We start from the raw sequence: 144,179 nt of genomic DNA, 5'->3' as shown, positions 1-144,179 counted from the left end.
AAGTGAAGTGCTGTTTAGGTATAAAATCGTTCCCTATACTAAGCTTTTTTTTTTTTTTAATCTGATTCTTCAAATGGCTTGCTGATGACAGAACCACACTCAAAAAGAAAAAAATCCAACTGTTTCCTAAAATTGTGTGTATCATGAGGCAATGACTGCCTTTTGATGTTATTTATGCTTTGGCATCGAAGACTGTTTAAAGAAAAGGCTGAAAACAGAAAACCAAACGAAGCAATGATAATATTTTTCAGTTACTGGACTTACCCCCATATCAGCATCAGACTTTCTTCACAAATCTATCTCTGTTTTGGTACTGGTTAAGAATAACCCGTCAAACGAATAGTAATTTTACTGTTAAAATGTGTGAGTGTGTATGAAGGAGAATTATCTGAGATACCGTAATAATTCCCAATGTCGAAACATGCCTGTAATGTAGGAAACCAGTATTTTATGTTTAGAAGTTTGATGTTACCAGTATCAAATCATTACAAGAGCTATAGTTAAATTCAAATGAGTGAATACGATGTCAAGAGTTTGTTGCAATATTCTCATTTATACATGATTCTTATTGTTGCTATTACCTCCGTCGATTCCTGTACTATAACCTCCGATTTAAATGTATACATATGTACACATTCAGTGTTCTTATGACGTGTCCAACTTATACGTTCACATTGTGAACAATTTGTATGAAAAAGAATGAAAATAAATACAATACAATACAATACAATACGATAACGCGCCTGTTCCGTACGGACGTACTCTCAAGTGGACCCCCTTCAATCTTCCTGCCCCGACACTGTTAAATAGCATCTCGATTTTATTTATTATTATTTTTGCACAGTCTCGTATGTAGCATATGTTAGGATGCACACTTGTACCTTACGGAAAAGCACTGGTAAAATTAATCTGCACGCGTGAAAGCAACCTCTACCTTAAGAAATAATTTCTCAAATACTACGTGTGGCTTTCGTGATAAAATAATTAGATTACAATAGGATAACGAGTAATCATTTTCAGGATACTTCTGTTTGCGAGCATATTATCAATCTGTACGCAATTATTTGATATTATCAGAAATTAATAACAGTACAAAACGTCTTGTTAAATCAAGACAAGTCAGTTATATATATATATATATATATATATATATATATATATATATATATATGTGTGTGTGTGTGTGTGTGTGTGTGTGTGTGTGTGTGTTTATTTAATGGACTATTTCTAAATCTACACCCGGTATTCTTGTATATTAAATTCTCAAACTAATACTTATACTTCTCATTGCTTCAAAATTTAACAAAAGTTATGTGCAAGCAAGATTATAACTATATAAATCGTGAATATTATCAACAAAAAATACTAACATTATCTTCCGGCGCAAATATTAGCTTTTGCTTATTATTATAATGCACACTTGGAGTATTAGATAATTATGAACAAGAGTAACGAAAAGATATTTATTCAACTGCAGCTATGTCTCACGACGCCATCATACTTGATTTGTATTTTCCTGCACTCAACTCGAGCGCTGATTGGTTATTGAATGCTCTTGAATTGGATTGTTTAGAACAGGACCGAAACGAAATTTCTTGAACGAAACTATTGAATTCAAGACAAAAATGACGTCAGTGCTTACTTGTTTTTCATCAAATAGTCTTGAATGGTCTTGAATAAGAGTCTTGTTCAAGCTTTCTTGGATCGTCTACAAGAAGTGTTAGAAACGAAGGAGCTCCTCCTTCAATTTGAATATGAAGTGTTATGGTTCTGTGGATGAGTACTTTACTCTTTTTAATAATAGGTATTTGTAACATATTACTACAACTGTAACCTATTATTAGAAAGATTCAACTGTACTTAAAATCATGGTGCGTACCTTTGAGTTTCGTTTCTTCATAAAGCACTAATCATCTTCAGGCAACTAGCTCAACCCTTTATGCCCGTACATATCATACTTCACGTTACGACATGACATCACTTGTCATTCTCTATTCTGTATTACATTTCTCCTCCCCGTTGGGCCGCGGAGGCTCAGTGGTAGAGCGTTCACCTCTGGTGCTTGGGGTCCCGTGTTCGATCCCAGCCCCCGCCAAGTGAACTTTGTGGTGGACAAACACCGTGTGCGTGGGTTTTCTCGGGGTTCTCCCGTTTCCTCCCACTTTCTTTATTCCACCATTTCATTCATTACTCATCATCACCGTCTCCTTTAGCCTAACTGGCATAACCGTGGGACGTAAAACTAAAAGATTTCATTTCATTTCATTTTTCGTCCTGACTTCAAAAAGTAGATAACTATCTCATCAGGTGTAAGTGATATCAGCAGAATAAGTAGATTAGCATCTTTTCCTACTACAACTACAGGCTTATTATTGACGCTGCTAGCGAGTTTGATAGCCGTTTGCGCGATGAGCTTGTCTGCATCATCATTTGCTTGAATGACAGTATCCCTTTGTCTTAGAGTTGTTTTGTGAGTTGCTGAATAAAACGAGATTTATTCGCCAGATTTGACAAAAACCTACTTTGTTCAATCGTTGAGTTCATACTTTCTTCAAGCTAAAACAGATTATTATTTTAACAAAGATTTCACGTTGCATTGGTAAATGAAAAACATTATGTTTCTTTGTTTTCAATGCTTGTAGAAGAAAAGCGCACTTCCATCTGTTATCAATATTCAAAGTTCACCAAAATCTTGTTGAATATAATTAGTAGTTTTTTTTTTTTTTTTTTGTAATGTATATAATTATAAATTGATACTCCAATAAATTTTACAATCATAGTAAAAACCTAAATCCTAAAAGTCGTAATTAAAATTCCAATTCTAAAAAACATACAGGCTGAATGTGTCCTGTCACCAATTAAATATGTTAACACAAAGTAGGTTAGACATTTAAAAAATGATATTATAATGTTTGCTGAATTCTAGTTTAAGACAAAACTCTTCTCCCAACTATAAATTGCGTGTCCTGTAGTGAATTCCACTGATCTCTACGGGTCCGCGGATCACCTGTTGGAAACCATTGCTATAGAGAATTCCAATTTTATTCAATTTATTGGAAATTTACTGCTCTACAAGAAAGGTTCAATAATATTTTGGCGTATCTTGCATACTTTTAGCACAAAAAACAAATTTGTGAAAGAAAAATGGCCAAAAATAGTTTTTTCAAGATGGCGGCGATTTCCCAGGTTTCCCAACATTGACGTCAATTGAGCTCTCCAGTATGGTTTCTAATGCTATTCTGAACTTGTGTACCAAAAATCAGCTCCTTCCGAATTTGTTCCAGTGATCGTCTCTCTTTTAGTTTAATTTGCCTAGACTATATTAGGGTATTCCAGCTGGGTCAAGGATGAATATATAGTGCACTGTGCGTTTATTACTGAATCCTCGCCATATGCATATATGACTTGTATTTGATTCATTGTGAGTCAGTTTTTGTTCATAAAAGTTAATGGTAGGTACGCAAATCACATTGCAGCATTGTCTTGCTTTGATGTTTTAAAAAGAAGAACCAGCGTTTTCAGAGCATTATTTGTCTTGATAACACAAGCAAAAACTCTGTCTCATTCTCACTAGGTCTTTGAAAGCAGTGCTCCAAGACGTCCCAAATACAACTTACGGAAATCCTAATGTTACACAACACAATCGTTGAGTGACAAATTAACGTTACTTATCGTATTTTCAAGAAACTGATCGGTTCCTCACATCGTTAACAAACAGGCTATATGACCTACGCGTTTGCAACGTGTTTTATATCAGGAACATAACAATTTTAGATTATGGCTCTCAGAAATTTTCTACTTAAACTAAATTTCTACATATGCAATAATTAAGAACATTAATCTTTTAAGATTTAAAAATGGCTTACGGTTTGTAAGCACGGTCACCACAAAGAGTGATTACTATCAGGAGTGGGAAATTCGAGAAATTCTTAACTGATGTTTGAACTATAATTTCTCACCTGTATAGATCTTGAATATAAGTAAGAGCCAGGACCCACTTTATTCCTGTATATGGATGCTCACGATCATCATTAAAGTACAGATAATCAGATAGTAAGTTATTTTTAATAAGTTCTTAACAAGAATGATTCAGACGTCACTTAATTCTTTCATGGATGGTTGGAAGTATGATGTTATACATCAAAAGAACATTTAATGGCAATGTTTTAAAATTTAATTGTATTGTCTCAAAACTATTAAAATACAAAGTAATATTTTCAAAACACATGCGTTTTCCACATAAGTCTGTATAATAGAAAAAGTATACAAATTTGTTTTTAATTGCAAATACAAAATTTAATTTAACAAAACGTGAAGAACTTGGCTCCAAAACCCAGAGATGTGATATGAACTGTATGAAGATGTAGTATTGTATTTGTTTAATAATAATAAAGAATGTTTGATTCTACACACAAACATATAATAACAGACTATTTTTAAGAATGATAAGTAACCTATAGTGATGTATATGCTCTATTCACTTTCAAGTTCTTTGTTTGTGTACATACTGAGATATCGCAAAATGATTTATCTTAAAGTAAACATAATGGTGGTTATTTAGTACGTTCAGAGACGCTTAGAGCAAATGAAATTGCATAAATTGAATTATAAGAGGAAAGACCTCTATTTTATTGACCACTTTTAATTCTAATGATTACGGAAATTGTTCAAATAAGACTTTCAGTCCCTTTTCGGGACACGTGCCTAGTGATCACGTGCATACGAGAAGGACAGCTTGATCTTCATCTTTCAGTTGTGTTACTAAGCCTTAAAATCAGGTAGAATGCTGCAGGGCTGTAACTTAGGATTTGCCGGGTCAAACTAACATGTAAGACTTTAGCACCCCTTCATTTCGGTATGGCCTAGTTCTCGTTAAAGAAAGTAATATTTTTTAATTTAAACTTTTAAAAAAGAGAAATTTAGCATCAAATGCATAATTTAATAAAACCATTTGTAAATTATTACAGTTTTACGTTTAATACTGGTTTATATAGTTCCAAATTAGACCTTCGTGGCTATATGGTTAGCTAACGTGCCTTAGGCGCAGAAGACCCGAGTTCAATTCCCGGGTGTAACTCATGTGGTTCGAATCACACAATAAGCTGAAAATCCACGTCTCATATAACCTCGCTGCTGAAAGAGGCGATGAACTAAAATCAAATACAAATTTCAAATAAAATAAAATAAATTGAGCATTTAAAAACTTCAAACACATTAGAAATACCACTAACGTGAATAATATTTGTAATAACTATGATAATTTAACTGGATCCTAAGTAACTCAGTTATTACGCAGAAATACAGATAGTCAGTCGTAACAATGTGAATCAGCAGTGTATACATAATTTGAACCGTATATATACATACATTAATCACATATTCAAGTTTTGATTTCCAACATTTTTAGAAATTATTTGCAACATATGAAAACTAGCAGATGTGGCCGGCTTCACTCGGGAAGAATTATATTTACCCATAATAAGAACTTAGTAGAATAAATAACATAGACCAGTGGTTCTCAAACTTTCCCAGGGATCCGCGGATTCCACTTTGAGAACCACTGACATAGAGCAACATTTTGGCATTGCCCCTGTTTAAAAATAATAAGGAACTGAGTAAAATAAATAATCACTGCCTTTGGCGTTGCCTCAATCAAAAGTAAAGAATTGAGTAAAATAAATAACCGCGAGCAGCGCCTGACGTTGCTCCTGTCAATTTCAGGAAGAGCTGACATGCACGTTCTTAACTAAAACTGGGCTTAAATGCCATTGGAACTGCCACCAATCACCTTAGCGACTCCGAAAAGTATGAATTCGATACTAATGTCGGTCATTTTGGACATTTACTTTTCATTTCTTCTCACTTCGCAGCCCATGCTGATGGAGACTGAACTTGGGATTGGACAGCATCAAGAATGTCGCTATTCATCTCAGCGAGCTCTAAAACTTCAGATTCGACACTAATATGTCATTTTCGATAATATGTCACCCTTTTCACACTCCCTAGGCGTGTTTTAGCCCCACAATATTTTATTTTCAAATTGTAATTTATATGTGTATGTCAGTTTGTTTTCAGCAATGAGTTTACGTACCAAGCTTTATCTTTCTAACATGACAAATTCGTGAGATACTCTATTTTTACGTAATTTTTACACCACCTCTTCCCCTTTGCAGCTCCGTCTCTTTCTTTCGGATACGAAACAAAAAATTATATATAGCCTACAGTTCATTCCAGACCAAGCCCGTAACTAAGAGGAGACTAAACACCAGACAACAATGTTAGTATGTACCAGTATATTAATACGAGTACAAAAAGTACAATTTAGATATTTGTAAAAGATGTTATATTTTCAATAAATTTTAATCCCATTAAGAAACTACGAGATAAAAAATGAAAGGAAAAGCAACATAGGAACAAGTGATAGAAACATCATATACAGGGTGGCCCATTTTAATCTTTCCACGGAAATATCTCAAAAACGGTTGAAGATAAATGAGCCAAACGAAAACTCAAAGAGAAAATGTCATGGAAAAATCCAACGCTGTTGTCGCGGTGCCCTCCAGGGCCGCCCTTCATGGGGACCCAGGGCCCAACTTTAAAATTTGAAATAGAAACATGGCGCGAGTTTTACCTCGTTTGATAGATCTTTAAAAACTAAAAAGCGTTGAAGCAAAAGATTTTTCATATCGATCACGGTATTCAAAACGGCCGCCAAGGCATGTTGTCTGTATCACATAAAACGTCCAGTACCACTAATATGAAAACGGTTGGACATAAATGAACCGAACAAAAACTCAAATAAAAAAATGCCATGGAGCACATCGAATGGTATTGTCGTGATGCCCCTCAAGGCCACCCTTCATGGGGGCCTGGGGCCCAACTTCAAAATTGTAAATCGAAACATGGGGTGAGTGAAACCCCGTTCGATACATCTTTAAAAACTAAAGAGCGCAGTTGCAAAAGATTGTTCATATGGATAACCGTTTTCAAAATGACCACCAAGACATGGTACCTGTATCACATAAAACATTCATTACCATTAATATGAAAATGGTTCAAGATAAATGAACAGAACAAAAGTTTGAATTGGAAATTACAGAGGGCATTTATCATTCCACGGCTCGAGAATGTTGCAACAGAGGAAAGGATGATTAGAGTGTAAGTGCTATACTACAAAGGAGAAAATCTAATTCCTAAAAAAAAATATCGCTCCAACCCCCCCCCCCCTTTGTAAGTGACTGAAGCAGGAAGGAACGGTAAAATTGCAAATGAGAACCTTAGTTCTTGCAAATTGTATCTACGCAACAAAATTATCTGAAATGTGTTTAGATAAGAGATAGATCTCTGTAATGGGAAAAAAGTAGGTAAAATTCTTGTTAAATCGTACCTTCCATTTTGATTGCAGGCAATGATTTTATGTAAAATGAATCAACTGCAATGCGAAACAAATTTACCCAACAATGCAATTTTAGAACAATGTGTACAAACCTTGGTTTTGTTCAACACTCGTCTGAACGATACTGGTTCGATTCTTCTCCTCCTATGTCTCCTTGCATGTGATAGAAATGAGCTTCACTGAGATGTTATCCACAGTTACATTCCGAATAACTTTCAGCGGTAATTTCAGTTGTGATCCTCAGTAACGAAATGGTTCATACTGATGCAGATGCCTCCCAGAGATCTTGCACGCATTGCGTTAAATTATCAAGGGCGAAAGGGCGGGCAAATTGTTTGCAAGTTCGAAAAATATATTATTAAAACCTTTGCTTCTCACTTCAGTTGCATCTTTCTTCCTATCCAATCACACTTTGTAATATAAATGGTGTTAAACTTGAAAGCCAATTTCACCTTATTTTTATTAATTACATTACCAGTCACTTGTACACCGAAGTGTTTCAGACAAACCATACCTATTGCAAGTAAAAGTGGGGTTCTCATTTCAGATTTTATCATTCATTCCCGCTTCACCCACTTAGGGAGGGAGACCGCAAAGATAATTTTTTAAGAATTAGATTTACTCTTTTGTAATATGTCACTTTTACAGTGACGAAGCCTACTATGAGGCTCTGAGGCCGGGCATACCCTGTTTTTTATCGTATATTTTCTTTATCTTCGGTTTCTTGACAAATAAAGTCATTTCGTTTCCTTCGGCAACAAAATAGCAGGTTGGAAACACTGGGAGTCCCTTCCGTTTGAGACTCACCAGCTAGCTAGGGCTGGCTACGGGCTATGCTGCTCAGGGAGCGAAGGGGATTGCACGCAAAGTTGGGAAGGTGCGAAGGCTCGCCTCTGGGAGTTTAGTTGTATCGTTGAAAGCATCTTTCATATTGCTAATATGTTATCAAATTATTTCCTTAACATAGAATAATAAGTTTCTGTGTAGAATGTATTTCTATTAGTGATAACTTGTTTAATTTAGGTATATACTCTCAGGAGTTATTCAGAGTAGCTGTTTTTGCCCCTACATGGGGCCTGGTCCATAATAGTTTGTAGAATATAAGTTTGATACATTAAACATATGTATACATTTACCAAACGCTACCATACAGAATAAAATAATTATATTTATGTGTAATTTTAGCTGAGTTTTCCATTTCATAGAATCAGTGGGGTATTTACGATTTTGTTTCGAGAGGTTTGAACACTTTTTGTGGAGGTCTGTGTTCAATTGATCGTCACGCCGTGAGTTCAATGCAAATGGAGATAAGGCGAAGGTAAATTTTTGGTGTGGGTATATCCAACATTGTACCTTGTTGTGGCAGTTCAGTTACAACGTGAACTTGTGTAAGGACAGAGTGAATATGGAACCTCCACAGAGCGTCATAAGGGTGTGTATGCTGTACGAGTTCAAACTTGGGTCAAACGCCACTGCAGTGGGGCGGAAGATATCTCAGGCCCTTCGTGATGGTGTCGTGATTACGCATACAGTGCAAGGGTGGTTTAGAAAGTTTAAGGACGGTGACAAAACACTCACGAAAGACGCACCACGTGCCGGAAGACCAACACATGTACAAAATGAAGATCTTCAGGTAGCAATTGAGGCGAACAGTGGAGAAACCTGTGAGGAACTGGGGCTAACATTCAATGTGAATGGAGAAACCATCTGGCAGCACCTCCATCAACTTGGGAAGCACTACAATTTGAGTCTATTGGTTCCACACGAATTAACTCCGGGCCAGAAGGCTACGCGAGCAGACACCTGTGTTTCTTTGCTGTCTCGTCTGAGGAATGAGCCATTTCAGGACAGAATGTTGACATGTGATGAGAAGCTCCATGGCGTCGTCATCATTGGTTAAAATCCCATGAACTGGTTCCAAAACAGCTGAAACCAGTAATGCAACAGTCCTGCTGTGTGTTTGGTGGACTGCTCGTGATATCGTGCATCGGGAACTGCTACCGGCTGGTCAGAGCAGAACATTAATGCAACTGTCTACTGTCCGCAGTTGAGTCGTGTTCAAGAAAAACTCAAAACCCTGGAGGCATACGCCATACTCCCTGGACATTGCACCGCCCGATTATCATCTGTTCCCTTCCTTGGACAATCACCTTAAAAGGATGCTAGCTCAAATCCCAAGTAGAGGTGCAAAATGCACTTGATACCTTCTTCGCTTCACGGAACACCAACCTCTACCGCGATGGAATTAATATCCTTCCAGAACGTTTGCAGAAGGTTGCAGATCGATCTATTCTTAATCTTCCCGATACGTGTTAGGTGACTTATGAATGTCCGGAGGTGGTGGGTGAGAAAGCGATAGAACTTTCTTGTTTACCTTTAGAGATCGGTTCTGTGTATTGAAATAGTTATGCACAAAGGTATAATGTTTGGTCGGGGGCTGTAGTTCTTAGTTAAACATAATACAAACTATCTGTAATATAATTTATGATATTATTATTATTATTATTATTATTATTAATAATAATAATAATAATAATAATAATAATAATAATAATAAATATAATAATAATAATAAGAAGAAGAAGAAGAAGAAGAAGCTAAAAACAGTGTTTTTAGTTTTCCGGAAGGAACCAAAATTTTCCAGTTTTTTTCAGGCTTCAAAAACACTAGCTGCAACACATTTTTTTTTAGATTGTAGCTAGCCCTCCTTCAAAAACGACGGGCCCCTCCTACAGAAACCTGCTGGCTACACCCCTGGTCTTAGGTGACATATCGATGCTCTAACTTAGAGGTGATATCGAGCCTCTAAGGTGATAGATCAAAAAGCGACAGAACTTTCTTCGTTAATTTTATACAAACTATGTAAAACTATTGTATAAGTTCTAATATCTCGAGTTCGGGAAGTCGGAATGTCAAAATTCCTTCAGATTCGTGTTCCTCGTGGTCTACTTTACAAAATATATAAAAATCAGATTGGGTCCAGTTTGCTTCCATGCTCACTTTATGTTCGAATATCTCGAGTTCCGACATTCGAAATGTCAAAATTCCTTCAGATTCGTGTTCCTCGTGGTCTAATTTACAAAATATATGAAAATCAGGTGGGGTCCAGTTTGCTTCCCTGAAACCGAAAAGTACATTGGAAGTGTCATCAAAGAAGTAACTAAAAAAAAAAAAAGTGCCAAGGATCCCAGGTCAGTATTTGTAACACACAAGTTCACATCAGTACTTACGGTTTAGAACTCCCCACTTTTCTGATTTTAAAATATTGCAACCCTAATTTAGCTGTGACTTTTACAACCATCGAACTATCCCTTTCGCACAGTGCTGGATATATTACCATAATAGTCTTGGAGCAAATAAAAAAAGTTAAAACACAGATATAAATCAATTAAATTGTCTCGATCGATAGATGCTTTCACAATTGTTAAAAGGTGTAATTAAAAACATCAAACATTGTTTCCGCTTTGAAAAAAACAAACAGGGTTTCGTTTATAAAACCGCAAACACGGTTTCGAGCGGCTTTAGCTTTCGAAAAGAGCAGTAGATGGGCGTCACTTGACCCCCGGTAGCTGAAAAATCGCCTTTTTTTCCAGGGTCTCCTGAGAACAAGGACTCAATTTTCCACTGTCTCATGATACGCTATGACCCACGCCCCGTCCACCCATGGCCTTTTACGACCTCCATGTTAGGGGTGTATTCATTCTCTTTTATGAGCACTTTTATGGGGGTGTATTCATTCTCTTTTATGAGCACATTTTAAGGGGTGAACTCGTTCCCTTTTATGAGCATATTTTCCAACCCCTACGAACACACAGCAGAGCAGATAACAGATAAGGGTGTACTCGTTCCCTTTTATGATCAGTTTTTCAACCCTTACCATAAGACCATGTAACATAGCAGAAATTACACTGAGACCATGAACACACAGCAGAGCATAAGACTATGTATCATAGCAGAGATAATACAAGAGTATGACTTATTTTTCAACCCTTATTTTACCATAACACATATTACATAAGACTACGACCACATTCTCCAACCCTTATTTAAACATAGCAGAGAATACATGAAGACTACGAACATAGCACAGATTACATAGCAGAACTAATAAAAGAGTATGGCTTCTTTTTTAACCCCTATTGTAATATAGCAAACACCTATGTAACATAGCAAAGAGGGGTGTACTCGTTCCCTTTTATGATCGTTTTTTCAACCCTTATTTTAACAGCAGAAATTACACTGAGACCATGAACACACAGCAGAGCATAAGACTATGTAACATAACAAAGTTAATACAAGAGCATGGCTTATTTTCCAACCCCTATTTTAACATAGCAGAAATTACACTGAGATTATGAACACATAGCATTTTAGGGGTGTACTCGTTCTCTTTTATGAGCATATTTTTCAACCCCTACGAACACATAGCAGGGTGTATTCGTTTTCAACCCCTTAGCATAAGACTATGTAACATAGCAGTTACGAACACATAGCAGAGCAGATAATAAACACAACAACCTCCATTTTAGGGGTGTATTCATTCCCTTTTATGAGCATATTTTCCACCCCTTATTATAACATAGCACAGATTACATAGCAGATCTAATACAAGAGTATGGCTTATTTTCCAACCCTTATTTTACATTAACAGAGACTACGAAACATAGCGTACATAGCACAGGGGGTGTATTCATTTTCTCCACCCCTAATTGAACATAGCAGAAATTACACTGAGAATACGAACACACAGCAGACCAGAGAATACATCAAATTCATTCCCTTTTATGAGTACATTTTAAGGGGTGTACTCGTTCTCTTTTATAATTACTTTTGCAACCCCTATTTTACCATAGCAGAAATTACATAAGATTTTTTTCAACCCCTATTTTAAGACAATGAATACCTATGTAACATAGCGATTCGATACGCTCTTTGAACCGATTTGGATGAAACTCAGCATATGGGGGTTTTCGACCATGCTGAGTACGAATATCATACTTATTTTTACCTGGGTCCTATAGTTTATGTGGCATACGCCCTTTGTATGACAATTTTAACCGATTTGGATGAAACTCGGTATATAGGGGTTTTCGGACATGCTGATTACGAATATCATACTTATTTTTATCTGGGTCTTATGGTTCATGTGGGATACGCCCTTTCTATGATAATTTTAACCGTTTTGGATGAAACTCGGCATATGGGAATTTTCGGACATGCTGATTACGAATAACATATTTATTTTTACCTGGGTCTTATAGTTTGTGGGATACGCCCTTTGTATGACACAAAACCCAATCACTCGTAAACGAAGCAACATATTGAGGTGGTGTTTCCACATTTAGCAATTGGTCATCAACTACTACAAGTTCCAAAAATAATGACCATCGAGGTCAAATGTCAAAATACTTAAAACCTATTAATTCAAAAACGGAGCCACATATTGAGATGGTGTTTCCTCATTCAGTAATCGGCCACCAACTACTACAACTTCCAAAAATAATGACCATCGAGGTCAAAGGTCAACATACTTAAAACCTAATAACTCGAAAATGGATGAACATATTGAGGTGCTGTTTCCACATTTAGTAATTGGCCACCAGCTACTACAAGTTCCAAAATAATGATCATCGAGGTCAAAGGTCAACATACTTAAAACCTAATAACTCGAAAATGGATGAACATATTGAGGTGCTGTTTCCACATTTAGTAATTGGTCATCAGGTACTACAAGTTCCAAAATAATGATCATCGAGGTCAAAGGTCAACATACTTAAAACCTAATAACTCGAAAATGGAGCCACATATTGAGGTGCTGTTTCCACATTTAGTAATTGGTCATCAGGTACTACAAGTTCCAAAATAATGATCATCGAGGTCAAAGGTCAACATACTTAAAACCTAATAACTCGAAAATGGATCCACATATTGAGGTGCTGTTTCCACATTTAGTAATTGGTCATCAAATACTACAAGTTCCAAAATAATGATCATCAAGGTCAAAGGTCAACATACTTAAAACCTAATAACTCGAAAACGGAGCCACATATTGAGGTGGTGTTTTCACATTTAGTAATTGCTCATCAGCTACCACATGTCCCAAAATAATGACCATCGTGGTCAAAGGTCAAAATACTTAAAACCTAATGACTCGAAAATGGATTCACATATTGAGGTGCTGTTGCCACATTTAGTAATTGGTCATCAGGTACTACAAGTTTCAAAATAATGACCATCGAGGTCAAAGGTCAAACTCGAAAATGGATCCACATATTGAGGTCCTGTTGCCACATTTAGTAATTGGTCATCAACCACTGCAAGTTCCAAAAATAATGACCATCGAGGTGAAAAATTTAAAAACGTGAATAACTCTTAAACAGAGCAACGTATTGAGGTGATGTTTCCAAATCTAGTAATACGTCATCAACTATTACATGTTCCAAAAGTACTGACTATCGAGGTCAATGGTCACATATTTAAGCCTTAATAACTTTAAACAAAACCTGTGTGAGCTATTCAATTTTGTATCAAGCAGAGAAAAGTGAAGAATGAATAAATATGACTGGCTTACTTCGAGAAAGAAAGCAAAGATATTTCATTTTAACTAGCTGAGAATTTTAAATCATCTTATATTATTTAAACAAGCGAAAGGATAAATTTTATACCAACGAGAAATGCCATTTTATAACATTTTGTATTACTCCAATAAACGAAGGAATACCCGAAAAAAATAAGTGAAGACTGAATAAAATTTAGGTGGATTATTTTCTTTTGTACCAACTGAAAAAAGAGAAGAAGAGCTACTTTAACTAGCTCATTATGTACTGTTTAAACAAACGAAAATTGACCATTATGTATCATTTGAACTACTGAAATGTTCTATTTTTGTATCAATCAGAAAAACCCGAAGAAGGATAATTTTAACAAGTTCATAATTTCGATGTTCTACTTTTATACCAACGAGAAAAAATGAACTAGCTGAATATACGAAATAATAAATTTAAGTGACCTATTCAATTTTGTACCAATGAGAAATGGCATTTTAACTGGCTCAAAATTTTACTACTCAAATAAACAATGAAGTATTTACTTTTGTACCTCCGAGAAAAAAAGAAATTGCACCATTTTGGAATATTCAAATAAACAAAGGAATTATAACTTGTGTCAACTCTAAAATCAATTAAACGAAGTAATGCATTTGAGTGAGCTATTTAATTTGAAAAACCGAAGTTGAGTATTTTATACCATTTTGTATTATTTCAACAAACAAAGGAATAAGCAAAAAATGATCATTTTATATCATTTTAAACTAGTCTAATAGACGAAGGCATAAATATGAGTGAGCTATTTAATTTTGTAGCTGAGTATTTTCATGAAAGAACAAAATTGTACTAATCAGAAAAAGCGAAGGAGACCCATTTTAACTAACTGAGAATTTCCATACCTTTTTGTACTATTTAAACAAACGATGAGATAAATTTGAGTGGCCTGTTTTTTGTACTAACCAGAAAAATCGAAGAAGGTCCAATTTAGCTAACTCAGAATTTATGTACCTTTGTACTAGCCCAATGAACGAAAGAGCAAATTTGAGTGTTCTACTTTTTATACCAAACAAAGAAGGACCATTTTGTACTACTCAAATAAACGAAAGAAAAAACGAAAAAAGACCAATTTAACTAGCTCAGAATTTATATACGTTTTGTTTGGGTGTCCTACTTTTTGTACCAGCGTGAAATGTCATTTTAACCAGCTCAGTAGTATTCAAATAAACAAAAAACCGAAGAAGGATCATTTTAACTAGCTCAGAATTTCTGTACTTTTGTGCCATTCAAACAAATGAAAAAACTAAATTTGGTTGGAGTATTATTTTTTGTGCCAAGCAGAAAAAGGAAAGAATTTGTACTGACCAGAAAAGGCGAAGATGGATCATTTTATACCTTTATGTGATATTTAAATAAACGAAGGAATAAATTTGAGTGATCTATTCAATTTTATACCAATCAGAAGAAAAGCAAAGAAGGGCCATTTTAACTAGCTGAGTATTTTTGTGCTACACAAATCAACAAATGAATACATTTGAGTAACCTATTCAATTTGGTATCAACAGGAAATACCATTTTAAATAAGTCAGCATCTTATACCTTTTTGTGCTACTTAAATAAACGAAGAAAGCGAAGGAGGCCCAATTTAGCTAACTCAGAATTTTATACCATTTTGTACTAATCAAATAAACGAAACCTATTCAGTTTTGAAAACAAGCAGGAAAAGAAAAGAATTAACATTTTGTACTAATCAAATAAACCAAGGAATAAATTTAGATGGCCTATTTAGTTTTGTACCAACCACGAAAAAAACCGAAGAAGTTCCATTTTAACTAGCTCAATATTTCTGTACCATATTAACTAACTCAAAGAAACGAAAGAATAAATTTTGAGTGGCTTAAGCAAAGAAGGTCAATTTGTACCTTTTGTGCTATTAAAACTGAGTGACCTATTCAATTTTATACCAAGTAGAAAAATTTGTTTGCAATTAAAAAAACGGAGAAGGTCTATTTTATGTACATTTTGTACTACTCAAATTCTACTTTCTGTACCAACCAGAGAAAAACAAAGAAATACCATATTCTGCTACTCAAGCAAACGACGGAATAAGCTCAGAATTTCTATACCTTTTTGTGTTATACAAATAAACGAAGGAATAAATTTGTGTGACCTATTCACTTTTATAGCAAGCCCCTTTTAGTTTTATACCAACCATGAAGGTCCATTGTAACAAGCTCGGTATTTTTATACCATTTTGTATTACTCTATTTCATTTTTTTAACAATCTGAAGAAAACAGCTCAGAATTTTATACCTTTGTGGTGTTACTTTTTCTATATTTTTGTGTCATCCAGAGAACAATTTAAATTGACTCTCCTTGACAATTCAGTTGCCAGAGTCCAATGTTAGTTATCTATTAAATTCTTAATATTACAATACTACAAATTGATCCAGTTAACAGTTCAAGTTCTTCTATTCTTACACAATCAAATGCATATGCTACAATGTCTCAGTGTTCATTTACAGAATTAAATAATTGTTTATCTTTCTCTAAAAACATTTCTACTATTTTGTTGATCTAATAATCACACTCTGTAACGTATTCATATACCCGATTAAATTTTTTCTCCAAAGTATAAGTGTTGTTAATATGACAACCTTTAAAATGCTTCTTTATATAAAGTTTATAGATTTTCTCTCTCATTTCACATTTAATTAAGATCGACCACACCTTTTGCAATAATTCGTAATCATACTGCAGCAAACAGTTGTGATCTTTCTCATTCTCATTATGCTTAGAACATGCTTCACATAATAATACTGAATTTGGTGTATACTCATTAAATAGTTGTATAACACATGTATCACTAATACTTTCACTAGTACACTCGCACTCATTAGCTTCCAGTTCAAAACAGGTAATATTTGAAACACTGTCATCATCACTTTCCGGGAGTATTTCATCATTATATCTATTATAGCTCTAAAATAATACACTTCTTCTATTTCTTGTGTTGGATAAATGATTCTCACTTTATCACGTAATTCAACTGGCAAATTGGGGTCAGACGGCTGGATTAACAGTATAGGTTTCTCGTTTTCACGCTGAATTTCTTTTTCTCTAGGTGAAACATAAGCAATTTCCATGCTAGTCATTTTTCTACTTTTCGCAAAAACAAATCAAATAAATAGTTTTATATACCAGCAATAAAAGCATTCTATGCATTCTCCGTCTTAAATAATATGTTTCAAGCAATACAAAGAAACACTTCCTCAATATAACATCATGATGTATGTTCTATTATTTTCCAAATACACTCCATAAACTTATATTCCATTATAATAAAATACGTAAATGCAAAAATATATATTTGTCATTTTGACTTAGACGAGGAAGGAAAGTCTAAAAATAATTGAATCGTTGAACAATAGGCAGTACCTTACAACCCTCACTATACTAGCAATACAAATGTTAAATATCTGCAGCAACATGGAACTTTGAAAACTTTTCTTTTCCTTGATGAGCTGATTCTTCTGCTGTGATCAAAAATGGCCATGCATGCTGTTTCTTCTTTTTTTCTTTAGAACGCTAATTGCTATGTAGTCTGTTCTACAGAATTAAGTTAAAATTCAATGTATAACGCAACTCTGATTGGTTAAATCTTACGTTCAAATATGTAGTTCATGACCGAAAAATTGAGACTTCAGTGTAACACCACAAAGGTATAAAATTCTGAGCTGTTTTCTTCAGATTGTTAAAAAAATGAAATAGAGTAATACAAAATGGTATAAAAATACCGAGCTTGTTACAATGGACCTTCATGGTTGGTATAAAACTAAAAGGGGCTTGCTATAAAAGTGAATAGGTCACACAAATTTATTCCTTCGTTTATTTGAATAACACAAAAAGGTATAGAAATTCTGAGCTTATTCCGTCGTTTGTTTGAGTAGCAGAATATGGTATTTTTTTGTTTTTCTCTGGTTGGTACAGAAAGTAGAATTTGAGTAGTACAAAATGTACATAAAATAGACCTTCTCCGTTTTCTTAATTGCAAACAATTTTTTTCTACTTGGTATAAAATTGAATAGGTCACTCAGTTTTAATAGCACAAAAGGTACAAATTGACCTTCTTTGCTTAAGCCACTCAAAATTTATTCTTTCGTTTCTTTGAGTTAGTTAATATGGTACAGAAATATTGAGCTAGTTAAAATGAAACTTCTTCGGTATTTTTCGTGGTTGGTACAAAACTAAATAGGCCATCTAAATTTATTCCTTGGTTTATTTGATTAGTACAAAATGTTAATTCTTTTCTTTTCCTGCTTGTTTTCAAAACTGAATAGGTTTCGTTTATTTGATTAGTACAAAATGGTATAAAATTCTGAGTTAGCTAAATTGGGCCTCCTTCGCTTTCTTCGTTTATTTAAATAGCACAAAAAGGTATAAGATGCTGACTTATTTAAAATGGTATTTCCTGTTGATACCAAATTGAATAGGTTACTCAAATGTATTCATTTGTTGATTTGTGTAGCACAAAAATACTCAGCTAGTTAAAATGGCCCTTCTTTGCTTTTCTTCTGATTGGTATAAAATTGAATAGATCACTCAAATTTATTCCTTCGTTTATTTAAATATCACATAAAGGTATAAAATGATCCATCTTCGCCTTTTCTGGTCAGTACAAATTCTTTCCTTTTTCTGCTTGGCATAAAAAATAATACTCCAACCAAATTTAGTTTTTTCATTTGTTTGAATGGCACAAAAGTACAGAAATTCTGAGCTAGTTAAAATAATCCTTCTTCGGTTTTTTGTTTATTTGAATACTACTGAGCTGGTTAAAATGACATTTCACGCTGGTACAAAAAGTAAGACACCTAAACAAAACGTATATAAATTCTGAGCTAGTTAAATTGGTCTTTTTTTCGATTTTCTTTCGTTTATTTGAGTACTACAAAATGGTTCTTCTTTGTTTGGTATAAAAAGTAGAACACTCAAATTTGCTCTTTCGTTCATTGGGCTAGTACAAAGGTACATAAATTCTGAGTTAGCTAAATTGGACCTTCTTCGATTTTTCTGGTTAGTACAAAAAACAGGCCACTCAAATTTATCTCATCGTTTGTTTAAATAGTACAAAAAGGTATGGAAATTCTCAGTTAGTTAAAATGGGTCTTCTTCGCTTTTTCTGATTAGTACAATTTTGTTCTTTCATGAAAATACTCAGCTACAAAATTAAATAGCTCACTCATATTTATGCCTTCGTTTATTAGACTAATTAAAATGATATAAAATGATCATTTTTTGCTTATTCCTTTGTTTGTTGAAATAATACAAAATGGTATAAAATACTCAACTTCGGTTTTTCAAATTAAATAGCTCACTCAAATGCATTACTTCGTTTAATTGATTTTAGAGTTGACACAAGTTATAATTCCTTTGTTTATTTGAATACTCCAAAATGGTGCAATTTCTTTTTTTTCTCGGGGGTACAAAAGTAAATACTTCATTATTTATTTGAGTAGTAAAATTTTGAGCCAGTTAAAATGCCATTTCTCATTGGTACAAAATTGAATAGGTCACTTAAATTTATTATTTCGTATATTCAGCTAGTTCATTTTTCTCGTTGGTATAAAAGTAGAACATCGAAATTATGAACTTGTTAAAATTATCCTTCTTCGGGTTTTTCTGATTGATACAAAAATAGAACAATTCAGTAGTTCAAAAGTTACATAATGGTCAATTTTCGTTTGTTTAAACAGTACATAATGAGCTAGTTAAAGTAGCTCTTCTTCTCTTTTTTCAGTTGGTACAAAAGAAAATAATCCACCTAAATTTTATTCAGTCTTCACTTATTTTTTTCGGGTATTCCTTCGTTTATTGGAGTAATACAAAATGTTATAAAATGGCATTTCTCGTTGGTATAAAATTTATCCTTTCGCTTGTTTAAATAATATAAGATGATTTAAAATTCTCAGCTAGTTAAAATGAAATATCTTTGTTTTCTTTCTCGAAGTAAGCCAGTCATATTTATTCATTCTTCACTTTTCTCTGCTTGATACAAAATTGAATAGCTCACACAGGTTTTGTTTAATGTTATTAAGGCTTGAATATTTGACCATTGACCTCGATAGTCAGTACTTTTGGAACATGTAATAGTTGATGACGTATTACTAGATTTGGAAACATCACCTCAATACGTTGCTCTGTTTAAGAGTTATTCGCGTTTTTAAATTTTTCACCTCGATGGTCATTATTTTTGGAACTTGCAGTGGTTGATGACCAATTACTAAATGTGGCAACAGGACCTCAATATGTGGATCCATTTTCGAGTTTGACCTTTGACCTCGATGGTCATTATTTTGAAACTTGTAGTACCTGATGACCAATTACTAAATGTGGCAACAGCACCTCAATATGTGAATCCATTTTCGAGTCATTAGGTTTTAAGTATTTTGACCTTTGACCACGATGGTCATTATTTTGGGACATGTGGTAGCTGATGAGCAATTACTAAATGTGAAAACACCACCTCAATATGTGGCTCCGTTTTCGAGTTATTAGGTTTTAAGTATGTTGACCTTTGACCTTGATGGTCATTATTTTGGAACTTGTAGTATTTGATGACCAATTACTAAATGTGGAAACAGCACCTCAATATGTGGATCCATTTTCGAGTTATTAGGTTTTAAGTATGTTGACCTTTGACCTCGATGGTCATTATTTTGGAACTTGTAGTATTTGATGACCAATTACTAAATGTGGAAACAGCACCTCAATATGTGGCTCCATTTTCGAGTTATTAGGTTTTAAGTATGTTGACCTTTGAACTCGATGGTCATTATTTTGGAACTTGTAGTATTTGATGACCAATTACTAGATTTGGAAACACCATCTCAATATGTAGATCCGTTTTCGAGTTATTAGGTTTTAAGTATGTTGACCTTTGACCTCGATGATCATTATTTTGGAACTTGTAGTATTTGATGACCAATTACTAGATTTGGAAACACCATCTCAATATGTAGATCCGTTTTCGAGTTATTAGGTTTTAAGTATGTTGACCTTTGACCTCGATGATCATTATTTTGGAACTTGTAGTATTTGATGACCAATTACTAAATGTGGAAACAGCACCTCAATATGTGGATCCATTTTCCAGTTATTAGGTTTTAAGTATGTTGAGCTTTGACCTCGATGGTCATTATTTTTGGAACTTGTAGTACCTCATGACCAATTACTAAATGAGGAAACAGCATCTCAAAATGTGGCTCCGTTTTCGAGTTATTAGGTTTTAAGTATGTTGACCTTTGAGCTCGATGGTCATTATTTTGGAACTTGTAGTACCTGATGACCAATTACTAAATGTGGAAACACCACCTCAATATGTGGATCCGTTTCCGAATTAATAGGTTTTAAGTATTTTGACCTTTGACCTCGATGATCATTATTTTTGGAACTTGTAGTAGTTGATGACCAATTGCTAAATGTGGAAACACCACCTCAATATGTTGCTTCGTTTACGAGTGATTGGGTTTTAAGTGTCATACAAAGGGCGTATATCACAAACTATAAGACCCAGGTAAAAATAAATATGTCATTGGTAATCAGCATGTCCGAAAACCCCAATATGCCGAGTTTCATCCAAAACGGTTAAAATTATCATAGAAAGGGTGTATCCCACATGAACCATAAGACTCAGATAAAAATAAGTATGATATTCGTAATCAGCATGTCCGAAAACCCCTATATACCGAGTTTCATCCAAATCGGTTAAAATTGTCATACAAAGGGCGTATGCCACATAAACTATAGGACTCAGGTAAAAATAAGTATGATATTCGTACTCAGCATGGTCGAAAACCCCCATATGTCGAGTTTCATCCAAATCGGTTTAAAGAGCGTATCGAATCGCTATGTTACATAGGCATTCATTGTCTTAAAATAGGGGTTGAAAAAAAATCTTATGTAATTTCTGCTATGGTAAAATAGGGGTTGCAAAAGTAATCATAAAAGAGAACGAGTACACCTCTTAAAAACTGTTCATAAAAGGGAATGAATCTTATGTATTCTCTGGTCTGCTGTGTGTTCGTAGTCTCAGTGTAATTTCTGCTATGTTCAATTAGGGGTGGAGAAAATGAATACACCCCCTGTGCTATGTACGCTATGTTTCGTAGTCTCTGTTATGGTAAAATAAGGGTTGGAAAATAAGCCATACTCTTGTATTAGATCTGCTATGTAATATGTGCTATGTTATAATAGGGGTTGGAAAATATGCTCATAAAAGGGAATGAATACACCCCTAAAATGGAGGTTGTTGTGTTTATTATCTGCTCTGCTATGTGTTCGTAACTGCTATGTTACATAGTCTTATGCTAAGGGGTTGAAAACGAATACACCCTGCTATGTGTTCGTAGGGGTTGAAAAATATGCTGATAAAAGAGAAGGAGTACACCCCTAAAATGCTGTGTGTTCATAGTCTCAGTGTAATTTTGCTATGTTAAAATAGGGGTTGGAAAATAAGCCATGCTCTTGTATTACACTAGTTAACAAATTTAAACTTTTTGTTTGTTACATGAGAAAAATCACCTGATCTTAAAGGAACTTTATGCGCTGAATTCGAATATGCACTCGGCTTCTCTCCATCACGTACAGTTTTCCCGTAACAGAGGGATTTTTGGGAAATTCCCTCAAAAATTTCCCGTTTTGAGATATTTTATTCCCCTAGCTCCTGTCCCCTTACATATAGTAACATAGAAATTATACCTAAGTATACCTTGATTTATATTTAATAAACCCTAAAACTTTCGTAAAAATCGCTTTGTTCTTTCTAGAGAAATAAATATATTTGTATGTATACTGTGTGCACTGTTTATTGCACCTGATAGTAATGCTTTCAGATCTCCTGAGTTGGAGTAAAAACGACTTGCTTTATTACTACAAACACAGACATAAAAATGAATATTTACAATAGTCAACAACACACTTGTATTGCTCTCTGTAAATTAGAAACGTGTATAAAAATTGAATGTACTTCCAACGTATATTTTTTTTAAACGTACAGTATATGTATATCTTAATACATATATATACAATTCTCCAAGTTTTTTCGTTTTGTTCATGAAATGGTTATCAATATTTGTTATAAAATGTAACAGAATGCGAAAGAAAGAAAGAATGGAAAACAGACTCATGGTTGACAACAATGAACTAATGCAGTCTGAATTTTCCACTACGGTATCGTTTCCCCCCTCCCCCGCGCATTTCTTTGTTTCTTGTGTTCTTGACACCTGGTGAGGGAGTTTTGTACATTTTTATATTGACGTGTGGTTTAACACTACTTCACTTTCAAAGTTGTCTTTGCTGCTAAGAGTGCTTTCAAGTTTGATCTTAACGGCATTATACCCAACTAAGACCAGAAGTTTACTTTGTGATCAGTACAATGGCGTCAAGAGGACGGCGTTCGTGTGTTAACTCACCAAATAGTTTTTGTTATGTGTGTGGCCAGTTTGTAGTTAAAGGACAGTGTAGATCCATTACGCCATCGGTGATACTAGCATATTATATATATATTTCGGATGTCGTTTGGGAGATCAGGACAAAACTTGGGCACCCAACATAATTTGTGCGTCGTGCTATGTCACTTTACTTGCAAGGGCCAAAGGGAAACGGAGGTTCATGAAATTTGCTGTACCAATGGTGTGGAGAGAACCCACCAACCATCTGGATGATTGTTATTTTTGTCTCACAGTAGTTAAGGGACATTCTAAAAAAAGCAAATACACAATAAGTTATCCCAACGTTAAATCCGCAATTAGACCTATTCCGCACGGGGATGAACTTCCACTTCCCGAGCCCCCTACCAACTGGGAAGAGATATGGCCAAAATACTCTGATGATGATCATGACCTTGATGAATCATCGACATCAACATGTACATCCAAGGATCCAACGTTCATCCCTGACTGTGTTCGCGAGCCACATTTCATCCGGCAATGTGAACTTAATGACCTAGTCCGTGATTTGCACCTGACAAAACAAGAGGCGGAACTTCTGGGATCAAGGCTCCAGCAGTGGAACTTATTGGATGCAGAAACGAACATATCAGTGTACAGGAAAAGGCATGTTCAATTTTCAAGCTATTTCTCAATGCAAGATAATGTGTGCGTATGTACGGATATAAATGGGTTGATGGCGGAGCTAGGAATTCCTTACGTTCCAGAAGAATGGAGGTTATTTATCGACGCGTCAAAGGTCAGCCTTAAAGCTGTCCTTTTACATAATGGAAATAAAAAACCTTCTATACCACTTGCGCACTCAGTGAAGATTAAGGAATCCTATGACACCATGTCAACTTTGCTAAATCTTATAAATTACAAGGACCATTGTTGGCAAATATGTTGTGATCTCAAGGTAGTTGGTATTTTATTAGGATTGCAGTGCGGTTACACGAAGTACCAATGTTTTTTATGTTTATGGGATAGCCGAGCTGATGACAAACATTATGAAGTGAAGGAATGGGAACCTAGAGTGAATTACGTACCTGGAGAATGCAACGTCAAATACGCTCCTTTGGTAGATCCTAATAAGATATTACTACCGCCACTTCATATCAAGTTAGGACTTATGAAAAACTTTGTCGAAGCCATGGACACATCTGGTGAAGGTTTCAACTATTTGCGAGATAAGTTCCCTAACCTGAGTGATGCTAAGATTTCAGCGGGAGTGTTTATTGGTCCCCAAATTAGGAAATTAATGCTTGATGATAGCTTTGACAGCAAGTTAAACAGTGCTGAGCTAGCTGCCTGGACAGCATTTAAGTGTGTTGTGCGCAACTTTCTGGGCAATAACAAAGCTGAGAGTTACACAGAAATCGTACAGGACATGATACAGAAATACAAAGAGTTGGGTTGTAGGATGTCTTTAAAAATCCACTTTTTGCACTCCCACCTCAGTTTCTTTCCTGCTAACCTAGGTGCTCTCAGCGACGAACAGGGGGAAAGATTTCACCAAGATATAATGGCAATGGAGAAAAGATACCAGGGACGATGGGATCCTTCGATGATGGGGGACTATTGTTGGGGTCTTATTAGAGAATGCAACATTTCTTACAAAAGAAGGAAGTAGTGTACGTTTTTGTAACCGAATAGAAGTTTCATATATTGTGATAGTTTTGATTGTCTTTTCATGACCTTTTGGTACATTTGTATTATTGTCTATTGTAAATTGTCACACTTGTAAATTATATTGTATTATATTTTATATATGTGTTTGTGGTAATAAAGCAAAACGTTTTACCTCAACTTAAGAGATGTGAAAGCATTCCTATAAGGTGCAATAAACAGTACACACACTATACATACAAACATATTTATTTCTCTAGAAAGAATGAAGCGATTATTACGAAACTTGGGGGGTTTGTTAAATATGAATCAAAGTATACTTAGGTATAATTTCTATGTTAGTATATGCAAGGGGACAAGATCTTGGGGTGTAAAATAAATGAAAAGGGAAATTTTTGAGGGATTTTCCCGAAAATCCCTCTGTTACGGGAAAATCATACGTGATGGAGAAAAACCGAGTACATATTCGAATTCAGCGCAAAAGTTCCTTTAAGAACAGGTATTTCCTTTTATGTAACAAAACCTTTGTTAACTAGTGTTATCTCTGTTATGTTACATAGTCTTATGCTCTGCTGTGTGTTCATGGTCTCAGTGTAATTTCTGCTGTTAAAATAAGGGTTGAAAAAATGATCATAAAAGGGAACGAGTACACCCCTCTTTGCTATGTTACATAGATGTTTGCTATATTACAATAGGGGTTAAAAAATAAGCCATACTCTTTTATTAGTTCTGCTATGTAATCTGTGCTATGTTCGTAGTCTTCATGTATTCTCTGCTATGTTTAAATAAGGGTTGGAGAATGTGCTCGTAGTCTTATGTAATATGTGTTATGGTAAAATAAGGGTTGAAAAATAAGTCATACTCTTGTATTATCTCTGCTATGATACATAGTCTTATGCTCTGCTGTGTGTTCATGGTCTCAGTGTAATTTCTGCTATGTTACATGGTCTTATGGTAAGGGTTGAAAAACTGATCATAAAAGGGAACGAGTACACCCTTATCTGTTATCTGCTCTGCTGTGTGTTCGTAGGGGTTGGAAAATATGCTCATAAAAGGGAACAAGTTCACCCCTTAAAATGTGCTCATAAAAGAGAATGAATACACCCCCTTAAAAGTGCTCATAAAAGGGAATGAATACACCCCTAACATGGAGGTCGTAAAAGGCCATGGGTGGACGGGGCGTGGGTCATAGCGTATCGTGAGACAGTGGAAAATTGAGTCCTTGCTCTCAGGAGACCCTGGAAAAAAAGGCGATTTTTCAGCTACCGGGGGTCAAGTGACGCCCATCTACTAGAGCTTTTGCGTTTTCGGTTTTGAAAACCGCTATTGCGTTTTCGGTTTTGAAAACCGTTTTTGCGGTTTAGGTTTTGAAAACCGCTTTTGCGGTTTCGGTTTCCAAAATCACATTTGCGGTTTCGGTTTTCAGAAAACCGGTTTTCTCAAAAACCGGAAACCGCAAATGTCACAAAAATTCAACAGCACTAGTTTAAAGTAAACACTATGTTCGGGATTACCCTGACCACTGGGGCAATCTCGAAGATAGGTACATTTTTAAAACCTCTCACTGATTTGTTGAAAAGTGTGACTTTTGACTTTCCTCTGCACTTTAGTAAACAGGAGAAACTCCAAGTTTTCTATTTACAAGAAATCTTAATTTTATCTCTAAAAACAAAAGAGTTATTTATAATCAAATCTTAAGTGTTCGTGAATATTCCGGTCTCCTCTACCGTACTCTGTACATTAGGGGTTACTTTACAAAAAATATGAAAAGAGTTTCACAGTCCTCTGTCGGTAAAACCATGAAATGTAAAGAGAAAGTTTCAACTGCCACGTAAGATAGAACATGTAACTGTATTTTGGCTATTATGTTGGCGGTTAACGTCAGTTCTAATTACCCGGAGGGTTCGTTGTTGTAGAGGTATAGAAGCAGTCATTGCAAAAGCCGCAAAATTTTGAAAGCTATCACGTAAAAAATTTCCGTCAAACTTAATTCAGTTTCGTAGAATAATACTGTGTATAATGCGACTTTGATGCAGTAGTTGAAATTGAAATGTGAAACGTTTTAGTCATAAAAAAAGTAAAACTGGGAGAAGGCTGTTTCAGCCTTTACAGACGTGTTCAAATTATTAGACTCACGTTCGAAAAATGCAAAATTGATGTAGGAGTCCTAATTTCAGAGTTCTAGAACATTTAATTTAATGGTTAAACCACCAATATAGGGTCCTTCATTTGTTTACTATAGGAAGTGGTGATATCCCCGTTAAACAGCAGATGGTATTAGTGAGGGGGGAAATTCTGAAAGTGGTGTTTCAGTTGAAGATAGCTATTGTACTTCCTATCAACAAGTTACAGTCTGAAGTGTTTGGTTGCTGTTGTAAGAAGTTAACGACATTCAAAGCGTTCAACAGTTCGAATGGGCCTGTTTAAAAAGATCGTGTATCAATCTTTTATTATGTGTAGTCCTGTAATTGCACAATAATGGAAAAAGCAAAATACCTTTCTCCGCGTAAAATAGAAGTTAACAAAATACTTCTGGTGGAAATAAGATATACACGGCAATACATTGCTAGTAGAGTTGGGATAGAACGAAAATCTGTGAGTAGAATCTCTGTTGAAATGAACAAGAGCCAAAATAGGGTTGGAAAGTGTGGACGAAAACCAAAGCTATCGCTAAGAGGTATCAGAAAACATCTAATAGACTTAAGCATAAAAATGTCTGAGTATGGCGCAGACATTTGGCCTGAAAGTGTTCGAAGGATTCTTTGTGCCGAAGGAATAAAAGCGCACGGTCAAGAAAGAAAACAAAATTTAGAATCTACTCCAATCATGGCAAAGAAGCGCCTCGAATGAGCACGAGGCCTAGAATATTGGACTGCTGACGATTGGAGAATAGTGTGTTTCAGTGATGAATCATGTATGTTTGTGTCTGATGAATGTTCACAATATGTGCGACGTTGACCTGGAAAGAATTCAAGTTGGAATGTCTTTAATAAACCGTGAAGCATCCTACTTCAGTCATGGTCTGGGGTGTGATCTCTGTCTTCGGGCCTGGAAGACTGTCCATAGTAGAGAGGACAATGAAGCACGACCAATACCTACAAGTTCTTCAAGAGGAACTGCTTTCCTGAACTGCACTCTGGTTTGATGACGTACAATTCATCTTTATGCATGATGGAGCCCCATGCCACCGTGTCAAATCTGTGACAAAATTAGTAATTTCGAGGACAACGAAATTAGTGTTCTTCCGTGGCCACCCGATTGGAAACTTTTGGTGCTTCATGAAAGAAAAGCTAGAGAAGAAGCGCATTAGAATCAAACTTCAATTTATCAAGGAGATCAACAATTTGTGGTATCACGATGCTGAATTGCGATACGGACAAAATCTCGCCGTGTCGAAACCTCGCCGACCAAAATCTCGCTTGGCCAAAAACTTGCGGAATGAAACCTTTCCTTAAAATGTATCCAATGAGTTTCTTAATATGCAATTCCATATTACAAATAATAATAATAATAATAATAATAATAATAATAATAATAATAATAATAATAAAAGAAGATACAAAACATCGTGTGTGTGGCCTTTCTCGGGGTATTCCCGTTTCCTCCCACTTAATTCATTACATCATTTCCTTCATCCTGATCATCTATGTTTACTTTAACCTACAAGAAATAACCGAGGGACATAAAACCTCAGATATTATTTCATACTTTCATAAATATTAGTCGATTATGCTAGAATTTCCTAAGGTCACCGTCAAAGTGAAATAAAAATCATTCCAGGCTCAATCCCCATTTTTATTGAAAACTTGATTCAGACCGATTTGGTGGTTGAAGCGTTATTAAGTCAAAAACGCAGTCACTTTCATTTTTATGTATTTCAACATGTTTCCCCCTTCCCCTCCGCCTTCCCATCAAAGTGAAATGATAAAAACCATCCCAGGTGGCAACCTGACCTGTTTGGCAAATTCGACCAAGATTTGTCTCGTGGTTCAAGAGTTATTAAGTTTTATTTGTTTGTATATATATCTCCTTCTCCAGTTCATAACGCCGTCAAAGTGAAATTACAAGACATCTCAGGACCGAACCTCATCTATGTTGAAAATTTGATCGAGATCGGTCGGGTAACTCAAGATGTATGATGTCAGAATATAGTCATTTTCATTTTTATATATACAGATTTTCAAAGCAGGCGTTAGAATATTTTCTTGTCATTATTTTAATGCAATTATGTGTTATTACAAAATATATACGTGGCAATTTATAGAACATTCTACATCGAAGGAATCGTCGTGACGAGGTTTTATACTGACGACATTTCTTCCCAGGCAAGATTACATCCCATGTAGTTTAGACCAGGCGATATTCTGTGTCCAGAGAACAGGACCACGAGGTTTTGGCAGGCGAGATTTTGCGTATGGCGAGATTTTGGCAAGGCGAGGTTTCGGCTTGGTGAGATTTTGGACCGCGAGGTTTCGGCCCGGCGAGATTTTGGCCCGCGAGGTTTTGGCCTGCAAAGATTTTGTCCCGCGAGGCTTTGGGCGGCGAGGTTTCGGCCCGAGGACATTTTGGGCCGCGAGGTTTTGGTCAGTAGCGGTATGATGTAATGGTAGCTGATTGTTATGCAAATTAGGGTTGATATTTACACCTGTATTTCGATTGCTTACAATAGGTCATTGTTTAAATTAGGGTAGTATGTGTAATAAATCACGTTCATTGAGAGGCTGGCTCTCTTTGTCCTTTGTTGACAGAGTAGTTAGAATGTTGAACTTGACTGAACGCAGAGGAAAAATTCCAGGAATTTCCGAGAATAGGGTGCCGTTCTTTGCTCAACCTTGAATGGTCGCGTACGCAGGAGAAATTGTTTAGGGAGCGCATGTGCATGTTAACTTTTCTATTGTTGACAGGAAAGTTGTTAGAATGATCCCGTTATTAGACGGGTAAGTGGGTAGGGGGGGCTTGTGTGAACTTGTTGTTAGGACGTAAATTCGAAGTCTGGCCCACGAAGTAATAAATGCGGCCAACACGACATTGGAAAATCCCAACGGAGTGTTGTCATTTTTCAAGTTTTATAATTCACTATGAGATGCTTGTCACCGACTGGAACCCCAAAATGAACTTCATATCTTGCCGATGAAAGGTACCTAAGAAACGTTGTTGAGTTTTTGAGGATTGTACACTGCATCGTGTCCGGGCGTTAATCCCATGTTCTATTCAGCGAATTAAGATATAATTTCGCTGCAGCGCGTAATCCCAGGTTCTTCCGAATACTATAATTTAATTTAATGCCTTCATGGGTATAATATTCACGATGTATTTACGTTTGTCTTCTTCAGTAATACAGTAAGCAGGAAAACTTGAGGCTTCCTGCTTCATTTCAAGAAAGGAGTTCACGTAACTCCTGAACAGACCACCTGAATTCCCTTCTTCAGGATCCATCAGTTCGAATTCAAAAATTTATTGAATGTCGATTATATTATAATCTTTTTAAGAGCCAGATGAACCACAGTAGTACAAAATGTACCTGTTATTGCGCGATCCATTCCTTCATGTGTACATTCCCACACAACTCCATTCCCTTCTTTCATACACGCAGGGCACAGTTCGAAAAGTAATCGTCCACCAGCCACATATGGGAAAATAGGAAAATATATGTCTTTTGGAAGCATGATGGTATATTTGACTAACCATGAGTATTATCCACTTTTGGAAAATCTGCCCTCTTATGAATCTTCTGCATTCCAATCGGCACTGGTCTACGTGCCATTACAAATGGATAGAGCGATGTAATGCCGTAGTACTTAATGGTCTCATTATCCTTGCAATTAACGCATGATCGGATCAATTCAGTACGACCCCCTTAATATGCCATTCTTGGAACAATAGGATCCGCTAGATGTGTAAAATGTTATTTAATGAACTTTTGTATATCTTTATCTGTCTTCACCATAATGTCCCAAGTACACTCCCAGATCTCGTGCAACTTTACACCGAGATTTTGAATGTATTCTCGGCGAATCATTGTTTGCTCGTACCGACTTGCATACGTAGCGCAAGGATCCTGAGAACCGCGAATGATTTCATCACGGTTGTTAGGAATACACGAAACACCTGTGGAAATCATAGCCATAATTTTTATACACTGTATTTGTTCTTGGTTCATACCCGTCAACCCTGTATTTACCGAAGCGTATCTCTGCACCAGTACCTCAGTACTGGATATTCATCCCAAGTTGATGTTCAACACATTTTACCACAACAATTTGTCTTTCGTTATTTTGAAATCCCTTTGGGGGAATTACTGCAGTGGTATTCTCCATAAGAACAGGGTGCGGTGGGTTTTCAAACTTAACCCTGCAACTGTTGAACAAGCAATAAACATTGGAAACCGTTTTCTCTTCTATGATATCGAATTTGATGACAGTTTATGTAAGAATTAAAACGTCAGTTTCACAGTAAGCCAACTCCATTTGCAGGCCGTAGTGCTCGCCACTTCTACGTTCTTGGTACCAGGCGAAGCTTAGCTGTCTCTCTTCAGTGCTCCCCGTGGCGGCCAAAATATTGAAAAGCAAGAACCAGACCTACATAATTTTGATTTACCAAAGTGTTAAATAAATGTGGGAAATATCCCTTTTTTAAATTTTCAGATAGGCCTAAAGTTTTAGGGAGTTTTTATAATTTAACTCCAAGAAACAAATACGCGTCACGGAAGAAGAATCTATTCAGTATGGACATACAAAATAATTTTGATTCTGAATCAAAATATCAGGAATAATATGTTGCTCGTCGATTAGATTTCTTAAGCAAAAGATACCATCAAATCTGCTCGAATTATGCGCCAGGATGGCTATTATGCGAAACACTGCACGTGCCATTAACATTATTTTAAAAAATCCATTGTCTTAAAAGAACGATCGATTTTAATTTTTATCACAGTAAAAGTTGCAGGGATTATCCACAGATTTACTCATACAGTATGAACATGTGTCTGCTAAAAATCAAGGTTATTTCATGTTTCCTCTCACTATTCTCATCTTCCAGCATTAACATCGTTTCAATATCATATGCAATATACATAAATCTTTTGATATGTGTAGGCTTCAATTTTTGCACACAGGATTGATGACTAGGTTCTACATTAACCTTGCACGTGGCACAAAAATGTTCACCACATTCATGTGCAACTTTTCGAAGCTCACTATCAGTCATGTGATTACAGTCGGGACACACCTTTACATAATATGATTATTAAAACATTCACCCTCAGTAAACTTTCTATTACATGCATCACACTTGATTTTTCGTAGTGCCGGGTTTTTGTAATGTTGCTTATTACAATGCAAACGCCTTGGTTCATACCTATTATTATGTAATCGTGTCATCGTATGATTCCAAACAGCACGTACAATATTTTATATTTTCTAAAAACGATGTAATGCACTTAATTGGTGCAAAATTGGTAATTGTAGTACCTCTCTCATATAAAATATAAATTTGTTTTGGAGGAAGATTTCCAGGGACAGATACCTTTTATTTACGATCTTCAGCGGATTAATCTCTCATAAACAATTTGATACTTTCCTGAAAAATGTTTCAAGAAAGCATCAACATAATTTAAATCGCAACCATTTTTGCTTTAACATTAACATTTGCATCTCTACAAAATTGCTCTGCTCTGCTGTTCCAATTTTATCGTTATCTCTTTTGAAATTATACAAAGTAAATTTATTTCCTTCATGTTTTTCCAAATAGCTAATAATACTCTTTGAGAGGCAGAACATATCTGACCCGCTAATATAAATGACGTTACGGGTGAGAACTTTCTCCATATTTTCATAACGAGCGACATTACAATCATTGCAATCATTCCTACATAATCATTATAATCATTCCTACATCATTCATAAATCATTACAATCATTCTGTCATTGTAATTCATTTCCAAGCAAGAATTCTTAATTGGAATTTAGTATATTTTCCGAGGAAGGTAAAACAACGTTAGCACATAAATAGCTTTTCCTTTTTCATGAGATATACACTGTTTTTTGTTTCTACTGTTCGAGCTATCGATACAGAGACCAACGTAATCTTTTGCTCAGGCGTCAGCGAGAACCTCGTCTAACACAAAGTTAAAAAATTTCTTAATAAATTCTTCTGCATTTTGAATGTCATGATCACAGGTAGGACGAACAGCGATTCCTCTTACACGAAGATTAAAATTCGTGAAATCTTTTGTGCTGTATCTTACGATTTCGAAGTTACCATCGTCTGAATTTTAAAATTATGATCAACTTGCCGCACCTATGCGACACATTTCCATGAGATGGTCCTGGTTGTGGAGATAGTGAGACGTCGCCAATAGTATCCCGTGAACATTGAACATCTGGATGAACATAGGTTACGAGATTTGTCCTTTGTGATATTTGAGCAGATGAATCTGTATCGATACCCAACTTTTCTAAAAACTTTCCCAGTATCTCCATACAATTATCAACGGAATTTAGATTATATTGCTCTTCAGCAACATCAACAATCATTCTGTGATCCACCATATTTCGCAAGTTCAAATTTCCTTGGGGGTATTGACTACGGTATTATTATTATTACTTGATGATGCTGAAACATTACGATGAGTCAAAACAAAACGCGCACCATTCTGATAAAATTCTGATACCTCTCTATCATTTACTCTATCAACTTGTTCCTCTCCCCTATTAAAATGATAAATAAATATCTCGCGTGCTAAATGATACATGTTTTCCCTTCTGAAAAATCCAACAGAAAATAAATCTAAAACATCTGCAGAGGAGAGCCATGAATTCAAAACTGTGAGTTTATCACAGGCAAAATATTGATGTAATAAGGAGAGAAAATATTCCCTTTTACTTTCCCTATGGCCACCATGATGCAATTTCAAAATTTTCTGCCATTCCGACAGGACTCTTTCCCCATTCTGCAGGCCCTTCAATTCTTCCTTGAAGAGGGTTTCATCAACCACATTAAACTCGATGTTAAAGAACTCTATCTGTAATCAAGAATTGAATTTCTCAATATGAATATAATCAACTGTGTTTGTTAATATAATCACTAATTTGTCTTAAACAATAGTTCACTTCAGCTTCAATATCTTGTTTTTTAACAATTAATAATTCACTATGTTGAATACAATCCTAATTTATTTTTGTGTTAACTTTTGATATTTTCTTATATGCGTTACTAAGCTGATTAGATAATGTGAAATAATTTAAATTTGTGGAAGTAATAAAATTACGTCACGCAGATAACCTCGTCAGCAATCAAATGATTATAATAGCACAATACAGTACATATACATTACGGAGTATGACGCCACACATATATGAATTGTTCAAGACGAATTTCAAAATGTTTCGCAAACAAAAGAATTTCCTGTCGCACAAATAAAAAATGTTAAAACGAAAGGAGGAATTCAAAGTCACACCACTTGAGTGGGAGAGGAATTCACTCAGGACACTCCAGTAAGAGAGGAATTCAAAGTTATACTGCTGCACTGGGAAAGGAATTCAGTCAGGCCGTCCCAGTAGAAGAGAAAAACATGGTCATACAGCTTGAGTTTCAGAGGAATTCAAAGACATGCCGTCTGCAGAGGGATGGGAATTCAAGGTTAGATCGCTCCAGTGGGAGAGGAATTCAAAATCAGGCCGCTTGCAGTGAAATTATAAGGGAACAAATAGTGAACACGTTCATCTGGACGTTAGTAATAAGATTAAAATAGTATGCCCAAAATCATCATAGGAAATCCAAAAAAATTTGAAAACAAAAAATGAAGAAAAAAGAAAGTGAACACGTCCATCTGGACATCAGTAATAAGAATACTAAGATAGTATGCTGAAAGTCATCATAGGAAATCCAAAAAATTGAAAAAAGAAAAAATTATGTGAACACGCCATTTGGACATCAGTAATAAGAATATTAAATAGTATGCAAAAAATGATCATAGAAAATCCAAAAAATTGGAAAAACAAAAATGAAGAAAAAACAAAGTGAACACGTCCATCTGGACATCGGTAATAAGAATATTAAAATAGTATGCCGAAAATTATCACAGAAACTCCAGAAAGTTGGAAAAACAAAAAATAAAAAAACAAAGTGAAATCATTCATCTGGACATCAGTAATAAAAATATTAGGATAGTATTCTAAAAATCATCATAGGAAATTCAGAAAATTGGAAAAACAAAAAATGAAGAAAAAAGAAAATGAACATGTCAATCTGGACAGCAGTAATCAAAATATTAAAATAGTATGCCAAAATCATCATGGAAACTCCAGAAAATTGGAAAAAATCTTCTAATCTTAATAAACGATAAAATTTTAATACTAGCGGGGAAGTTAACATTTTAGTTTATGGGATAAGGACAACAAAACTTCCGTCAATATTTTATTCCGAGTTCCCCTAAAACATTTACAGATATTACCAAATGCGTATCATAAGTCAAATAATCAATTGCAATACATGCAGTACATATGTATAACGTATGTAAGATGGGAAATTTTCACGTTTACTAACTTTTAGGCAGTAAGTACACCGTCCACCTCTCATATTGCCTAGACACATAAAAACGAACAAATATTTTGCTGACATATATATGGAACATTGTACGGCAATACACATCATTTGGAAGGCCAGCATATTCTATTGTCAATAACTGCATATTATATAACATAACATTCGTTTACAACTCGTTGTACATCCATATGCACTAATGTATGCTCTGTGTAACAAAACAACTTCCCGCTAATGCTGTCATCCTTTGCAATTACTAGGCGCTGTGCATTTCTCCTATGCATCCATACGCAGTAATATTGTGCTAGTGATCTATTTCACGCTTAATTGCATGCATGGGGAGCATTCCCGCGACCGTTCGGTTTCTTTAATGGACGGGTTCCGCTAAAAGAGGCACCCAGCCCGTGGTTTTCTCGTTCCTCCACCTGAGTCCTCGTGCACGATGTGCACCATCAAGATTTGTCCCCAAACCTTGACGCCTTTGCATAAAACCCCCATTCACTGAGGGAGTGGGATACGCCCACTGCGCGGCCAGACGGAAGTCCTTAGTGCCTACCAGTTAACCTACTGGTGGAGGCGGTCCTGCTAGCAAGCTTGAACAAAATAACATGGCTTCCCGTTGATAATATGCCTAAAAAGCAGAGAATATCTACAGTACTGAGCGCCACTTCTATTTTTCAATCAGCGCCATCTGTTTTCCACTCCACGCACCATCATTAGTGTCATGTCAAATACCCTCGCGCTGTTAATGCCACACGCCGCACGCAGACTGGCCCGCTACGCACCTACGGTTATTTCGCGCATCCTCCGCACGCCGGGACGATAAATGGGTGCGTGGAAAAAATGGCGGGCAAAACAGCTTCACAATTTCTATTTTTTCCTTAAGTGATAAGACGCCATATTTGTTTCTTTATCATACACAAATAGTGTATTCTACATATGTCAACAGTACACTGTGTGCTGTGTCGTTCAAGTGTTTCCTGAAAGTGACTGTGCTTTTATTCGAAAACAGTATGTGCAGTTCACCGTTCAAACATTAGGTGCATTTTCCATAACGTGAAGTGTGCCAGCATACATAAGAAATACAGTAATAGCTAAGTCAAAACTTTCTTTTTTCCATACACAACATATATTTAAGTGTATATGCATTCTTATGTCATTACCAGTATACTTGGACAATATTCATAAACAATAACAAACATACGTCCACACACATACATGGAAATACCTACTCACATAAAAAGTCATGCATACTTATAAATACCCATCCACACAAAAGGAGACAAACAGCATCTACTTACATACATGCATACAATATGTAACAAAATAACTGTCCCACTTCACCCAACACAAGAAATATTGTTTTTGATGATTCACAGCAAATGCTGGTCATATTAAACATTACGTTTATTCGAGGCTTTGGTTGGTATGTATGTTAATAACTTATAAAATAATTGTTTATATAATGCCACAATTTATGTCCATATCATACAAATAATCTAGGTTATGTTGCGTTTGAATAAAGTAATACTATTAACGTGTTGCAAAATATGACATTTCAATAATGATTATTATGAGTAAAACTTAATGTATCTGTACCTAATGAATATTAACATAAAGGTTCATTTTTCTATAAATGTCTCTCAGAACATCATATTCCATCTTTTAGCCAACTTCAGTGTTGCCAATCTGACATGCTGTACGTCAAGGCTTGGCCCACATCAACATCTATTTTTTGGTAGCATACGGCAACAACGGCTGAAATGAGCTCTGCCCTGGTCTTAAAGGTTTGTCTCTGAAGCCGACTGGACATAAGATGCCACAAATTCTCAATGGGGTTCATATTAGGGAAGCCTGGTGGCCACCACAACCAGTGTTTCTTTCAGAAATGTTTTTGAGGGGCTGCCTCCCCGGAGCTCTGAGAGTGCCCCCAACGAGACCGAAATAATACGTCTATAATATAATAATAAATAAAATAGTATCACCAGTGCCCCACGGAATACTACGTGTGTCCCCCCGGGAACACTTTTTTCTGAAAGAACGACTGACGACAACTGGTTAATGCCCATCTCAAAACACCACGTATTAACTGTTCGTGCTCTGTGACAAGGAGCTTTATAATCTTGGAAGACGAAGTAGTCTATAAATTTTGACCTGAAAAGTGATCTCTAGCAGTTGGCAATAAACTTTTCAATAGAATTGTGGTGTATTTTTCGGCAGAAAAGGTTCCAGTTCAAATTTCCAATTTGCCCACATTTCTCGAGCTAAAACAACCCGACACGATAACATTTGCATTGAACTTTTGTGTTCAGTTCCCCACCAATCACTCTTCAGTTCCTCACCCTTCCTCATCCAGAGCCTGACACCGCTATAATTCCCAGGTAGCATAAATTTCTTTTCGTCAGAAAATATTACGTGTGTTTGTTTGTCAACATCTCAGGTACCGTATGTCACAAAACTGTTTCCCCCCTTGATGTGCTTTTTCGCAAGACAAGGCTTTTTCCGTAGTCTCTTCTTGAAAAGTCCTTTCTTCAGTGCCCTGACAAATTTATGTGTAACGCAGTAACACCAACACCATCAGAAACAGTTCGAATAATTTTTATTGTGATAGAAAATCGATCGTTTAATGCTACTACCTTTATTTTCCGCACAACACGTGGACCTATTTTTGATTTTCTCCCAAATTTCTTCTCAAACATGACGTGGCAGGGTTTCTTTGCTTCCTAAGAACTCTTTCTACTCTTCTCCACAAATCTTTGAAGCTACCTGCTGCTGCGAAAAGCCCGCTGATTTCAGAGCAAGCATCATTCCTTGTTTGTGGTAACGTATCGCTTACTATTTCACCAGGGGTGTAGCCAGCAGATTTCTGTAGGAGGGGCCCGTCGTTTTTGAGGGGGGCCAGAAACAACGTACAAAGCCAAAAAATGTGTTGCTGCTAGTGTTTCTGAGGCCTGAAGAAAGGAAAATTTTGGTTTCCATCTGGAAAACTAAAAACACTATTTTAGCTTCTTTTTATTATTATTATTATTATTATTATTATTATTATTATTATTATTATTATTTTCTCCATAAATTACATTCAAGGTAGTTTTTATTATGCTTAATCAAGAACTACTGCAAGGGACCAAACGGGACCCACTTTTGTGCATAACTATAAAGGTAACCACGAAAGTTTTGTCACTTTTCGTGGAGATCTGTGTTCAATTGGTCTTCACACCGAGTTGAATGTGAGTGGAGATAAGGCGAAGGTCAATTGTTGTGGGTATATCCAACATACTACCTGATTGTGGCAATTCAGATACACCGTGAACTTGCGTAAGGACAGAGGGAACATGGGACATCCACAGAGCGTCATAAGGGCATATATGCTGAACGAGTTCAAATGGAGGTCAAATGCCGCTGCAGCGGGACAGAAGATATACCAGGCCTTTGGTGAGGGTGTCGTGACGACGCGGACTGTGCAGCGATGGTTTAACAAGTTTAACGACGATGATAAAACACCCGAAAACACCACGTGCCGGAAGACCAACACATGTACACAGAGGAACTGGGACTACAATTCAGTGTAAGTGGAGAAACCATTCGCCGCCACATCCATCAACATCACATCCGAAGCACTACAAGTTGGGTCGATGGGTCACACATGTTTTGACTCCGGGCCAGAAGGCAACGCAGCAGTCGCCTGTGTTTATTTACTGTTTCGGAGCCATTTCTGGACAGGGTGCTGACATGTGATAAAAAGTAGGTCCTATACGAAGTTCCACGGCGCCCTCATCATTGGTTAGCATCCCATGAACCGATTTCAAAACAGCCGAAACCAGAACTGCACCAGAAGAAGGTCTTTCTGTGTGTTTGGCACATCGTGCATCGGGAACTGCTACCAGCTGGTCAGAGTATCAATGCAACTGTGTAGTGTCAGCAGTTGAGCTGTGTTCAAAAAAAAACTCAAAACTCTGGAACCATTACTTCTGAATTGCAAACGGGTCCTCGTTTACGGGACATCGCTGTCCCACGCGGCTAGGATGGCTCAGGACACCATTCTACGCCTTGTATGGGAAACTATTGTAACCACTATATTCCCCGGGTATTGCACCATCCGATTATCACCTGTTCCATTCTTTGGACAATCACCTTAGAGGACGCCAGTTCAAATCCCTAGTAAAAGTGCAAAATGCACCTGATACCTTCTTCGTTTCACGGCCCACCATGTTCTACCGCGATGGAATCCATGGCCTTTCAGAATGTTGGGAGAAGGTCGTCGATGCTGATGGGGACTATTTTCGATCTTTCAGGTTAGGTAATATATCGATGTTCGAAGGTGGTGGGTGAAAAAGCAACAAAACTTTTCTTGGTTACCTTTGTATTTAAATTTAAAACCTTGTATACAGAACCTATCTACACAAGATTGATTTTCTTTGAAATTTCACTTAATTTCTTTACGGTTTCCTGACTAAAATATTTATTTATTATTCGTGACTAAAAAAAGGAAAAAACGTACTTATTTTATTACACTGAGTAGAAATAAAAGAGAGAGCGAATGGAATCCAAACTGAATAAAAACATTGTTTCTCACCAAATTTTCCATCCTCTGTCTTTTAAAATACTTGTTAAAGCATATAAAAATATACTGTACTTATAAATCAGTTTAGTACCTTTGTTTTATGGCTATATTTATAGTACCTTGTTAAAACGTTTGTCTTCAAACTGTCAAATATAAATCGCAGTAAATTGTGTAATCTGCTGTCACAAAAAAGTATCCTACTTTTCGATAGGTATGGAAAAACAATATTTTTCCATACTATTTTACGGTAATTGTCAGTAAACTTTGTTATTTTTAAATGAATGAAGCGAGATAATTTTACTATGATGTTTTAAAAGCTGGTCATTTGGGGGGGCTGGCCCCGATGGGCCCCCCTTGGCTAAACCCCTGTATTTCACCCATGAAATTGTAACGGACCAAATTTTAGATTTGTTCCGTACAGAGAAATAAACTCTGACATCTCCTTGAGTAGCTCCGTCCCGGAGATACGACAATACAAAATGTTAATATTTTTGTCAGAGGTTATTCGCTACTCAATTAGATTTAAATATTCCGAATAATTTTAATAAGATTTTAGTAAATCATTATTTATTGTAATTTAAAATGTATAACACATTATATATGTAATCATTCTGGAAAGATATACATTCGAAATCTAATTAGTGTAAAAGAAGAAGAAAAGTTGTTTATTTAAAAAAGTATATAAAATAGAGATTGTCTTGTCATGATAAATAGTTAGTTATGAATTAAGTGATACTGTTCTAGTGATTTGTTGATCGTATGACGATACAACTAAGTTGTAAGTTAATTAAAGGCAATTAAACATTTTCAGTGAAATTAAATATTATTATTAAAAGATAAAATATAGCTCGAAGATGAACATAAGGGAAATTATGTTCGAGTAAATTAAGTCCAGGGCCCCCCAACTGCTAAAACCTCACCTAACGATATGCTCTAGTTTTTATGCCATCATTGTATTTGCCTGTACTGAACGATTTATCAGCAATTCATTTAACTATTATGTAATTTACTTGAACGTGAGTATGATGACGTCGAGATTAGATTGTATTATACTAAATACCATATATGAGCTAAGTACAGGAATTGTTTATAAATTAGCATCTGCAACTAATCAGGTGGAAGTATAGTTTACATAGTCACGGGGATTTCATGGAAGGAAGCTGCCTTGTCGATTAATAGTTCGAGCGAGATATATGCCGAACCTTTTATATGTGAATCTGGCGTTTGGAATCCTTTTCATTAATCATGTCTGTGGCCCGAAGTATAAATGTCCCCTGTGTTGTTAGTGTTGCCTTTTAGATGCCTTCATACACGTGTGTGTACTTCTCATATGATTGGAGCTATATTACTGTATATCCGTCATCCACAGTTTTGTGTATGCTCACTAATGTGTTGAAGCTATGTTATATTGAACTTACGCAATCTACAGTCTGCTTATCCAGGCAATAGAATATTATTTTACCGGATACCTTATACATTCAGGAAACCACATCAGGAGGATCTGGAAAGCGACATCCTGAACCCCAAAATAAAATAGTCTACAGTTTCCTTCATCGTTTGAAGAGGAAGATGGCGATGTGTGTGAGGCTGTGACAGAAAATGGCGACCCAGCCAGGATCGTCGCTAGAGGGCGCTGAGACACTTCAGTGACATTCTTTGATGTTGGCTATCCGTTGTTGATTGGTAATTTTTACTAAATGGAATTTTGAAGATCTTTAGCAAAATGGTGAGTGAAAAGTCGTTGGGGGACCTGACTTACAAAAGAATGAAACGTACAAAAGCTAAACAGACTGTTTCTGGGAATATTGAAACCCAGACCCAATACGGATGTAATTGTGATCCTCGGAGATCTGCAAATGAACTCACAGTGAAATGTGATAAGTGTAGTAATATTTACCACCTAGACTGCTTAGATTTGGAACCAGAAGAATATGAACAGTTAGCTAAGCATGAATGCCCATGGGTATGTGAGAATTGTCACCTGATAGTACAGTCTGATGAATCAATGTTGCCAGTACAGGTCATTGATGGTGAAGGTTCCGGAACTGAAACAGCATTAGCTGGAAGTCCGCAAGTGACGGGTGAATTGCGAGTGCTAATGAAATGGCTGGATGAGAAATTTTCCGAATTCGCTGGCATGAAGACCTTAATGGAGAAGATGAAGAGAGACCAGGAAGAAAATCGGAGAGAAATTAGTGAATGGAAGGAATCGCAAACAGATAGAATAGTACAATTGGAAAATACTATGGTGACAATGAATAGTGATCTCAGGAAGGAAACAGAGGAAGTAGTTAACGAATACGAAATTGAGAGACAAAATTTGGACATCAAGGACGGAGGTGAGACTGAAGTGAAATTTGTAGAGTGTCATCATGAATGGTTGAATCGGAGAATGAAATGGCGAATTTCAAGAAAAACCACATCTCCAGAAAGAATCACACATGAAAGGAATCGAAAACGGATAAGGTGGAAAAGTGAAAGTGTAAAAGATGTCAAACTCCAATGTAGTTGGAAAAGAAAAAGAAGAAAAGGATACATGACATACATAAGTCAAAAGAGAAAGAAATTCAGAGGAAACAGCCATCGTAAAGGAACAAGAAGAAAATCTCCAGATGTGAGCGTATTCAGAAAGGATTTAACAAAGAACTGGAAGAAGATTGTGCGATTACGGCGATTAAGAAGAACTCCTATCCATAGGAAGATGAAAAGAAGATGCGAAAAACTGAAGAGAACGAAAAGAATTGGCCGATGGAAGTACCGAATTAAGAAAAATAGAAGATCGCAGGACATAAGATACCATTCCCGAAGGAAGATGAAAATACAAGGAACTATGAGGAAAAGGAAAAGGAGGAAAGAATTTCTTCTAAGAATTGGGAGTAAGTATAAAAGGAAGAAGAGAAAGAGGATGAGCTGTAGAAATTCTGTAAATAGTGTTAATATGCTGTATATAATGTTGCAGAATGTTTATAGCTGTAAAAAATTTGCAGATAGAGTTAAGTGTAAGTTTTTATGATATAATGTGTTATGTTTGTTCGGTATGTTATGTTTAGCTTAGTTACCTTTAGGTATGTTATGTTGCTGGCAGTTGATAATATTACAGGGTAAATGTAATCAAATTGTTGAATTCTTTACTTGCAACTATCATTGAAAAATGTAGGTGATAACATTAACCCTTGAGAGCTCGACTGCTGATATTAGGCAACGTTTCTTGTTAGACGCCTCTTATTTGAACACTGTCATCGATCGTATATTGTGTTAATGTAAAAATATTATTATCGGAGGTATTAATCGTTCGTTCGACATCCTGAACCCCAAAATAAAATAGTCTACAGTTTCCTTCATCGTTTGAAGAAGAGGAAGATGGCGATGTGTGTGAGGCTGTGACAGAAAAAAAAATATAGAAGTTGTAGCTGATTTCGGATATCGCGTTTCCTGGTTCGCTCTGGATTGGAACCCCTGAAGGCAATTATGGCGGTTTTATATGTTATACTATGCAGCGTTTCTTAAAGAATAGATTGTAAATGACGTAAATTATATAGGAGTAGACTTGTAACGAAGCGTACATTCACCTTTAAAATTATCTGTGTATATATATAGTGGCGATCCTTAAGATTAGGTCAACATTTGTGATTACTATTATTCGGGATCCTAACACCAACTTCCATCTGATTCAGTTCGGCATACATTTGGCTCGAACTCAAAATAATCTTTATAGGTGGAATCCATATATACAATCACTCGTCGACTCTATATTCATATCAGCCATCTCATACATATCAGACAATATACAAATATACGGTACAGTACTTCAAGCCTCAACTAACAAAACAAAATACAGTTTTGACGTCATCACAAATAGATCGTATTATATGCATTTTATTAACTTAATTGCATTTGTTTAATTTACAAACGAACGCATACATATATATAAGTACGTATTAGATGATCACTTAGCACATCGTAAGGTGAGATGAAGTAGTTGAGGAGACCCCAAACTTATTTACTCAGACATAGCTTCCATCTCATTCATATCACAATAAATACACAAGACACTGATCAATAATAACCATTAACAGGAATATATAAACTTTCTCAAGATTTATCAATCAGTGAACTACATAAATTTAACGTTTTCACTATCTTCAGTTCGTCGTTATATATTTAGATGTCATAGATCATACAATTTTCAATCAACAACAGTATATATATCCTTTTTCTTTTCTTCTAATATGTTGGATTATAAACCTAACATCATACATATATTTACAACAGTCGAAAAAGGACATAATTATATTGTAGAATATTACAATAATCAGATTTATATAGATATTCATAATTTTAAGGAAATAGATTAAATAATAAGTCTAATTTTAAATGTTAAAATAAACGAAATCTCTTCTAGAATGATATAGATTTATGGCCTTTCTAAACATAAAACATCTTTGGAAATAAACAATAATTCTTCAAGTTAAATTTTTCTTCTTGTGTAAATAAATATTACGGGAGATGAAATGACACTATTTATTGAAGCGCTAAAATGTCTGTAACGAAGCAAGGCCAAAATTTGGTCCGTTACAAAATATATGTCACAGCTACTGCACGAACTTGCTACAATAATGCACAATATAACTCGAAAAACTCTTGTAAAACTATTTCACAACTGAACAAGTCTGGAACAACGATTTACCACACAATTTCCACCTGTAAACAGACTATATCTAATTAACAGGTGTCAGTCATTTCTACAAAGATATTAGAGCCACCTATTGGGGGAAAGCAGAATTAAAGACGTAGTGAAAATAGTACAAAATAGCATCAAGTAGCACCAAGCAACAATCTGAGACTCGATTCGAGATTGTAGGGCACATAATTATTTTGAAATTAAAATATTATTCAATGTGTCTGTAAATTTCTTGAGTGGTGCAGTTATTTTGTTACAGACTGTACATACGTACACATATACAGAGACACATTCCTTCTGCATACATACATAGCTACAAAGATCCACCTATACATATACAAACACATACTTGTAAATAGCCATCCACACAAATACAAGGAGACAAACATCATCCACACACACACACACACACACACACACACACACACACATATATATATATATATATATATATATATATATATATATATATATATATATATATATATATATATATATATATATATATACACAACAGACACCCCACGTACATACAGACACATACATCCCTTCTACATACATTCAGAGCTACAAAGATCCACCTACACATATACAGAGACGGATCCAGTTATATACATTCATACATACAAATGTCCATCCACATACATATAGAGACACCTACACCCCGACCAAATACACACACCTACAAAGATCCACCTACACATATACACACAGACGGATCCAGTTATATACACACATACTTGTAAATGTCCATTCACATACATATATACAGACAACATACGCCCCCACGAATATACACCCCGACCAGATACATACACACCTTCAAAGATCCACCTACACATATAGAGATGCACCCAATCATATACATACCAGAGAGGGAGTGGGTCAGTGGGTCAAGTGGGTCAAGTTTTCTGAGTGGGTCAGTGGGTCGTGGGTCAACAGTTAGTGACCCACTGTGACCCACCACCCACCGTGACCCACTGCGACCCACCACCCACCATGACCCACTGTGACCCACCACCCACCATGACCCACTGCGACTCACCGACTCAGTATGATCTACCGACCCTCTCTGCTCACTGCATTGTAGACAGTATCTTCTGAAGACTGGTAAATTTGTCTTCGTTTTACTTTCAAGACCTTCATTTCCCTTCCTTTTCCACTTGTTTCTGTCTACTTACCTGAGGTGAGTATATCTAACCAAGTGTAAAAAGAACTTTAGGCACTTTTGGATATTGATATTTTTAATTGTAATAATAGCAATAGGACTTATACTACTACTTGGCTTTCGAGTTCTGTGAGTTTTTAGAAGAGCTAACTACTGGAAAAAATACATTTTTGAATCACTGTAATATATAAATTATTATATAAAAAATTGAATGTAACTATGTGTACCTGATCATCACGCTCAAATCGCAAAGTCAAATGAAATTACTTTTGGTATATAGTTAGGCCTTAATTCAAACTGGGATGTTATATTGCTTTTATTATAATGCATAATATCGTAAGGAGGTAGAGAGGATCCGAATTTTTGCGAAAAAAATGAGTATCTCGCAAGCCTTTAAACTTACGGAGCTGAAATTCAGTGTATTCTCTTTGTTGAAAATAAACAGAATGTGTCCTAGCATTTTTTTAAAAAAAATTCTCCTTTATGTGGGGGGGGGGGCACTTTCTATATATGGAAAATTGGTAGTGAGTTGGTTTGTAAAAATGATCGAAAACGATCGATGTTATTTAAGAAAAAAATCAGAAACAAAAAATACAGTGCTTGGCTTCATATATCCATTGCTTTCTACTATAATAATTGCTGAAGCTTACGTTTATTATATGGAGCGCTTACAGCACAGGACAATCAACTCAAAAACTTATGACTAAAATAGGCATAAAATTTGTACTGTAAGCTTAATTACACGGAAATTTTAAGTTTGGATTGTACGCATAATTATATGAAAAATTTTACACTCCCCCCCCCCCCCTTTACGTTGGTCTACTTACCTTGATTTGGAACTTTGAAATTTCATCCTTTTTTCCACTGAAAAGTATTGATAATTCAACAAGGAAATAATTATACTATGATAATTTAATTGAAATTCATCGTAATTTGGCACATGGCAAACAGCAGTGTGGTAATTGAAGGGGAAGAAGGAGGGAAATTCCCATTCACCTCTGAACACTTTCCAGGAACCTCGTTCTATTTCGCTTTCTAGACGGGGGAGGGAACTTTGTAATGGCATCAAACCTTCTTCATGTGTAATTACAAAAATTAAATTTATAAATAAATAAGAAATCATCAGTTTATCAGGCTTTAATTGATAATTTATTCACAAGATTCCCTATCGAAGGCGTGGTAGATGAAGTATCTGTTCTCCATGAGTCGACATTGCCAACTGATATGATCGATATGGAAAAGATGTTGTATGGTGTTTGACAGATGATACTTCTTGCCGAGTATTTCAAAATTGACCAAGAAAAATCGTTATCAGACTTAAGTCTAACAAGCAGATTCTCGATGAGGAGTTTCAGAAATCGGGTAGAAGTATTATCGATTTCCACGACAGAGTGCGAACAGGGATTTTCCTTAGGAATTTACAGATGACTGATAGACTAAGTAACAGATGACAGAAATAGACTAACGAGGAAGGTCCATAAACCGTGAGAGTTGAATTTTGATGGAAATTTGTGACGAGCTTCAGTTCGAGTTGCTAAGTAATGTAGTAATAGTCACTCGATGCGCAAATGCTTCGTTGAGCTGCTGCACCGACGCCATCTTGAAATCCAGTAGGCAATGCCCAAGAATACCCTTTTGACACAAAAATGAAAAAGCTTTCGATAGATCTGACTTCAGTATTGTAAACCAAGGTAGAGCATCTATATGTGGGAGTACTTCCAGTGCATGATCGCCATTTTGAAAGCCGCCATATTGAATCGCGGTCAAATATGATAAATGGCAAGGGGGTCATGTAGGGTATCAAATAGCACTGGAATTTACTCCTGAATCCATTTCCGTAACCAAAGTTTACATATCTGTTTTCACTTCAGAGTTAAGAACTCTCTCGCTCACAGGAACATATAAAAACTGTGCAATTAAAATGTGTTATGAAATGCAGACGTGTGAGCACTTGCAGGATTTTAACTAATGCAGTAGTAGTCACTTGATATACAATAGCCACTATACCAATCAGATCTTGAAACTAGTGAGAGAAATCGTTAATTAAATGGAAATGCCTGTAGTGAAAAATGGAATAGCAGAATGCAACAAGTTATACCTATTTCAAAGTGCGATGGAATAGACTGCTCTTCGATGAAACTCATGCCTAATAGTACTGACAAGCAGAGAATACGAAAGGGATTGTTCGGATATATATTAGAAAAATTATATAAACTGATGAATATTAGTTGAACGACCAAAATTGTTCGGATTCCACTATAATCAGAAGGTCCACGTCTCCTTTAGCGTAGCAGGCATAAGTGTGAGACGTTGGACTGAATCAAACCAAAAATCTATTTTAGGCAATTTTACGTGGTCCGTTATCGTGTGTTAAGTTTTCTTCTACAATCTTGAAACCTTAGGCAAAGTCCATCATTGTTACAGAATATTGCGTTCTTTTCCAATACTTGACAAACTATCATTTACCGTGCATATTACGAAGTTAAAATACTTTAATGTATTTATTGCCAGTTTGTCTAAATACAATCTATTGCTGACGCATTGAACAATTAAAGGGGTTTACATTATCAGTTCACAGCCCATTCTTAGAAGAAGATACACCTGGAAACTTAGAATTCAGTTCTCTTGTGTCTGTTCTGCTATTAGTGATAGGGGAATGCATACACACCTGCTGAGAATAGATGGCAATAAAGATTATTACAAGATTCAATACTAAGTTGCAATCCATAAAACAAGACTCTTTCTTGCTTTTTTCCTTCAATATTAAATAATTAAATATCTGCAACTTTTCATCTTTAACGATAAAACACTTGCTTATAATAAGGGCAAGACTAGTTTTGCTATCAAAACTGTGATAAATAACTATTGTATCAGGTGTTCACTTGTTCGGTGTACAAGTTATATGGCAGAATTTTCATAATGAAAATGCATTCTGTTGTGTATCATCAATTTTGTGCGCCAGTCCTAAAGGACATGCTTGCATATGCATGGCAGAAATGTGGGTACGTCATACGAGCAATAGTTGGTTCATTTACAAATATTCTGCAGCAGTGTCAGATTTGCGTATAAGCTAAACAAGCTATAGCTTAGGGCCCCATACTCATGGTGACCAAAAAAAATTCAAGGAAAAAATTGAATGTACATTTTTAAAATATAAGAAAAACAATAAATGAAGTAAGTTAACATCTACATATAGCAACAGTGCTTCGTTTGTGTAGGCCCCTATGATGTAAGTAATGGGGCCCCTTCTGCTAGTCTGCTTCGTAAAATATTACTGGTTTCTTCATTTCTGTATATAGGGTCCTACGTTCATCTGGACACGTAAAGGGTCCCATTATCTTCAGTAGCTTAGGGCCCGACCAAACCTAAATCCAGCTCTGTTTTGGAGAGGGGCCGCGGTGGCTCAGTGGTAGAGCGTTCACCTCTGGTGCTAGGGGTTTCGGGTTCAAACCCTGCTCCCGCCAAGTGAACTTTGTGGTGGACAAACACCGTGTGCGTGGGTTTTCTCGGGGTTCTCCCGTTTCCTCCCACTTTCTTCATTCCACTATTTCATTCATTACTCATTATCACCGCCTCCTTTAGCCTAACCGGCATAACCGTGGGACGTAAAACTCAAAATTTCATTTTTTCATTTTTTTTTCTGTTCTGGAGACTAGTAGAAAATAGTGTCTGTGGTCATGAAGATTGTGACGAAAGTGCATTTGTTAATGTTTGTACTGCTGCACGATACTGTGTGCTAATCACTTCGTTTTGGATCTCCATCATCAGAACTGAAGAGCAAAAGGTTAGTAGGTTAATATTTGCTTATGTGCATCAGTTTATATTATTTTTCTATTAATTTTCTAATAACTTCAAGATATATTCTTGTAAAGTCATATGTGCCGTTGCACCTAACTTATATTACAGCATTTAAATCCTATGCATAATCGCAACACACATACACTCATATATATAGCACACTTTGAAATAGGTGTAATTTATTACAATGCTGCTATTCCATTTTTCACTATAGGAATTTCCATTTAATTAACGATTTCTCTCACTAGTCTCAAGATCTGATTGTATAGTGGCTATTGTATATCAAGTGACTACTACTGCATTAGTTAAAATTCTGCAAGTGCTCGCACGACTGCATTTCATAACACACGTTTTAATTGCACAGTTTATATATGTTCCTGTGAGCGAGAGAGCTCCTACCTCTGAAGTGAAAACATATATGTAAACTTGGGTTACGGAAATGGATTCAGGAGTAAATACCAGTGCTATTTGATACCCTACATGACCCCCTTGCCATTTATCATATTTGACCGCGATTCAATATGGCGGCTTTCAAAATGGCGATCATGCACTGGAAGTACTCCCACATATAGATGTCCTACCTTGATTTACAATACTGAAGTCAGATCTATCGAAAGCTTTTTCATTTTTGTGTCAAAAGGGTATTCTTGGGCATTGCCTACTGGATTTCAAGATGGCGTCGGTGTAGCAGCTCAACGAAGCATTTGCGCATCGAGTGACTATTACTACATTACTTAGCAACTCGAACTGAAGCTCGTCACAAATTTCCATCAAAATTCAACTCTCACGGTGTATGGAACATCCTCGTAAGTGCTCAAACATTCTCTAACTTGTTGTTGATCAATGTTAATGGCCCACCGCTAGACAAGCTCAAAGTAGACGAGCTAGTTATTTCTTGGCTGAAGGATGGACATCATTCCGCTGCGGATAATTTACCACGAAAAAGTTACCAACAGGAAATAAACCCGATTTCAGGTTTGTTTTAAGGTGGAAAGTTACGAGTTATAGAAAATGTATACTTGTATTACTAATGGCTTATTTGTGTTATTCAACTTTGTACCTATTTTTTACTAAGTCTCTTCTTTCCTTTAGGTAAACTACTTTGAATAAATATTCATAATAATTGCAATTATGCATATTTGTAACTTAAATTTAACGTAGTGTTTTAGTGATTACACAAATTACAATTATGAGCATACTTTATGGGGATGCTCTGACATAGGGTACCCGAGCACCTTTATACACTATGAAAAACTGATTTTCAAGTCTTTGTGAACTGAGATACCATAACCTTTTCCATATTGTGTAGGAGTATTTTCCTGCGAATAGAAGTTTCTTTTGGAATGCGTTCTGAAATTAACACTTGCAAGAATACTCTCTTAGTACAAGTATATTTTAGGCACACACTAATTTCCCCCCACCTCGAACTGTTTCAATTTCCTCACTGACAAACACTTTACCTTTTTATATCATGAAGGCCAGATCCACCGTTATTCTAACAGAGTGGTGCTTGAGCGATTGACTAGAAATTCAAATTCCGATTAGTGACAATTTCACAGTCTTGTTTTATTAAAAGTGTGAACTCTTTAGTCAGTACAGAAGAGGCCGTAGATCGTGTTCAGAGTTGATGACGATGGATTTTGTTGTCAGAATAGGTCAAAGTGGATGAGAGTGGTTCATAGTGGGTGGTGGGTCACGGTGGGTAGTGGGTCATGGTGGGTCAGAGTGGGTTACCGTGGGTGGTGGGTCAGAGTGGGTCACCGTGGGTGGTGGTTCAGAGTAGGTCACGGTGGGTGGTGGGTCATGGTAGGTCGTGGGTCAATGAAAACTTGACCCACGCGAACTCTGATACATACATACTTGTAAATGTCCATCCACATACATATATACAGACAACAAGCAATTTTGGCAGTGGTACCATGGCCCACCCCTACATTTTGGCAGGGGTACATAGGACCACCCCCCTTAAATTTTGGAAATTGCCCAATTGCCTAGGACCACAGTATGTACCTTTATTAGTATTAGGGGTTTATGCCGTTCCCTTTCATGGGTAAAAAATTGCCAAAAATTCAAATTTCGGGGTGTTTTAACCTAATTTATCCCCATTGATGAGGTGTTATTACCTTATATAGCTATATGGACGTATACAGGGATCCAATCTCTTTCATAAGATATAGGTATATTGGTGCACCTTTTTAAAAATTTGGGAGGGTTACCTTGGCCCACCCGTTAATTTTTTTAAAATGACCAATTTAAACATTTGGTATTATAGTACTAAATCCTAATATGTATTATGATAAATTTGGGTGGTCCACCTTGTTAGGGTTACGAAATTGCCAAAATATAAACGTAAGCAGTACGGTGTACCATGTGTTTGGTTTTTGACCTAATTTATCTCCTTGGATGAGGTCATATTACGTTATATGGTTATATGGTCGTGTATAGGGGTCCATTAACTATCATAAGATATAGGTACATTTGTGCACCCCTTTAAATTTTGGGGAGGGATACATTGGCCCACTCCTTCAATTTTCGAAATAGCTCAATTAAAACATTTGCTATCATAGTATAGGACCTCAATATGTATCATAATAAATTTGGGTGGTCCACCACGTTCCCTTTAAGGGGTACAAATTTGCCAAATTTTAGTATAACCACGTGTTTGGTTTTTGGCCCAAATCTTTCCCCTTTGATGAGGTCTTATTACCTTATATGGTTATATGGTCATGTATATTGGTCCATTTCCTATCATACGACATGGGTATATTGATGCACCCCTTTAAACTTTTGGGAGGAGTACCTTGGCCCACCCCTTTAATTTTGGAAAATGTCAAATTTAAACATTTGGTATTATAGTATAGAACCCTAATATAGATCACTATAAATTTGGCCGGTCCACCTCATTCCCTTTAGGGGTACAAAATTGCCAAATTTTAGCACAACCACGTGTTTGGTTTTTGGACCAATTTATCCCCTTTGATGAGATTCTATTACCTTATATAATTATGTATAGGGGTCAATTTCCTATCGTAAGTCTTGGGTACATTGATGCACCCCGGGAGGGGTACCTTGGCCCACCCCCTCAAATTTGGAAATTTTCCAATTTAAGCATTCAGTATCACAGTACAGGGCCTTAACATGTATCCGGATAAACTTGGGTGGTCCACCTAGTTCCCTTTCATGGGTAAAAGATTGCCAAAATATAAACATAAACAATATGTTATACCATGTGTTTGGCTTTAGGCACAATTCAACCCATTTGATGAGGTTCTATTACCTTATATAGTTATATAGTCATGTATAGGGGATTAATTTCCTATCATAAGATATGGGTACATTGATACACCCTTTAAAAATTGCGAGGAGGTACCTTGGCTCATCCACTCAATTTTAGAAATTGTTTAATATAAGCATTTGGTATCATATTACAGGACTTCAATATGTACCACTATAAATTTGGATGGTCCACCTCGTTCCCTTTCACTGGTAAAGAACTACCAAAAAATCAAATTTTGGAGGTTATTGACCCCCTTTGATGAGGTCTTATTACCTTATATAATTATACGGGCATGTATAGGGGTCTATTTTATTCCTTAAGATATAGATACATTGGTGCATTCGTTGAAAAATTGGAAGTAGTGCATTGGCCTCTACCTTTAATTTTGGAAATTGCCAAATTTAAACATTTAATATAGTACTGTAGGACCCTAATATGTATTAGTATAAATTTGGGTGGTCCATTTTGTTCCCTTTTATGGGTAAAAATGATAGAAATTCAAATTTTGGAGGTTATTGACCCCTTTGATACGGTTTTATTATCTTATATAAAAATATGAAGGTGTTCAAGGGTCTATTTTATTTGTTAAGATATAGGTTCATCGATGCTTCCATCTTAATATTTGGCAGAGGTACATTGGCTCACTCTCAAAGTTAGGAAATTGCCCAATTTGGTATAATAATATAGGTTCTTATAAATTTCGTTTCCTTTCATGGGGAAAAAATTGTCCAAAATGTAAATTTCGGAAGTGGTTATTCCCTTTGATAAGGATGAATGTGTACAGATGTTTATTACCTTGATGCTTTTATGTTCCCTTTTAAATTTTGTTGAGGTACATAGAACCATCCCTTAAATTTGGGAATTATCAAATAACAAGTTGGTGTCCCTCTTATGACCTACTATTAGAATTTTAAATATTATTGACCTATTTAATCTTTTTTGATACGGCTTTATCATTAAATGAGTACTGGATTTATTACTTTTTCATAAGACACAGGTGAATTTATGTACCAATCTTAAAAGGGCGCAAGGGAACGAGTGTCCTCTGATGGCTACCTCTGCCCATCCAAACATGTTGTACTGTAGTGTAGGCAGGGGTAAAAGTGGATCTGAAAAGGCAGGGGGTAGTGTTGCCACGAGACGAAACAGAACCCTTTTAGACGAGACGGGACGTCTCGTCTCGTGTCTTGAAAGTGAAAACGCTGGCGTGAAAGGCCAAGATTGAAATTGCCAGTTGTCACATAGATTGCAAAAGGAAAATCCCCTTTGTGAGGAAACATGTTGAAAAGCCTTCATAGAAAAGTGTCCTCTATTTATTGAATGAAACAACCGCGATACATGAGCTTCCAGGAATATCATCTTTAATCTCTTGTCCCAAATTCCCCTTGCTGTAAACTGAGGAATTCTCATTTTTTTCATTTCTGGCTGGAATGATGACAAACAAAATCAAAGACAGGGAAGATTTTTACAAGGTCAAGAAACCGAACTACCACCACCGTCTATTCAATTTGAAAACTGGGTAAGATCTACACTCATCACAGGCTGTAGTTGAAAGTTCTGGCTGAGGTGCCGAAGGAGAACAGAGTACGCTTGTCTTTATTCTCTGGTGTGGTATTCTTTTTGCTAAATGAACCGAAAACGGCAATTGAAGTACGTCATCTTGCAACTAAAATTTTGTCTTCTCTCTCTCTCTCTCTCTTTCTCTCTCTCTCTCTCTCTCACACACACACATAAAAATACAATTTTACCATTTTACCAATCGTTCGCTTACAGCAGTAATATTGTAAAATTCACCTCTTCGTTTGGAAGGCGGCCGAAGGACAAAGAAAGCAAAAATATTGTCGACGAACCCTTCAAATTATTTGCTTTCAGCAAATTTATGATACTAACAATAACACTGGAGGTGAAGAGGTTTCCAGGGGAGGCCTTCGTTTTGTTACGCGGAAATGTTTGATCTGACCAGAGTGCGAAATTGCCCTCTGCTTCCATGTTGAGAGGAGGGGAACACTTCCCTTTCATTAGGATCTGAATTATCTTCAGAAATGGTTTCTTACAGGGGTATAATATTCATGGAAATCCTATGAAAGCAGAAAATATCATGAGAATGATCAAAACTCGAACATTATAGAACATAATTAACAGAAAAGAAATAGGATACCGAAACCATATTTTAAACCCTGATATAAAATGTATATCCTATATATTTACTAATTCATTACTCCCATGAAAGTAACCCGGGGAGGACATTCTCTCCAAATTTTTTAGACTGAAATCCTTTTATCCCGTACGATTTCGCCCCCTGACACAATGCGAAAAAACAAATGCTGTTAAAATCCATACACATGATCCTTTCAAGACTTAACTCGGGGCCTTCAAGCCGATGGTCTATTGCCGCAGACCGCTCGGCTTTGATATGAAGATGTACATTGTATGATTACGAATAGATCACGACAATATAAGAAACTTTAATCCAAAATGGCCACCCAAAAATCATTTTTTAAGACCACTAGCAAATCTGGGTGTACTGTCATGAGTTTGTTACACAGACGGGGCAACCACCATATAGAGGCACACACCCCGCGGGTATGAGAACAGATTTGTATATACCATGGAGGTGAAGACTGGCCCCAAGCATTCTTTCCTCCGATGTGTCGTTCAGCTCCCAGTACTACGGCACTTTAAGTAGAGCTTACTGTGCAGTAACGTATAAAATTTCAATCAAATACTTTCCATTACTCAATAAGATTATTTGGTTCCAAGCTTTTTCTTAAAAAAAAAAGAAGAAAGAAAGAAAGAAATGAAACAAATCTAAACATGCTAAAATGGAAAGTAGTTTTTGGATTGGTATGTGTTAACACTGTGAAACCTAAAGGCTGGAATATATGAAATCAAAGTGTACTCACATCTCTCTCTCTCTCTCTCTCTCTCTCTATATATATATATATATATATATATATATATATATATATATATATATATAGACACTATAAAGCAAGTGGGCTGATAGTATACGATAGTGTCGGGGATGGTGACACCTTCACATCGAACTTTGCTTGTCGTGTAAACATTATTTGATATTAGTGTCTTCATCTTCGACGTACTTACGAGCAATTTACTGGATATTCTTGTATTGAAACTGGTGAAACAAATTTCAATGTTTCAGAATGTACAAAAAAAAAAAAAAAAAAAAAGCAGGGTCGAGAAGCCTCAGTCAACTAAGAGCACAGATATATTATCTTGTAAACTATTTGTCCTTGCCTTGTGAGCTTATTTGAATCTATTTTTAAGCCTTTAGGCAACTTTGGCGCACTCCGAATGGATGATGATGGGAAAATTAGTGTAATGAAGAAAGTGGTAGGATACAAGACAACTTCGAGAAAATACACACACTCGATGTTTGTCCACCACAAAGCTCACATGGCACTAACCGAGATCGAACCGACTACCACACACACCAGAGGTGAATGCTTCACGGTGTAGCTACCGTGACATTTCTTCTCTTGTGTGTTTTCGGTAATAACTTAGTTGTATCTTGATTAGCACGGTGCAATCTGCTAGATTTTACTTTCGTTCCCATGGTATGCTGCTATATTTTTTACGAGACAAATGAGACGGGGCAGAACCTCTCGAGACGAGACGAGCTTTGCACGAGACGTGACATACATAGTCTATATGAAAGTTTTCCTTGATTTTATTAGTATTTTCATAGCACAATAACTATAAAGTTTTTATTGCATGTAGTGTAAATCTTATTAAATCTTAAATTTATAGCTAATCTTATCATTTTCTTTTTGACTGTATGCAAATTAAAGAAAAATACTAGAATTTAAGTAAGTTTTGAAAGATTACGAGGCTTGTAATACTAACATGTCACGCTGCAATTCATATTTAATAATGACTTCAGTATTTCAGAAAGAAAGAAAACTATAGAACCAAATCTAACTTCAGATTGCAACTCAGGAGGTCAACATTTATAAAAAACCCATACTTCGAGGCACAAAAAAGGTCAAAATTGTTGTACAGTGTTATGTGAGACGGGAGGCCACGTATGGACAAGATCTCAATCTTTCTCTCCTTATACTTGTACCTACGATAAGAATCGAATTTATTTTCAAATTGCTAACTTGGAACCAATTTTTCCGCAAGCATCTCCTAAAGATAGAGGCCTCTGATAGAAATGCACTATCTCTTTTCAATCTCTTTGCTTTTATCATCGGTATGCTGTATGATCCCTGATCAGATGCACGAAGAACATTAAAAAAAAAAGAAGAAGAAGAAGAAGAAGAAACATATATACATATTTTTCTCGTAAGAAATCCACACTTTAGGTTTGATATATCTCGATGTCGTAAATCATACATCAATTCAACAAAATCTGTTGAAGTTATAATGAATATTATATAAGAATGTATATTTGGCTCTGTAGATAGCAATTTATGACTTCATTTATTTAGATACTTTATCTCCAGCTTTGAAGCAAGTAGCAAACTTCACATCTGTCAAGATATTAATAATAAAAAAATAGGACATCATGTGAAATACTTTGATATGATACTTCAATTACAGTTCAAAAGATACAAGATTATTATTATTATTATTATTATTATTATTATTATTATTATTATTATTATTGTGATAAATCAAGAGTACAAATGATTATACTAAAGCACATGAACATAATATTAAATAAGATTATAAAGATAACTCTAACACATAATTTTGTTAATAGTTGTTTCGCGTTTGATTTTTTTTTTTTTTTTTTTTTTTTTTTAGTTTTCCCTGTGAACATTTTTTATTTATGATCAGCTTAACTCTGTAAGCAGTAATTTAATAATCGAAGGAAACTTTATATATTATGAAAACTAGTGTTCGCCTGACTAATTATATTTTAAGCTGCCTTTAATGGCACTTAACAAGTGTAGAGTAACTAAGGATACATGAATCTATGCGAAAGTGTCAAGAGGAGCTTATACAGCAATAGCTCTTAAGCAATAGCCCTTTCTTCTCATGTTGATGAAAAATTTATACAGCAATTGAAACAAATGTTTTGACATTGGATATCCATCTAGATCTAGTCAGTCACTATTTGTTCATAATAAACAAAAATTGCATATTGTTATTATTATATTGTGATTATGATAACCTACTTGATTTTCTTCCTATTGTTATCAAGCAAGAAAATAAAATTTAATTTGCTCTCAGGTAGATATGCAAAGTTTAGGAAAAGCAACTTTTTAAAAGAATGGAATATGGGTATATTTTTTGGGGGGGGAGGGAATTTTCGGCTTTTACAACTATTTCACGTTTAGTGGAGAGATAACAGTATGTTCGACCTTGGTTCTCCTAATGTAACACGATAAAACACTTAATTACTGCATTCTGAAAGGAAATTCTGAAAATATTCAAGATTCAAAGAAAATTAGTCATTCGATAGGACAGAAAAAGTCCATATTAGTAGACGCAGTGAGTTCTCTACATCCAATTGAACTGCTTATAGAGCAGTTAGAACAACGTTGAACGACAAAAATGTCTTAGTCAAGAAGTTTAACAGTGTTTGCAATAACTATTCTGCAATCTATCCAGGTGCGTCATTTTAGATTTTGTTTGGGGGGAGGGGCAAGAGCATCACCGACATAAGACTTTCACGTTTCGTACTAGTATATTAATAGACAATCGACTGAAGTATATGTATTCCTCAAGCAATTGTCCCCTCCTACCCTCCCTAAATGACGACCCTGAATCTATGTATAGCAGATTTCGTGGAATATAATTATAATTTACAATTTATAAATGAACTAGAACTTCATTATAACCATATACAATATAACATTTATTGACGCCGCTAAAATTCGAGGGGGAGAACTTTAAAATGCTATCCACAGGTTTATTTAAAAAAAATTTGACACCATACATTTATAACATTAAATAAAGATTCTGTGGATAATGATTTTAAACTAACACCATTTATTTAATTTTGGCTTTAATTTTGTAACCTGAAATCTCGGAAGCTTCGGATAAAAGCCTGAAATTAGGCAACCAACAAATCATCTTCCGGGTACTTGATAAGATGTTTAAGCAACCAAAACGACATTTGGGATATGGTGGTTGCGTAAGGTACACTTGCTGGCAAGAGCTGAACTGCCAGATTGAAAATCAATCAAGACAAATCAGCCCCGGGCTGAACATAAGATTTGTAACTACCTAGGTATTATATTTTATGAAAGAATTTTCTTAATTATATAATCCACTACAGGGAAACAAAAGTGGTACTTGAACAAGAAAATTTCCGTCCCCCCCCCCCCATAAGAAAAAACTCCATTCCGAAGAAAACTGGTTTTTTGCATCTCTACTCTCATGTGAAAATTATGGAATACGAGGGGAGAACAAATATAAACGGGATTTTTGTTTCTGAACATCTACAGTTGATAGGACTGGCCGCGCGCTTCTGCTATGTATAGGTGGGACCTCTGGGAGTGAAGAGAGCGTGCTGTTAGATATTTCCCGCCATTTCGTCAGTACCGCTCATAATGTCGGAGCAACAGGTGCATCCCTCCACTGCGCAATGCATAATTATAAAATTTCTTGCTCGTGAAGAAGTTACAGCGGCAGAAATTTGCCAGAGATTGACTGCACAGTTAGGGGATCAAACATTGTCAAGGACGCGTGTGTATGCCTGACATAAAAAAGTTCAAGGAAGGACGAGAACGTGTGGAAAATCAGCAACACGATCGCCGTCCTCGTACCAGCATTACGGACGAAAACATTGTGCGGTTAAAGGCATTATTGACGACGATCGACGAATAACAGTATCAGAAATTGAAGAACAAGTCGGAATCAGCTATGGGAGTTGTCAAGCAATCATCACAAACGACCTACAGTTCCGTAAAGTGTGTTCCAGATGGGTCCCTCACCTTTTGACCGAAAATTTGAAGTTGAGTTTGGAGATCTGTCAGAGGCTTAAAGCAAGGTTTGCGGAAGGTGATGCATTTTTGAGTCGGATCGTCACCTGCAACGAAACATGGGTTCACCACTATACCCCAGATTCCAAACAAGCCAGTAAGGAGTGGTGGAGGAAAGGGGAGGCAGCACCAGTGAAAACCAAGAAACGGCTGTCAGCTAGCAAGGTTCTTTCAACCGTTTTTTTTTCCCGATCGGCGAGACATTTTGCTGATTGACTTTTTACATGAGCGACGCATAATAAATGCTGAATACTACTGCGAGCTGTTGAACAAAGCGAGAGTTGCATATCGCCGCAAAAGACGAGACCAATCGATTCGACAGATCCTCCTCCTGCACGACAATGCGCGACCTCATACTGCAGCTCGAACTGTCTCGAAGCTACAGGAAATGCACTGGACTACACTTGAATATCCTCCTTACAGCCCGGACTTATCGCTCTGCGATTTCCATTTGTTCGGGCCGCTTAAAGAAGCTCTAGGAGGGCGACGATTTGAAGATGAGGAGAGTGTGGAAAGCTGCCCATATGCTGGGACAAATGCATTTCCAAAGGAGGAAACTATGTGAAAAAATAAATTGTAAGTGCCTTGTGGTATTTAATAAATGAATTTAAATAACAAATAAAATCTCGTTTATATTTGATCTACCCTTGTATTATCTAATCCTTTCTGTTTACTATTCTAGTCTGTATACAGAGTATTCACGATAAATTAAATGGCTTTCTAAGTGCTAAACTAATGATATTAGAATACTACAAAATAATATTGAGTAAAAGGTGTGTAACATGAAACCTGAAAAGTGGATATTAAGGTCCTAACTTTGCTGTGGGCTTCCCCCACATTGCGGCTCGCTAGTTACGCCACTGGTTATAAGTATTTTTTCAGTCAATAACAGGTTGAATAGTAATGATGAAATTCTAGTTTTCAATGAACTATGGAGTTGTCTCTAGAACTGTGCAGTTTTGATTTATACATGTGAAAACTATTTAAATACCATACACTAACCTACGCTGGTCATTCCTTTGGTTAGACGCCTGTGTAATGGTACAAAATTGAATGGGAATTTCATATCCTTTGATATACTTTTTCGAGGAATTCCGATAAGCCATATGCCTTACCTCAGAGATTATAAAGGTAATAACTCCTAGATATATGAATGAATGGAAAAATATCCTCATAAAACTTTGCATCAGTAAGTACGCCAGAAATGTTTACTTAGGGGGGTGTTCAAAATAAAAGGGGGGTGCTCTCAGAATAGTGATATAATTTTTAAACAAACTCATACAAGAAAACAGTATACCTGTATTTTGTTACGCAACTATTGCAATATTATTATTATTATTATTATTATTATTATTATTATTATTATTATTATTATTATTACTTCTGCTACTACTACTACTACTACTACTACTACTACTACTACTACTACTACTACTACTACTACTAATAATAATAATAATAATAATAATAATAATAATAATAATATCAACTCTTTGCAGTGGTAGGTTCAATAAAGTAAGTTCACACATTTGAGCATTTATTATTATTATTAAACTAAGTAATACAGTGAAACCTCTCAAAACGGACTTCGGTGGAACCGATTATTTGTCCGTAAATGAGAGGTGTCCCTAAAAGGAAGAGTTTTCTCTCATAACACCACATCACACGTGTTTATGGCATGGAAAAATAAGAAAGTTTGTCCTCTTACGAAGATGTCCGCTATTGAGAGTTGCCCGTTAAGAGAGGTTTCACTGTATTAGGAATTAACCTCCACTATTTTACCTAGCGTACGCGCCTTTGGCGCGGGAGACCCGAGTTCTATTCCCGGTGGGAGCTCATGTTGTTCGGATTCCACGTTAATCAGTAGGTCCACGTCTCATATAGCCTCGTTGCTGAAAGGGACGCTAATCTAAAATCAACTCAACTATTTACCACTAATTACATGTGAATTGATTACATACGAATTATTGTAGTCTAATTATTTCGCAAAATTCTGCTATTATTTCAATTTATTCACCCCAGCAAGTTTTAGTGGGTGATTAAAAAAAATATATATTAATTGGGAAAAAATTCCCTCGTCCCACGCTGAATTCACATTCGTTTAGTAATTAATACTGTACATAGTTCCAATTTCATTTCATTTAATATTCTAACCCAGTTGTTAACGTTAATTGTTGTAATATTGTTTGATCTCTTAATCTCCGTTCCTGCCTCCGTTCCCGGCTCTGAATATCTGTCATAAGAAAATTATTCATTGATTTAGTTGTTTTCCAGAAATCCAGTTTTTCAATTTACAAATATGTTGTATCTTTCTGTTTTGTCTTCTTTAATATATCCTAATTTTAATAATCCCAGGGTACATAGTGGTCTGCTCTCTTGTAAATAGTGGAAAACTGACCAAAAATGACCAAAAGTGACCAGAATCTCATCATGCCCCTTTTTCCCTTTGTCAATTTCTCCGCATCACTCTCCTTGTTTGATCTGTTGTTTCTTCTTTACTTCTTTTTGAGTTTCCTCCTTTCTTAGGTTTTCAAACTATGCTTTGTAGTTACGGTAAGCAGACTTAGCAGATGTAAAAAGCTTCTGAGTAAGTGGAACCAGTTCTGGCCTATTTCCGAATTTCTTCATCCCAGACATTGTATTTACCTTCGCATTAAGAGTTCTCAAAAACGTGAAATATTCAAATTCATCACCTACTCTTAAGAAACATATACAAGAAGCATAGCACAAGACGAACATGATGAACCACACAAACACACACAACGTTGAGCGGAGCGTTAACTATTACGAGAGGAAACTAAAAGATTATTATGATAGAAGAAAGAATAGACACAGAAGAGTTCTCAACCCCACCTTGAGAGCTTAAGCATTCACCAACCGTCCACTGTGCTTTAGAAAGAATAAAAGTTGAAGTGAGAATGCTGACTGTTTCACATGTGGCAGCAAGTTCTGAGGATTTCAGAAGAGTAATGAGTAACAAATTTCTGCCTTTTTCCATTTGTTTATATATATATTAGAAAACCGCCAATGCAAAACATAAATCACACGAAAAAGTCACTTTACCTCTCAAAAAAGTAACTTTTAGTGACAAATTTGAAAAAAAAAGTAACTTTTTAGTGACCAACTTGAAAAAAAAAAGTAAATTTTAGTTTAAAAAAAGTGATTCGCTATGAGCCCTGTTCCGCTCAATGAATTTACGTGAATAAAAATATACTTTACAAAAATTAAGCTAGCGCCAAATGCGCTCCTGCATAGCACTAGACTCAGTCTAAAAAATATATAATTCTTACTTCGACCGATCTCTTCATTTCTAAAAACGTCTTGACTACACTCTTGTAAGTCCGTCCGTTGACACAACACTTGCAGAGAAGGCTCGAAACCGGCCACAGAGCTTAGGGGTCCATAAATATGTTAGGAGGGGTCAAGTCATTAAAAATTCTCTTATAAATATCTAAATTGTGCATTTTGTATTGAGCTCTGGACTGGCCAGGCCCACCTTACCCCCTTCTGGTTGCGAGCCTGTTTCAGAGTAGCACTTACCAACTGAAACTGGTGTAGGCTTATTACTATATTGTCACATTTTTCCTTATTGAGAAGGAGATAGGTGAATGACTGCTCAAGACGTTGCAATTTCAGTAATCTGCATCTGTCCATCAATCTCTTTCTCGGAAACGACCGCGGAGCCCAGGAGAGTAGGTATCAGCGGTCTGTTTTGTCAATTGTTTCGATCGAAACACCGCCCGAAACAATGAGGTCATGTGGTTCTCGAAGCCGTACGTGAGAACGAGGTCGCTTCGTATTTTGAAGTGAAATAAATAAATAAGAATATTGCCTTCTTTCCTAAACGCTAAACTTTTTTTTTTTTTAACTTGATGTAATAAATAACCTATATGACAGTGGTGCCCACCCCCCCTTATGTCTATGACGCACCCCCCCCAATTGTCTATCCGTAGGTGTTCTTCCATGAAAAATCTTCTTTTCGATTAATTTTACCCCCCCCTCATCAAACATATTTATATAGATTTTAACCCCCCCCAAAATTTCAATGACGCAGTTTGCGTCATAGCCCCCCCCCCCTGTGGGCACCCCTGTATATGATACTGATTGATACAATTGGATTTGGGAGAGTATTCCTTTTCCATCCAGGGGTGTGTGTAAAGAAATTTGGAGGGGTGTTAGGGCAAGGTGACCAGAACTTTTACTTTCAAAAACGGGACGCATACGAATCAGCGACGGGGGGGGGGGGAATGACTTCCACATTGCATTTTGGGACTCAGCAGTGTTTTCAATTTACAAAATGGGGGCGCGGTGGCTCAGTGGTAGAGCGTTCACCTCCGGTGCTTGGGGTCCCTGGTTCGATCCCAGCTTGCGCCGTGTGGACTTTGTGGTGGACAAACACCGTGCTCGTGGGTTTTCCCGGGGTTCTCCCGTTTCCTCCCACTTTCTTCATTCCACCATTTCACTCATCTCTCATTATCACCGTCTCCTTTAGCCTAACCGGCATAATCGTGGGACGTTAAACTTAAAGATTTCATTTTTTTCATTTCATTTCAATTTACAAAATACACAAGTAAGTGCGTTTGCACACGACAACGATAATATCGGTGGGACCACCGATAATGTCGGCGGTGAAATCGACTTCAATGTATTCAAATCGTAGCTTGCACACGCCACCGATATTATCGGCCGTTCCTCCGACACGCAGATGCTGTCGGCCAAGCCCCCGATACTGTCGGCGGTACTGCCGACACCGATTTTGTCGGGGGCAATGTTTTCTTATGATTGGATGCACACGCCACCGATAATGTCGGCCGGCCAGCGGGTTAGATGAAGAGAGTGACAAGGCGCTGTGTATTTTTGTTTTTTTCTTTTCTTTGGAATTTTGTTGTTTCCATTTTTTCTATTACAATTGTATAATATTATTATTATCTTGTCCTATAAACAACTTTGGAACAGCTTATCATTTCTTTACAGTCTGTTTTGGAGTAGCTAATTCCCTTTATTAAATAAATATAAAATGTGGGAAGTCTGAAGAGTACTGATTTCCCTCTAAATAGTTATCAAATAGAATATAGGAAATTTACATAACCAATTTCCGTTGATTATTTTCTACTCCCTTTTTTTTCTTTCTCTCTCTCTCTCTTTGATTGTATCTTTTTAAATCTACTAATGCATTTAAGTTTCATTATATTCTGGAAATTAATTCAAGCGTAATTTTCAAAGTTTGATACTCTGTGAACATAAGCATATGGAAAAATCCTGATTATTATTACTTTCTTTTATTTACATCAGAATTGTGTGCACACAATTTTCCCGGTCTCACTCGATAAGCAATGATTGAATAGAATATTTATTGACAAGTAGAATTATTATTATTATTATTTTGAAACGAACCTAGGATAATCAAACGTTCTTTTCAAAGCTCCCGAGAACAAGTGACTCATTTGGCATTCTCTTGATTGTGATCTCAAAAACAGGGATGTGACTCCACGCTTCACTTGCCGCACATCTTTTCTCTAACTTCCAACGCTACCCCCATTTTTTAAAAGAATTTGTGGAATGGCAAATGGAAACAAAGACCAGAGCTATGTATGCAAGTTTTCCCTCTCCCCTTTGTACCGGGATCGACCACCTGATAAAGTTCTCCAGTTTAGCTATAGTGAGTGGGTGAAAAGGTTGTGTATTCTTGTGTTCTTACCTTTCTAGTTTTGCTTACAATTTTAGAGATGGCAAAAATTTTTCCGTATGATATTTTAACCCTTATCGAACTTGTGGAATGCAGACCTTGTATATGGGATAAGACAACAGACTCTTTTAAGGACAAAATTGAAAAGCAAAAAGCATGGCGAGAAGTTGGTCCCAGGTCAGTGGAGGGTCGGAGTGAGACCCAGGTCAGTGGAGGCATGGTGGGTGGAGAGTCGCGTGGGTTACAGTGGGTCATGGGTCAAATTTTCATTGATCTACACCATCTCTGACTTCCACCTATATTAAAAAAAAAAGTAGAACCAGATGGTTTTTATTAAAAAAGGAATACAGATGAAGTGTGGGATCAAATTTTCATCCTAGATCAATCACTTCCCTGTTAAACAAGTATAGTTTTATTGAGAAAGTATACAAATATATGTTGAGTTAGAAAGTTTAGGGTGGTCCGGATCCGATGTACCCCCGTAAGTACGTCCCTTCTTAAGACCTAACCTACTATGCTAGACCCTTTCGAAATATCTCTTTCTTTTTTTGGGTTGGGTTATCTACTAATTAAACTCGGTTAATCAAGGGAAAGTTATTGTAGAGAGATGATTTCAAGAGCAGTTTGTTGCAAGATGAGGGAAATACGAGTATGCTCAATGTGGATTTTAAACGGGTGGTAAGTTTTATCACAATGTTAGACTTTCGAAAAACGCTGTAAATTAATACTAACATAATATTATTATTGTCGTTAATGACCAGCAGGGACTTCTCCCCCAAACTTCTGGCAAGAAAAAGAGGGAGCTAAAACGTCAGGAATGTTTCGTGACTTAATGAGTAAAATGTGATCGAATATTTAAAAAAAAAAAAAAAAAAAAAAAAATCAAAATCCATTCACGCGGATCCCTGGATCACTTTTAATTAAAGTTTTTTTTTCTTTTTTTGCTTGGAGGGTAACATATGAGCTGCCTCGCGTCCCTTATTCCGATCTCCAATTTGTTCTGTATAACAGGTCCTAAATATTGCGCGAATTACGACACACTTCCATTTATGATTGAGGAGGTACTTTTCTTTCACCTGAGTCAGAAACACTATTCTAAAATAAATACAAATTTAGCAAAAAGAAAAACATATACAATAAATTCAGAACTATAAACAAAAAGCAAATCTCTTTTACAATGTGAGGCCCGACTCGAGTACGAAATATGTCTTAGCATTTAGGCCCAAGCTCGTGTGAAAATCAAATGAGCCCGAAATAAGCCCGAATTACAGAAACTTAATAATTATTGCAAAGTTATGTTTTTATTTACAGCAATTAGAGGTTTAATTTTGCAGTTGTGTTTTAGAAGTTCTCCAGAACATTTGACTTCACTTTACACCTGCAAAGATTTCACTCTACACCCACTGGACTCAGGGGCGGATCCGGGGGGGGGGGCGATCGGTGCGATCGCCCCCCCCCCAGTAAGGGGAAACTTTCTTATTTTATATATAAACAAAAAAACTAATCCCAGAGTTTGGAACTCTTAAAAGTAGGTCTAAATAGCAGCATTACAACCCACTGCCCCCCCATAAGTCCGTCCTGGATCCGCCCCTGACTGGACTGGATACAGGATTTCCGCCAGGATTTCAAAATCAGGAGAGTGTTCAAAAATTTAAGGGAGTGTTTGTGCTTGACTTTTAGAAAACTTATAGACCTTTCTCGTATTATCCTAAAATTCTGCAATAGCACAAAAAATGACACCTTTCCACTGCAATCCTAATTTCAACAAAGTAGAAAATGTTGCATTGACCTTCATTTTTTGTTTTGTATCAAAAGATCCAATATATTTCAGCCAAAAAAAAAAAAAAAAATTGTAGGCCTTATATCTGGAGAACTACATATAGTGTAACCAAACCCAACTATCACTTAACTCACTATGATGTACTTACTCCGTAAAAAATTACAAAAACTCGATATAGGGGCAGTTCAAAAATTTTGTGGCCCTTGATCCAAAATATCCAATATATTTCATTCAATCAAACATTTTCATGTACGCCCCATATTTGGAGAATTACGTATAGTGTAGTGAAACCAAAAGTATCACTTAACTCAATATGATGTGCTTATTACGTAAAAAATACGTAAACTCGATTTAGGGACCGTTTAAAAATTTTGTGGCATCTGATCCAAAAGCTAATTAGTGGCCAAGGTCGCAATCTTTTGATGCGTTTCTTTTTTTTCTTTCTTTCTTTCTTTCTTTCTTTCTTTCTTTCTTTCTTTCTTTCTTTTTTTTTTATCATTCCTAAAATTCTTGGCCAAGATCGCAATCTTTTGATCCATTTTTTGGATCATTCCTAAAATCCTTGTTATTTATTTGTTTTTATTTTGTGTGAATATCCATTACAATCAAGGTAAGTTATAGTATTAACGAATTAATTCACTTGACTGATGTGATGTTGAACTAAAATCCGCCGTAGTTTTCTCGATTAATGTATGCATGGACAAATACACGTCGGATGTTCTAAATTTATCATTTCTCTTCTCGTTCTTTTACTGTTTGCTCTGCCTAAAATGGAAACGTTTTCGCGACTGAGATCCGTCAGTGGTTAGGTTAGGTTAGATGAACTCGATCTGATATCTGAAGTGCTAAAACTACAAATGATATACTAGAACGTTTATTGCTAATTGCAGATATTGTACACTCATGTCCAAAATGATTGCCGTATATCTATAACTGTCTTCTTGTACGAATGTAATTTGGTAATGAGTATGCAGGGTACTTTTAATACCGATACTATGTGTATAATCGGGAAATGTATATTTGTGGTAAATTTCGTAGGAAAAGAATTATAAATACGAAAATTAGAATGAGTAAAACAAAATGTTGCTAAATGGACAAGAAAGTTTTATTTTCGTTTTATTGTTCTTATTACTGGTCTTTTGACATGAAATTTTCCACATACATGTCTTTGCAAATTATACACATACTAACATTATAATAAATACCTGTAGAAATCGTTATCAAATTATATTCCTACATCAACATATTTATAGACATGCGACAATAATTTTGGACATGAGTGTACCTTTATTGCAACCTTGTAGGTAACTAAATTCGTTTAAATTTATAGCCAATGTAATTTTGTATTTTGTAATTTTTTACCAATATGACTCATATATTCACGAATGTATTAATAGTCTTGATGACTACCGTATGCATATTTTGACAAACTCTCCTCTGAACCGTCATTATTACGCTTCTTCACATTTTCACACATTGTAACACCACTTTATAACTTATACATGCCTTATGCGGGTTTGTTTACTAAGCAAGTTAAATGCTCTTTGTGTTCCTAATGAATGAAAAAAAAAAAAAAAAAGTATTGGAAGTATATTTACAAGCATATTTGTGGACCGTGGCGCAGTCTTACAAAGATTGAAAATCACTGTTCCAAGTTCTTTAATGTTCTTTGAAACGCAAGTTCATTTATTTTGATTCACTCATGGTCCAACTTAACCGATGTCACTCGTATAGGACTTCTGAACCATTTCTCGTATGCACAACCAGGCCGGTAGCCAACCCAAAAATGTAGGGGGGAAGAGACAGAAGTTAGGGATGGCCCGATCCAACCATATTATAGTTCATCACCATATTATAGGTCATTTGCAACCCTACCGTGAAAATTTTAGGAGGGGGCAGCAAAAATTTAGGGGGGCCGCCCCCCTAGACCCCCTTGGATACGGGCGGATGGGCCTGTGCACAACCTATAAAATTTTCAAAATCAACCTCAACACTTTTATTTTCACTTCAAACATCAGTAAACAAGGTTCTTCCCAGGACACCTTCAAATTATTAACGTGTTCTGGAGTGAGACGGCACCGTTCTGAAGTTAAAATTCTATTCATTGTTGAAGATGATGTCTCCACTGAAACGGTACCGATTGGAAGAAGCACAGGTTTTGTTGCTAGAGCTGACAAACGATTAAATATAATGCGTTTACATTCTTCACAGCAAAGCTTCATTAGAAATCCCTTGAAGAAAGTTATTCTTTCAATCGTTTGAGAGTTCTATATTCAAATAGCACTTCTTCGCACAAAACATGAAATAATTGTGAAAAATCGCCTATTCAGGCTCGGATCATGGCAGAAGTTTGGAGGGTGTTACTCGAAGTTTAGGGGTGACACCCCTATCGGGGGGGGGGGGCTGGCGGAATCCCTGACTGGATAAAACGCTTGTTTGTATAATTGTTCGTCAGAGTTAAAGCCCGTCGACGGGAAAAAACGTTCTTTTCCATTGAAAGTGATATTCTAGAAATTATTGCCATAACGTATACCCACTCTCGAATATTTTAAAATCTTTTTAATAATAATAATAATAATAATAATAATAATAATAATAATAATAATAATAATAATAATAATAATAATAATAGACTTATTGCAACTGCCAACATTTCTATGGGTGGAATACAGGGTCTCATTTCTATATGCTGGCGCTGAATATGGTTTCCAATTCTTTCTATTAAAAAATCAAAAGTTTGTGTGGACATGCGATAGTAATTAAAAAATTTTGCATCGTCTTCGCGTAATTTCTCATATAGTGTATAAAAAGCACCTTCTACATAACGCACAGTCAATAATGGATGAACCCAAAGCTTTCGCGATCTACATTTCCTGTTTCTACGTCGTAAGTACAACAAGGCAAGAAGATATCTCTTGTTGATAGCTGGACTCATCTTCTCTCTTTCACGTCCTGTCCAATACTAGTCTCAGCGCCGACATTATCGGCCACGTGTGCAAACTATCGCCGACACCGATATTGTCGGGGCTTCCACCGATATTGTCGGCGACGTGTGCAAAGTACGCCGACACCGACACCGATATTATCGGGGCTTCCACCGATATTATCGTTGCCGTGTGCAAACGCACTAAGAATGATAACACAGTGTTTCTAACTTAAGTATTACCCAACAATACTTTTAACTACTTGAACACTCAGAATTCCCACTCAATTCCCACTTGAACCACAGAACACTCTATTTTCATTTGAATATTGAGAAGTTCTAGGCACGGCTGAACCTTCCCAATGAGTGTTGGTATGGAAGAGTGTAGAATTTGCATTGATCATTTATGTTTTGACTAATAATTACTGGACACCTGGGTCATTTCTGCTTAAAAACGGGACATTTAGGCGTCCCGTTTGAGAATCAGAAATAAACGGGACAACGGTTGAAAATAAGGGACTGTCCCGGCTAAAACGGGACGTCTGGTCACCTTGTGTTAGGGGGGTGTAGATTACTCCCTGCTTTGCATATCTCTCTTAAAAAATGAGATAGTTTGAGTTATTTTTGCTTTGATCTTTAGATAAGACACCTTAATCTATCGAATCATAAGTTGTGTTCAGAAATTTTGAAACAGTAGTAAATCAAGGTTTAATTATGAAATTAGCGCAAAATCGTAAATTTCAGAATACATTTGGACTGGTAATACTGTGACCGTCACAAACTACTACGTGATCATATCTGCATATGATAATAATAGAAAAGGTGAAACTGTAATCTTTTCATTACATAACATGCGTAATAATTACACTCAAAAGTCGTCCCGATTTCGAAGCAAATATTCCATGTCCCTAAATATGCTTGAGAATTGTCTAATGCCACACTTGTGTTAAGATATAGGTGCAGATTTCGTTTCCCAGCAAAATGAGACATTTCAGTATTTTCATCATAAAGTCATCGGATTCTCAATCGCGAGGTGTGGCGTGGATTGGTCGTGATGCATCGATTCTATGGCCATCTCGCTCCCCTAACTTAACTCATGGATTTCTGTATCTGGGGTTACATTAAAGAATGTTTATTCTCCTTAGTGATGGGCGCGAAGCGAGATGCGCTTTGTGGAATTAGAGATAGGACGAAAGAAATGCCTATGTCGTTCCGACTTTTTGAAACGAGACGAGAAGGGACAGCTCGCAACGTGTCTCCTCTCATCTCAAAAAAGTAGTCGATTTTTAAAAATTATTTTTAAAAGAAGTATTCACTGGGAAAGAGTACTTTGAAACGAATATCTTTGAACTAATATCAGCATCTATTATTTTACATGGACAAGAAAATGCCTAAATTTAACAGTTAACCCTTCGAGATCACACTTATTATTAATTTATGAAAAAAAGTGAGATTCGAAACACTCATAATAATACACTTCAAAGATATTATTACTTAAAAATATTATCGATATGAGCTTGGGTGCTTAAACACACTCTTGATGAATTTCTGTGAACGCCACTGATAAATACATATTATAAATACAGGCTTGAAATTTCATTTACATGGGATATTGAAATGTCTGGAGATCGAAAGTTTAGGCTGTCTCGTTTTGTCTCGAAAGGCTGTCTTGTATCGTCACGAATTGCGAGCCAAGATGAAAATTATATGACATAAAATACATTTTTAAACAAATCATTAAAAATTTAAAGTTGGAGCAATATTCCAATTAACATGCAACAAATCTCACGAATTTTGGCGGTAAAAACTGACAATTGGACAAGACAAGGACTGTGAACGGAAAGTTGATAAGGGCAATAATTTTCTGCCTTTCTATGACATCCAATTTTGAGGTTAAAAATTTTTTGTTATGTCTTGTGAAATTTTGATATTTGGGTGCTCATCAGTCGCGACTCCACTTTCCTACATTTTTCAAAATATTACGCTCCTATGATAGTAAAAATTAACCCCAAAATTTATCTTCTTATCTTAGAAAATACCACTTAGTGGAATAGTTTCTTTTAGTTTAACGTCCCACGATTATGATCTTCAGGATAAATAAACATATAATTAAGGCAAGTTAATGATGACACAAGAATTGGTGAAGTGAGAATGTGGGAGGAAAGTGAGTATCCCGAGAAAACGCACGAATGCGATGTTGTCCACCACAAACTTATTGGGTAGAATAGTTTGAAAACCTATTAGAAATTGCTATTAACACGTTAATAGCAGCACAGGAATCTGTTCAGGTATATACTGTAGTATGAATCAGTTGAGTGTGAATTCATGGATTCAGTGAAGACAGCTCTTGCTGGAGCCTTTATAGTAATAATTGGCGCGGCAACTAAAGGAAAAAAGTTTAGAGAAAATTACAGGGAAATTAACTCATGGAATTACATCCAGGGACGTACGCAGAATTTTCTTTCGGGGGAGACGAAGTCGGCAGTAAATATTCTTGTTTAAACATTTTTCATATATCTCAATATACTTTTTTATAATGTTTTAACAGCGAAGTTGAAAGGAAAAGACAAAACTTATCATTCTTGTGTCGAAAGTTAATGTTTGTATAACGAGTTAGCTATGCAAGTGTGTCCGCATTTTGGCATTTCAGAATATGCTACCTCTACATATAGTGATATACCATAATCCATAATTGGAATGAGCTCTCTCGTGGTTATGTTCTTAGCGTACATGTCTTTGGCGTGGGGGACATTTGATTTCCTGTGGGAGCTTACGTGGTTCAGATCCAATATTAAGCTGTACCCCCATGAGCAAAATAAATGACGCGTCTCTTTATTTTGAAGTTTTTTGAAAATATCTCCGTTTTCTTTATATGTTCGAAATTTCGGAAGGTTTCCCCAGCAGGACAGGTTAATAACAAACCCGTTTTTAATATTTGTGTTAGATATTAGCTTAAAATAAAGAAATTAGAAGCAAAAAACATTAAATCGACAGAAATCTCGAGAATTACCAACTCTGCTAAAGTGGGAAATTTTCAAGAACATGAGGGAATTCTGCATTTCAACACGAAGCAGCGACATCTATGTCATTGAGAGAAATGTGGATTAAATCTACAAACTAAACTTTTAACGAATATTTCTAGTATGTCTTATTATATGCATTATCTGCAAACTCCAAATATATGAATATATGCTAAGTATTAACATAAAGATAGAGCAAATAGTGGAAATTATCTATGGAAAAGGACGAATTGGTAGGACGATCGTAATGAAATATCGTCTTTACCAGAACAGGCTCAATACACGTAAAAAAACAAATAGCTCAGTTAGTTAAAGCAACGAGTATGTATGCTCAAGGTAGCGGGTTCGATCCCATGGTAATGCCGTTGTAATTTTTATCACTACACTACGGTTATTTTATTTATTTTTGATGTGGGAAAGAATCAAATTGTAACGTATGTGTAAAACTCATGACGATACCAAAAAAAGAAAAAAATGCCGTTGTCGCACTTGCATTAGCGTCCCTAATTTTGTTTGCAAACAGTTTCGTAATTATTTCCCCTGTGCTCACTGCTCACCATATGCTCGCTGGCGCATAACGAATGTTTCCCAGTAAATGTTAATTCTAATTTGGAGAATTTTATAAAGTTTCACAATATTTCTAGACAGTCTTCTATCTACGTGTTTGGATATTTTGATAACAGATGTCCCTATTAAATGTTTAATTTTCCCTAGATGTTTAATTACAGAAAAGTTTTACAATGTATTTGTATTGAATTGAAATTGTTTTGAATTTACTACATAAGGTAAGTAGACCGAAGGAGGAGAACTCAAGTAATTGATATTCTACGTAAAAGCAACCTATTGTAGAATGATGATGCTTCTTACCTTCAGCACATAATCTTTACGTTAGAGAGTTAGACAGAGAAAAATCCTGGTTTTTCCTCCTCTATGACCACCCATCTTAAACCTCTACATATCATTGTTCGTCTCACAAAATTTCGGTGCTCCAAAAACATTCAAATAATAATAATACTAATACTACTACTACTACTACTACTACTACTACTACTACTACTACTACTACTACTACTACTACTACTACTAATAATAATAATAATAATAATAATAATAATAATAATAATAATAGAAATAATAATCCTGAATATGTCATCCTTACATAATGTAAGGATATCTTAGTTTCCTAGTTTAAATCTTAAATATCTTAGTTTAAAATGCTTTCTTTAGTACTTATTTGAGCAACCATGTAGGAGGGGGTACGACTTTTTATTTTTCCCCTCTCATTTCAGTACCGTTCCAACAGAAAGTAATTTTTGATAAGCAGGACAGACAAAATGAATAAGAAATATATTTACAGCATCCTCTCCCCTTTCATGATTGGAATATCACGTAATATTTTTTATTCTACGAAAGATGGCCCTGTGCGGTTAGGGGTAGGTAACTAAAAAAATACCTAATATATAGCGCCCTTTGATTGTAATATTACCGCTTCTTTATTTGTACGAGGGAGCCCCTACACAATCAAGGGTGACAAAAAGAATAGGAAGAGTGTCTATTGATTCCAGTGGTGGATCCAGCACGAACTCCTGGGGGAGGGGAGGGGAAGTGAAACATTCTTTTGATGATGAGAAGCTGTCACAAATTACCACTTAACTAAACTAAACAATAGTGGGGGGAACCGGAACCCAGTCAGTTTAAAATGATGTAAAAGTTTAATTTTTGGCTTCATAATAAAATTTTGGTTTCAAATGAGAATTTCAGTCCAAGTGGTCAATGATCAAATCTCGTGGGGCTCTTCAGTGTAGGCTAATACGGCCCCCTTATAAGAAAAGGCAAAATTATTAACATGTTTATAACTTTCGAATTTTTCGTCTATTTTAAAGAAATATTTTGCTTCGTATTAAAGTGTTGGTTCCAAATGACAAATTCAGTCCGAGTGGACAATGATCAAATCTCCGGGGGGGGGGCTTCAGTATAGGGGCTACGGCTCCCTAATGGGGAAAGGCAAAAATATGAAAATGCTTATAACTTCCGAATTTTCCGTCTATTTTAAAGAAATTATTGGCTTCATATTAAAGTCTTGGCTTCAAATGACAATTTCAGTCCGTGTGGACAATGATCAAATTTCGGAGGGCTCTTCGGTGTAGGGGTTTCGGCTTCTTTATGGGAGAAGATTCACGTGGTTGATATTGCAAAATTGTTTTGTATATATAAGTGGAAACTTGCACCATTTGGTTAATTTTACCTCTTATGTTTTGCAGATTCATATTCCAAGCAATAGTTACTTCGCAGAGCTAAAAGAAGGCACTTACTAGTTTCATTAAAATGAAATGTCTTTTATGACAGGAGCAGACGAACGAACAGGCACCCAAACGTTGGTTGAGTCGTACGGTTGAAACTCGTTAAGCTCGCTTCAATTATTATTATTATTATTATTATTATTATTATTATTATTAATAATAATAATAATAATAATAATAAAGCATTCACCTTCGGTGCAGGGGGTCCATGGCTCGATTCCACTTCGCGCCAAGTGAAATTTGAGGTGGACAAATACCGTGTGCATGGGTATGTGTTTTCTTGAGATTTTCCATTTTCCTCCCACTTTCTTCATTTCACCATTTCATTCATCACCATTCTCCCTTAGCGTAGATGCATAATCGTCCAACGTTAAACTAGATATTGCAATTTCAATAATAATAGTAATAAAAATTAATTCAACTGAAAGGACTGTAATTTATGTGGACAGCAATTATCATAAATATGCAACCATTATAAAAACAATGCTTTGAGTAGAAAGATAATCCTTTCCAAGTGTTAACGAATGCGCGCGAGATAAGACATGTCTCGAGAAAGAGACAAGACGCGCTTTGTGACATCCAAGATAATACAAGGCAAATGTTTTGGACACGAGATAGCTTGTAAAATGTCTCGTCTTGTGTGGAATGTCTCGAAAACAAAAGTCAAAGTTTTAAAATTATTTTTCAAGATCTATTCTCTCAGAAGTAGTTCTCTGCCTTAAAATTAATAACGACATTTGTGATTTAAAAAAAGATAAACAATGCCTAAAGTTAATAGTTAACTTTTCGAAAAGAAGCTTCATTTAAGGGTAAACCTGAAAGATGTCCACAAACTTCGGGAGGTGATTCGTGACATCCATTTTGACTGCAAGAGGAGACAAATGGTCCTCTTGCAGTTTTCGAATTCAGCTTCGTTGTCGAGATACAGGGTTGCCAACTGGTCGTGTTTGAGAAACTCACTGGCAATAAATTCAAGTCCAAGAATAAACTACTACTCATATATTTTTCAGGTCAATTGACTTATACCATGTTGTAAGGTCAAATATTTACTTATGAAGTGTGTACAAAATTCGCCAGGGTCTTTTCTGAGAAAATCGTCGAGAAAAAGTCACCTCCAAGAATAAACTACCCCTCGTAAATTTTTCTAATAAAAATATCTGATACTGCAATATAGGGTTGTTAATTAAATATTGATTAATGAAAAATAAACCAAATTGTTAAAACCATTTTTGTGAAAATAGCGTTTTTCGATTTTCGGCTGTTTGTAAACCACATTTATTTTAGGTGGTAGGAAAAAATGGAAAAGCTCCTGTAAGAATACTAAGTAAACCCTAAGTTTAAAATTTGGTGAAGATAAGTTGAACGGTATGGCCTCTAGGCGAGTGTATATAAAAGTGTGCCGAACGGACGGACCGGAAGGACGGGTGTCGAAAAGTCACATTTTCGTTATGTAGACGCCATGAAACATGTAAACCCGTTGAAATCTGAATTTGATATTATTTTCACAATCACTATATTTTCTTCTCTCTTTTGTCGCTCGAAAAAGAAAAGCCTGAGTTTACCACAAAAAGCTAGGGAGTTTCTCAAAAAATATTCAATTACAGGGCCACCGCACTAAACTTTTTCAATTCAATTTCTTAACTGTGTTAGGCCGCAGTTGTTACTGAAGTGTGTATTTAGATAATACGAATAAAATTATCGTATTATTCAAATACATCGAATGTCAGATTATCGAATAAAAAACTTCGATTGAAGAAAATCCACACTACAAAACTAACTCACACTTTGAGCACATTTTCATTAGACATATAATAGACCAATTAATGCAATCATTGTTTATGAAATATGAAAAAAATCAAATGAGTCACTTTGGGAAAGTCGTTCAAAAAGAACACGTCAGGAGTAACCTACCTCTTGTGAATTGTTTCGAACAATGAGTTAAGATATACTTTTGGTTATTAATGAAATATTTATTTGCGAAATTTGAACAAAATTGCCTGTCGTTCGAGAAAATTGTCGGGGAAATAACCTTGACCCCAAAAATAAACTGTCCGTTGTAATTGTTTTCCATAGAAATGACTTATACTAAAATATAGGGTTATTAATGAAATACTTATTTATGAATTATCAATAAAATTGTCCGAGTAATTTTTGAGAAAATCGTGAGGGAAAAATAACTCCCCGAATAAACTATCTCTTGAGGATTCTTTCAGGTTAAGCGAGTTATTCCATATTACTAGGTTTTTAATGAAATATTTATTTCTGAGTACGAACAAAATTGCTTGACTCATTTTTGAGAAAACCGTGGAGGAAAAACACCCCCAAGAGTAAACTACCCCTCGCATATTTTTTCAGGACAAACGAGTTTTGCCATATTCTTCGGTTATTAACGAAATATTTATTTTTGAAATATGAATAAACTCTTTTGAGTCGTTTTTGAGAAAATCGCCCAGACAACACTCCACCAAGCATAAACTACCCCTCGCATTTTTAAAGTACAAACGAGTTATGCCATATTGATAAGTTATTAATGAAATCTTTATTTATGAAATATGAACGAAAACATTTGAGTCCATTTTGAGAAAATCACTGAGAAAAAACTCACCCCCTTAGTATAAACTACCCCTTGTAGATTTTTCTCAGATAAATGCCTTATACCACAAAATAGGCTTGCTAATTAAATATTGATTTATAAAAAAAGAAAGATAACAAGATCGTTAGAGCCAGTTATGAGAAAATATCTTTTTTCTATTTTCATCGTACAGGAAACTACCCGTTTTGGGAGTAGGAGGGAAATAAAATAAACTATAGGAAATACTATGAAAATCTTAAACTAAAATTTGGTGCAGATAAGTTGAACGGTATGGCCTCTAGGCGAGTGCACAGAAAAGTGTAGCGAACGGACGGACGAACAGATAGACATGTATCGAAAAATAACTTTTTCGGTGTTATGGGCTATAATACGTGTAAATTCGTTGAAATCTCAAATTTGATTTTTTTTTGTTTCGAACACCATACTTTCTTCTCTCATTTGTCACTTCAAAGTAAAAGGAACTCAGAACTACAGATAAAAGACACCTACTTTCACACATAGACATTTATTGATTTAAAACTGTTTTAGTTTGTGTCATTTCACTTCCAATTGAAAGGTTTTACAATGATTAACGGCATACCAATGACGAGACGGAAGTTTTCAAGAAGTAAATGATTTCAGAAGTCTAGACTGCATTACAGCTATCAGCCTGTTTTTATTTCTGCAATTGTTAACAGCTGTAATTTCGTCCAAACGCTACATGAAATATTTTTTGGTTGACGTCATTGTGTTACTATTTTAGTATTGTTCTCTTCAGACTTGGTTGAAGTTTTGTCTTAACGGTTATACGTTTTTTTCTTATTTCATCGTTACACATAAGAATAAAATGTTGTGGTGACTGGATAGATTCGAACCTACGAACATTGAGTTTTTATTCTTCAAAAAATTTACCAATGGACCAAGCTTTGTTCTCACGTTAACGTACGGTTACAGGGTTTATTACGATTTAAATAAAATGGCTGGCTGTTAGAGTTTCCTGCTCACATATTTCGATAAAAAATTTTCATTGCTTCGTAGATACGTAGAACAATGTTTAGATACACATTTTAGGAGAGTGCATTTTGGTGTATATAATAATTTCATGCCAGATAAAAGCTGGATAACCAAAACGAGCCTCAAAAAGTAAATTTTATAATGTGCTTTCTACTGACGTTTTTGGTTTATATTCTTGTAAAGTAGTGGCAATTATATGATCTTTTTCCATTTCACTATGGAAGAAGAGTTTCATAGTACTAAGGGGGCTGTATCGAAAAATTGAGAGATGGCATGTAGAATAAAGAGTGCCGGGAATTAAGTATTGTTTGTTTGTTTGCTTGAGTTTAGCGTTCCACGGTTATGCCTTAATGGGCAAGGGAGATGTGGATACTAATTCTAGTGGAATCCGAACCACTTTTATCGTTCAACAGTAATCCACCGGGAATTGGACCCGGTACCACAGAAGGCAGGCGTCCTAGCCACTAGACCAGGGAGGTGGAGTTGGTATTGTTTATAGCGGGCCATATTCTTTGTGAAGTTTTCCTAGGTAATGGATTTCTTTTTGAAAATGGGTTTAAAACAGGGGCGTCATTTAGGGAGGGGCATTTGCCCCCACCTGAGTTTGAGATTTATATAGATTTTATCATTAGAATAGTAGTAAATCAGTGAAAAACGCGAAATTTTACTTATATCAAGAGGTCTTGCCCCCCCCCGCAAAGCAAAATCTGAAATGACGCTCTTGGTTTAAACTATTAAAAACACTATGATAAAATGTAAAATATAGGCTACTACTAGGGGAAGGGCGCCAAAAAGTCACTTTGCCCGTGTGAAAATTTGGCCTGCTCCGCCCCTGCGTACTTTCTGTATATTTTTTGGCCTTGCAGCTTGTGCGGTCACCACGCCACATTGTTGCGGGGGCGCTATTTACGCCTACCCTTCGAACGTAATTCAATAACTGTTTAAGAAATTCTACCATCAGCGTGGAAACGGGAATATATTTTTCTAATAGTCCCATAGAACTTTCACTCAGAACGCCAGATGCTATTTTTCAGAGTGGGCTCTGGCTAAGTAGAAGGAAGATCTGTTTCCTAAGTAAGTTCCTTTCAGAAAGTTTGCTATTTCTTTAACAGTGATGTAAATAAACATACTCATCGTTATTAGCTCGACACCAAATCATCCTGGACAAATCCCTCTAGAACAATGATCGGCAAAAGTTATTCTGCCTAATTTTATAAGCGACTCAAGGGTGAAACACTTGTTAACGAAAGCAATGTTGTGTATATACTGCCTTGTTTCTGACAAAATATAAAGTCTTTTGTAATCTTTAGACACTTTCCTATTCTTTTTGTCACCCTTGGTTGTGTAGGGAAGCCTCGAACAAATAAAGAAGAGGCAATATTACAGTTAAGGGGCGATATAAATATATTAGGTATTTCTTTTGTTACCTAACCATAACGGCCTAGGGTCGTCTTCAGTAGAATAAAAAATGCTACGTGATATTACATTCACGAAGGAGGAAAGGATGCTCTAAATATATTTCTTATTCATTTTGTCTGCCCTGCTTCTCAGAAATTATATACCTTCTGTTGGAGGGTGCTAAAAAGAGAGGAGGGGAAATAAAACGTCGTGCCCCCTCATACATTTTAAATTTTGTGACGTGGTTGCTCAAATTATTACTAAAGAAAGCACTTTAAACTCAGATGTCTAAAGTTACATTAGGTAAGGGTGGCATATTCAGAATAATAATAATAATAATAATAATAATAATAATAATAATAATAATAATAATAATAATAATAATAATAATAATAATAATAATAATAATAATAATAATAATAAATATGAATGTCTTTGGAGAGCCGAAATTATGTGACACGAATCATTATAGGTAGAGCTTTAAGATGAGTGGTCATAGGGGAGGAAAAACAGGATTTTTCTCTCTCTGACTCTCTAACGTTAAGATTATGTGCTGAAGGTAAGAAGCATCATCATTCTACAATAGGTTGCTTTTACGTAGAATATCTATTACTTGAGCTCTCCTCCTTCGGGCAACTTTGCTTATGTAGTAAATTCAAAACAATTTCAATTTAAGACAAATATTTATAGAGAAAATTAAACATTTAATAGGGAAATCTGTTATCAAAATATCCAAACACGTAGATAGAAGACTATGTAGTGAGAAACATTGTGAAACTATAAAATTCTCCAAATTAGAATTAACATTTACTGGAAAACATTCGTTATGCATCAGTGAGCACAGGGGAAATAATTACGAATCTGTTTGCAAACAAAAATTAGAGACACTAATGCAAATGCGACGATATTTTCTCTCTCTCTCTCTCTTTTTTTTTTTTTTTTTTTGGTATCGTCATGAGTTTTACACATATGTTACAATTTGATTCTTTCCCAAATACAAAATAAATAAAATAACCTTAGTGATAAAAATGACAACAGTACTTCCACGGGATTAGAACCGTCTACCTTCGGTAGACAAACTCGTTGCTTTATCTAACTGAGCTATTTGCTTTCTTACGTAAGCTGAACCTGTTCTACAGTAAAGACAATTTTTCATTACGATTGGGCTAACAATTCGTCTTTTTCCATAGGTAATTTCCACTATTTGCACTATCTATACGTTAATACTTAGCATAGATTCATATATTTGGAGTTCGCTGATAATGCATATAATAAGACATACTAGAAATATTTCGTTAAAATTTTCGTTTGTAGATCTAATCCACGCTTCTCTCAATGACATAGATGTCGCTGCTTCGTGTTGAACTGCAGAATTCCCTCGCGTTCTTGAAAATTTCCCACTTTAGCAGAGTTGGTAATTCTCGAGATTTCTGTCGATTTAATGTTTTTTGCTTCTAATTTCTTTATTTTAAGCTAATATCTAACACAAATATTAAAAACGGGTTTGTTATTAACCTGTCCTGCTGGGGAAACCTTCCGAAATTTCGAACATATAAAGAAAACGGAGATATTTTCAAAAAACTTCAAAATAAAGAGACGCGTCATTTATTTTGCTCATAGTAGTAAGTCCACATCACATATAACCTCGCAGCTGAGAGAGACGCTGAACTCAAGATAAAATCGAATCAATGACTGGATTTCATGTTAGATACACTTCTTGTGTACCAACTTTGGGCCAAAACCTTAAATTATAATGGCTATTCTTAAAAACACTTTTACCAATACATTTTCGCCTGTAATATAAAGCAGAAACTTATTCACTATATACCCCCCCTCAAAACTATCCTCTCTTCACAACAATGGTTGGATAAGAATTAAAAATTTAAATGGTTGAGCAAGTTAAATTTCTGAATCTTTGAAACCATTTAATTCTGAATAGTTAAAAGTAGGGATGGTACCGAGACCGAGACGGCCTTTTATATACCGAGACGAGACCGAGACGGTCTTTTATCTACCGAGACGAGACCGAGACCGAGACGGACCTCTATAAATCGAGACGAGACCGAGACGAGACTTAGGTCAGTCTCGAAAGTCTCGGTCTCGTCTCGAATATTGATATAGACAACTATTAAGATTGACCTTTACTCAAAATTTCTTTCGTTGCTGTATTAGGTAATATGGGAACGGTTGACTAATTTTCAGTGGCGTATTTAGGGGATGGCTATCGGACTAAAGCCCCTCTCGAAATAGATTTGTGATCATTTTTTCGCATTGCACGTACAACTCAAATATTTCTTACTCGTTCTCAAGCCTCTCCCGAAACAAAATCCACTGCTGATGTGTATAGTCATCTCTGTTTCTCTCTCCCTCTCTCAACACACACACACACACACATTATATATATATATATATATATATATATATATATATATATATATATATATATATATACTAGCGGATCCAGGATACGATCGAGGGAGGGGCTAAACCATAGTTTGACATTTTATCCAGTGTAAAGAAAGAAGTAGGATTGAAGCCCATTTTATACAGTGTACTGCTGAGCGTCAAGAGGAGGTATAACCCCTTTAACACTCCCCTTGGATCCTCGCCTGTATATCATATCTAATATAAGTAAAAGGAAGAGTTTGTTTGTCTGTATGTCTGCGTGTCTGTCTTTCTGATTGCCTGTGTGCGGCCTGGGGACCAGACGAGAGTCCAAGAGTTACGCAATTTGGGTGACAAGTATCATGTCCCAGGCCTCAGACCAAGAAGCGTTTTTTTTTTTTTTTTTTTTTTTTTTTAATCAGGAGGGTAGAAAGTGACCGATATTAATGTCGAATACATAGTTTTTGCAGGCGCTGAGATCAATGATGATACTTCCATTAGCGACGACTTTCAAATTCAGCTACCAGCGCATGCGGGAAGGGGTTCACCTGCTGGGGAGGGGGTACCCAGACATGTAAAAATAATACAAAATGACCGATATTAGTGTCAAATACACACAGTAGTTTTCGCGGTTGCTGAGATAGTGATACTCCCACAGGCCTTGACTTGCAAATACTGGTCCCATGCGAAAAATGGTTATTTCATCTAGTTATATATATTAAAAATGCTGAATTTTTTTAACATGCTGTGTGAAATATGGAAGGGGAAATTCTTCCAGATACTCTGCAATAACACTAGATAAACAAGCAATGTTGCCAACGCAACATAAAGTTGTAATTTCTCAAATTGCACTACGTTTGATATTACATATTTCTGTTCAGTTAATTTAGTTTAGTGCGTGAGTTTTTTCGGGGTTCTCCCGTTTCCTCCCACTTTCTTCATTTCACCATTTCATTCATCTCTCGTCATCACAGTCTCCTTTAGCCTAACCGGAATAATCGTGGGACGTAAAACTCAAAAATTTTATTTCATTTTTTAATTGAGTTTAACGCCTCTTTCAGCAGCGAGGTTGTATGAGACTGAACCTATTGATTAATGTTGAATCTAAACCACATGAGCTCCCGCCGGGAATCTAACCCTGGTCTCTCACGCTATAGGCTAACTGCTTAGCCACGAAAGAGCTCTACATATTTCTAATTTAGATATTAAATTAAACCACAAAAGCACATATCTTATTCAGTGTAACAAAGGACAATACATATCACTAACATAAACATTTTGGAGATCTCTAATAACTCAAATGGCAGGAACATTATAACATTAATGTTCAGTAGTTTTAATTACAACAAGTCGCAGTTACATTATTTTAAGCAGTGTTGCGAACTTAAATAAATTGCTAAATATTATTATAAATATAGTGCAAATAACGTAGCTAAAGTGCAAAATATTTTAAAATTACTCGTAATTTGTTTTATGGTGCAAAAATGTTTTCAAAACACGATGTTTTTCATAGTCTTTGGGCTACTTATAATGTTAATGTCAAAGTTTTCGTTCCAGCAATACATGTAAAAGCAAATTGTAACTGAAATTAAGCGTAACTGACAACTTTTCAGTAGCACTAGTTGTTCTCCCTAAGCCTTAGGCCTGGTGTATTTTTTAGATTAAAACACTGCTTTATTAAAATTTTAATTACACCCTAACTGCATTTCATTTGTTATAGTTTGACCACCGACCACCTCAAACTCGATGCATATCATATAGTTATATGCAATTATTCAAAGACTTACAGTTAGTAATACACATTGTGTTGATTTTAGGTTTGTTTTGTTTTAGTTTAACGTCTCACGATTATGCTAGGGCGGCTAAAGGAGACGTGGAGTTATTGATCATAGTGGAATCCGAAAAACTTCGGTCGTTGAACATTACCGCCACCGGGAATCGAACTCAGGACCATGCGAACCAAAATCAAGCGTACTAGCCATTACAGCAAATGAGGATTCTTACATTGTGTTGATTTAAATAATTGAGTCAGTGTTGCCAGATCCGAAGACCAAAAAGTAGCGTGTCTGTGCTCCCAAAAGTATAGGATATGAACTATTTGTAGCCCAAATATATAGAAATGAATTATTTGGCAACTAATGACTGGTACTAATGAAATAATGTTTAAAATAGATCGGAAAATGTTATGGACATATTGCAATACGAAATTATGATCGATAGACGAAAACAATTTTAGATTGTATACCACGTGACAAAAACAGCCTAGGAAATGTCCGCATACAAGAAATTGTGACAAAATCAGGAACCACTGGGGAGTAACATGGAAAAGAATTACCCAAGATAGATAGTTGTAGAGAAAACTTGGGAAGACTTCATCCAGCAGGGGATTGATAATGCTTGATTATGATGATGGTGATGATTTTATATCAAGACCTCAGAGGTAAACTAAACCAAGTCATAATTTCGTAATTTTACAGGAGAAGCGAAAAACCGGTTCCTTAACTAAGACCTATAATACTGTTTTTCAAACTATACTAAGTAGTTACAAAGTAGTAAGATGACTTTAGACTTACATTATTACACCACTAGAAAGAACATAGTCTATTAAAAAAGTATTCTAACTCAATTTGACCAAAAACTGACTTAACATAGTCTACCACTAATATATATATATATATATATATATATATATATATATATATATATATATATATATATAGTAAAACCTCTGAATAACAGACACCAATTGGACATGAATTTTTGTCCGTTATTGAGAGGTGTCCGTTACAGAGAGGTTACAGAAATTTAATTTCTCATAACGGTAATTGTATGTAGTAATATACAGTAAATACATATGTATGAGCGTAAATACGTAAAATTCAATATGGAAATACTATTTAATACGTATTTGAAATACTGGGAGGGATAAAGGAGAAATTCATTTCTATTAAATAACATGTGTTAATATATTCATATACTGCAAAAGATAAAGTGTGTATGGTAATTTCTTTACGCACATGTCATCACCCTGCAAAAATTCATTAATTTACTTGTTATCTATGAAATTACCGGGAAAAGGTGGAAGGACCAGAGGAAAAAGAACTAAATTTGTTAGAAAAGGGAAGATCTTTCGCATAGAATTCTTGACCACCCAACTGTCCCTGCATGAGTGTTATTGAAGGTTTTCTAGGATTTTCAGAGACCAGTTTATTGCTTGCAGAAAAAAAAAATTCAAGTTCAGCTTGAAGTTGCTCTGTTTGATGGTTCACCATGTCTAGACTCATGATATATACACTTGTGGGGAAAAAATTCCTGTCTACTGTAATATATAGCAGAACCTAGAATAATTCCTGTCCGTTATGAAGAGGTTATTGGAATGTTTGGGGGAGAAAAGGACTGTCCGCGTCCGTATCTAAGAGTGTCCGTAAAGGGGAGGGTTTTATTCCGTAAGAGAACATATATTTTTCCTGGGACAAAAAAATCTGTCCGTATTATAGAGGTGTCCGTTAAGGGAGGTTTCACTGTATATATATATATATATATATATATATATATATATATATATATATATATATATATATATATATATATATATATATATATATATATATATATCTTATATATAAAAGAGAACGTACAAAATCCTTTGTTCCCTCATCACGCTAATACGGCTGAACCAATTTCTTTTATTTTTGGGGGGTTATTAGGATTTGGACCCTAGATGGTTTTTATCATATCACTTTAATTTTTAATTACCAGTGTCTTGAGATAATTGACCATTCAAGTGTCCATAACGTACAAATCCTTTGTTAGTTATTCATCATAGGTAAAAATAAACGTATTTATATGCAACCCGCATGACCGTGTCACTCGGCGGGTTAACATAAATGACAGGCGATATAATGTTAACATTTACTGCAATCACTTGAAAGCGAAAAAGTAAAAATTATCTAAGTAACAAAGTTTATTGCGTTCCGGGGTGACCGCAGCGAAGCGGGGCGGGTTAACATAAATGACAGGCGATATAATGTTAACATTTACTGCAATCTTCTATGGTTTTTATCATATCACTTGAAAGCGAAAAAGTAAAAATTATCTAAGTAACAAAGTTTATTGCGTTCCGGGGTGACCGCAGCGAAGCGGGGTGAACGCTGCTAGTCTATATATATAAAAGAGAACGCACAAATCCTTTGTTACCTCATCACGCTAATACGGCTGAACCAATTTCTTTTATTTTTGGGGGGTTATTAGGATTTGGACCCTAGATGGTTTTTATCATATCACTTTAATTTTTAATTACCAGTGTCTTGAGATAATTGACCATTCAAGTGTCCATAACGTACAAATCCTTTGTTAGCTCATCATAGCTAAATCTAACCGTATTTATATGCAACCCACATGACCGTGTCACTCGGCGGGTTAACATAAATGACAGGCGATATAATGTTAACATTCTTCTATGGTTTTTATCATATCACTTGAAAGCGAAAAAGTAAAAATTATGTAAGTAACAAAGTTTATTGCGTTCCAGGGTGACCGCAGCGAAGCGGGGTGAACGCTACTAGTATATATATATATATATATATATATATATATATATATATATATATATATATATATATATATACTGTATAAATTTACTAGGTAAGGTGGGATAAAATTGGATCCAAAAGTAAACGAAAGTCATACAGCGAAAAAATATATTTTTGACTATTTAATACTTCATGTTGCTGCAAAACTACGAAAGTGAATACAAAAGAAAACTAGAAAGTTAAAATCACTTGTTTTGGCGAGAAAGAGAAAATAGATACAGCTAGCTCGAATTACCTATATACTTATATAATATGTATGTTCATGTTTCGCAAGTAATTTTCAATCAATATAAAATTTCAACGTAATGAACGCACAATTGGTTTTCTCGAATAAAGATCACATGCACCGCTAAGAGCTCAGGAATAAGCTTAATCTATGTTACGGCAGTGGATATACGTATGCGTATGTAATGCATTACAACTTTAGGAACTTGTATAAGAAACAGAATGTACTTAAATTTAGACGCGAACTATGCGAAACATCTGACTTTGAATCTAACTTGTTTCGTGATGCAACCGTAGGCCACACATAGCAAAGATGAGTGCCGTAGCTCCCATCACAAAGTTCAGGAATTTCGTGTTTTAAGGTGTCAATTAAACACGTAGATGTGATACGGTAATAAAGCATTTGATCAATTTTAAACAAAATATATTGTAGTAATAATTTACCCTATTTGTTCAGATAATGTACGTTATATTATGCTTTTAAAATGACAGTCAAAACAGAATGTATTGGATAATAAATGAGAAATTGTAAAATTTCAATTTCGGTACGATTAAATACATTCATGGTGCTATGTGTTGCGTTATAAGTTAGAATGTATTGAACAATTCTTATTCTAAGGAAGGAAATAAACTACTGTATAATACTGAAATAGAGTTTAATTGTATAGGCCATATGAGAAAGTCTTTTGCTGAAAGTGAAATATGGGTTACTATTAGAATTTTATCCCAGATACAATATACCCACTGATGATTGAAACTGGAACACACGCATGGAAGGCATCAGCGCTAGCAAATTAGCTCTGAAGAAGTACACCATACTATAATTCTAAGTCAAGAATAAGGCCAAAAATAAGAAGCAGAAACGACAGACTTTACAATAATAATACTTTTACAATTTTAATTTCACCTATTTATTTCGAGACTTTCGAGACGAGACCGAGATTTGGCCCTCGAGACCGAGACCGAGATCGAGACAAGCATTTGTTGACCGAGACGAGACCGAGACCGAGACGGCGATTTTTGACTCGAGACGAGACCGAGACAGCTATTTTAAAACCGAGACGAGACCGAGACTGTACAAAGTCTCGTCTCGTCTCGATACCATCCCTAGTTAAAAGAAAGAAAACAATTCTAGTATTATCTTATAAAAGTTATGCTAATACGTTTTACTTATTGTATAAATTTGAAAAATAATATCTATACAAACAAGAGAACTTAAAAACAGATTGTCGTACTGTGTTTGGTAGCTCTCCCATATCGTACAGACAGGTTTCGATTTCGTATTTTCTACAGAGTTACAATTTTATTTCGAAGTTTTCACTCCACAGGGTCCCCATTAACATTGGGACGAAGTTATTTGATATTTTACGAGGGTCACTACGAAAGTTTTGAAATACGCTTTGTTATGGCACAATATTTGAATTCCAACAATTGTGTTCGGTAGTGGTATCCAGAGCGAAGAAGCGAAACAAGTTTCAACTCGCCTCACTTATCGGCATGGCCGTATCTCCTTCACTTGTTTGTTGATGTGAGCAGTATTCGGCTGTCTAGAATGGAGCTCAAAAAGAGAACATTTTCGGGCAATGATCCTTTACAGAAGAGGCCGGAAATCGCTTAAAGATGAAGAGAGAGCTGGACGTCCGGCAACAGCTGTGACAGATGAAAACATTGCCGCTGTGTAACAAATGATTCGAGAAAATCCTCGAACAACTTTCAAGGACATTGCATCTACAGTGAACATTGAAACGCTAGCAGTTACAAAAATTCTTCATGATCATCTTCGGCTCAGGAAGGTTTCATTTCGTTGGGTGCCTCACACTTTGACTGAACAGCAGAAGCACATCCGTGTGGAATGGTGTGAAGAAATCCTTGCAAGATTTGATGGAGGCAATTCTCCACGCGTCTCTGACATTGTTACTGGTGATGAGACTTGGATCTATCAATTTGACATTGAAAATAAACGCCAGTCTACAGTTTGGATCTTTCCAGACGAAAATCCACCCACGAAAGTGAAGCGACCGCGAAGCGTGGGGAAGAAGATGGTCACAACTTTTTTCTCCAAATCTGGCCATGTTGCAACTGTTCCACTTGAAGAACAAAGGACTGTTACTGCTCAGTGGTACCACTGTTTGCCTAACAAAAGTGTTCCAGAAGCTTCGTAAACGGCGTCCAAGAACTGGATTGCGTGAGATCCTGTTTCATCATGACAACGCGTCCGCACACATGGCCAACATAACAATTCAGTTTTTTGAATCTACGGAGGTCAAACTTATGACTCATCCGCCGTATAGCCCTGACCTGGCCCCGTGTGATTTTTTTCTGTTCCCCAGGATCAAAGATCGCATGGCGTGGGAAGAGATTTTGCAGCCCTGAAAAAGCTGTAGTGGCTTACGAGAATGAACTTTCAACACTTGAAGAAAAAGACTGGCAACACTGCTTCCAAAAGTGGTTTCTGAGGATGCAAAACTGTGTAGTGTAATAGTGAATACTTTGAGAAAATGTGTTAAATTGATTTTAAGTATGTAAGTTATTTCACATCTCAAAACTTTCGTAGTGACCCTCGTACTACATGGGAGAGGAAAATAAGCGTTTTCCCTTTCCTTTAAATTTTCAGGAGTACCTTTTAAAAGATTAGTTATAAACGAACCCAGCCGAAAAAACCATATTCTTTGCTGAAAACTTCAGATTTTTTCCCCCCTCTACAAGTGTAATAAAACTAATTAACCAAGTTTCGACTGAGAAACCTCAGGGCGGTTGCAGAAGAAACATGTGCGCCTCTGTACCAGTGTAGGAACTCCGATGCCAGAAGGCATGAAAGCACAAGTTATTGGAATAATGCACATCTTTATTGTTACAGTCCTAATAACAGAGAATATCCTTTCATATAATTTGCCTGTCTAAATATTTCTTGTACTTTTAGGAGTATACTATACATACAGATAGTTATCAAAAATATAGAAACTCCTGGATTTTTAAACACGTCAGATGTTTGGGTTGGTAACGGTCAGGAGATGACTTACACTCTGGGCATTTGGTGGTGGTGAGGTAGGCCAAACCCCGTACTGTGTGAGGAGCACAACAGCAGTGTTCATTGAACTGAGCGGACGATGGTAGTATAAAATATGTCCTCTCTGATTTCCAAGGAGGGAAAATCGTTGGCGCTCGGATATATCGTGCGAGTGTGATGCAAGTGGTAAGTAAAAGTGGTATGTTGCATCAAAAATGTTAATTTCAAATTCATTCAATGGTGGCGAAAGGGAGTTCTCACCAAAAGGCATAGAAGATTCTTTGAAATTATGTGAAGTCATAGTGACTAAAAATGACAAGGAAAATTGTATTTATTTGCTATAAACAATTACAGAATACTACTCTTCACTCATGTGACAGTCATACTACGAACCACACGACTTTCCACCGGGAATCGAACCAAGGCCTTTCTGCCAAAGGCACCTACGCTACCCACATAGTTACGAGGGAGCTCTAAACAATGCTCGAGAGTTTTGAATAGAAAAGCATTCTCGAACTCCCACCTCTTTTTACTAGTAAAACTATCCATTTGGGACTAGTTTTGGAGTCAAGTTGGTGAACATTTGGAACTGACGAGGGAAGGGCGCGATGTCACTCAGAGATAATTCCACTAAATTTGGTGTAGGAATAGGTAATGGAAATAGAAAAGAACGTTTGGAATCATTAGTTTCGCAGGCGTTCTGAATCAGAAATAATGGGCCCTACACTTCAGGAGAAATATGGCTTGTCAATCGGATATCGATGAGACGGAGTCTTTGCTCACTGTTGCGGCCAATGCAGAAGTTAAATAAAGTAGAATGAAAACAGAAAAGATGAGCTGAACAGAAATGCGCTAATGTCCGCCCTCAGTCTCACCAGGCGAATGTCGGGATATTAAATAATCAACTGCCTCTCATCCGTTTCAGACTGAACGTGTGTTGTTTTTTCAGCATATTTACTTTTTGAATAGTTTCTGGTACCATGTATGCCTGTTATATTTTTAATGTTTCTGTTAACAGCTATTTCATTGTCAAAAAAAAAAAAAAAAAAAGGTATATAACTCACTGTATGATATATTGTTAACTACGGTATTTTCCAATCTTGTTGAGACCATTTTGGAAGCTAACTTTACAACATGGCATGTGGGTGGACAGTAAATACGTTCTGTCTCATGTGTGCTAGGCAATAGAAGTGAAACGCTCATGCTCATTTTGTGTTCACACCATTAAAGTGAAGTGTTTATGAAACATGCGTGAGTTATTTTTGGAGTCTTGAAGGTCGTTGTAAGAGGCTGTTTCTGTCCAATACATTTTGCTGCTTTCCAGTGGTGAGTAGACCAAATTCAAATATTTCCTTTATCCTTTGCGTTACATATTTGTGTTAATGATGTATTCAAACGGTTCTTTTTGTTATGGCCGTCCACAGCCGTTTCCATTTTAAACATAACTAATCCTGAAATGTATATTTAAATTAGGGTTGCCAGACGTCCCGGTTTTCAATGAAAGAATTAACTGTCTCGAAACAGGCTTTCGGGACGCTAGTTTGTCCCGGTTTTCGTTCTTCAGATTGAAAAAAAAAAATCAATCTGCAAGAACTAGTATGTCGCACCTAAAAACTGAAGGTTCTCTGAAGATTGGTTTAACCAAATGATTTTACTGTTTAAAAAAATTTAAAAATTTGCAAATCACATCCATTCTTTCTTTCTGTGGGTTATTTTAGCTTCCAGAGGGGGTGGGGGGAATAATTTTAAAAAATACGGCAATAATTTCTTGAATATCACTTTTATTAGAAAAGAACGTCTCAGTCGCTGCATATGAACCGCATGTTAACTATTTATTCCGTCCTGTCTGCCATCTTCTGAGGCACAATTTTACATTAAGCGTTTTATCCAGTCCAGTGGGTACACTATACATATCTTTGCAAGTGAAGTGAACTGAATCGAATTTATTTGTCGGTGTAAAGACAACGTTCTTGTTTCACATTGCTGGTGTATAAAGTACTTCCATCATGTCCAAGCGTATTTTTTCAGGAGAAATATTCCGTGGAATGGTCACTTATAAAACGACGAAGAAATGACCATGAATTGAAATGTAAAATGTGTTACATTAATATAGTGCATGGGGAAAGAGTGGATATCAAAGACCACATAGCGTGCAAAAAAAAAAAAAAAAAAAAAAGTATTCTGCTAGCACTTCAAAAAAAAAACTCGTATTTTTTTCCTTTATTTGATAAAAATTTTCAGCAATTTTCATATTAAAATTCCGTAACAACTTCCTCTAGCAGAACAAGTGGCCATATAACACATAAAGGTATGTGTCTTGTTTAATTTTGATACTGTATTTTTTTTTCTGCCAAACTTTTGGAGAGCCTACGTAAGTCTTTAGAGAGATTTACATTTTGTTTATCGTTCTGAATTTAGCGTAAATGTATTTTTTGTTGCTAAATGCTAAATTTGTAATTCTTTTGGAGTAGTGTTTCTGACTCAGATGATAACGCAACAAAGTAAAAAAGTTTTTCTTCAATCATAAATGGGAGGGTATGTCGTAATTGGCGCAATACTTAGGACATGTTAAACACAACAAATCGGAATTCGGAATAGGAGACGCCAGGCAGCTCTTTTTACATTATCTTTTTACAATATTTATACATCCCTTGTGGGGCTTCATTTGTGTAAACTGTGTATAGAAAAAACTGGAAAATTGTGAGTAGTAACCTTGAAAAGACAAGTAATTAACTGATTTTGACAAAATGAGGGGTACCGTATCCTGACCTTATATATCACCTGAGACTGGTGTCCCGGTTTTTCGTTTACAAAATCTGGCAACCCTTTCGTCTCACAAACACATAATACTTTAATTTTAGTGGGCGCCACGTCGTAGATATCAAACCCGTACAAATAAAATCAGCTAATATTGGTGTGTTCAAACATTTAATAAGGTTAGAGGGAAGCAAACTGGGCCTCATCTTTTTTCGCTTGACTCTTGTAGCGTGTGACGAGTCAAGCACGATGGTACCACGATTATCGAAATGATACCGGGAAAGCATGGGTCTTTTGAGTAATTTTGTAGTTCGATAAGTAAAATGAAGTGGAGGGAGCAGATTGGGCCCCATCTTTTTTCGCTTGAAGCCTGCTCTCTGCCCTTGATTTTACATACAAAACTACAAAAAATATCCAAATTACCCACGTTCCCCCGGTACAATTTCGATAATTTTGGTAGCAGAGTGTTTAACTCGACACATACTACAAGAATCAAACTAAAGAAAATGGGGCCCACTTTGCTTCCCTCCACTTGATTTTACGCATCGAACTACAAAATTATCCATGTTCCCCCGGGGTAATTTTGATAATTTTGGTACCATCGTGTGTGACTTGTCATATACTACAAGAATCAAGCGAAACAAGTTGGGGCCCAGTTTGCTTTCCTTCACTTGATTTTACGTACCGAACTACAAAATTATCCAAATTACCCATGTTCCCCAGGTGTAATTTCGATAATTTTGACTCGTCACATACTACAAGAATTAAGCGAAAAAAGATTATGCTCAGTTTGCTTCCCTTTAACCTTTAATACTTGCGTACTGACAGCATCTTATAGTGTGAAGAAATACAGCAACTTCACTTCGACCCCTTCCCTGGAAAACTTCTGGTGACGCCCATGATTAATTTCTGTATATATTTTCTATATTTTTAATATAATTTCATTAAGCTAACTAGTGATGATACCCAATTGATAACGGCAACGGCAGGGAAGTTGATAGATTTAGTATCCCGGTATTTCCGGGTGGGACTGAGGGCGGACATTGGCTCATTTTCTGTTCAGCTCATCTTTTCTGTTTTCATTCTACTTTATTTAACTTCTTCTGCATTCGCCGCAACAGCGAGCAAAGGCACCGTCCCGTCAATATTTGATTGACAGGCCATACTTCTCCTGAACTGTAGTGTCCATTATTTCTGATTCTGAAAGCCTTGGAAACTAATGCTTCCACACCTTCTTTTCTATTCCCATTACCTACTCCTATACCAAGTTTGGTGCAATTATCTCTGAGTGACATCACGCCCTTCCCTCGTGAGTTTTATTCTGATACTGTGCATCCTACTTTAAAAAAAAAAAAAAAAAAAAAAAAAATCAAGATTTCACACTCCTTTAAATTTACTTTAGATAATTTGTATTTTTTAACTAAATCCTTCGGCATGATGCCCGTGATTTGTTGGTAAGCATTTTTCCTTAGGACATCAAGCGCGTTTTGATGAAAATTAGAAAATAAGTTTCTACGCCAAATTTAGGATCACTTAGATTTGAAAGCCTTACCTTAACGTCCAGTGGTTATGATCCCTAAATTAAAGAAGATAAGAAATAAATTAAAGTGAATAATAGCTTCGAGTGAAACAAAATACAACTACTCTTAACTAACTGCTTAAAGAAATAATGATGTAGATCAATAACCTTATCGCAAGCATCGAAGAAATCGTATTTCCACACTCAGTTTAAACTATGCTAACTAACAAACTGCATTATTAATAATATTGTAGTTAGATGAATCCTGACCTCTACAAGAAAATAATATTTATTTAATGATATGTACGTTCTTGATTAATTCTGAATCAGCAGTTCCCTCATCGCTAGCCTAGTGACACGTGGTTCAAATATCAATTTCCAGTGAGAGAACATTGAACGCATTATGGTGGTTCGGATGTCACCTTAAACTGTAGGTCCGCGTCTCATATAGCCTCGGGCTGGAAAGGACGTTAAACTTTCATACAAAACAAAGAATTAGAAGTAAAATTGCGCTGACGTATTAATTCACCTGACTACTTTCACACAATAAACCATACACAAACGCTTTCACGGTGCATCAACAAAATAATAAGAGTACAATAAATTGGACTCGAAACTACCATATCAATTTCTATAGTCATCACAAAGTACACAAACATCAGGATTCATCTGACTCTTCATAATGAAGTCTGTTAAGCAGTGTAGTTTATTACTTATTGCGCTAAGGAAAATGTTATAATCAAAATTGTGTGCGGAAATACACTTTCTTGGAGCTTGAGGTAAGATACATTTATTGATCTTTTTATATATCCTTGACTAAGTTTGAAACTTCAAGATAAAGATTATTTCGAAACCGCACAGAACAATTCAACTCTTAAGGATATGCCTCCAACTGGACTAACTCGTGCGAATGCGAACTCAATCAAATACAAGTTATGGATACACTAACGATTTGTATATATAACTGATATATTAATCATTTTTGATGCAAATAGTTGACCTGTCGACTGTACAATAACAATCGGTGGTAATACCAATAGTCCGTGTTCAAAAGCTTGCAGTTATCGTTTGAGTCAATAATGGAGTCCTGTTCTCACAGAAAGATGGTCAACTATATAATTAAGAATTAAGACACTTACTTAGTAACTGAGGTACGGCGAAAATAATATAATTTAATTATAGCCTTAATTACATATCTCGATACAAAAACACCCAAATGATTAATTTAAGCGTAAATATGTGGACAGGAAAGACACCATGTCTGCGTTGAGAGAACCATATTATGCACTAGGACGAACTGATTTTTCTGTCTGTTTCCGAGTATATATCAAAATCTACGAACAGTTAAAATATCTTTCAGATTACAAAGCTTACTTTCAACAAATTCTAATATTTGCTTAATTTTTGTATCAAAACTGTTTTACAGACCTTAAGATAACCCAAAGTACCTACATGAAACAAAGTTATGCTGCACCTCCCCAATAGTATTCCCTTACAAGGAATAATAATAATAAAAAGAGAAAGAAATAAAACACTGCAATTTCTTACAGTTTAACTGAATTCAAATAAACTTTCAAGAACTAAGCTGATGAGAAAAGCAGTTTGTTTGTCTTAGCCCTTAAACAACGCAACTTTTGAGCTTTTTTCTTTTCTCACTAAAAGCATTATTCGTTTTCTTAAATAATAAGTGGAATTTCTTATCGCTTTAACAAAACTGACAATCTCATATCGAGCATTGAATTTTTTGCTAGCTCCCGTTAGTATTGCAGGGCCATTATAACCAATAAAAGTTCTTGTTGGAAATAACTTTTGCCTAGGTTCTCAGAACCTCTGGTTCGATTGAAAGGAAATAAATTTCAAGAACGACTATTGAAATTAAATTACAAATATGCCCTTAGGCTACAGCAGACGAATCATAGATGCAATTAAGATTATGAATAAATATACAATGAAGACAATGGAAGGAAATAGCAGCTTTACAAACCCACAGATACAATATTGGCTATTACAAATTGACATGGTTTGATTCAGAAAACACGTGAGATAACCATTCTACTCCTGATCCACCATATTTCCTTCATATAACGTCTACCAATTTACAAACAGTTAATCTCAGGTTTTAAATATGACGGTTTATAATCACATCGTTTAAACACTACTTAATCTTTACGTATCATATAAGCCTGAGGTAAACATTGCACACTTGGGATTACCTTACATCAGAGGGTGTAGGGGTTGTGGTGACTCAGTGGTAGAGCGCTCACCTCTGGGTTCCTAGTTCTATCCCAGCTCCCGCCAAGTGGGTTTTGTAGTGGACAAATAGCATGTTCATGGGTTTTCTCAGGGTTCTGCTATTTCCTCCTACTTTCGTCACTCCACCATTATCAGCTATCTCATCATTACGTCTCCCTTAGCCTCGGTGCATAATCGTCGGGTTAAAAAAAAAAGGATGAAGTATTCTGCAACTGAGTCGTAAACATTACTTATACCAAGATACCATGAAATGTAGCAAATACCGTTTCTACCGCTCCTTTATAACTGCACTATTTTGAAGCTCTTCTCATTTATATGTTTAAGTAAACACATTTTGTATACTACTGAGAGACTTGTATCGATTCAACTTAAAACGACAACTACCTTCGCATGATTTCGGACAGACAAATCAACAGATTAAGATTTGTTGGATTCGTACATTTTTGCTCGTCTTTGCACGTTGGATGCCATTGTGGCACTCAGGCCCATCGAGAGCCCACTCGGGCCCAATATAAAAACTGGCAAACTATATTTCATATATTTACTAGTTACATTATAGTAATTACATTAAATACATATACTACGAGCAATTACATTACCTGACTTATATTTCGTAATTTACAAAACCGCCTTTCTTGCTTTCCTGCTAGCAAATGTATCTGTGATACCGTAAGACGGGGTTACTTTGCAAAAAATATGAAAAGAGTTGCACAGTCCTCTGTCGGTAAAAACAGGAAGTTTCAACTGCCATCGTAAGATAGAACATTAACTGTATTTTGGCTATAACGTTGGCGGTTAACATTAGCTCTAATTGCCGGGAGGGTTTGCTGTTGTAGAGGTATGGAAAGCAGTCGCTGTAAAGACCGACAAAATTTGAAAGATATCATGACCTAGAATTTCCGTCAAAGTTAAGACAGTTTCGTAGAATACTACTAGGTATAATGAGACTTTGAAGCAATAGCTGAAATTGAAATGTGAAAAGTTTTTAAGCCATGAAAATAAATAAATAAACAAATAAATATAATAATAATAATAATAATAATAATAATAATAATAATAATAATAATAATAATAAATAAAAAATAAATAAAACTGGAAGCAGAAGGTTTCAGCCTCTAATCGGGGTTACTTTGCACAGGTCCAAAGTAACCCCATAGATAGGAAATTACTACCGCTGATACATTCTGCCTTCTAATTTTAGGTAAATTTTCTATTTAAGTAAATGCCGGAATGGATTTCTTGTTGGAAAATAAATTACGAACAGTGGCGGATCCAGAAAACAGTTTAATAGGTGCTTCACTCAGAAAAGCTTAGTTTCTTTTTAGAAATCACTAGACTTTTGGTGGGTGGGTGGGTGGGGGAGCTTATACACATAGGAATGACTAACTTTAGATTATTAAAAAAAAAAAAAAAAAAAAAAAAAAAAAAAAAAAAAAAAAAAAAAAAAAAGAGTGGGCTTCAGCCTAAAAGCCCCAAACCACGTAAATATTCCACTGATTATGTACGGGATGATATTCTTGGACATAAAGAGCAACCAAGGCAAATAAGTTCACTTTTTTTTTTTTTTTCTGTTCCTGAGTTGGCATTTCTGTGGGACATCTGCTAAACTATCAGAATGTGGTTCTTGTGCCCGTACCAGAAAATATATAATTTTCTTTATAAATATCGATAATTCATACTAAGTACTGATACTGGTACCATCATTCTAATATTTGTACACTGCATGCTGTTTTGTGTGGGAAGTGAAATGTAAAAATACTGGAGGAAAACATTGCACAGAAATATTATGTTCGTACGTTGAACATACTTTTTTGTATGTTGCGCAAAGTATCCCTACCTATGGGGTTACTTTGCACCGAACTTTATATTTCAATAACTGTGGTGATATTGAATGTTTACTAATGCACTTGCACGTATATCTAGCTATTATATGTTTAAAATACAGTGTCCTAAATCATTACTCTTGTAAGTTACAGCGATTTCCTTTAAAATTGCTTAAATCTAGTGCAAAGTAAGCCCGCCTTACAATATCACTAAAGTTTAGCTGATGGGCTAAAGTAGACTCCATTAAAGGTGTTCCCAAGTCGGATAATCTTTGTTGAGTCATCGATGACCGAAGGACATTCTTTACTCTTGCAAGTGCACTAAACAATCTTTCAGCCTTCGCCACGGACAATGGTAGAGCAATAACAACATTCGGGAAAATGTTCACTAGTTTTTGGTCAAGAATTTTGTTGAGCAACTAAAATGGTGTAAGAGCAGCTCTGAAGTTGGAAGGTTGAATCGCTTGTAGATGAACCATTAAATTAATGATAGCATCTGATACATCATCGCTGTATAGTTCTAACCACGTTCTTACTTTTCCCTCAACTTCATCATTGCTGAACGTTGGATACTTAGTTTATTTCCTCTCCCTCCTTTCACTGTGAGCATGGGAACTGTAAACATGTTTTTAAAAATACAGAAAATATTTGTAGCAATTTTCTTGTTAGCACAAGGGTTATAAGTATTCGCCGGGCCCCCTCAGCAGTCCAGGCCCAGGGAAAAAACCCGGCTCCCCTACCCTCTCGTCGGACCTGGAGGCACTCTAAATTTATCTGTATATCGGGTCTACATTAGTACGTTCGCATTTATAAAAACTCAGATTCAACGCAAGCGCATCCTCAAAGGATTAAAATTTGATCCACAGTGCACTAGTTTTTAATATCTATACGGAGCATATTGTTTAATCATTTAATTAATTAATCAATAAAATAACAATACAATAACATTTTCGGTAGAAAATATATGAATATTTATTCACATTAACTTCATTAAGGCCTTTTCCACAACAAGATTCCATGCTCGCGTAACAATAAAAACAGCAGTATTTTACATATCACAAAATTAAAGAAGTATATGCATAATTAAACATAGTACATCTTACTTAATTTGTACACAGGTAAGACTAGGAGCTGTTACTACACCTTTTTCAGGGACTGTAAAAGGCACACCTTTATACGTAGCAACTTTATTGGCATCTGTCTTCAAATCAGGAGCCACGGTTTCAAAGATCTTTTTCTTCGGATTGAGCACAGCATCAGGTCGCCGTTCGTAACCATCAAATGTCACAAGATCTCCCGGTACAGCTCCCGCTGGCGGGATAAGAACCTCAACTTTTTCTGGTGTGCTTGCACACATCACCATCGCCTCTGATGTTATGCCTCTCATCTTCACTGGTTTTAAGTTACAAAGTAGAACGGCAAGACGATTCTGTAATTCTTCTACTGGTACATAAGCAACTAATCCGCTAACAACAGTCCGTGGTTTAGCTTCACCTAAATCAACTTCCTCAACGTATAAAGAATCTGCATCCGGGTGTTTCTTCGCGTTAACTATCCTTCCTACACGAAAATCTAGACGACCTACATCAACAGGCAGATCTTCTGATTGTTGTTGTTTCTTTTTGTTCTCTGCAGGTTTTGCTGATTGCGAAGTGTTCTTGTCCACTTTTGCTTTGGTCTTGCTTTGCTTATCAACCTTTGGTTGTTTCTCGGGCTCAGATTTAATCGGTGTTACGGTTACAGGCTTTTCTTTGGCAGGGGATACTTCTTTATGCACTGTTACAGTCTCGTGAGGAAGAGCGATCTGCAAATAACAAACAACATTAGAAATATAACGGAACTTAATATTTGTTTATTCTACATATATGGTATGAGGTTACAGAATACTAGTAACTGTGTTTGTTCATTTAATAAGTGGAACAGCATAGAGAGTACTCCATACCTTAGGTCTTGAAATTTTTATCATTGACATAATGTCACTTTTCGCAATAACATAGAATAGGTAAATATCTCTTGAACATTAGTAAATATTGTAAAATGGAATTCTGATTATTACAGGATGGATATGTGTTATTCATAGCGAAACTGACTAACAGTACAATACTTCCGAAAACGTAAAATTTGTTCGACCGCTCTGCGAATAAAATTCTCCCAACAAAAGAACTGAATGGGAGAATTCCCCTGTATTATGTGCCCTTAAGAGTTAAATAATAATAATAATAAGTTACGTCATTATTGTAGTTTTTGTTTAAAAACTTCGGAGCTACATTTCTTAGGATTCCAGTTAATGCAGTGGATTCCATTAATCCAGTTAGGATTAATGAAGATTACTATTATTTTTAATCTACTGGACTTGTCTTCCTTCTTGCGTATGGGTATCTGTAACACAGTGAAGGAAATGGCAGCTGCCATACTTCATTGGCAAATGACGGTGTTGTAAGTGAAAGATGATGTATGTAGTCATAGTCATTGCTGAAGAAAGAAAGAAAAAAAAAGTTCCGATACTTTTCAGAAGAGAATATGTTCCATTACTCATCTTCGTATGCACTTCTGACAACTGCGTAATATCTAATGGTGTAGTCAGAAAAGCTGCTGATATAGAATACTTCCGATACCTCTGACATATTTACAACATGCGTCTATGCTACTACATTCCCATTTCTATGCTTTTTTAAATTTGTTAGTCGCCTATACTAACGCAAGAGCGAGCAAATACCTTTTCCTGTTTATATATATCGAGTAAAAAGAAAGAAAGGAAAAAAAAAAGTAGTATTCTTTACTTCTCCCTTCTTCCCTAGACTCAGGTCGAGAATCTCACAAAGTTCTAGAATGGAAATTAATAAGTTAACACTGGTGTCTTTTCGAATGCGGATTCGTTCGTCTTTGTGCGATGTTATTAGTCAGAAAGCAAAAGAAAACAAACAAATACGATAGTATTTAGAAAACGTAAAAGAAAAAGAAAAAAAATCTCTCAATGAAATGTAGTTAGTAGAATTATGATACTCTTGTCCTGGTGATGTAAGACTAAGAAAAAATGCATAGGAAGACCTAGTCTGCTGAGTTCCCTTTCAGACGTCATTCATTCTGTTTAGAATGATTATTGCACACAGTAGTGAAGTGCTTGCCTTCACTTAAAAAGTAATAATGAATTTACAAAAGGTACTGTTCAAGGTCATCAGAAAAATTATATTAAACGCCGAACAAGATATTTCTAATTCTTCTTCGGCTACATGTTAGTCCGAGAGCCTTCGGTGAGAGACCAGACTTCGATTCTTGGTGAGAGCTCGTTTAGTTTACATCCAACAATACGCTATAGATCAAGTTTCATAACGATATTTCTAAGCTTACCCCGAATTTTTACTCAAGAAAAAATTCTCTCAATCAAGCCTATGATTACTTTTCTTATTACATAAACAAACTGGTCCCTCAACTGGAATTCACGGTTCTGTCCCAAAGCTGATACACAAGAGGGTGATGGTATTTGGTAGTTAACCCCAATATCACGCTCGTGGCCAGTTCCGAACATGTTATACAGGACGCAAAAACACATACAATACTCATGCATAACCAGATCGAGCGGCTACACAACCATCTGTTTAGAGTAGGCAGCCGGTCGAACAGATGCCGAATGTCTAGGGTATAATATCATGCATTCGCTTTAAATTTTGGCTGAGTTGAGCGATGGTCACTGTCGGAGCTCAAATGACGATCAGGTGCCGTCCCATGCTCTACATGTGCTCGATAGAGCTTAGGCCTAGAGAAGGTGTACTGAATATAGAACACTGAGATGTCATGATGATATGGGACGCGCACTATCCAGCTGAAAACAGCGACCTCAAAAGAGAAAATGAGCATGGGCGAATAGCATTGAGGCCGTCACGACTAAACGACGCACTATTTTATGTTTCTTTTTACATCTGAACGGCAATATGCAAAACTATAGTACGTGGCAAGCAAATTGGCGTATGGCCTTGAGCACTACTCTCACGTCGATCAACCCGGTTGCAGTGATGTTGTTAGCGCAATGAAGTTGTTAGAGAATTAAGTTTTCAGTTTAGGTTAGCAAAGAACAAAAGTTCTAGTAACATTAGATTAATATGTACAAGAAAATAAAGTACTCGAGTAGAGATGTTACTATTTTGTTGTTTAAATTACACTATTCTGATATAAGATATGATCACGATTTCATGGTTATAAAAGAATATTTAACACGAGGAATTGTATAATATTAAGTATTTAGTCAAGTAGATGTCAATATTAAGAATGAACCAGCTTGTGGAGCAAGTTAAGACACGGAATAAAGATTATAAATACAATACATACTGACTGTGTCCACAATAGCATCTAAACTAGGAAACTTTTGCCAGTAGATATCACCACTAATACGACAACAAGCCACCACAATTATAAATTCCTATATTTAGGGTGGCGACAAAAATTATGGGAAAGTATTCCCTGAATTTTACCGGTTTTCCAGATTTAAAAAAAAAATTCCCTTATATGTAGCCAACTAGCCATACACGTTTTTCCATGTCGATGGAAAAACAATACCAAGAAAACATGACAACGATGATATGTAAGTAATATATTTTTTGCTGATGAATTAGAAAAATGGGTATAAATACACAGGGTTTTCTTTTAATGAAATTAGAATACAGGGTGTTTCAAAACACCACCGACAACGTTTGGGAGGTGATTCCTGACACCAAAATAAGACGAAAAGTATAGACCAACCTGAGTGCACATGTGCTTCCTTTCGGAATTATAGGCTGCCGAAAACATGAAAAAATAAAATTTAAAGGCCCATAGCTTCAAAACTATGGGGCCTACCGTAGTCGGTTCAAAACTTTACTAAGGAACTAACATCTGCTCTATCCAAAAATATATGTTTCAGAATCTAGCAGTACTTCCGCAACAATTTTTATAGAGGTAGCTAGTAAGTACTTCAGATTATACGCCCGTAACCAAATTGCCTGTACAAAAGTTGTTGCGTGAGTACCTTAGGATTCTGAAACGTATATTTTTGGATAGAGCACATATTAATTCGTCTTATTTTGGTGTCAGGAATCACCTCCCAAACGTTGTCGGAGTTGTTTCGAAACACCCTGTATATTTACCTAATAAAAATTCCTGCACAAAGCAAGAAATTAAATATCTTCCCTGAAACTAACCTTAGTCACATGGTAAAAGTTTTGTCACATATAAAAAAAATAAGCTACAGTGAAACACTCACCGAAAAAAGATGGATGTATGTACATTAAAAAACTGACTGTTCTATTTTAACAACATATCTTTAGAAAAAGAATCAATAGTATTATGTAATTCATTTCACTTCTCCAAACGCTTTATTTTCTCGTCAACATCTGCATATCTTCCATTATTTTAGTCTTCTTAGCTCCAAGTTCGTTCTGAATTATCTTTATTTTCCTATCTTCAACTTCATTTTGTTTCTTTTCCTCTCCCTCTTGTCGTTGACTTTTTGCTTCTGCAAAACGAGGACGAGTATTTCGTTCATAATGAATGCTGATTTCCTTGTGGCTAGTTTCTCAAGGCCGTCCGAAGAAGCTACTGAATCTTACACTAGTTTAAATACTCTAAAGTTTGTTCTTTTAAATTATCTGCTACATATAGTGCATTGATTGAAAATCCTCTTTCTAGATTTGAATTTTCATGAGAGAAATCACTACCATTTTTATTTCTTTAACCATTTTACTTTGAAGTATCCAAATTCTTTAGCCAAAAGTCATTCAAACACTGACCAATCCTAGAACATTGACTCATAATTATTTTACAACTTGGATTCGAACAAAACTCTTTCGACTCCCTCACAACGTTATCTGTCCTATGACCATTTAACTAAGTATTTTTAACTAGGTTAGCTAAACGAGACTTCATGCAATTCACTCCAGCTCCAACCCTGCAGACACATTAATATCACACTCGAAGAAGCTCTAGTCCATTTATAATTTAACGGTGACTTCTCCAGAAGCTTAAGAACTAATTTCTGTAGACACTTTCTGCAATTTACACACAATGCACCGAAAATCCACAATGTACAAATTCGTTACTGGTTGACATATCTTAAAGTAAGTATATGTAGTAAAACTAATGCCAACGTCACATGAAGTTTTCTTCGTTTTCAAAATTTCCTGACTCAGCAGAATTCCTAGACTTTTTCTTGACTACTCCTGGTCTTTTCAAATTTCCTGACTTTTCCCGGTTTTCGAAGTTTGACGCCACCCTGTATATTATATCTTACCAATAGTTAATTTCTGCGTTTCTAATCTAAAACAATAACTGAGACTTGTAGAATATACAGGGTGTAAACTTACTTTCTGACCTACCTTGCATTGATTACTTGATTTTACGCTTTCCATATTTCAGACAGATCATCAGAATGACTGTACATATGTAGTAAAATTTCATATCTTGATTACCCCTCTTTCATACGTTAGTTTTGTCTGAATGATTTCTCATACCCTATGTCACGTGTGTTTCTGGATTGTAATTGTGTAAGGTGGTATCACGAATGTAACCTGTTTTGATCATTATGAAACAAACGACAGAATTATTGGCTTTGGTATTATTTGGTGAATAAAGTGTAAACTACTACAGGTATAGCTTCAGTAGGTATTAAAATGTGAGTAATTTTTGGTGCCTCATGTATCGCGAATTACTGAAACGGGTCAGAAATTAAGTTTACGCAAAGGCAGAAACTTACTCCGATGTTGAATTCTTGGGTAAGATTTGCACGGATTTTCGGAAGACATAGTGTATCTTTATAATCTCGTGTCTGCTATATTTTATTTTATTTTTTTTTTATTTATTTTTTTTTTTAAGGTAAAGTGCATTTTTTAAGCGCAAGCAGATGTAGCACCACATAACCAATATATTACGTCGACAGACCAAGAGATGCTTCGCCACAAAATTAAAATTTTTAGTGGTAGTAGCGAGTATCCGAAATAGACAAGAAATTAACAGTTAGTAAAACACTAATGAAGTATGTGAGAAAGAACAACGGAGATATTAGGCGCATACACACACACACACACAAAAAAAAAGGTCAGCCATCGGATTCCACACCAAGAACAATAGAATACACGAATTTGTCAAAGATAAACAAAGTATTGGTACAGGAACTGTAGCTAAAAGACTGAATTTTTCAGAAAGATTTCAGTGAAAGAAGATTAGTCACATGGCAGTAAGCCTATGTGCAGCCTAAAAAGCTACAGCTTACACAGAAAAACGTATTCGACCGCATTAAGTTCTGTAGCAAACTACGGGATGAAGATTTTGCTGATGAATCGCGTGAGGGATAGATGAAACATGCTCACAGGCAATTCGCCACTGTAAGTCTGGTAAAGCTCTTTCCTGTACCAAACCGGCAAAATCATCAGGTTTGAACTTCATGTCTTCTCAAACAATCCCTTATATACGGGGGCCCAAGTTCACCCTTAAAATTATGATGGTTGGAAGAATTTCAAGCTACTGGAAAACGGTACTAGTTGTTGTTGAGAAAGGAAAGACAATTGATTCCCAATATTAACGACATAAAAAATTAACCTCCCTATTTATCATGCATGTCTACCAATTCCATCTTGTTTCTATTCAGAAGTATGCGTCTCTAATGCAGAATGGAACCAAATGTCACGCTGGAAAAGATATGATGAATGTGATCGCAAAGGACTTCCGCGGACTCTGGACTGATTGGACAGGCAACAATCCTCACCTTAATGTTTCGAAAACAGGGCGCGTCCTTCGCAACAGAGGGTTGAACGCGCCAAGGAAGAGTAGTTCATTATCACCAAATCTACGAATGTTACAACCTGGTACAAAGTTTCCATACCTGAATCTTACAATACTTAGAATATAATCGACAAAGTACTGATAGCTGATAGCCTGGACTTGTGATCTACTCAAATAAATTACATTTGCAATGTTTCTTCATAGTATTTTTACTTCATTCATTTCATCAGATCCCAGGTGTGTTAGAAATTAAGCTTACACCCTGTATTTTTCAGAGACATTTGTGAAATAACAATGATTCTAGCTCCATTTGTTCGTATTTTACAATCGCTTTATTTTCCTGTGATGTCTTATTGTGGTTATTGTTTAATTACGAAAGTTGATTTTACCAATGAGAATTAGTAATAATTAGAATGAGAATTATGACCCGATTGAGTTAATTTGGTTTCAAGTGAAACGTGCAACTGCCAAAAGAAACACTGCATTCCGCATTCCGGACGTAGACAGGCTGATGCATGAAGAGACAGATAAAGTCACACGGGAAGATCGAGACATATAGAGAAACACAAGGAAGACTTTCAAAAAGAGACAGTATGGGACGAGAGAATTGAATCTACTGTAATTAACCTGTAGAACAACAGCTCTGATCGAAACGAAGATATCAGCATACAATATGATTTATATTTCATGAGATTAAATTATAATTACATTCATTTGCTTGTCGTGTGAACATCTGAACCAAATGAAATGTATTATTTATCCTATACTTATAACAGAAATAACTATGACAGTCTTGTTCACCGGACTAGATGCTTGTGGCATCTTCCTTTGAAGATTTGTACAGAACACAACGTATATCCTTCCGCCCTTTCCTCAGCTTAGGAACATGAGCAAATTCAAAAGACCACGTTCTTGATACTAGCGAACATTGATACACACACATACTAGAGGGCATCTGGGTGAATTAGATACCGATTAGTAAACCAACAGATTATACATGGAACCCACATAACTGTAAAAATAAATGCTTGTTCATTTATTTAATAAAGGGCTCCATACATTAGCTATGATTATAATATTTTCTTTTTAATCATTATATTTATTTTCGAAATGAACTAACTTTTAAATATCATAACTATAAGATTAGGACTATAACGTAGTTTAAATTGAAATATGCAAATAAAGTTTATGTGCAAAACATGTCAAAACGAACATTAGCCTATTGTTTTTAGGAAAAATTGTTCTTGTATTAAGGAACAGAAGATCAAAAACATTGAGAGCATTTGCAACTACATATCTAAGTTGCCCAACGAAAGTTCCAGTAAACAACGAATACTTTCTTAAAATTTCCGTTTTTTCTTTTTTAAATATATATATATATATATTTATATTTATTTTTCTATCTTGGAACAATAATTTATAATACAAGAAAATTTCCCTCCAGTACAAACCATGGGGTAAAAACTTTGATTTGAGGGGAAGGTCCTCACACAACTACGCTGCCTCTTCTGTACAGGTTTTGCATAGTAATCAGGAAATTTTAAAGGATCATTTGATGGGCATTCCTGATAACACATGGGTATAGGGTCACCCTTGATGTAGTAACTGTCGCCAATTCTAAATAACTAAAAAATTCACTATAACTGTCCTCAGCCAAAGTGAGCATACACACTTGATCAATTGGAATAGTTTTCCCATACAACTAAATTAAATCGGTAATACTTGTTAATAACTTTGTTATGTTCCAAATGATAGAACACAATACAATGTGTGTTTAATTATGAACGTGATTTCTGTGTACAACTACTAGCAAATTAAAATTGACTGACCCGTTCCAAAGTTATTGAACAGAACATAAAAAATGTATGTTAATTTCTGTTGGCGACTACGAAACAATGTACACGGATATGCATAAAGAAGTGAAAATAATTGTAAATAGAAGTGAATAATACAATTCTTAAATTTTTGAAACATAAATAGGACAAAATGTTGACCTATGCACAACACACAATGCTAAAATAATCAATGAATGCTTTTTTCATTTTATTTTTTTTAATAAGCACTTTAATTCCCAAGATGGGTGTACCGTAGAAGATAACGCTTTCTCTTCAACTAGAGATACTGGTGATAAGCCACACAACTCAGAACTCATGTTCTGTACAGTTCGTCTAGCTTTAACCATGTACAGTGAAAGATTTGAAGCTAGAAGCAGCACCCTAACATAACAAACAGAGTTTAACGCCCCAAGAATTCTACCATAGAGAGGTAAGGGGATTTTAAGACATATACATTATACAGAAATGGCAAAGTTGGAGAAAGAAGACGTCATCTACATATCCATTTAGTGGTTGTAACCGAGAAAAACTTTCGTTAAACTAGATTCATGTCATACATTTCATGGATTTTTTTTTTCAAGGTGCTGATTATGGTACAAATAAATATTCACTTCTATTTTGTATATCCATATGGAATATGAATGGATTTGGATTAGCAAAACTGAAATGAAAATAGTGTTAAACAAACACTTATATAAACAATAAAATAAAAAATCACTTAAATATGCGCAATACAATAATGCAAAAGCATTATTCTTTCATAAGCTTTATATTTATTAATTTTTCATAAAAACTTATTTCAATAGACCATTCTAAACATGTACTTACACAAAAATCCAAGCTCTAATCAAACAAACTACTAAAGTATACCAAAACTTCAGTACTCCACTACAGCCAATCAAGGGCCATGGCTGGCCACATAGCTTTCTGTATGATACATGATATGAAGTCAGCATATCGTTTTTCTCCGCTTCTTACGTTTGGCATTCTAGATTGAAGTTCACAACTTTTAATTCAACCCTCATGATAGTAGGTCAACATAAAATAATAATAATAATAATAATAATAATAATAATAATAATAATAATAATAATAATAATAATAATAATAATAATAATAAAAGACTTATAACTATAGCGGTCTCGGGAATTATTTCGACATAGACTGAATCTAAACAATATATTTGCTAGAAGACGTTCTCTTCTTTCTTAACCAGTTTTAGCTCTATCACTAAAGCATCCGATAATTCTACATAATTTCACTGCAACATATTTTGCAAAGTGCCCTTAGCATTAGGCTGGACTTTACGAGACACAGAAACACTGATGACGCTAGAGGGGGATGGATACTCCCCAGTAGCATCGTCCGCCCCTTCGTTCTTCCCGATTGTCCCCCAGGCATGCTGCATTATAGTGTAGGTCAAGTAATATAAAACTATTTATTTCGGTATTAAAAAAGCATGTCCCCCAAAGAATGTTGCTGTCTCTCTGCTTCCCTCCTCTGCCCCCGAGAAATTAAAGCTGCATTACCACTGCACGGAAATAACGTGTAATCTAAGAAAGAGAATTTGTATTTCAACGATGTCGTTTGCTAGAATTAACCTCTGTTACGATTATGGCTGCAAAGGAACAATAAAGTAACACCAGCCATTTTAATGCGTCTGGAACGTTCTCAATTTATGAAGACTTCAATTTTTCTGTAAGATTATAATTGGTATCAATTATAGTTTAATATATCAAATATAACTAAGGAGGAAAATATTCCGAGAATTTTCAGGTTTGTGGCAGAACTCACTAATAAATTAACTGGACTCAGCCTTCATTCGTACCTGCTTAACCCCATTCTGACACTCCAGGGACACCAGCCTTTGCTTCCACTCTTCTATTTCCTTCCTCAAAACCTCGTTTTCCGCCTCCAATTGCTTAACTTTATATTGATAACCTTGCTGTTCACTTATCTTCTTCAGTTCCTCAACCTGTAAAATTAAATTACAAAATAATAAAATACAGAATATGAAGAAATTTTATGTTATTTAACATCCTAAAACCTGTACATTAGAAGCAGATAATCTTGAGCTTACAAATTATAAACTCTAAATATTGATCATTCGAAACATGGATTACTTTGGGTCATGTAGAATTAGCAGGTCGGAAGTGTATAGGAAAATTCAGTTCGGTCATTTTTTTAAGTCTAAAGCTGCGAGTATGTTTGTTTAACGCTCAGATGTGATGAATTCTTTGCAAAAAATACACTTCAATTCAGAATAATGATGTTTTATTTTTGGATATGCGTTCCACATATTTGAATTTTTAAAAAATTAATTCGATTTCTATCGTTAAAACTAACTTCGAAACATATAAAATTGATTTCCAATCTTTCAGTGAAGTGAAGTTATAAAAGAAAATTTTCATGAAATTTCTTGACAGATAACATGTATTTCAAAAATGTTACATTAATTTGATCCTTGTGAGTATGACTTATTTTATCATTCTTTGCTCAATTCTGAATATTTTTCATACTAGTACCACATCAAATCTACAAGTTAAAATTATGTTGAATACCATAGAAGACTTATATTCTGTAAAAATACACGTAATGAAACTTATTTTTTGCAGATGGATCTTTTTATATGAGCATTTTTTTTAAATAATGGGCATTTTTATTTCGGTGGTTTCTTTTATTGAACTACCAAGTTCGCTTTCTTACAATGAACTCGGCAATCAACAAAGAGACTTTAGAACATTCGAAGCCTTGTATGTTTGACCCCAGGCAAGTTATTTTGGCGGGTACTGCCTCGTACATTTCAAGGCCAAGCACTACAACAATTTCAGTTACCTACGAAAACTTCCTCAATGCCTGGAAAGCTGTTATTTGGATTTTGGAGTTGCTTAAATTCAAACTTGTAGGCAGGGAAAAGAATACTACTTTGAAGAAACACACACACACATACACATAAAAGTACTACCACCTGTTCTTAAAATACAGATGTATATTTACGTTACATTCCCAGTTCATGCACACTTTTCTGCGGGTTTTAAATATTTTATATAAAAGCTGAGTTCCAGTTGATAAAACGGAAGCATATCAAATGAGTCATACATGAATTGCCAGTAACAAATAATAATTTTTCAACTAGATACATTAAAACCCATGTTCTTTAATACTTTTAAGTAAAAGTGAGATACTTAATATCACTGGTAGTACTTACGTTATGTCAAACACTCAGGAAGACTATTCTGAAAGCTTAATATACTGTTGAACATTAAATATGAAAGCACCCGTTTGCAGACACTAATACATAGCACCATGATGTTCACATCATGTTTGACTATACAGCATCAGTACGTTGAGGGATACCTGTATTCTGTATCGCCATAGTAGTCCAGTTCTAAGCACTATAATTATGGGGTACCATTGACTTCTATGTCCGCTCACGTGCAATATGTATTGACGGGCCACTAAAAGGCCAACGGTACACTGACGAGTAGCGGACAAGTTTATGGTTTCTTACTTGCAGGTCTTACACTAGCTAATTTCGAACATGATAAAGTCCGCCAACGCTCTTGATGCATATAGTGGACAACGCACTACTGACCTCGGAACTTTTGTATGAAAGACAAACCCAAGCTATTAGACCAGCGATAAAGGTATAAGAGATTTGGCAACTAAAAAGTGTTGAGTATCATCAAAAATAGGCAAGCATTGGAAAGGAAATAAACGGGGACGGAACTATAATCATAAACGATTAGTTGATTGTTTACAATGGTTTTACTTCTCGATTGCGTTGAAGTTTCAAACAATAGGGCGTTTAATATATAATAAATGTTAAAAGCAGTTTGTAAATTATTAAAAAACCTGTATAACAAACTGATATGCCATCTCTTTAACAATATTCTTTCATGTAAAGAATCTGATCACGAATAAATCTGCAAATTTTCTTTATCTCCTATTTATATTCACTCCTTTGTTCTCGAGTGGCTCTATATTACAATAAGGTAAAAAATTGTAGTTTCTCATTTATAAACCTATAGCCTTATTTACAAATACTCTTCTGATGTTAACAGGGTATCACTATGTGACGTTATTGATGTTTTGAATAAAATAAGACTAAAACTGATAATATAAAAGATGTTTCACGGATATGCCGTGTAGGTTAAAGGAGATGGCTGCTTAATGAAAGTGAACGATTATGAAATAATGACTGGAATGAAAATACTGAAAAAACTTCCAATAGCCTGGATCGAACCAGAGATTTCTCCAAAAGAGGTAAGCCTCTAATTTTAAACATAAACTTTGTAGATACGGACAGGTTGTGGGACCACCTCGGAATGCATCATCATGCGTAGCGTGATGAAGTCAAAAATTACGGAACACAATTCTCTACTTTGTTGATACTAGATGGTTGGTTAAGCTATAGCTTTCTGATATAGGATACCATCACGATTTCATATAAAAGAATACTCAAGACGAGGAATTGTATAATATTAAGTATTTAGTCAAGTAGATATCAATATTAAGAATGAACCAGCTTGTGGAGCAAGTTAAGACACGAAATAAATATCATAAATACAGGGTGGGGCAAACAGAAGTAGCCCGGACGCGTGGATACGATTGGACGTGAATGTATGTATGGAACCACATCACGTGTATGCATACCACCGGCTCAGATCTTAGTGTGGGCTGTGTCAGTGTGAGCTGAGCAGTGCACACGTAAAGATGGTACTCACAGTGCAGCAGAAAGTTTTCGTTATGCATAGTTCGTTACGCATATCTAGCTGGCCACCCCGGTCACCTGACCTGTCCGTGTGCAATTACTTTTTGTGGAGAAACTTCAAATCTAAGGTGTATCGCAACAACCCTCACAATCTTCAATAACTGCAGCAGAACACTTCTCATGAGATTGCGGCAATTCCAGCAGCACAGTTCCGATCTGCCAGGGTTTGAAAAAACCCGGGTATTTTTGAAAAAACCCAACCCACCTGGGCCCATGTGGGTTTTTTCGGGTATTTTCGGGTTTAATTGGGTTTTTTCGAAATATTTCAATCTCTTTGGGTTAAAAATGTTAAAATAAGATTTACATTTTATGAGTGTCATTGTCACAACTTGCAACAACTTTCTATTCACTGCTGTTTTGAAAAAAATGCCGCCATTTTGAAATTTTATATTGGATCACCGAAAAAATCTATACAGCAACTTTAGAAGGCCTTGTGCTTCTACCCTCAAAATATCAACTTAAAAAGTCCGAAAATTGCACCTTGTAGCATGGATACCCGCTATTTTGAAAAATGGCCGCCATTTTGAAATTTTACGCCGCCAAAATATATACAGCTAATTTAGTCTCTCGTGCTTCTACTTTGAAAATTTCAACTTAAAAGACCTAAAATTGCGCTTTGTAGCGTGGATATAAGCAGCGGCGAAAATTTGTCTTCAACATTGGGGGGACGGGTAAGACGGTATATATATATATATATATATATATATATATATATATATATATATATATATGCGATGTACAAAATATTTATGAAGGAGAAAAACAATGCTGGAGAGTATTACCTATGTCGGTATTATATGCTGTATTATATGATCATTCCCTGTAAACAGTTTTCAATGTTGCCAGTCTGATTTTAAAGTTGTAAAGTAATAATAATATCGTCATATTTTATGTCCCCTGTGTGGGACCCAGGGACAACATGGGTAGGGGAGCAGAGTTGTCTTCAACATTGGGAGACGGTCAGATTTGAGACTGATTCTGGGAGGTATTAATTTCATCTCACTTTCCTTTGTGACAGTTGGACACAAATCATCACATTTCTTCCTAAAAGACATTTCCAATCGGATTATTGAGGGGGACAGTTCCAAGATTGCAAGAGATATGTCCCCATCATCCTCCCGGGATTTTCGCCAGTGGATATCAGCTATTTCTTTTTTTAAAAAAGCGCGCCATTTTGTAATTTTACGTTGGTATGCTGCCAAAATCTAAACAGAAAATTTAGAGTGTCTCTGGTTTGTATCCTGAAAATGTAAAAGACCGACAGTTGAACACTGTGTGGTAAAGGCAGACAAACGAACAAATGTAGATCGAGTCATCCTAGGAGCCTCAGTGACGTTCGCCAAATATGAATACCAAATAGCTATACTAATTTAAAACAAAGACATAATTCATCAAAAAGCCTTAAATATTTTTCAACGTAAAATAAATGGTCTTATTGTTGAAGTTCACTTTCGATGCTTTGTGCATTCAATTACGGGAATTACCCGAGCACTTGTTGCAAGACCGTTCTTTTCCGAAAATTAATTTAAAACAATTAACAAAGATAAGCCTATAATTCATATTTTATAAAGTAAATATTTCAAAATGTCTAAAATGAAATGAAATATCCTCCAGCGTAAAATAAATAGTTTTATTGTTGAAGTATTCACTTTCGATGCTTTGTGGTTTCAATTGCGAGAATTTCGCGAACACTTTTTTCACGACGGGTTTTCCCTCAAAATGCAGCTTGCTTTACTGTACATCGAAACTTCCATTAATACTTAAGTTTGACTGCAGCACTTGAAACAGTAAGCGTTACGTAGTCTTCGGAGCTCCGAGCATTAAGCTTCTTAATTTTGACAAGAATTTTTACGTTATTGCTAGTGTTGATTCTACAGAATGCTTATTTGAAGGCTAGCAAGAAATGACTAAACTTAACTGTTGTTGTTGGAAAACCAAATTTTACTGAATACTTTTGTTACCATCAAAGGTAAGAAACAATACTAATAGTTTTACTAATGTATTTACATATTTACTGTTGGTACCGGCACCTATGACCTTAAACCCGTCAACGTATAAGGGATAACGTCCCTCGGCGGTGCCGAGTCAGGAAACACACTATTCACGGAAAGTATTTTCTAAAATATACAAATCGCTTACTTTACTTCAAATAGGCTATAATCCACACATTAATTTGTTCTACAATTATCTCAACCTAAGGTGAGGGTTTTATTTATTTATTCATTCATTCAGTGCATTTAGACCTTTATAAAGGTCTTATGTTTAATATTGTTGTTAATCTTAACATGAAAGCATATAATTCGCCCAAAGAAAGTTTAAAATCTGATAAAAATAACTTTCAATGCGATCACCTTAGTTGTACCAATAATATACTAACAAAAAAGTCAAAAACCCAGGTGGGTTTTAAGATGGGTTTTTTCAGGTGGGTCCAACCCGAAAAAACCCGGTGGGTTTTTTCGGGCTGGGCCCACTTGGGCAAACCCTGCGATCTGCCTTCTGTACCTTGCTGACCAGAGCTCAAAAGTGCCAAGAGATGAAAGGTAGTCATTTTCAACATCTGCTATAAGCAGGTTAGCGAACTATCTCCTTTCCTTGGCTGTGTTTCTTTGTACCCTGGAAATCTGTCCTCCGGGCAACTTATATTTGCCCCACCCTGTACAATACATATTGATTATTGTGTTCATGATACCATCTAAACTAGGAAACTTCTGCCAGTAGTAACTTTCTATATTTAGGGTGGCGACAAAAATTACGGAAAAGTATTCCCTGACTCTTTTCGGTTTTCCAGAATATTTTTTGATTTTTTTTTCATGTGTATGTATCTATACAGACTTTCCCATGTTGATGGGAAAAACAAGACCAAGAAAATAACATAATAATAATGCATAAGTAATATATTTTACGTTAATTAACTAGAAAAATGAATAATATAAAACCAAATTCAACATGTTTTATTATGAAATCAGCAAACACTTATCAAATAAACATTCTTGCACAAATCAAGATATTAAACATTTTGCTGAACAATCTGTAACTTTAGTGACATGATGAAAGTACCGTCATATATGAAATGAAAAGGAGTCACAGTGAGACATTCACCGATAAAAGGTAGTAGATGTATGTACATAAAACTGACTCAGTATATTAACAACATACCTTTAGAAAAACAATAATAGCATTATGTAAATGATATCACCTCTACAAACGCTTTATTTTCCCAATAATATTGCACATATTATCCATTAGTTTAGTCTTCTTAGCATAAGGCACGTTCAGAATTATTCTTATCTTCCTGATTTCAGCTTCTTTTTGTTTTTTCCCCTCTCTATCTGGTCGTTAATTTTTTGCTTTAGCAAAATGAATACAAGCATTCCGTGCATAATGAAATCTGGATTTCCTTATGGATAGTTTCTTAATGCCATCCGAAGAAGCTGCTAAATCGCACACAAGTTTAAGTGCTACTAAAGTTTGTTCTTTGGATTATCTGCTACACATTGATTGTGTATTGACTGAAAATCCTCTTTCTAGATTTAAATTTTCATAACAGAAATCAAGACCATTTTAACATCTTTCGTCATTTTACTGTGTAGTATCCAAATTCTTTAGCCATAAGTCATTCAAACACTGACCAGCTCTAGAATATTGACTCATAATTGTTTTACGATTTGGATTTGACCAAAACTCTTTCAACTGCCTCACATCTCTATCCTATTGCCATATATTCCTATGGCAATATGTCTATGTCCTACGGTTGGCAAAAACATCGTTTTTATTAAAAAAAAAAAAAAAAAGTTTTCTTCAACCCCCCCTTTTTTTTATTAATAATTTCTCTATGTGATTATAACACATATGGACAGAAACAAGTTTGTTTCGCCCTGATGTTATTATGCAACAACCAGTTATGCTGGAAGGGGTCACATAAGCTTAAAGCGGAATCCAAACTGCTTCTCGGCTTAAATCCGAGAGAAATTGACCTCCATTTGAACTCGAAACCAGGACTAACTGGCCACAAATGCGATATGTCTGCCGACTCACTTACGAAGGACTCCTGATAAAAATACGTTGTACTGATCTTTACATATTTGTTAATATAATTGTCAAGAGTCACTTCAGGACAAAAAGGTAAACAGTTGCAGAAGTGAAACCATTATACAGAATTACATATGGACATTTCAAAATACTGCAGAGTACAGAAGAACTAATTTAGTCCAAGTTAGGTCACTACGATTTTTATTGGTCTAAGTTAAAAAAAAAATACGACGTCTTAATTTGCAAGAAAAGTGAATGAAGATGCGAATTATTTGAGTCCACTTTGGCTCTGACCCACTTATACTAAATAGATACCAAAAATACTTTTGACTTCAATAAATGCCTCTCGTGAGGTTTGTATGACCCCCCCCTCCCCTCCACAAAAGAAAGTACGGCATTTTGATGTCTTTTTTCAATAATAAACATTATTAAAACGAAACAATATTCAGAATTTTTCTTTGATTGCAATTGGATAACAATAATAACAAATTGCTATCAGTAACTGGTGTATTGATAGCTGTCTTGTTATTAATCCCTTAAAATGTACTTATACTGTTCTATGTTCCGCTAATCAACTCAATGAAATTGTTCCTAACAAATTAGAATTACAAATAATGGACTCAAACATTAGCTATTCACCTTGTGTAAAAAGCCTTGGAGTACAAATTGATGATAAGCTTTCTACGAATAATCACTTCTTTACCCAGTGTTCAAAAGCTCTAGGAATACTAAGAAACCTGTGCAAAATACGAGATTGTCTGACCAAAGATACCGTCAAATGGGGTGAATAGAAACATGGGGTGAATAGAAACAAAACTCCCAGATTAGTTTTGGATTTATCTGGACGATAAATTAACTCCCAGATTAGTTTTGGATTTATCTGGACGATAAATTAATCAACAAAACTGAAATTTCTTAACATAGTCTTATATGGCTAAAGTGTTCACAGCAGAGATAAAATGTTTTAGTGAGTTGGAAACACTGCGATAGACGGCAGTAGCGTTAATATGTTGCTGAAATCTTACACGGTATTTTGGCGCTCCTCAAACTTTCTTGATAAGTACGACATTTTCATATTTGTTGCATTTGAACATATGCCTATTTTGTAGTTTGTTGTTTCATTTACTAACGTTCATAGTAAAAGTTTTCCTTTTGTAAATTATTTTTAATCAAAATTTAACTTTACTGGGTTATTGTTATGATTTTTAATTAGTGGGGTGAATAGAAACACTTCTTGAGGAGTGGAAAATTCTTGAGAAGCGGAGAAAAGGACAGGAATGAATCAACAATCTCTAAGGACAAATTTCCAAGTCTTCTGAAAAATAAAAAAATGTGTGACAAACTGAAGAAGGAAAATATCAGGGCTGGATTTCAAAAGTGTGGAATTTTTCCCCTTTGTCGACACTAAATACTGAGGATGCTGCCAAAAAGAGACAATGAACGAGAAGGAACAGAACAGCAAAAGACATCTCAGACTGTAAACCGTCCCCTTATGGATCTTCTCAAGAGCATGAGAGAAGATGAAAAATTTAAACAAGGAAAGAAGAGAGTACGAATAGATGTTTCTGGTAAGAGTTTTGGTTTGTTTTCTGAAAATGATACATTTTCATCAAATCACAACGAAACTCAACCTATCCTTGTATTGTCGGAAGAGGAGAAAGACAACACTCCAGAAGACAACATTCCAGACGATCACGAACTAGATTATGGTTTTCTAAAGCTGGTGATTTTGCTGTGGTAAAGGTTTATGAGAAGCCAAAGCTCGATGATACTATTCACTACCCAAGTGCGAAAATGTGAACATGATGGATAAGTGGGAGTGTTTTATAAGAGAGCACATAAACAATGAAATTTTCAGAAACTTCTGAAGAATCGTTCTTACTACATGAGGATATTGTTACGAAACTGTTGGGTTTTATTAGGAGTTCGTCAGCACGCTTTAAGTATATGATAAGTTTCGGGCTCCTTCGTGGCTAAGTGGTTAGCGTACGCGCCTTTGGCGTGGAAGACCCGGGTTCGATTCTCGGCGGGAACTCATGTGGTTCTGATTCCACGTTAATCAGTAGGTCCACGTCTCATGTAGCCTCGCTGCTGAACGGGACGTTAACCTCAAAATCAACTCAACTCATGATAAGTTTCCCTGGTGATTTCAGTGGTTTAAATCTTATTCAAATATCATCAAAACTGTATGGTCGTTTGTACCTATATTGTGCATTGTATTGTTTTGTAAGTTTGTAACTTATGTAATACTGGTCTTATTGAACTTATATCTTGCAGGTATCAAATAAATAGTTCGTTTGAACAAATACGCTGTTTCTTTTTATCTTTCCAACAGTATAAAAGAAACAACAATGAAAATAAAGTCATTGTTTCTATTCACCCCTATCCATGGGGTCAATAGAAACATTAAGAAAAATCAAGGTGAAGAAAAATGGAGTTGATAAATTAATATGACGTTTACTGAAGTTCATTAGCATATTAAGACTTGTTTTTCGGAATAATCTGATACGCGAAATCTTTAACATCACCAGACTTATATACTCATATAGCCAAAAATGTGTTTCTATTCACCCCATTTGACGGTACTAAGCTACTCCTGATACAAACGCTGCTACTGTCTTTGTTTGATTATTGTGATGTTGTGTACGGACCACTTCTAACAAAAAGAATGCCATCCTGATCCAAAAGGTACAAAATTTATACATCCGCTCCTGTTACAATGTACGAAAATTCGATCATATTTTGCCTACTCTGAACACGAATAGCATGCTGACAATGTCCAGAAGACGACATTTGCATTATTGCTCTCTCATTTATAAAATTCTTAAAACAACACGTCCCGCGTATTTATGCAAGAAACAAGTTTGATATTACACACCATAAACTCAAGTAAACCACTGCGGCATTTTCAATATTAGCACCAAGGTCATGGAATGCTCTACCAAACGTAGTAAAAGAAGCTAAAACATTTAATTCCTGCAAGAAAATGTTAAAAATTTATTTACTCAAACAACAAAATTTAAGTTCCGGACCCATGATTTGTATTCTATCACTTGAATCACATAAATGAAATCAGACTTGACTTGACTTGGTACATCTACTTTATTAAATAATCATGCATTGTAAAGAAATTTCATCACCTTCCCCTGCATTGTGTAACTTATTTTGACTCTATGTTATTGATCGGTTTGTTTTCATGTTTGTATTTGTATGCTTTTTTTTCCCCCTCACTTGTAGTACTTGTGCGTGTATGTGTGTTTTGTTAAAAGTACCACTTTTTTCTTTATCATCTTAATGTATACCTGCATTTTTTTGTCGTATATCACCGTATCTTTTGTACTCAATTGATGGCATCTTTTTTGTTTAACTCAACGTACTTCCTTGACAAGGGTTAGGTGGTAGAGTAGCAATATGCTGAACCTCGCCCGCTTGAATAAAGCCTTTTTCAATTCAATTCAATTCAAACTATTAAAAAAAATCAAAGAAGAAACATTCATACACTTATATAAAAAAGAAGTTGCTGTTGTAGTAAAATATCTTTGAGTAATGAATGGGGAATTTAGGTCTGAACATAATACGAATAATATACGGGAGTGAAACGTGATAAGAGCACAAATATGCGTTCATCAAGATTTTACGAATACTTAAGGCCAACATACACTAGCGTATTTTCAGCGCGCATTTTCGGTCCGTAAAATGATGTCGTAAATTTCGGTCCGTAAGTTGGCCCATACACCTAGCGTAAAAATAGGCGCGTAAAAGAAGAAGAAAAAGAAGCGGTCAGTTTTCGCTCTTCTTTTTGCCTGTTGTTTCAGCACGCGGTCGTTTTCCAGTTTGCTCAAGTTGTTTGAACAGGACAGATCTATGTTTTAAATGCAGGTCCTATAAACATTATGCTATTAAGGAAACGAATAAAAAGAAAGAACAAAACAATAGAAATATTTGGACTAGCAAGTGATATTCAATGTAGGAGTACTTTCCCATAGAATGTTTTAACAAAGTTAAGTCAGACAGATTTAAAAAAAAGAAAGAAAGAAAGAAAGAAAAACAAAAGCTAAATCCATGATTTTGCGAAAGCAGTAATTCAATTAAATAAATTTTCTCACTAAATTTGTTAGATTTCTCTAATAAATAAATAAATAAATCTACCCTCTGTGGCGTAACATATCTCATGGAATCAGGGCCTACCATCCAGCTTGTGCCACTCATGCCTTTAGGGCAGGGTGCGAATCCTGGGGCGGAATTTCCTTCTATTTTGTTTAAATCCCTTCCAAAAGCAACAAATTGAAACATTGGTCCCTCACAAAGCAATCAACTATCTCCTGTTAGGCACTATTTTATCCCCCTTCAAATATACACAACGTAATTCGCGCACTGCTATTGGGTAATATATGCTCAGCACATCTGCTGCTCTTGTAGAATCTAGTCCTTAATGAAAGGGCCAACAAAAAGAAGGAAAGTCAACCGTCTCCAAGTACAAACAAACCAAGTTTTAATTTCGAAGTGTGACTTGACAAGCTATTTAAAAGTTACAAAGAATATCTAGAATAATTAAAATTTTATATTTAGAAAACGAATTAACACTTAATCTGGGATATAACCAAATGAAAACAATATCAATTGTATTCTTGTACTTTACTAATATGAAATGCGGCAATTAATTCACTCTCCTGTTTTCTTTCACAATCTTGAAGCATAGCATTTGTTCTAACAGTGACGATATTAATGCACCATGCTACATTACATTGGATAGTATATACATTTGCTCATAATAAGAAGTTTTTGGAAGTTAAAATATCTTTTAATACAACTAATTTTTAAATATATAAGTGCTTGTGTTATCCCTTATCCATTTAGCAACTGGAGAATAGATTGCTTTATATTTAGAATAGTTCTCATCAGAGTCGTAGCTAAGTTGGGGGGCCAGCGGGGCGGTAGCCCCGGGCGCTGATAGCAAGAGGGTGCCGAAGAAGCAAGAAGAAAGGAAAGTATTGGAAATGAAAATAGATTCGTTAAAAATTTTCTTGCTCGCTACGCCCGCAATCCAAATGTTTCAATAACAGTTAGAACAAGTTTTTACTTATTACTTAAAAAAAAAAAAAACTATTATATATGATTTCTTAATGACGATGTGACATACATGCTGCCAAGTAATGACTTACAGTGTAAACAAGAGCGTTTTCAAAATCAGAAACGGTCACAGTCTTACATACGTACGTATTCGGCATTTTGATGATGATGAGTTTGGTTAGTTAATCACGTTTTTCTAACCAATCGTTTTAATCATAACGGTGAGAATAAAGGTATGAAAAATGAAAGGAGTGAAGAGACAAACAAGTTGTTGTTTGCGCGGGAATATTAAAAATGAAGGTAAACAAGGAGAATAATAACGTTCTTGAATGTGAAACAGTTGTAGAATAGGGTCTTAATGGGTCAGAACTTTACTCCACGAATTTCGTCTTTTTCAAAGACTGATCGCTACCAGTTTTTTTTTTTTTTTTTTTTTTTTATTTCATTGACATGAAATGCTTCCAACGTAAAGAAATTTATTGGGATCATTTCTCCATTAACTACTTATATCGCCAGGATTCTTTTTTGTGCTTACGTATCTAGTTGTGTGATATTTTTTATTTATCTACATACATACAAAATACACACACACACATTATATATATATATATATATATATATATATATATATATATATATATATATATATATATGTGTGTGTGTGTGTGTGTGTGTGTGTGTGTTTTAATATTTTTATTAATAAAAGTAACCTTAAATTCAGAATTTTCAGTCATTAAGAAATTAAGTAAGTACTATAATTTTAAACATACACTATGTGATCAAAAGTATCCGGACACCCGGCTGAAAATGACTTAGAAGTTCGTGGCATCCTCCATCGGTACTGCTGGAATTCAATATGGTGTTGGCCCACCCTTAGCCTTGATAACAGCTTCCACCCTTGCAGGCATACTTTCAATCAGTGCTGGAAGGTTTCTTGGGGAATGGCAGCCCATTCTTCACGGAGTACTGAACTGAGGAGAGGTATCGATGTAGGTTGGTGAGGCCTGGCACAGTCGGCGTTCCAAAACTCCCAAAGGTGTTCTATAGGATACAAGTCAGGACTCTGTGCAGGCCAGTCCATCACAGGGATGTTGTGGTTGTGTAACCACTCCGCCACAGGCCATGCAGTATGAACAGGTGTTCGATCGTGTTGAAAGATGCAATCGCCATCCCCGAATTGCTCTTCAACAGTGGGAAGCAAGAAGGTGCTTAAAACATCAATGTAGGTCTGCGCTGTGAGAGTGTCACGCAAAACAACAAGGGGTGCAAGCCCCCTCCAAGAAAAACACGACCACACAATAACATCATCACCTCCGAATTTTACTGTTGGCACTACACGTGCTGACAGATGACGTTTACCGGGCATTCGCCATACCCACACCCTGCCATCGGATCGCCACGTTGTGTATCGTGATTGGTCACCCCACACAACGTTTTTCCACTGTTCAATCGTCCAATGTTTACGCTCCTTACACCAAGCGAGGTATTTACCTGCGTGATGTGTGGCTTTTGAGCAGCCGCTCGACCATGAAATCCAAGTTTTCTCATCTCACGCCTAACTGTCATAGTACTTGGAGTGGATCCTGACGCAGTTTGGAATTCCTGTGTATGGTCTGTATAGATGCCTGTCTATTACACTTTACGATTCTCTTCAACAGTCGACGGTCTCTGTCAGTCAACAGACGAGGTCAGCCTGTGCGTTTCTGTGCTGTACGTGTCCCTTTACGTTTCTACTTCACTATCACATCTGACACAGTGGACCTAGGGATGTTTAGGAGTGTGGAAATTTCGCGTAAAAACTTCTGAAACAAGTGACACCCAATCACCTGACCACGTTAGAAGTCCGTGAGTTCCGCGGAGCGCTCCATTCTCCTTTCTCACGATGTCTAATGACTACTGAGGTCGCTGATAATGAGTACCTGGCAGTAGGTGGCAGCACAATGTACCTAATATGAAAAACGTATGTTTTTTGGGTGTCCGGATACTTTTGATCACATAGTGTATGTAGTAGCCAAACTACATTTTGGATTTCAAGTACGAACATTAAACATATTCTTTACCTCCATCGATCAATATTAAGAAATTCGCAAATACTGTCTCTTCAAAGTTTCCGTTACATTTCACAAAATATTTTTGACCGTAAAACGATCAAAATTAAAATCATCTTTATGTGGTCACATACAGAATAAAATTACAAAAGTTTACAATTATTACTGGAAATTGATGCTGTTACCCATTTCGAACATTTTTAAATCACATAGTTTCTAACGTATTAAAATTTCATTTCTTATATATAGTATGAAACGTAAATAGTTGTAAATTTTTATAACTTTTCTCAAAGTGGATTTGTGTACAGCAAAGGCAATTTGGTAAGTTTAACAAAAAGTCCAAAATAAGCCTCTTGAAAACAGCTTTTATTTGTAAAAGAATAGAGAATGATCACTTTCAGTTGTTGCAATAGTCTGTGCAAGCAGCGTGATAAAAATTCAACGTAGCATAACAAGAACAGCTGTTTCTCTTATTTGTAAATAAATAAATAAATAAATAAATAAATAAAGGAAGGAAGTTTGATAAGGTGAGTGTAGGGGCGCCGAATTCTACTTCGCCCCTGGCGCCGAAATCTCTAGCTACGGCTCTGTTTTTCATCCACCTTCTAAATATTTGTATTGTTTACTAACACTTATCGATTCGACTGTGATATTCCTCATTATTGTAATATATATATATATATATATAATTTTTCGAACTTTTAATATTCTCCTACACCGGACGCAAATTCTTATTAATTAATACACTGAGAAAAGTCCGTTATCCGGACAGCGGTATTTTGTACAATTATACGGAATCATCATGTTTACTACAGAAACCTCCACGGAGTATACGTTATCCATATGCTACAGACTTTCCCCGCTTAGATGTTACATCATGCCGTTGCATGATGTATTACATCTAACAGTCTTCCATATATCACATACGTATATGTATGTTACATACGCCAGTTGTATGTTACATGCGTATATCGATATGTGAGATCCTGACCACCTATATACAGTTCTTTCGTTCGTACAGAAAGTACGTTTATTCGAAACAAGTCCTAAAACTACATGATTTACACATGTAACCTACGTTTTTAAGTACGCCACATACATTTTTTTCTGAGTATATAATTTCACAATACGCCCTATTTCCGCCTCTCATGTTAGTGTATAAGATATAAGAAATTTACAGCATTCAATGTAAGGTCTACTGAAAAGCTTTTGACACAGTAAGCAGACACTTTTGATCGGTGTAAACCAACTTTTAAATTAAAAAATGATTGATTCAAATGACTGGACCAAACCACATGTTCAAATTAAATATAACAAATTTGGTGTTTTTTAAAAATAATTTAGTTAATTGTAAACAAATTAATTTAAGTTTTTGGCCAATGTAATGACTATTAGTGAATATTCTACGTTTGAACGCATCGTTGAATGATTAACAGTTAATGAAAATATACTGAAACTAATTGTAAATCTGAAGTGAAGTGATTCAAATAAAAGCGTATAGATCTAATTAAATACTACTAAAATTATTCCTCAACAAAGTCTTAAAATTCACTTAAATTAGGAATATTATTAACAAATGTGCTGTCCATCGGCGATTAGGGGCGTGAAGGTAATTGCTGTCCCCACTTTTTTGCCTTTACACTATAACCTAATTACATGCCCCTTACTATTAGTAGTGTTTTGTCCCCCCTTTTAGTGTTCATACCCAATTGCCGTCACTGGTACTTTCCATTGCAAGCGAATAGATCTGTGTTTTTGAGCAACTATAATTGATTACGGAAAGTAAGATAAATTTAACGCTTGATTAAAATTATTATAGTTGTTTAGTATACTAAATATTAAATTTGTCTTTTTAGAAAAAGGTTTGCACGTGTATGTTATATGGGAACATAAGAAACTGCAAATAATAAAATGTGGAGTTGTTAGAACTGATTATAGCTGTTTCATGAATTTGGCGTAGCTATGATATTTGGCATATCACGAAGCTTTACCACAATATAGACCTTAATTTATTTAATTTCGAACTTAGTCAAATTCGGTCCAAACATTAGCTATTCACAACACTCTATTCTCCAATTCAACTCAGATTAGGTTTTTTTCAAACAAAGTTAAACTATTCTGAACGACTGGTTTGTTTAAATTTCACTACATGTTGGTACAAACATCCAACTGCTTATTAAAATTAACTGAGCTACCCAATCTTAGTTCAGATTTCTTTTTCAAATGAAGTTTAAACTGTTAACTCATTAAAGACACTTTGAACCAAATCCATTCGTTCGTTTAAATTTATTATTATTATTATTATTATTATTATTATTATTATTATTATTATTATTATTATTATTATTATTATTATTATTACATTTGTTTCACAACTTATGAACCAATGATTTGAAGCAATCTATGTCGGAAGAGTTTCCATTTACTGGTTCAGAAAATAAACAGATTTGTTTTATTTTAAATTTTCATTTTTCTCAGTGTAAAGATCCGTCGAATTGTATGTTTTTAATACCGGTACTCATAGTTCTTGTATTCATTGAATAAGACATATTTCACTGTAAGAAAGCGTAGTTATAAGGAATTAAGCAGAAAGTAAAAAGAAAAATGTAAACAAACTTGTATGTTATACGAAACTGAAAACAATTAAATATCAATTAATTTCGAAGCTCTAGTAGTAAAAATGACACTAAAATAACACTATTAAGTAAGAAGTTGTGTCAATTATTATATAAATTCTCCTGACACTGATGGACATGCTACTTATAAACATAATAAAACGATTAAGTTGAGTTGATTTTGAATTTAACGTCCCTTTCAGCAGCGAGGCTATATGAGACGATACTTACTGATTAACATGGAATCCGCACCACATGAGCTCCCACCGGGAAGCGAACCTGGATCTCCCACGCCAAAGACACGCACGCTAACCGTTTAGCCACAGAGGAGCTCAGTAAAATGATTGAGTTGTTTGTAAAAGAAATGATTTAAGTGTCAGATATTCATTGTTATTTAATATTTTGTGGTAATAGACCTTAAGTTAGCGTTTATCTGGGAAGAATTGATAGTAACCACACCACAAAAGTTGAGAAATGCTTTAATGGCATACTACAAGTTAACATGAACTATTATGAGTGTAATCCTGTTTCCTGCAAATGGGTGTAATTTCAATTTTGGTGTTAGGTATGTTCTGTTTTGAGTCTACTTAAGCTTTTCAAATAAGTGTTGGTATAGTCCCCATCATGACGAGATATAATAAAATGTTGAAAAATATTCAACATAGCTGGTACCCTGGATTGAACTAGAACTTTTAGGCTGAAAAGCAAGCACACTAAAGCGAGCAGTACAATGATTGTGCTATTTAGACTTAGTATGTCAGCATTAATGGTGAAATAGGATTATTAGGTCTATTAAATTTAAATATATGTACAGTCTGAGGTTTGAAATAATTCACAAAGAAAGAAACATTAGGCCATGTATTGCGGTTTCACACATTTTCTTTTTCACGAGCAATGTTAAGATCACGGGAAAAAAATAGTGACTTTATGAACCTACAGTATTTTGTTACAAGTTCTTGTAAAATTGAGAAGGTACATAAAATAACAAGCAGCAGGTGGTCGAAATAGCAAAAAATTTTCACCGAATTTCGATAGTCAAACGCAATTTTTTGCTGTTTTATCAGGCAGATATCGAGATAATACAGTATCTTGTTGAAGGTCAGGATTATTACTTTTTATTCTTAAATATACCTAGTAAGTACCTGTAGCCTCTATGCTGGTAGTGATTTCTTTCAAAAATATTGTACGGGTAGCGTGGGACAAAACAAAATATCAGAAAGCTGAATTTGAACATTGTTTGGTGAAGGAGTGTTCTTCATAAGAGTGAAATGTAATTTATCTTCGCTACTGGGGACATTTTTATTCATATTCGACCGGAGAGAACCAAGTGAACGAGAAAGTATGTCTGGAAGTAACATTTTATGTTGGTTGCCAGGGACGTACGCAGGGGGTGGGTCCTGGGGGTCCGGACACCCCCAAAATTTCGACTTTTGTGTAAATTTAGCCTAATTTTAGGAATTTTAATATAAAATACCCTCAAATTGAGTTTGGACCGCTCTCGAAATAAATTCCTGCGTACTCTACTGTTGGTTACCCTAACCTTCTTTCCCTTCTCTTGCTTTCTCTCTCTTTTCTAAATAGCATGACATTTTTAGTTTGCCGGGAATTGGTCACATGCTATTAAAAGTCATGTTATACTTCTTTTTTTAATATCAGAATATGAGCAACTCTAAAGGTGTGACTTCATTTTTATAACCATCTTGACCTCTGTGTGTGTGGGGGGGGGGGGCTAATTGTCAAATATTAAATTTAATGTTAAATTCGTAGTCGAAAGACATTATGTTCGATTGGATTGGGTTTGAATTTAGCGACCTCTCAGACAGCGAGGCTATATGAGAAGTGAGATCCAAACTGCGTGAGCTTCTGTCGAGAATCGAACAGAATGTCCTGCGCCGGAGAAGCTTACGCTGACCATATAGCCAGGGAGGAGCTCTCATCATTTGCGAATTCTAATTAGAAAGTATTGGATTTAAATACCTTTTCCTCTATGTACTGAAAATTAATTATGAATTTTAATTAGGAAATAATGTCCCGTTTTGTGCAATAGAAAATATTAATTTAGCCGAAATCATGTATTGTATAGAAAGACTGAAACTCGATTGGAATGAAGATTTCTGGTGAGTCTACCAGCAAACCTCAGCAACGATTCGCGAGGACAACTCAAGAACGGGTTTTCTCTTCTGAAAACAATAAGACCAGACCAGGGAGAAGGCGTGGAAAGGGCGAGAGACCACCTGCTGCTCGAAAACCCTTTCATCTGAGTCGTTTTTACGCGCCGTATTTACGCTCGAAGTTAAAAGCAGCCAGACTTTTCCAGCGTATAAAAATTCGGTACGTAAACGTACGCCAGGTCCCATACACTAACGTATTGACAGCTGCTAACAAGACTAGCGCATGAAATTTTATGGCTACGACTGAAAAATACGTCAGTGTATGGCTGGTGTTACACTTTTATGAACATTTTTTGTGTTTTTGGTTTAAACCAGTTTTTTTAAACCAGCCAATCCTGCCATGTCCTATTGCCATATATATATATATATATATATATATATATATATATATATATATATATATATATATATATACAGTGGCGGATCCAAGGAGGGCTATAGCCCCTTCCTTGGCGCTCAGGTATACATTGGATAAAATGGCTTCAATCCTGCTTTACAATGTATAAAACGGCAAACTATAGTTTAGCCCCTCCCTTGATCATATCCTGGATCCGCCACTATTGCATAAAAACATATGCTTTGCGCATGGTACAGCTTCGCGACACTTTTATGATCACTTTGTACATTGCATTCATCTAACACTTCACTGCATCATGTCTTTCTTATGAAGTACTACTGGTAAAAAGCAGTTTTCATTACTATTTTTTGTGAGAAAAAAAGGAAGGTAGTTCACAAGAAAATATGATTCAGGTGAAATAAATGAAAAGGGAGGAAAGACTGGTCAATTTCTGTAGACAAGATACACTAGTGACTGGGAAAACTTGGTTGAATTAGCACTACACGGAAATCCTCAATAGACGGCCGAAGATTATTTATTTATTTATTTAGAAAACAACACAACAGGCTTAATGCCTAATTATAGTGTCGTATAATACATACATATACATATATACTTTTACCCGTACAATTAATCAATGCACATCGAGTGTCAGGTACTCGGTAATCTTGTTTCTAAATACATATTCTGACATACTGAATATATCTAATACATCAGTTTTATGACTTAATTCATTGTAGGAGTCACACATTCTCCACAGCGGAGATTTACTGAGAATATTTGTTCGTGCCCTTTCACAGAAAAATATACCAGTATTCCCTGGTCTTGTTCTGCCTGTTGAAACGCTCAGATATATTTTCGTGAGTAGCTCTGGACAGTCAATTTTATTATTTAATACTTTATATAAAAATAGTAAATCAAACATCTTTCGTCGATTCGTCAACGTTAGGAAATTCAAACTCCTTACTAAGTCCACGTAGGGAATCTGTTTGGGATAGAAAGCTGTTTTCTTGTACGTAAGCATTTTTAGAAATTTAAATTGTATGTTTTCTATCGCTTGTAAGTATTTATTTACATTCGGTGTCCAAATAACGCACGCATATTCTAATCGGGACCTTACGTACAAATTATAAAGTTTAATGAATGTTGACTCGTTTCTAAACTCTTTACCCATTCTATAGATAAAACCGAGGTTTCTGAATGCAGCGTTGGAGATTGCATCAATGTGATGAGAGAAGGTCAATTTTGAATCAAAAATTACTCCTAAATCTTTAACTGAATTTGGTTTACACAGAGATATGCCATTAATTATATACAGATGATTGATGGGATTTTCTTTCCTTGAGAACGATAAAGACTTGCATTTAGAGATATTCAATGAAAGTTTGTTTTTGGCAAGATATCAAATAGACTATGCTATAATTCAAGACAGGTATCGAAATAGCTTGAAGAACGCAAAGACACTTCTCGAAGTCTATATTTTCTCTGAACATAATCTTGTGCTGGGCGAAGTGGATATTCAACTGAAAAATGTAGGCAGCAGAAAACTGCGCAACAAGATATTGAATACTGAAAAGATGATAAACGAGAAAATAAGAAATGTTCGATAAAAAATTCGAATAAAAATACTCAAACGAGGACTCCATCCCCGAGCTAGCTCGCCAGCTTAGCCTTGCCCTGGCTCGGTTAGATAGCATTCGTGCTTTTTAGTGGCCATCTAACACAGACTGTTTTTTTTTTTTTTTGCAGTTTTTTGGCATACATCTGGACGCCATATTTATATACAAATAGTAATTTTGTATTCAAAATTGTACAAGTTTACACGCCTCTGTTTTGAAGGTAACTGACTTGTAACTCAATCTAATCTAACCTACTGTAATGTAACCTAACATCTAATCTAGCCAAATGAAGTGTATTTTAGAACTTTTTTTTTTTAATCGGTTTCCGTGTGGTCCTGCGATACAGCACAAATGCCGAAATTAGTATGATGTAATCTGCTTTGTACTAAATGTTAGTACACATATAAAGCTAATACTAACGCAGTATACTGAGGTATAAACTAACCAGTATTCAGCTGAGATTTTTCTTTATGAAATGTTTCCTAAAAATGACACTTCAATCATAGATTAGTCAATTTCGCTCACCTGAATTTTCAGGGATTTTATTAGGTTCTCAGCAGTGTGAGCCCTCGTCTCAAGTCTCCTCAGAACTTCCGATGTTGACATCTTTTCAAATTTTTGTATAAAAAATTAAAAGTAGTCACGCTCACTTCCGAGTTCAAAGTATACAACGATCTCCGCTGACCCTGTGAACCACAGCTGCTCAACACGTGAACAACACAGATACCATAAAAATAAACAAATCAACTTGCCCACTGTAGCCAAACAATTCATTACCAGTGTTGCCAACAAGTTATCAATACTTTCTGTCAGATCAGATTTTAAAGACCACCGATATGCCACTCCACCAAAATCACACTTCTAAACTCCTTCGCTATAGTAAATATTTTATAATAAATACAATTGAACTTGCCAGCTAAATGTAATGAAGCTAAAATGACCATATAGATCCACTGACAGAATATCCACTTCTTGTGCTTCAGATTCCTTGTTCCATTCCAGAAAATAGTAGTTTGGGGCAGGCAACATAGGGTCAATAGCGTTTCTCTAAATGTACAGTACTCGCTCGGCATAGAAAATGTTACAAAAAGTTCAAATTATCAACAAACTCTTGCGTCGTGTGATTATGCATTAAGAAACACATGTCTCGAACGACTACTGCTCCCGCTAATCAATCCAACCAGCCTTCCTCCTCTCCTTGTCTAAAGCGATCTGCGTGACGTAAAATACTCTTGGCATTCAGACGGAAAAAACATGAACCATTTTTAAATCTTTACAGCTCTAAAACCGTCTCTTTCATTCGTTTGTTCTGAAATTCCTTTTTGGAGACTGAAGTTTAAAAAAAGTCACAAAATGTTCCCATAGCTTCTTGAGCGTCTTTATGTGCATTCTTTCCCTTCTTGAAAGACTGCCTATCATTCCATGCTAGGAATTAGGAAGATGCTCCTTGTGGAATCTATGGAAATTGTCAATCACGGCAGTAGATTTTGTGCTTCCCAAAGTCTGTAAAGCGGGGACAGAGTCATAAAAGCTACTGAAAGAAGTGAGTGGAGTTCAATTATTAATTTCATTTTTTCCCACTAATTGCAAACAAATGTTTTAGGGGTAAGATTTGGGCAGGACAGGGGGTGGCATAATTCCCTCTTCCTCGAGTTTCATAACACATATATTTGATCAAATATATAGTGAAACATTGATATAAAAATAATAAACTCTATATATGTCCGCGGAGAATCCCCCTCCCGAACAAAATCTAGAATGACGCTACTGCACAGTGGTCCGAAACGCCGCAAAACCTGCGCAAAAATCCAAAATGTCAAGTACTGGAGTATGGAGTATGAGTATCATACACGTTTAGTCCATACAATAGTGCATTCAAAAACAGCATTAAGTATTTTTTAAATACGAATAGAACGAACATGTAGAGAAGTAAAGTTCGTGTAATGTGTAATTAGAAGTTTGCTGTACAGGAACTGGAAGCAATACTACAACACCACTCAGCGTCTCCGTTTAAGAACACAAGTGAACGAAAAGGGAAACCCCATGAAACAGAAACTGTAGGGAAGTAGCAATGAGAGGAAGTATACAACTGCTCTCCAGAAACGAACCTGGAGGAACAATGTCATATAAAATCTTAGCATATAAGTAGTAGGAGAAATTGACTGTAGTGGTGATAAATCGTTGAATTATAAAAAAAGTACCAAGAGGTACCAGTAAGATTCCTGCATAGGTGTGAAGGACAACATGTATAGGTAACGTACATAACAAAAATTGTTGCACATGTTTGCACATTTTCAGACTAGTCACCTGTTAACATGGGTCAGTACATAAAACAATGCATAATTTGACCCATACTATATCCGCATTATGTACTGTCTTGACACGTTTCGCTTTTCATTTGGTCTTTATCAGAAGGAAGATAGGTGAATTACTAAACCGCACATCGTTCGCTGCACTTTCGAGGGAGAATGGTTTGAGAACAGTATGTATAGGACGTGCAATAGTGGAACTTTCTTTAGCTTCAGTTGCCAGCTCCACAAATGGTAACTTTGCAGGTGCATTAAGCCAATCAGAATATCGTTCAAGAAACCTATCAACCATTCTGGAACAACTATCTAGTCCCTGGAAAATCTTGGTGCAAAACAATTTGATAGCTGTCTTTATCTCGTTGCACTTTTCAGCATTATCCTGAATTCGCAGCTTTCCTATAATGTACTCTTCCAAGTGTCCTTTTTGTTCAGAATGATGTTTGTCAGCCTTTTCCCTCATTACGTTCAAAAGGTATCTTCTGGTAGGCCTAAACGCCATTATTCCTGTAAAAAGCAGAAAATAAACATCACTTTCTGAATTTAACAAGCACAAAGACTAATGTGTACAATATCAAAGCAATTAGGCCTGAAAAGAAAATCTACATTAGATTGCGATTTCCACTGTTGCACGTCCTATACATACTGTTCTTAAACCATTCTCCCTCGAAAGTGCAGCGAACGATGTGCGGTTTAGTAATTCACCTATCTTCCTTCTGATAAAGACCAAATGAAAAGCGAAACGTGTCAAGACAGTACATAATGCGGATATAGTATGGGTCAAATTATACATTGTTTTATGTACTGACCCATGTTAACAGGTGACTAGTCTGAAAATGTGCAAACATGTGCAACAATTTTTGTTATGTACGTTACCTATACATGTTGTCCTTCACACCTATGCAGGAATCTTACTGGTACCTCTTGGTACTTTTTTTATAATTCAACGATTTATCACCACTACAGTCAATTTCTCCTACTACTTATATGCTAAGATTGTATATGACATTATTCCTCCAGGTTCGTTTCTGGAGAGCAGTTATATATTTCCTCTCATTGCTACTTCCCTACAGTTTCTGTTTCATGGGGTTTCCCTTTTCGTTCACTTGTGTTCTCAAACGGAGACGCTGAGTGGTGTTGTAGTATTGCTTCCAGTTCCTGTACAGCAAACTTCTAATTACACATTACACGAACTTTACTTCTCTACATGTTCGTTCTATTCGTATTTAAAAAATATTTAATGCTGTTTTTGAATGCACTATTGTATGGACTAAACGTGTATGATACTCATACTCCATACTCCAGTACTTGACATTTTGGATTTTTGCGCAGGTTTTGGGGCGTTTCGGACCACTGTGTACTGTTAGCAACAAACCTATAGAGTTACGATAGTACATTGCTAGCAAGGCCGGCCTTAAGCCGATTGGACCGATTGCTCCCAATGGGGCCCCGCGCTAGTGGTTTCCACTCTAATCTCCAGTGTTGTTTATCAGCATATTAGGCCCCAGAGCAAACAAGTGTATTGTGGTCCCTATGACTCAATTTTGCTCCTAATACATGTAAGTATTAATTAATACATACCAAAGAGCATAGGCATAGCGACCTGTGCAGTCGATCGGAGTAGAATCGAAATTTAATTCTACTATAAATCCAATGTAAATATATAAATATATATAAAACTCCATGCAAAGCGGTTAGCGTACCCGTCTTTGGCGTGGGAACCCGGCGGAGCACACGTAGTTTGGATTCCATGTTAGTAGGTCTACGTATCATATAGCCTCGCTTCTGAACCTTCAATTCCGCGTTCACGAAAGCTCTCTAGAAAAAAAACACACGAAATTTAAACATTTACAAGCAAACAAACAAACAAAAAAAAAAAAAACATTCACCGTTTACTCGAGGTTTTAGAAGTAATACTGTATTATTTCTGTCTTTCAATGGAAGCTCTGCTAGCTAAATGACATTGAAGGTTAAAATTGTTTTCCGTTAGATGATAAGACGTAGCCTATCAGAAAACAAAGCGGGATTCTGGAGATATCACACGCTATATGGGGTGTAAACTAGCCGAACTCGTTGACACTTAGACTAAGTCAATTAAGTACAAGAAAAACAAGCATATAAAAACTGTTTTCAACTAATAGTGCTTGATTTGTTCACATCACAAAAATCGCTAATTTGTAAATAAGTCGCCAAATCATCATTTAAAAATCGCAAAAAAGTAGCTAATGGGAAATGTTATGTATTGTCGCTATTCTGAAGTCGAATTTCCTAGATTTAGCGACTTTTCCTCCAAATTGACAACACTGAGAGTTGTGGCTAGTTCAAGGATGTTATAAAATAGAGGATCTGCCCATACAACAAAATCCTGAAGCCATACGTCACAGTTCCGCCATACCTACTCTGCCCGCTCCACGCCACTAAGATCGCAATGTTTCGAGCCAACAAACATGGCGGAAACGAGAGTAGCCAATCAGACGTACCAGCTCAGACGATGCTCAGTTGTTTTTCGGCTTCACTGCGTTCATAGGATGAAGATGCGTATGGGCAGATCCTCTATTTTATAACATCCTTGGGCTAGTTCCTTGAATAGGGAGCGTCTTTCGTCGTCTTCGTCCTCTTGTTTGCACGCCATATCTTGACTGAGTTAAAGTCTTCAGGTTTACCGTTGCGTGTATGTGCTCTAGCCTGCACAGGTATACCTTTCCGGTATACTGGTAAGGTTTACCTAACGTGTGTGCCCGGCCTTAGTCATGCAAAAAAAAGGCAAGCAAAACGTTCGTACGTTTGTAAGTATGTTTAAGATCTTATTATCGATTACCAAAAAAAAAAAAAAAAAAAAAAAAAAAAAAAAAAAGTCCAAAAGTTCAATCTAAGAAAAAGAATGTGCAATACTATAAATATATCAGCAACTTCCAAAATTCACCAGAACTTAATAGCAACTGAAACAACTAAAAGCTGAAAAGGTGAATACAAATCAAAGAAGTACAAGAACAAAGAACAAGTATTTTTGTATTTTTGTATTTCGTATGTTACAATTTTCAGGCTCACTGCCAATTTCCTTCAAATAACAGACAAAGAAAGCAAAACAATGATATTTTCATTTCATAATATGTCACCCATTTATTGCCTTAAGTCAACTTTGAAATTTAGACATATTTTAGTTTCCACCTTCTGATGATAGTTAACTTCGATCGATTGAGTCCTAACTTCTTTCACAATCCGTCAATGCACTAAATAATATACAGTAGTTTGCAATTGCTCAATAGAATTGTCTATACTATAGGGTAATGATAAGATTTTTGTTGAAAAAAAAAACTCTCGAAAAATGCTTCTATGTCAAACAGATCTTTGACTCACTAGTAATTATAAAGTATTTTAGGAAAACCTGTTCAAATGATACGAATCTATCAATAATATATTGGGGCGCTAATATTTTTAAGGTTCATCATACATTTACTTTAATTCAGGGAAGAAATGGAGGAATAGGGGAATATAAGCTTTGTTTTTTAAAACGATCGAGCGTATCCCTACAAAAATTCTAGCAATACATAACTAGAATCCATAGAGATATAAATATTAAATACTAGCAAACACAATATTTATAAATCAATCAGTATACCACCAGACAACACGTTTTCACTTTTGGGGCCGCGGTGGCTCAGTGGGTAGAGCGTTCACCTCTGGTGCTTGGGGCCCCGGGTTCGATCCCAGACCCCGCAAAGTGAACTTTGTGGTGGACAAACACCGTGTGCGTGGGTTTTCTCTGGGTTCTCCCGTTTCCTCCCACTTTCTTTATTCCACCATTTCATTCACCATTTCTCATTATCACCGTCTCCTTTAGCCTAACCGGCATAAGCGTGGGACGTAAAACTCAAAGATATTACGTTTTCACTTTCGTCACTTTGAAATACATTGAGAGAATCATGTCTTAGTGCATCAACTACAATCTCCGAACTGAAGTAAGTTACACCATAAAAAGAACATTTCCGCGATTTTTTCAGAAGTGTTACAGCTGAATGTACGTTACATCAAATAACAATATTAGACTTTTTTCTATTTCGCATGAGTTGAAGAAGAATGTTGAAATAGGAAAATCAATTCCAAAATTTCCTTCAGGTTCTCACAATATAGAAGGTAAGATGCAATGTTACAAAGTACAGTATGTTTTCATAAGTAATTCGATTTTTTTCACAAATATTTAGTTTATTTAGGTAGGAAACCGCCCTCAAAAGAAAAATGGGAAATAATACATATTAAAAAAAAAGACTTGAAAATAAATTGAAATATAACTTTTTTCTGCGTTATCTTAAGAATCTCTACGGGTAAGTTCTAAGCCTCCCACCTCCCTCGGTACGACCTCAGCAAGCCGTAATTTGTTTGTTCCGTTAGTTTGTGTTCATTATGAGAAATTGAAACAAAAAGAAATGCAGACATCTGATTGAAAGAATGAAATATACACTAGTATACTCTTGTACTGGAAAAAGTTATTCTGTTTAACTCGACACATTACTGGAAATTAATCAACAACAGTTATTAACACTGTATGTTCAAACATCGAGAGAGCGCGATACCTCCAATCCGCCGCCCCCGCTGCCCTTCTGTACTACATGCAGAGTAGCCGATCACGTTCACAACCCTGTTGTAAACGTGGTGTGATAAGGAAATACATATAAGCAAATGGAAAATTAAGTTGGGAGTCTATTTAAAATTAATAGGTATAATACTCTAAATATTATCGAGTATTTTAGGGGATAATAAGCAACGCACAATATTTGGTGGTTCATGTGCTTTTGTGAACTACATAAGGTGACGCCACCATGCCCTTACCGAAGATTGCTGCTACCTTTAACTTTCTTTCTTTTTTAATAATTTATTTCCTTTTATCATGTGTCTTCGTGTCTTCCTCTATGTTGTTCTCACGAGTGTTTTCTTAAAATTATTTTCTACATCTAACATAGTTTCTTTCTGTGAGGAGGGGGTATGAGAACGGCAAAACAAACTTCGTTTTTTCTGTCTTTTTAACAGAAGGAACTGTGAATATTTCTCAAGAACTTATCATGAAACAAAGACAAGTTCATATGTTGACGAATCACGTGTTTTTTTAATGAGTAAGAAGAGAATACCCCCCCCCCCCGAAGTTAATGAGAGAGAAATATTAGATGTGTCTGAGTTGAAAGGATACAAACCGAACACTCAGCTGAGCTTGATTCAATTTAAACTAACTCAGACTTCGAGGGAGGTTGACTTTGTGCGTAGTAGGAAGAAAGTGTATATCGTCGAAGATATGAAGATTTAGAAGATAGATACCTGTTACCCTAAATCCAAAAATATAATTTGATACTGTCTGTGCTCTGGCATATGCTCTTCCAAAGAGTTCTGAAACATAATTATTTTAATCTTCCTGCTTCTCATCCAAATCCTGTTCCCTTTACTGTAGTGAATTTTCTAGGCGTTTATAAACCTATAAAACCTTTGTGTTTTATGATACGAATGTAGTGGAATATAAAATGTCGTCGCATGAGAACCAGAGGAACGTAACTCCATTTTCGTAGGTTTACAGGCGAGAGGACAAATATATTATTTTCTTAGAAAGATATATTTTTAATAAGATGGTCATTGAGCTCCAGTACAACAGATGATGGACAAGGATAACAGATGGTGTTACGTTCCATTTACACCAAGTGGGGCTTTCAAAATTATATCCAAACAGGAAGAAAACGAAAAGAGCATTTTTGGAGTTACGTTCCTCTGTTTCTCATGCGACGATATGAAGACAATACCTAATCTTTCTAGACTTAGTACTATCAAACTTTTTGAGTGGACATAATGGCCATCAAGAATGAGTTAAACGGAAAATTCTGCAGATGACTTCGTGTGTTATAGCAAATCTCGAAACCAGTTCATAAAGAGAATGCTTTGAATCCTTCCAGGCAGATTGGAACCCTCTATCGCTTCTGCTGGAGCAACACACATGAGCTGATTAAGCCACTTCTTTCTCGGTCAAATGAATATTAGAGGAACATATATACGTGTTACTCCCACACATGTGACCTTCGTTACCAATGAGTTTCGTTCTGCTGATGCAATTGTTTTCCGGTGTTTTCCTTACGCGCAAGAACTTGAGAAATTTTTGATGAAGCAACTGTTAAACTCGTCGAAGATACGACAGTCTTACTAAAATGCGATTAGAAGGAGTGTTACGTTTATCTATCTCTGATGGCAACAGATCAAAGAAAACTGACTTTCTCACAAATGTCAATTGATTTGTTATATGAGATTTTTTTTTTTTTTTTTTTTTTCCTGAAACAAAGCCTACGCTCGCGTCTTTTCAGAATACTTTCAGCAATGACTTCCTGCGGATTCTTGAGACTTAGAAAAATACATAATGAATCTATTTCGTTTAGCTAATTGAAACGCCATAATTCTCGCATCTCGCCATGTTAGTCCAAAATATTTAAAAAGGAACTATTTACTCATTAGTTTTTCCTCCACCTCTACTTTCAGGATGGGATTTCTTACTAGCTTCTTCTGTACCACATCTTGAAGAGCTTCATCGGAGGGCAACAATTGAAAGAGTGTAGTTCGAGTTACATTATAAAATTTAGGAGTCTTTAGATATCCCATTTGACTATTCCTCACACCTTGAATTCCATTTATCATTGCTTCCTGGTACAAAATCTTTCGCTTTCATCTTATTAAGAAGACAAAAATGAATAGGGCATGTTACTTTAAATGTAAAATACTATTCCATATTGCACACCTCGTCACCTTTGTTTTCATAGCCACAAAACTCCGGCATAACATGACACTGCAATTACGAACCTACTTAATACTATTTCTTTACAGTCTGAGCTTTACCATTATTTCATTCCTATTGTGCAAACAATAGAACACGAGTAAACTAATGAGCCTCGCCTTTGATAATCACCAAGTTTTCAAATCAACAAATTCACGAACATCGTCCAACACATTCTCAGAACACTCTATACTGCACAGTAATGCATGCTCTATTCTCCTTCTAATTATTTCTCATTGCCATCGGTTGGCTACGGCGCCTCCCAACTCAGATACTTTGGTTCTATATTTAAGTACCCTCTTTTACTAACTAGAAGTTGAAATTTGTAATTTCAAAAATTATTAGCGAAGTAGGAAAGTCTGTTTATGTGTCCAAGTAGGACCTTGGAAAAGTGGCTAATAATGATCCTGATTCGATTTCCTTGGCATAGATAAAGACCAAATGATGAGCACTTTTCTGCTACGATGAGGCTCCAGATACTACAAGGCTTTCCCAGTCGGTGTATTTCGAAATTTAAGAATTTAAAAATAAAGTTGATTAATACAGTAAGATACTGATATAGAAAGTAATGCCTCCAAGGTGATACCTTTATTTGTGTTTGTCCGATAGCACCGATACAGGTATCCGTGGAAAGTTAGCAATGTTAACTACAATTGGTGGCATCATTTTCCAACATAGTCTCCATTACGGGCAACACACTTGCGCCAACGCCAAACACGGTTTTTAATGCTGTCGGCAAAGAATTGTGGACGCTGCTGCGGACACCATTGCCGAACTGCTGCTTCCACTTCCGCGTCACAACTGTAGCGTTGGCCCTTAATCTCTAAATTTGGTTAAGAGTCAAAAGTCGCAGGGCGCAAGATCCGGACTATAGGCAGGATGAGGCAGAATGTCAAAAACATTTTGTCAGCAGATGGTATAACTGAATTTTTGGAAGAGAGGACGTATGGCGGTACTCCATCGACTGACGCTTCGTTTCCGGATCGTGGTGGTGTATCAGGTAATGAAAGTTCCTGGACCAGAACCTTTCGCAGTCAGAAATTCAATGACAGCCCGCTGTTTTAACCGGACATCTCGACTGAATGCCATGGATTGCTCCATTACTCTGGAACGAGAAGAGATAGGAACATGAAACAAGGGACATTCTATAGGTTAAACATCAGTGCTGGCCAAATAGTGGGTTTGGAGGCATTAATTTCTAAATCACACACTTGATTTTCTTAAATCTAACGTGGCCTATCGATTGATACTGTCTTTCTTTGAACAATATTATGATTAAACAAATATATATATATATTTGTGTGTTAAATATAATTTTGGTGTATATCTCATTAGTCACCCTGTTTTGGATTATTACCCTGCTAGTGTAATAATGGAAATCGTCAGACTATCAATTTCATCTTACTAAATGGTATGGTTATCATTACGAGTGTCCCAAACTTCACGTAAGGAGTCATTTTTATAGAAAACACAGGTCTATAATAGAAAATCGAAATTATTTTAATTATTCATAAATAGACAGTATAGGGTTATGTACAGGCCCGTGCTGGCCCACCGGGACACCGGGACATGTCCCGGTGCGCCCTCCGAAACATCTCATTATAAATAAAGGTACAACTTTTTTATATATATATATAATAAATTCTTACATTTGTTATTGCTAAAGAACTGGTGGTGAATACAGCGCGCTCTTTACATACGGCGCCCTCGCGAACCACATCAAAAATAAACAGTTTTATTTATTCTTCTGTATGGCACAGTTTTGTACAATAAATACATACAGTTATTGTTGGTAAAAAACCCATGAAGGGTACAGTGCGCCCTTTATGTAAGGCGCCCTTGCGAAATCTCACCAAAGATAAACGGTTTTATTTATTCTTCTGTATGGCATAGTTCTGTACAATGAATGCATACTACATATTACTGTTAGTAAAGAACCCGTGAAAGGCACAATGCGCCCTTTATGTAAGGCGCCCTTGTGAAACCAAATCAAAGATAAACGGTTTAATTTATTCTTCGGTATGACACAGTTCTATACAATAAATACTTACTGTTACTTGGGTAAAGAAACCGTGAAGAGTACAGTACGCCCTTTATGTAAGGCGCCCTTGTGAAACCAAATCAAAGGTAAAGGGTTTAATTTATTCTTCGGTATGACACAGTTCTATACAATACTGTTACTGTGGGTAAAGAAACCGTGAAGAGTACAGTGCGCCCTTTACGTAAGGCACCCTTGCAAAACAACATCAAAGATAAAAGTTTAATTTATTCTTCTGTACATTGGCGGATCCACGACCACGTGGGGGCGGAGGGGGCGACCGCTCCCCCAAAAGTCTTTTACTTCCAGTTTACTTTCGGAAATACAAATATTGTCTTTTCAATCTGGCCGATCCAATCTGTGTGACAAGCCTAGCAGAGTCTAATCAAAATGTATGGTACTTAATACAGACATATTTGAATTGTGAATACTTCTGTCCCTACTTCCTTGAGACTGTCACCATAAGCCGCAAACGAGCGAGAATGATTTATTCGTTGAACGAACAGCTGTAGGAAGATGGAAAGATGAATCACTCTTTGAACTAAAAATGTAATTTTAAAACTATGTCCTAGAAAAAAAATGATGTGCGGATGGAATTCAAAATCCGAAACTTCAATTACGTTTACCTTGAATAAAGAGAAATATAGAATATTCAGCGTTCCTTACCGAAAAGCTCTCTGAATCTGAGATGAGACTTTTCGGTTGGTTGATTGATTGATATTTTTTTTATGTAGTTTGTCAAAAGCGATGCTTTACAGAACGAGAACTAGAGTTTAAAGTTGGATCTGAACCACTGCAATGCGTTCTATGTTCACTTACCTTGTATCAAACCACAGAACCTCATGCATCAAATATCAAAGGTACGTCCGCTAGCTACTACATCAACAAAGAACTGTGACTTTTGGGGTTCAACACGCAAAATTCATTGTGACTTTTAATGGCATTTCATCTTTTCTTGGGAAATAATACAAGCCGTTATTGTAATCATATATAAAGAAGTCGTCCTGATCTTCGCACAGGCCAAACCGCTTAAGCTAGAAACTTGAAATTCGGACAGTAGATAAGATTTTCGACCTAAGGTATCACTAAGGAAGGATTTTTGGGAAATTCAAAGAAAGGAAGGGGAATGGGGTGGATATTATTTTAATAAGATGATCATCTCTCCGAATCCCTTAAGGTTAGAAAACTGAAATTTGGATTTTGATTTCTCATTTAAAATAATGCGTTTCAACATTTTTTAATACTTCAGTAAAATGGAGAAAAGAGGTGTATAGAAAAAGGGGCGGGGATTGCAATTATCATAATAAGATAACAATATCTAAGAATCTTTGAAGGTTAGAAACATGGAATTAGGTATATGGACTTCTCACTTAAAACAATTCAATACATATTTCAGCGGTTTTGTATTATTATTATTATTATTATTATTATTATTATTATTATTATTATTATTATTATTATTATTATTATTATTATTATTATTATTATTATTATAAGATGCCG

The 144,179-nt window shown here is 35.7% G+C and overlaps 1 protein-coding gene across 1 annotated transcript; it reads right to left on the bottom strand.

Annotated features, from left to right (window-relative positions):
- Positions 1-100,239: 100,239 nt before the first annotated feature.
- AIMP1 (aaRS-interacting multifunctional protein 1) lies at positions 100,240-132,293 on the bottom strand. The gene is made up of 3 exons (XM_081768895.1): positions 132,062-132,293; positions 110,702-110,848; positions 100,240-101,096 (listed from the first exon to the last, which is right to left on the bottom strand). The coding sequence occupies exons 1-3, from the start codon at positions 132,140-132,142 to the stop codon at positions 100,392-100,394; spliced, it is 933 nt and encodes a 310-aa protein (XP_081625021.1). The 5' UTR covers positions 132,143-132,293; the 3' UTR covers positions 100,240-100,391.
- Positions 132,294-144,179: the final 11,886 nt, after the last annotated feature.

The sequence above is a fragment of the Thermobia domestica genome, chromosome 1, assembly GCF_964235325.1.
Source record: "Thermobia domestica chromosome 1, izTheDome1.hap1.1, whole genome shotgun sequence".
Classification (NCBI taxonomy): Eukaryota; Metazoa; Arthropoda; class Insecta; order Zygentoma; family Lepismatidae; genus Thermobia; species Thermobia domestica.
This window is presented reverse-complemented; position numbering and strand designations above follow the sequence as displayed.

What these genes read in the sequence shown, in the direction of transcription:
- AIMP1 (XM_081768895.1), bottom strand. Translation starts at nt 132,142, where the DNA reads ATGTCAACATCGGAAGTTCTGAGGAGACTTGAGACGAGGGCTCACACT. An exon ending in TAAAATCCCTGAAAATTCAG is followed by an intron (nt 110,849 to 132,061) that starts GTGAGCGAAATT and finishes TTAATTTTACAG; the next exon opens with GTTGAGGAACTGAAGAAGAT. An exon ending in GTCAGAATGGGGTTAAGCAG is followed by an intron (nt 101,097 to 110,701) that starts GTACGAATGAAG and finishes TGTTATTTGCAG; the next exon opens with ATCGCTCTTCCTCACGAGAC.